The sequence below is a fragment of the Tachyglossus aculeatus genome, chromosome 20, assembly GCF_015852505.1.
Source record: "Tachyglossus aculeatus isolate mTacAcu1 chromosome 20, mTacAcu1.pri, whole genome shotgun sequence".
In the NCBI taxonomy this organism is placed as follows: domain Eukaryota; kingdom Metazoa; phylum Chordata; class Mammalia; order Monotremata; family Tachyglossidae; genus Tachyglossus; species Tachyglossus aculeatus.
In genome coordinates this window covers 19072598-19216776 of record NC_052085.1, presented here as the reverse complement: position 1 = coordinate 19216776, position 144179 = coordinate 19072598, and the positions used below count along the sequence as shown (strand labels likewise).

Here is a 144179-nt window from a genome sequence, read left to right as displayed (position 1 = left end):
TATTTTGGGGTTGGCATATGTCTATAGGTGATGACTTCATTTTACACACTTCTAAAATGGTGCAGTGGTCTTATCAAACAGTAGCTTTATAATGTTTACTGAGCACTTGCTCTGGGCAGAACACTGTGCTCAGGAGAGTAACTGAGGCACAGAGAAGTTAAGTTGACTTGCCCAAGGTCACACAGCAGACACGTTGGGTGGGGACCGTCTCTATATGTTGCCAACTTGTACTTCCGAAGCGCTTAGTACCGTGCTCTGCGCACAGTAAACGCTCAATAAATACGATTGAATGAATGAACGTGGCAGAGCCGGGATTAGAACCCACGTCCCGTGACTCCCAAGTCTGTGCTCTCGCAACTAGGCCGTGCTGCTTAAATAGGAATTAAGTAGAATAAATAGAAGTTAAGTAGAATAACTAGAAATTAAGTAGAATAAATAGAAATTGATTCTGATGGCATTGACACATGTCTACTCGTTTTGTTGTCCGGCTCCCCCTTCCAGCCCGTGAGCCTGTTGTTGGGTAGGGACCGTCTCTAGATGTTGCCGACTTGGACTTCCCAAGCGCTTAGCACAGTGCTGTGCCCACAGTAAGCGCCCAATAAATACGATTGAATAAATGAATGAATGCTTCTACCTCCCTCCTGCCTAGATTGTGAGCGTCCTTGTGGGAAAGGGATTGTGGCCCACCTGATTATGTGCCGGAGCTTGGCACATTGATAGCCCAATCATTATTATTAGCATTAGGTTTTTCTGGAGGTTTTTTTATGTTGCCGACTTGTACTTCCCAAGCGCTTAGTACAGGGCTCTGCACACAGTAAGTGCTCAATAAAGACCACTGAATGGGAGAATGAATGTCTCTTGCGCCTGTAGAGTTGGTACCTTGCCCCTCTTACCAATTATAGTCTAAACATTCAAGGATTGTTCTAAACAAGGCAGGCAAGTCCCGCGTGGGGTTGCAACCTAACTAGGAGGGTGAAAAAAGTCTTGAATCTCCATTCTACAGATGAGGAAACTGAGGCACTGAGAAGTCAAGTGCCTCTCATAGGGTCACATAGCAGGGAAATGGCCGATCTCATAATAATAATATCGGTTAAACGTTCACTACGTGTCAAGGATTGCTCTACGCAAGGTAATGAGGTCAGGCAAAGTCACCGTCCCACGCGGGGTCGCAGCCTAACTAGGAGGGTGAAAAAAGTCTTGAATCTCCATTTTACAAATGAGGAAACTGAGGCACTGAGAAGTCAAGTGACTCTCCCAGGGTCACATAGCAGGGAAATTGCCGATCTCATAATAATAATATCGGTTAAACGTTCACTACGTGTCAAGGATTGTTCTAAACAAGGCAGGCAAGTCCCGCGTGGGGTTGCAGCCTAACTAGGAGGATGAAAAAAGTCTTGAATCTCCATTTTACAGATGAGGAAGCTGAGGCACTGAGAAGTCAAGTGACTCTCCTAGGGTCACATAGCAGGGAAACGGCTGATCTCATAATAATAATGATATCGGTTAAACGTTCACTACGTGTCAAGGATTGTTCTAAGCTAGGTAATGAGGTCAGGCAAAGTCACCGTCCCACGCGGGGTCGCAGCCTAAACTAGGAGGGTAAAAAAAGTCTTGAATCTCCTTTTTACAGATGAGGAAACTGAGGCACTGAGAAGTCAAGTGAGTCTCCTAGGGTCACATGGCAGGGAAATGGCCGATCTCATAATAATAATGATATCGGCTAAACTATCACTATGTGTCAAGGATTGCTCTAAGCAAGATAATGAGGTCAGGCAAAGTCACTGTCCCACGCGGGGTCGCAGCCTAACTAGGAGGGTGAAAAAAGTCATGAATCTCCATTTTACAGATGAGGAAACCGAGGCACTGAGAAGTCAAGTGACTCTCCTAGGGTCACATGGCAGGGAAATGGCCGATCTCATAATAATAATAATATCAGTTAAACGTTCACTACGTGTCAAGGATTGCTCTAAGCAAGATAATGAGGTCAGGCAAAGTCACTGTCCCACGCTGGGTCGCAGCCTAAACTAGGAGGGTGAAAAAAGTCTTGAATCTCCATTTTACAGATGAGGAAACTGAGGCACTGAGAAGTCAAGTGAGTCTCCTAGGGTCACATGGCAGGGAAATGGCCGATCTTATAATAATAATAATATCAGTTAAATGTTCACTACGTGTCAAGGATTGCTCTAAGCAAGGTGATGAGGTCAGGCAAAGTCACCGTCCCACGCGGGGTTGCAGCCTAAACTAGGAGGGTAAAAAAAGTCTTCAATCTCCATTTTACAGATGAGGAAACTGAGGCACTGAGAAGTCAAGTGACTCTCCTAGGGTCACATGGCAGGGAAATGGCCGATCTTATAATAATAATAATATCGATTAAACATTCACTATGTGTCAAGGATTGTTCTAAGCAAGATGATGAGGTCAGGCAAAGTCACCGTCCCACGCTGGGTCGCAGCCTACTAGGAGGGTGAAAAAAGTCATGAATCTCCATTTTACAGATGAGGAAACTGAGGCACTGAGAAGTCAAGTGACTCCCCTAGGGTCACATAGCAGGGAAATGGCCAATCTCATAATAATAATGATATCGGTTAAACGTTCACTACGTGTCAAGGATTGCTCTAAGCAAGATAATGAGGTCAGGCAAAGTCACTGTCCCACGCGGGGTCGCAGCCTAACTAGGAGAGTGAAAAATGTCTTGAATCTCCATTTTACAGATGAGGAAACTGAGGCACTGAGAAGTCAAGTGACTCTCCTAGGGTCACATGGCAGGGAAATGGCCGATCTTATAATAATAATAATATCGATTAAACATTCACTATGTGTCAAGGATTGTTCTAAGCAAGATGATGAGGTCAGGCAAAGTCACCGTCCCACGCTGGGTCGCAGCCTACTAGGAGGGTGAAAAAAGTCATGAATCTCCATTTTACAGATGAGGAAACTGAGGCACTGAGAAGTCAAGTGACTCCCCTAGGGTCACATAGCAGGGAAATGGCCAATCTCATAATAATAATGATATCGGTTAAACGTTCACTACGTGTCAAGGATTGCTCTAAGCAAGATAATGAGGTCAGGCAAAGTCACTGTCCCACGCGGGGTCGCAGCCTAACTAGGAGAGTGAAAAATGTCTTGAATCTCCATTTTACAGATGAGGAAACTGAGGCACTGAGAAGTCAAGTGACTCTCCTAGGGTCACATGGCAGGGAAATGGCCGATCTCATAATAATAATGATATCGGTTAAACGTTCACTACGTGTCAAGGATTGTTCTAAGCAAGATAATGAGGTCAGGCAAAGTCACCATCCCACGCGGGGTCGCAGCTTAACTAGGAGGGTGAAAAAAGTCTTGAATCTCCATTTTACAGATGAGGAAACTGAGGCACTGAGAAGTCAAGTGACTCCCCTAGGGTCACATAGCAGGGAAATGGCCGATCTCATAATAATAATGATATCGGTTAAACGTTCACTACGTGTCAAGGATTACTCTAAGCAAGGTGATGAGGTCAGGCAAAGTCACCGTCCCACGTGGGGTCGCAGCCTAAACTAGGAGGGTGAAAAAAGTCTTGAATCTCCATTTTACAGATGAGGAAACTGAGGCACTGAGAAGTCAAGTGACTCCCCTAGGGTCACATAGCAGGTAAATGGCCGATCTCATAATAATAATGATATCGGTTAAACGTTCACTACGTGTCAAGGATTGTTCTAAGCAAGGTGATGAGGTCAGGCAAAGTCACCGTCCCACGCGGGGTCGCAGCCTAACTAGGAGGGTGAAAAAAGTCTTGAATCTCCATTTTACAGATGAGGAAACCGAGGCACTGAGAAGTCAAGTGACTCTCCTAGGGTCACATAGCAGAGAAATTGCCGATCTCATCATAATAATATCGGTTAAACGTTCACTACATGTCAAGGATTGTTCTAAACAAGGCAGGCAAGTCCCGCGTGGGGTTGCAGCCTAACTAAGAGGATGAAAAAAGTCTTGAATCTCCATTTTACAGATGAGGAAACTGAGGCACTGAGAAGTCAAGTGACTCTCCTAGGGTCACGTAGCAGGGAAATGGCCGATCTCATAATAATAATAATATCGGTTAAACGTTCACTACGTGTCAAGGATTGCTCTAAGCAAGGTGATGAGGTCAGGCAAAGTCACCGTCCCACGCGGGGTCGCAGCCTAAACTAGGAGGGTGAAAAAAGTCTTGAATCTCCATTTTACAGATGAGGAAACTGAGGCACTGAGAAGTCAAGTGACTCTCCTAGGGTCACATAGCAGGGAAATGGCCGATCTCATAATAATAATAATATCGGTTAAACGTTCACTACGTGTCACGGATTGCTCTAAGCAAGGTAATGAGGTCAGGCAAAGTCCTGTTGCCAACTTGTACTTCCCAAGCGCTTAGTACAGTGCTCTGCACACAGTAAGCACTCAATAAATATGATTGATTGATTGATTGATTGATCTCATTCGTAACCCAGACCCTTTCCCCATCCTCTGGGGCTCCAGCTTTCCTGCACCCCCATATCCTGCTCCTCAAGCCTGTTCCCATCTCCCCAATTCCCCAGCACCCCCGTCTATTCGAAGGCTATTTTTCCAAGTCCCGTTCTTCTTTCTCCGGTTTTCCGCTTCGGCCTCGATTGCTTCCGTGCCCGCGGATCGCACCGTCTAGGATTTGAGAGCAGGAGAGACGGTAGAGCCATCGAGGGGCCGGTTTGGGAGGAGTTGTTGGGGAGATGATCCCCCGGTTGTCTCCGGCCCCCGAATTTCTGATCCAGCCCTTCCGTATCCAGTGTGGTGTGAGTGTTCCCCGTGGGAGCGATGGGGTGGAGAAGAAAAATAGTGTCCCCCTTTCCCTTTCCCTTCTCCTCCCTTGTTTCTTCTCCTTCCCCATCCCTGCCACCTTGTATCCTGCCAACATCCTGGCCCACAAGGTTTGAGGCCCCGGGGAGTGTTTTGGAGATGGAGAGTGGGCGACGGAAGGGTCTAGGATTGGGAGGGAGTGTAGCCAAGTGACTAGAGCGCGGATTCCGGTGGTCCGAGAACCTGGGGTCATTTATTCACATTCATTCGATCGTATTTTTGGAGCGCTTACTGTGGGCCGAGCGCTGGCCATGTGCTTGGGAAAGAACAGCACAGCGATAGAGACAATCCCTGCCCACAACGAGCTCACGGTCTGGGGAGCCGGACAGCGATACAATATAAATAAATAGAATTACAAATAGATACGTAAGCGCTGTGGGGCGGGGAGATGGGGGGAGAGCAAAGGGAGCAAATCAGAGGGATGCATAAGGGAATGGAAAATGAGAAAAAGGAGGGTTCGATCCCGGAGCGAGGCTCTAAACCTCGCTAGACCTTAGTTTCCTCATCCGTAAAGTGGGACAGCGCTACCTATCTCTCCCAGTGTTGCGGGGACGTCGTGGGATCAAAGGCGAGGTCGGTAAGAGGAAGGTGTTCCGGAAGACGAATATTGTCCCACCTTGGGAAGTCGGGGGAAAGAGATGAAGCAAGGTTGGGGGAGATAAGACCGGCGGCTAGTGAAGAGACGCAGCGTGGCTTTAATGGAAAGAGCGTGGGTTTGCGAGTCAGGGGACGTGGGTTCTAATTCCAGCTCCCCCGCTTGTCTGCTGTGTCACCTTGGGCAAGTCACTTCACTTCTCTGGGCCTCAGTTACCTCATCTGGAAAACGGGGATTAAAAAATGTGAGCCCCACGTGGGACAACTTTATTTTACTTGTACATATCTATTCTATTTATTTTATTTTGTTAGTATGTTTGGTTTTGTTCTCTGTCTCCCCCTTTTAGACTGTGAGCCCACTGTTGGGTAGGGACTGTCTCCATATGTTGCCAATTGGTACTTCCCAAGCGCTTAGTACAGTGCTCTGCACATAGTAAGCGCTCAATAAATACGATTGATGATGATGATGATGACAACCTGATTACCCCAGCGCTTAGAACAGTACTTGGCACATAGTAAGCGCTTAACAAATACCATTATTATTATTATTATTAGTGGATTTCTGGGGGCCAGGTAGTTGGTCAAAGCGTTTTCCTGGTCGGTTTCCCGAGCAATAAGGATTTCGCATTCCGTTGGCTGGCTCCAGAGCCCATCTCAAGCTCCCAGGGAGAAGGGGCCAACTTCGGCTTCGATCCGGAGGAGCTAGGGAAGCAGCGCGGCTCGGCGGAAAGAGCCCGGGCTTTGGAGTCAGAGGTCAGGGCTCCGTCAATTGCCAGCTGGGTGACTTTGGGCAAGTCACGTCACTTCTCTGGGCCTCAGTTTCCTCATCTGTAAAACGGGGGTTAATGCGAGCCCCCCCGTGGGACAACCTGAGCACCTCGTAACCTCCCCGGCGCTGAGAACAGTCCTTGGCACACAATGCCATCATTAGTATTATTATTATTATTATTATCCACCCGCCCCCCGGCCTGCCGCTCGGCCCTGGCTCTCCAACAATACCCTGGGACCGGAGACGCCGGGTTTTTTTTTCCACAATAGGCACCCAAGCGAGGCCCACAAAGGCCAGAAAATTAAGTGTAATAAATTATTGTGCCTGCAATCGTCCTGTTTGTGCAAAATGACTAACGGAGCGTACCGCACATCTGGGTTTATTCAGGGGGCTCAGGGGTGCTCTGTGTTGTTCGGAGGCTAAAGCCTTTGCCTTATTTAGCTGAGGCTCATTAATATCGGATCCCGAGACCTTGAGGGTTTGCTTTCCACAGGGTGTCTTTTCATTTGACCAGTTCCCAAAAAAGCGTAGAAAGAAAACCTCTCCCGAAGATGTTAATGTAATTGAAAACATGCTCTCTGGCAGGGAAACCTGGAGGAAATTCTTGGTTCCCCTCCAGCTGAAAGGCCAATCTGTCAATTGCTCTGGAAATGCTCGTACGGTGTAGCCGATTAAATTTGAAATGTAGAAATGAAGAAACCAGCAGGAGGAAGGTGCCATTTTGGGAAGGCTGTACTGTTAGAACAAGCGCTCAGTACAGTGCTCTGCCCGCAGTAAGCACTCAATTGATACGACTGAATGAATGAATGAATGAATTAGAAGTGGCTTTCTTTCTAAAAACAACGGTGGAAATTCAAGAATCTTCCAGTCGTTGGTTTGTGGTGGTTGGAAAGGAGCGCTTAGGACAGTGCTTTGCACGTAGTAAGCGCTTAACAAAAACCATCATCATCAAGTGACCTTCATGCTCAATTTTTTTAACGGTATTAAGCGCTTACTAGGTGCCAAGCACTGAACTGAGCGCTGGGTTAGCGACAAGCTGGTCAGGTTGGACGCAGTCCCTGTCCCACGTGGGACTCACGGTCTTAATCCCCATTTTGCAGATGAGGTAACTGAGGCGCAGAGAAGTTAAGTGACTTGTCCAAGGTCAACCGAGTGGCGGAACCAGGATTAGAACCTAAATCCTTCTTTTTTATGTTGGAATTTCTGTTGGATTTATGTTGGGAGTCTGGATGTTCCTTAACTTCAGTGTTTCAAATACTAACCTAGTGATTCAAATGAACCCCCCTCTTAGAGAGGCAACCCCTTGGCGGGCAGCGTGGCTCAGTGGAAAGAGCCCGGGCTTGGGAGTCAGAGGTCCTGGGTTCTAATCCCGACTCCGCCACTTATCAGCTGTGTGACTTGGGGCAAGTCACTTCACTTCTCTGTGCCTCAGCTGTAAAATGGGGATTTAGACTGTGAGCCCCTCGTGGGACGACCTGATTACCTTGGGTTTACCCCTGCGCTTGGCACATAGTAAGTGCTTAACAAATGCCACCATTATTATCTATTCTATTTCTTTTATTTTGATTAATATGTTTGGTTTTGTTCTCTGTCTCCCCCTTCTAGACTGTGAGCCCACTGTTGGGTAGGGACTGTCTCTATATGTTGCCAACTTGTACTTCCCAAGCGCCTAGTACAGTGCTCTGCACACAGTAAGCGCTCAATAAATACGATTGATTGATTGATTGATTATTACTCTCCCAAGCACTTAGCACAGCGCTTTGCATTCGGTAAGCATTCAATAAATGCCATTGACTGATTGATTGATAGATTGGCATCCCTTGAGGAGTCTTAGGCCTATTTAACAATCCAGATTAATTAACGATGGCATTTATTAAGCGCTTACTATGTGCAAAGCACTGTTCTAAGCGCTGAGGAGGTTACAGGGCGGCCAGGTTGTCCCACGGGGGGCTCACAGTCCAGATGACCGAGAGGGCTAATAATGTAGAAATGCAGACCTTCAATCAATCAATTTATTGAGCGCTTACTGTGTGCAGAGCACTGTACTAAGCGCTTGGGAAGTACAAGTTGGCAACATATAGAGACGGTCCCTACCCAACAGTGGGCTCTTCAGACCGTAAGCTCACTGTGGGCCCGTTGTTGGGTAGGGACCGCCTCTATAAGTTGCCAACTTGTCCTTCCCAAGCGCTCAGTACAGTGCCCCGCACACAGTAAGCGCTCAATAAATACGATCGACTGAATGAATGTCTACCAACTCTCTTGCACTATCCTCTCCCAAGCGATCAGTCTGTACTAAGCGCTTGGGAAGTACAAGTTGGGAACATATAGAGACGGTCCGTACCCAACAGCGGGCTCACAGTCTAGAAGACTGGTTCAAACCTGGCCTGTCGGAGAAGCTGTTGGTTAATAAGCCCTTGCTTATTAAAGCCCTTGCGCTCAATAAGTACGATTGATGATAATGATGATGATGATGATGAAACTCTCCCTGCTCTCTCGTTCAGGGTTTGGCCCGTCTTTTGCGGGGGTGCGGGCCTTTGTGGACCACTGCACTAGCCTTCTGTCTGATCTCCCATCCTCGTGTCTCTCTCCACTTCAATCCATACTTCATGCTGCTGCCCGGATTATCTTTGTCCAGAAACGCTCTGGACATATTACTCCCCTCCTCAAAAACCTCCAATGGCTACCGATCAATCTGCGCATCAGGCAGAAACTCCTCACCCTGGGCTTCAAGGCTGTCCATCACCTGGCCCCCTCCTACCTCACCTCCCTTCTCTCCTTCTCCAGCCCAGCCCGCACCCTCCGCTCCTCCACCACTAATCTCCTCACTGTACCTCGCTCTCGCCTGTCCCGCCATCGACCCCCGGCCCACGTCATCCCCCGGGCCTGGAATGCCCCCATTCCCTCTGCCCATCCGCCAAGCTAGCTCTCTTCCTCCCTTCAAGGCCCTGCTGAGAGCTCACCTCCTCCAGGAGGCCTTCCCAGACTGAGCCCCTTCTTTCCTCTCCCCCTCGTCCCCCTCTCCATCCCCCCGTCTTACCTCCTTCCCTTCCCCACAGCACCTGTATATATGTATATATGGTTGTACATATTTATTACTCTATTTATTTATTTATTTATTTATTTATTTATTTTACTTGTACATTTCTATCCTACTTATTTTATTTTGTTGGTATGTTTGGTTCTGTTCTCTGTCTCCCCCTTTTAGACTGTGAGCCCACTGTTGGGTAGGGACTGTCTCTATGTGATGCCAATTTGTACTTCCCAAGCGCTTAGTACAGTGCTCTGCACATAGTAAGCGCTCAATAAATACGATTGATTGATTGATTGATACCACAGGGCGACGTCGCTGCCCGAACAGAATCTCGGAACCGAAAATCTTTTAGACTGTGAGCCCACTGTTGGGTAGGGACCATCTCTATGTGTTGCCAATTTGTACTTCCCAAGCGCTTAGTCCAGTGCCCTGCACACAGTAAGCGCTCAATAAATAATAATAATACTAATGATTGTATTTGTTAAGCGCTTACTATGTGCAAAGCACCGTTCTAAGCACTGGGGGGATACAAGGCGATCAGGTTGCCCCACGGGGGGCTCGCAGTCTTAATCCCCATTTTCCAGATGAGGCCCAGAGAAGTGGAGTGACTTGCCCAAAGTCACCCAGCCGACAATTGGCAGAGCTGGGATTTGAACCCATGACCTCGGACTCCAAAGCCCGGGCTCTTTCCACTGAGCCACGCTGCTTCGCTAATAAATACGATTGATGGTGATGAAAACCTGTTAAATAACATCGACCGATTATCTCGTTCACCTGTTCTCCCCTCCGAGGTAGGCGGTGAGCCCCTTGTGGGACCGGGACGGCGTCCAGCATATCTTGTGTCCACTTCGAACAGCGCTCACACCAAATAAATGCGTAACAAATTCCCAAACTGCCGCGATTTAGCGAGAGAAAATGCTAAAAACAAGGAGAGACCTCACCTCCTCCAGGAGGCCTTCCCAGACTGAGCCCCTTCCTTCCTCTCCCCCTCGTCCCCCTCTCCATCCCCCCATCTTACCTCCCTCCCTTCCCCACAGCACCTGTATATATGGATATATGTTTGTACATATTTTTTTTTACTCTATTTATTTAATTTATTTCTACATATCTATTCTATTTTCTTTTGTTAGTATGTTTGGTTTTGTTCTCTGTCTCCCCCTTTTAGACCGTGAGCCCACTGTTGGGTAGGGACTGTCTCTAGATGTTGCCAATTTGGACTTTCCAAGCGCTTAGTACAGTGCTCTGCACATAGTAAGCGCTCAATAAATACGATTGATGATGATGATGATCGGGGGTTGCCCAGTTAAACCAAAGCTTATGTCAACTCCCCGCAAGTTTGGAAAGTATTCCGTATTTGCCCAAATAAAAATCTTACAAGGCCACTGGTGATTACAGATGTATATATGTTTGTACATATTTATTACTCTATTTATTTGTTTATTTATTTTATTTGTACATATCTATTCTATTTATTTTTTTTTGTTAGTCTGGTTTTGTTCTCTGTCTCCCCCTTTTAGACCGCGAGCCCACTGTTGGGTAGGGACTGTCTCTAGATGTTGCCAATTTGTACTTCCCAAGCGCTTAGTACAGTGCTCCGCACACAGTAAGCGCTCAATAAATACGATTGATGATGATGATGATCGGGGGTTGCCCAGTTAAACCAAAGCTTATGTCAACTCCCCGCAAGTTTGGAAAGTATTCTGTATTTGCCCAAATAAAAATCTTACAAGTCCACTGGTGATTACATATGTATATATGTTTGTACATATTTATTACTCTATTTATTTATTTATTTATTTTATTTGTACATATCTATTCTATTTATTTTATTTTGTTAGTCTGTTTGGTTTTGTTCTCTGTCTCCCCCTTTTAGACTGTGAGCCCACTGTTGGGTAGGGACTGTCTCCATATGTTGCCAATTTGTACTTCCCAAGCGCTTAGTACAGTGCTCCGCACATAGTAAGCGCTCAATAAATACGATTGATGATGATGATGATGATTACGTAGCTTAGAATTTACAGCCCCGCTGTGCCATTTGGGCGAAATGGGAAGTAGGCCCATAAACGGGTTGAATTACGATGCAATAAGAAAGGAACGGGAACTATTTATTAAAGTTGTAGGTCACGCCGAAATAGATAGCTCTGCACCACATCATCATCATCAATCGTATTTATTGAGCGCTTACTATGTGCAGAGCACTGTACTAAGCGCTTGGGAAGTACAAGTTGGCAACATATAGAGACGGTCCCTACCCAACAGTGGGCTCATAATCCAGGATGAAAATTAAAATTCTCACTGCAAACCTGCCCCTGACTTTCTGAGCAAATTCCAGGGGTAGTTGGGTTTTTTGTTGTTGTTGTTGTTGTTTTGGTTTTTTACTTTGGAAATATTCCCCTAAAGTAGTTACAGAGAGTTCAGAGATCTTGTCTCAGTGGAAAAGAGCATGGGCTTTGGAGTCGGAGGTCATGGGTTCGAATCCCGGCTCCGCCAACTGTCAGCTGGGTGACCTTGGGCAAGTCACTTCACTTCTCTGGGCCTCAGTTCCCTCATCTGGAAAATGGGGGGTAAGATTGTGAGCCCCCTGTGGGACAACTTGATCACCTTGTAACCTCCCCAGCGCTTAGAACAGAGCTTTGCACATGGGAAGTGCTTAATAAATGCCATTATTATTATTATTATTATTATTATTATTGTCAGAGTGGTTAAGAAAAATATGCATGAAGATATGAGAAGCAGCCTGGCTCAGTGAAAAGAGCATGGGCTTTGGAGTCAGAGGTCATGGGTTCGAATCGCGGCTCCGCCAACTGTCAGCTGGGTGACCTTGGGCAAGTCACTTCACTTCTCTGGGCCTCAGTTCCCTCATCTGGAAAATGGGGAGTAAGATTGTGAGCCCCCTGTGGGACCACTTGATCACCTTGTAACCTCCCCAGCACTTAGAACAGTGCTTTGCACATAGTAAGTGCTTAATAAATGCCATTATTATTATTATTATTATTGTCAGAGCGGTTAAGAAAAATATGCATGAAGATATGAGAAGCAGCGTGGCTCAGTGAAAAGAGCATGGGCTTTAGAGTCAGAAGTCATGAGTTCGAATGTCGACCACCACATGACGGCTGTGTGATCTTGGGCAAGTCGCTTAACTTCTCTGAGCCTCGGTTACCTCATCTGGAAAATGGGGATTGATTGTGAGCCCCACGTGGGGCCACTCGATCACCTTGTATTCCCCCCCACCCCCGGCGCTTAGAACAGTGCTCTGCACATAGTAAGCGCTTAACAAATGCTGTTATTATTATTATTATTATATGAAAATCAGCAAGTAGGTGAGAGTGCTAACATACTGAGACAGATAGTGAAACAGAGAGAATGGTAAAAATCAATCAATCGTATTTATTGAGCGCTTACTGTGTGCAGAGCACTGTACTGAGCGCTTGGGAAGTACAAGTTGGCAACATATAGAGACGGTCCCTACCCAACAGTGGGCTCACAGTCTAAAAAAAAAACGAGGGAGAGGAGAAAGGCGAGAGAAAGAGACAGATAGAAAGGAGAAACTGAGGCAGGGGGAGAGACGACGTAAAGCCACTGATTAACGGAATAGGAATTCTGGGCCCCGATGGCTTAGCCCCAAACCTCAGCTGTATCACCTTGCAGCCGGAATCACGGAGAGACGGGAGCAAAGGTGAAAATTAAGCAGGGAACGTCGAGAGTCCCAAGTTTCCGTTGAAAAAGTTTGGTGGAAATGGTGGGAAAAACCAGCAGAGCCTAATGGAAAGCGCCCGGGAGCAGGAATCAGGAAACATTTTTTTTTAAATGGTATTTATTAAGCGCTTACTATGTGCCAGGCACTGTATTAAGCACTGGGGTAGATGCAAGATAATCAGGGTGGACACAGTCCGTGTCTCACCTGGGGCTCACAGTCTTAATTCCTATTTTACAGATGAGGTAACTGAGACACAGAGCGGTTATGTGGTTGCCCGAGGTCACACAGCAGATAATAATAATAATAATGGCATTTATTAAGCGTTTACTATGTGCCAAGCACTGTTCTAAGCACCCGGGGGGGATACAAAGTGATGAGGTTGTCCCACGTGGGGCTCACAGTCTTCATCCCCATTTTATAGATGAGGGAACTGAGGCCCAGAGAATAATAATAATAATAATAATAATAATGTTGGTATTTGTTAAGCGCTTAGTGTGTGCCAAGCACTGTTCTAAGCGCCGGGGGGGATACAAAGTGATGAGGTTGTCCCACGTGGGGCTCACAGTCTTCATCCCCATTTTATAGATGAGGGAACTGAGGCCCAGAGAATAATAATAATAATAATAATGTTGGTATTTGTTAAGCGCTTAGTGTGTGCCAAGCACTGTTCTAAGCGCCGGGGGGGGATACAAAGTGATGAGGTTGTCCCACATGGGGCTCACAGTCTTCATCCCCATTTTATGGATGAGGGAACTGAGGCCCAGAGAATAATAATAATAATAATAATAATGATGTTGGTATTTGTTAAGCGCTTACTGTGTGCCAAGCACTGTTCTAAGCGCCGGGGGGGATACAAAGTAATGAGGTTGTCCCACATGGGGCTCACAGTCTTCATCCCCATGTTATAGATGAGGGAACTGAGGCCCAGAGAATAATAATAATAATGTTGGTATTTGTTAAGCGCTTACTATGTGCCAAACACTGTTGTGAGCGCTGGGGTAGATACAAGGTAATCAGGTTGTCCCACGGGAGGCTCACAGTCTTAATCCCCATTTTCCAGATGAGGGAACTGAGGCCCAGAGATGTGAAGTGATTTGCCCAAAGTCACACAGCTGACAAGTGGCGGAGCTGGGATTTGAACCCATAATAATAATAATAATAATGATGATGGCATTTATTAAGCGCTTACTATGTGCAGAGCACTGTTCTAAGCGCTGGGGGGGATACAAGGTGATGAGGTTGGCCCACGTGGGGCTCACAGTCTTCATCCCCATTTTACAGATGAGGGAACTGAGGCCCAGAGAAGTGACTTGCCCAAAGTCACACAGCTGACAATCAATCAATTGTATTTATTGAGCGCTTACTGTGTGCAGAGCGCTGTACTAAGCGCTTGGGAAGTACAAGACGGCAACATATAGAGACAGTCCCTACCCAACCGTGGGCTCACAGGCAAGTGGCGGAGCCAGGATTCGAACCCGTGACCTCTGACTCCAAAGCCCGGGCTCTTCCCACTGAGCCCCGCTGCTGTGGCGGAGCTGGGATTAGAACCGGGATCCTTCGGATTTCCGGGCCCAGGCTTTCTTTCACGGGGCCACGCTGCTTCTCCGGTTCTAACCCCGGCTCTGCCATGTGTCTCCTACATGGTCTCTGTGTTAATGTCTCTGTGCCTCAGTTTCCTCATCTGAAAAATGAGGTTTCAATGCCTGTACCCCCCCCCCCCCCCAACCACCATAGACCCTGAGCCCCATGTGGGCTCAGACCGTGAGCCCACTGTTGGGTAGGGACCGTCTCTATATGTTGCCAACTTGTACTTCCCAAGCGCTTAGTACAGTGCTCTGCACACAGGAAGCGCTCAATAAATACGATTGATGATGATGATGATGATGTGGGAAAGAGACTGGGTCTGATCAAATTGTATCTAGCCCGGTGTCGAGCGTTGTGTTCGGCACACAGCAAGCCCTTAATAATAATAATAATAATAATAATGGCATTTATTAAGCGCTTACTATGTGCAAAGCCCTGTTCTAAGCGCTGGGGGGATACAAGGTGATCAGGTTGTCCCACGGGGGGCTCACGGTCTTCATCCCCATTTTCCAGATGAGGGAACTGAGGCCCCGAGAAGTCAAGTGACCTGCCCGAAGTCACCCAGCTGACAAGTGGCGGAGCCGGGATTTGAACCCACGACCTCCGACTCCAAAGCCCGGGCTCTTTCCACTGAGCCACACTGCTTCTCTAACAAATGCCACGGTTATTATGATTACTAGCATCCATCATTAATTATGCATACTACATTATTGCATTATGATTCATTCATTCAGTCGTATTGGGCGCTTACTGTGCGCAGAGCACTGTACTGAGCGCTTGATACATTATTACTAGCATTAATTAGGCCATACTACAGCGCATTGCCCTAGGGGGAAATCGCAACGAAAGCTGTTTCGGTTATGGCACTAACCTCAAGCAATTTATGAGCCGGAGGAGGAGGCGCAACCCATATTCCCCGAGAAGCAGCGGGGCTCCGTGGAAAAGACCCCGCGCTTTGGAGTCCGCGGTCCTGGGTTCAAATCCCGGCTCTGCCAATTGTCAGCTGGGTGACTTCGAGCGAGTCACTTCACTTCTCTGAGCCTCAGTTCCCTCATCTGGAAAATGGGGATGAAGACTGGGAGCCCCCGGTGGGACAACCCGATCACCTTGGAACCTCCCCGGCGCTTAGAACAGCGCTTCGCACGTAGTAAGCGCTTAGTAAATGCCATTATTATTTTTATTTTTATTATTATTTTTAGACTGTGAGCCCACCGTTGGGTAGGGACTGTCTCTATATGTTGCCAATTTGTACTTCCCAAGCGCTTAGTACAGTGCTCTGCACATAGTAAGCGCTCAATAAATACGATTGATGATGATGATGATGATGATGATTATTTATTATTATTATTATATTGACTCCCAAGAAAAAATGGCCGCAGAACCAGCAAGATATACAATAAAAGCCCTTTCCGAGTCAGCTGCCCAGGGCCCTACCTGATTAACCAGTGTCGAGCCCAGCGCTTACTACAGTGCTTGGCACTTAGTGAGCACTTAGCAAGCAGTAGGAGAAAGGAATAGAGTTAGTAGATGGTCTAGACGGTGAGCTCGTTTTGGGCAGGGATTGCCTCTATTTGTTGCTGAATTGTACTTCCCAAGCGCTTAGTACAGTGCTCCGCACACAGTAAGCGCCCAATAAATACGATTGAATGAATGAATGAATCCACATCACGGGCCCAGGGAGCAGTGCAGATTTTCAGTAATTTAATGATAATAATAAGAATAATAATAATAATGTTACTTGTTAAGCACGGACTATGCGCAAAGCTCTGTTCTAAGCACCGGGGGTAGGTACAGCAGCGTGGCTCAGGGGAAAGAGCCCGGGCTTTGGAGTCCGAGGTCGTGGGTTCAAATCCCGGCTCTGCCAATTGTCAGCTGGGGGACTTCAGGCAAGTCACTTCACGTCTCCGGGCCTCAGTTCCCTCATCTGGAAAATGGGGGTGAAGACTGTGAGCCCCACGTGGGGCAACCTGACCACCTTGTGTCCCTCCAGCGCTTCGAACAGTGCTTTGCACATAGTAAGCGCTTAATAAATGCCATTATTATTATTATTATTATTATTATTATTATTTTTATATTGACTCCCAAGAAAAAATGGCCACAGAACCAGCAAGATATACAATAAAAGCCCTTTCCGAGTCAGCTGCCCAGGGCCCTACCTGATTAACCAGTGTCGAGCCCAGCGCTTACTACAGTGCTTGGCACTTAGTGAGCACTTAGCAAGCAGGAGGAGAAAGGGATAGAGTTAGTAGATGTTCTAGACGGTGAGCTCGTTTTGGGCAGGGATTGCCTCCATTTGGTGCTGAATTGTACTTCCCAAGCGCTTAGTACAGTGCTCCGCACACAGTAAGTGCCCAATAAATACGATTGAATGAATGAATGAACCCACATCACGGGCCCAGGGAGTAGTGCAGATTTTCAGTAATTTAATGATAATAATAATAATAATAATAATGTTACTTGTTCAGCACGGACTATGCGCAAAGCTCTGTTCTAAGCACCGGGGGTAGGTACAGCAGCGTGGCTCAGGGGAAAGAGCCCGGGCTTTGGAGTCCGAGGTCGTGGGTTCAAATCCCGGCTCTGCCAGTTGTCAGCTGGGGGACTTCGGGCAAGTCACTTCACGTCTCCGGGCCTCAGTTCCCTCATCTGGAAAATGGGGGTGAAGACTGTGAGCCCCACGTGGGGCAACCTGACCGCCTTATAACCTCCCCAGCGCATAGAACAGTGCTTTGCACATAGTAAGCGCTTAACAAATACCATCATTATTATTATTATACTGTGCTTAGTACAGTGCACGGTACACAACAAGTGCTGAACAAATACCACGAGTTATTATTGGTAATAATAATAGTGATGATGAGAATAATAATCATTCGGTCTATCCACTAAGCAGCCCGGGAGTCAAAGGACATGGGTTCTAATCCTGACCCTGCCACGTCTGCTTTGTGACCTTAGGCAAGTCACTTATCTCCTCCGTGCCTCAGTTACCTCGTCTGTAAAATGGGGATGAGTGTGTGAGCGCCATGGTAATAATAATAGTGATAATGAGAATAGTAATCATTCGGTCTATCCACTAAGCAGCCCGGGAGTCAGAGGTCATGGGTTCTAATCCCGGCTCTGCCACATGTCTGCTTTGTGACCTTGGTCAAGTCACTTATCTTCTCCGTGCCTCAGTTACCTCGCCTGTAAAATGGGGATGTGTGTGAGCGCCATGGTAATAATAATAGTGATAATGAGAATAGTAATCATTCGGTCTATCCACTAAGCAGCCCGGGAGTCAGAGGTCATGGGTTCTAATCCCGGCTCTGCCACATGTCTGCTTTGTGACCTTGGGCAAGTCACTTATCTTCTCTGTGCCTCAGTTACCTCGCCTGTAAAATGGGGGTAAGTGTGTGAGCACCATGGTAATAATAATAGTAATAATGAGAATAGTAATCATTCGGTCTATCCACTAAGCAGCCCGGGAGTCAGAGGACATGGGTTCTAATCCCGGCCCTGCCACATGTCTGCTTTGTGACCTTAGGCAAGTCACTTATCTTCTCCGTGCCTCAGTTACCTCACCTGTAAAATGGGGATGTGTGTGAGCGCCATGGTAATAATAATAGTGATGATGAGAATAGTAATCATTCGGTCTATCCACTAAGCACCCCGGGAGTCAGAGGACATGGGTTCTAATCCTGGCCCTGCCACATGTCTGCTTTGTGACCTTGGGCAAGTCACTTATCTTCTCCGTGCCTCAGTTACCTCGCCTGTAAAATGGGGATAAGTGTGTGAAAGCCATGGAAATAATAATAGTGATGATGAAAATAGTAATCATTCGGTCTATCCACTAAGCAGCCCGGGAGTCAGAGGTCATGGGTTCTAATCCCGGCTCTGCCACATGTCTGCTTTGTGACCTTGGGCAAGTCACTTATCTTCTCTGTGCCTCAGTTACCTCGCCTGTAAAATGGGGGTAAGTGTGTGAGCACCATGGTAATAATAATAGTAATAATGAGAATAGTAATCATTCGGTCTATCCACTAAGCAGCCCGGGAGTCAGAGGTCATGGGTTCTAATCCCGGCTCTGCCACATGTCTGCTTTGTGACCTTGGGCAAGTCACTTATTTTCTCCGTGCCTCAGTTACCTCGTCTGTAAAATGGGGATAAGTGTGTGAGTGCCATGGTAATAATAATAGTGATGATGAGAATAGTAATCATTCGGTCTATCCACTAAGCAGCCCGGGAGTCAGAGGTCATGGGTTCTAATCCCGGCCCTGCCACATGTCTGCTTTGTGACCTTGGGCAAGTCACTTATCTTCTCCTTGCCTCAGTTACCTCGCCTGTAAAATGGGAATAAGTGTCTGAGCGCCATGGTAATAATAATAGTGATGATGAGAATAGTAATCATTCGGTCTATCCACTAAGCAGCCCGGGAGTCAGAGGACATGGGTTCTAATCCCGGCTCTGCCACATGTCTGCTTTGTGACCTTGGGCAAGTCACTTATCTTCTCCGTGCCTCAGTTACCTCGCCTGTAAAATGGGGATAAGTGTCTGAGCGCCAGGTGGGACGGGGACTGTATCCTACATGATTAACCTGTACTTCGAGACTGTGAGCCCGTTGTTGGGTAGGGACCGTCTCTATATGTTGCCAACTTGTACTTCCCAAGCGCTTAGTACAGTGCTCTGCGCACAGTAAGCGCTCAATAAATACAATTGAATGAATGAATACTTAGTGCTTGGCACATAGTAAGTGCTTAACAAGTACCATAATTACTATTATTAATAATGGTAACAATTAAAAAAGCCAAAGCAATAATGTCCTATAACCCCAGGACACCATAGTTTTTATTCATCATAAAACACTCTTCAGTACAGTGTTGTTTAGTACAGTGCTCTGCACATAGTAAGCACTCAATAAATAAGATTGAATGAATGAATGCTTAGTGCTTGGCACATAGTGCTTAACAAGTACCATAATTACTATTATTAATAATGATAACAATTTAAAAAGCCAAAGCAATAAAGTCCTATAACCCCAGGACACCATCGTTTTTACTCATCATAAAACAAAATTATGTTGACAACTTGTATTTCCCAAGCGTTTAATACAGTGCTCTGCACATAGTAAGCACTCAATAAATACAATTGAATGAATGAATGAATGAATACTTAGTGCTTGGCGCATCGTGCTTAACAAGTACCATAATTACTATTATTAATAATGATAACAATTTAAAAAGCCAAAGCAATAAAGTCCTATTACCCCAGGACACCGTAGTTTTTACTCATCGTAAAACAAAATTATGTTGACAACTTGTATTTCCCGAGCGTTTAATACAGTGCTCTGCACATAGTAAGCACTCAATAAATACAATTGAATGAATGAATGAATGAATGAATACTTAGTGCTTGGCACATAGTGCTTAACAAGTACCATAGTTACTATTATTAATAATGATAACAATTTTAAAAAGCCAAAGACATAATGTCCTATAACCCCAGGACAACATAGTTGTTGCTCATCATAAAACAAAATTATGTTGCCAACTTGTACTTCCCAAGCGCTTAGTACAGTGCTCTGCACACAGTAAGCGCTCAATAAATACGATTGATTGATTGATTGATTAAGCACTTACTATGTGCAAAGCACTGTTCTAAGCGCTGGGGAGGTTACAAGGTGATCCGGTTGTCCCTCGGGGGGGCTCACAGTCTTAATCCCCATTTTACAGATGAGGTCACTGAGGCCCAGAGAAGTGAAGTGACTCGCCCAAAGTCACACAGCTGACAAGTGGCGGGGCCGGGATTTCATTCATTCATTCAAGCGTACTTATTGAGCGCTTACTGTGCGCAGAGCACTGGACTAAGCGCTTGGGAAGTACAAGTTGGCAACATCTAGAGACGGTCCCTACCCAACAGCAGGCTCACAGTCTCGAAGTACAGGTTAATCATGTAGGATACGGTCCCCATCTCACCTGCCGCTCACACGCTTATCCCCATTTTACAGACGAGGTAACTGAGGCACGGAGAAGATAAGTGACTTGCCCAAGGTCACAAAGCAGACACGTGGCAGGGCCCAACAGCGGGCTCACAGCCTAGGAGGGGATTAGTTAGACACGTTCCCTGCCCGCAACAAGCTTACGGTCTCGAGGGCGACCAGATAGGAAGATAAATCTGCCGAATTGCCCTTGCAGTGTTAATGGGATGAAGTTTTGGTTACCAAGTCCTGCGGGCGAATATTGAGCACTTACCGGCTTAGTGGCTAGAGCTAGGAGTCCATCTGGGAGTCTAGGAGGTCATGGGTTCTAATCCCAGCTCTGCATCTTGTCTGCTGTGTGACCCTGAGCAAGTCACTTATCTTCTCCGTGCCTCAGTTCCCTCGTCTGTAAAATGGGGATGGAGACTGTGAGCCCCACGTGGGACTGCCTCCAACCCAATTTGCTTGATTCCATCAGCATCATCAGTCGTATTTATTGAGCGCTTACCGTGTGCAGAGCACTGGACTAAGCGCTTGGGAAGTACAAGTTGGCAACGTATAGAGACGGTCCCTACCCAACAGTGGGCTCACAGTCTAAAAGTCCACCCCAGCACATAGTAAGTGCGTAACAAATACCCTTATTATTATTATTATTATTATCACACCTCAAACTAACAGGTGTAGCGTCCCCCAGCGATATCTCTCGGCCTTTTGAGGATCGTCCATCGGACTGAGCTGCGGAAAGCCTATCATTTCCAGTTGTTATAATAATAACAGAAAGCAGAAATAATAGCAGAAAGCAGAAAGCCTATCATTTCCAATTGTTATAATAACAATATAATTGTTAACAATATTGTTATAATAACAATATAATTGTTAATAAGATATATAATATAATAATAATATAATTGTTGTAATAATAATAACACTCATTAAACACTTACTACGTGCCAAGCACCACACTAGGTGCTGGGCAGATACAAGTGAATCAGTCCCTGTCCCACATGGGGTTCAAAATCTAACTAAGAGGGAATCGGAATTCATCCCGGTTTTACAGATGAGGCACAGAGAGGTGAAGTGACTTGCCAAAGGTCACACAGCGGACACGGGGCAGAGGCAGGATTAGAACCCAGGCCCCGGGCGCTTTCCATTTGGCCACACTGCTTCTCTATAACGTTAACCAACCAACGAGCTCCCTGAGGAACGTCTGCTGTTTTCCGTGGTCCGTCTCCAAGGGGGTGGCTGAGAACACCGAACACTTAAGTTTTCTTTCTGGTCATCGACGGAGCGGGATTATCCTCGCCCTTCTCTCTCCCCTCATAGGAATAACGTTTTTTCCGCGTTTGAATCAGAGGATCTTGGAGTCTTTGCAAATGAACCCGCCTCCCCAAGAAGCCCCACTTTACCCAGTGAAATTATTTGCCCGAGGCAAGCGGTGAAGTCGGTAACTCCACTGCCGCGGACGTTGGAGCCGGTGATCGGCGGTGGACTTTCTCCTTCAGCTCCCGGAAATCCCGTTGGCCTGCGCAGGGATCATCCCCCAGTTCCCCTTGGAGGTTTAGGCTAGCGTCCATCCCCAAACGGCCCGGCCCTCCTTCTCTCTTCTCCTCTGAGCCCTCAGCGGCTGTCTTCAGGGAGGAGGCCCGTCACGGAGCCAACTGGATCTCCATCGTTGGACTGGAAAGATGCTGATTCTTGTCTAATCTTCCCGTTTTTCCGGCCAGCTCTGTGCACTTGAGAGATGATGAACTGCCCTGAGAGGGGTGGGGGAAAAAAAACAACCCCAAACCCTCATTCTTTTCCAAAGTTTGAGTTCCCTCTATCTCTCCAGTCCGTCGTGGCTGGCAACATTTCAACCTTTCCCCCGGGGTCAGCTTGGTACCCTACCCTAGGCCCCTCACGTCATCGACATGAGCTCGCGGACGGGCCAAGGCCAATCCATCAGGACTGAAAGGGGGCCAAGGAAAGGTGACGAGGAGTTATGCCGATCCGTGGCCGGTGAGCCCCGTGCGGGACGGGGGAAGGGATCCATAACTTTTCCGTTTTGTTTGGACTTTTGAGCATCTTACAAATGATCCCTGCAATCCTCTGGCAGCCCCCTGGACTTTCGATTCAGCGAAAGATGAATTATAGCCTCAGGATGCAAGTAAAATTACAAATATCTTCAAGATGTTAAAGAGGGCTTGAAGAAAGGCTGCCAACTCACGCTGGCTCGGCTTTCTCCTCCCTCCCACCCCCAATCCGTAACGGATTATGTTTCTGACCTCTTCTGAAGGAAAATAACAATACGGAAAAGAATATTCCTATCCAAAAAGGTTAAGGAGCACACTTGGGGGGGAAACTGAGAAGCAGCATGGCCAAGTGGGAATAGCACAGTTCTGGGTGTCTGAAAACCTAGATTCTAACGCCACTTGTCTATTGTGTGACCATGGGCAAGTCACTTAACTTCTCTCTGCCTCAGTTACCTCGTCTGTAAAATGGGGATTAAGACTGGGAGTCCCATGTGGGGCAGAGACGGGGCCCATCCTGATTTGCTTGTATCCACTGCAGGTCTTAATACGGTCCCCGACACATAGTAAGCACTTAAAAATGCCATTTTTTTTTAAAGAAAAGAATATTAACACGGCCAAGAGGACAATGTCAGCAGATTCACTTGCTATTGACAATTATTAGGGTTCCGGCTATGACCTTGACCTCTAGGAGCCTATGTTCTTGACCTCTATGGCCCCTGCCATTCAATATTAGAGACCCCACAGCCGTTGGCCCCTAGAGAAAAGCTTTTCAAAGTCATCACCACCAGCTAATCTTCCTTGAGCATATATTTGTTGCCCTGGTAATACAGGGAGAGAGGGAAAGACAAGGAGTTTGCAATCTAAAGAGCAAGGTGGGACAGAAATCGCCATCATCCTCACCAGAAGCGATGGTACAAGACACCTAAATATAATCAATCAATCATATTTATTGAGCATATATATATATATATACAGTAATAACATAAATATATTATAATATATATTATATACAGTGTTGGCCCAGCACTGTGCTGAGCTTTTGGACGAGTACAAAGAAACGGAATCGGTTGACATGTTCTCTGACCACGATGAATTTATAATCTATAGCGTGAGTGAATTGTGTGGGCTTAGAGATGCAACCGGTGTGCGTTACGTGGAAAAGCAAAGACCATTTTACGTGTTTTGAGATCCTTCAGCTCAGAGAATGCGTAGTTTTTAAGATGCTCCAAGAATCCTCTTACACCTTTAAGCAATCATAATTACATATCCATGAGAGGAAGCGGGGAGAGGGTTTATTCTCCGTAATAAAAATAAGGATATTTGTGAAGCATTTACTATGTGCCGAGCACTGTTCTCGGGTAGATACAAGGTATTCAGGCGGTCCCCCGCGGGGCTCCCGGTCTGAATCCCCATTTTTCCGAAGAGAGAACTGGGGCACAGAGAAGAGAAGTGACTTGGCCAAGGTCACACAGCAGACGAGTGGCGGAGCCGGGATTAGACTCCCAAGTCAGTACTCCTGCCTCTAGGCCATACTGCTCTTACGTAGTGAACAGAAGGCCGTAGGGCCGCGTCCGGGGGAAATGATTCGTCAGGGTCATTCCCAGATCGGCATTGTCTCGTGACTGGAAAATGGGATTGAAGAAGCCAGGGGACAAAAGACAAACTCGGCTTTTTGCCACTCGGAGCTGGAAAAAGAAAACAAGGCATTCACGAGGACCTGGGTCCTAATCCCAGCTCCTCCGCCGCTTCCCTGCTCTGTGAATCACTTAATCAATCAATCAATCGTGTTTATTGAGCGCTTAACTTCTCTTGAACGAAGGGATGAAAAGAAGGGAGGACAAATAGGGTGGGGAAGCGAGGGGTTAGGGAAGACCACTGGGAGGAGATCAATCAATCAATCAATTGTATTTATTGAGCGCTTGCTGTGTGCAGAGCACTGGACTAAGCGCTTGGGAAGTCCAAGTTGGCAACATATAGAGACGGTCCCTACCCAACAGTCTAAAAGGGGGAGACAGAGAACAAAACCAAACAGACTAACAAAATAAAATAAATAGAATAGATATGCACAAATAAAATAGAGTAATAAATATGTACAAACATATATACATATATACAGGTGCTGTGGGGAAGGGAAGGAGGGAAGATGGAGAGGGGGACGAGGAGGAGATGGGATTTTAGGAGGGCTTTGTAGAGGAGAAGAGTGGTGGTGTGACGCTGTACTCTCCCGAGCGCTTAGCACAGCGCTTGGCCCACGGTAAGCACTCGGTAAGTGCGATCGAACGAATGGACGGATGACGGGTGAGGTAGTTCCACGCCATGAAAAGTCCAGCACAGGGGCTCAGATGAGGTTCGGCGGTTAATATGGGAATAGACATAGCACATAAGCGCATAGTAAGTGCTTAATAAATACCATGATTATTATCATTATTAATAGATTAATGGTAACCGCGTAGGCCGATTCTCCACAACGTTGTGAACGAGGACAGGCGGGCTACAGAGAGGATCGTGAGTCATGGCTCCTCTCACCCCGGGCCTCCTAAATGGCCCGGACTATTTCGGGCGCTCATTCGTTCATTCAATCAATCGTATTTATTGAGCGCTTACCTTGTGCAGAGCACTGTACTAAGCGCTTGGGAAGTACAGGTTGGCAACATATAGAGACGGTCCCCACCCAACGGTGGGCACACAGTCTAGAGCTGGCAATATGATGCCAGCTATCCCTGTGCATTCAAGCGCTTAGCACGGTGCTCTGCACACAGTGAGCGCTCAGTAAATATGACTGAATGAATTCGGAGTGACGAGCCGTAGAAAAGGAGCTTTTTGAGTTACGGTAGGGAGTCAGGAGAGGTGGTCTGGCTACACCCTAAGATAACTTCCCAAGCGCTTAGTACAGTGCTGTGCACACAGTAAGCACTCAATAAATACGATTGAATGAATGAATGAATGAACTCTTGACTGTTGGCTGACTGTGAGCCCCTTCTAAACTGTGAGCCCGCTGTTGAGTAGGGACCGCCTCTATATGTTGCCAACTTGAACTTCCCAAGCGCTTAGTACAGTGCTCTGCACACAGTAAGCGCTCAATAAATACGATTGAATGAATGAATAAAAGATATGAACATGGAACATGATTTTTACGTAAGAAGTTTGGACTTGCTAAGTAAAGCCCCAGGGCTTTATAAGTTCAGTTATCTTCATTGTGATCATGCAACCTGAATAATAATAATAATAATAATAATGGCATTTATTAAGCACTTACTATGTGGAAAGCACTGTTCTAAGCGCTGGGGAGGTTACAAGGTGACCAGGTTGTCCCACGGGGGGCTCACAGTCTTAATCCCCATTTTCCAGATGAGGTAACTGAGGCCCAGAGAAGTGAAGCGACTTGCCCAAAGTCACCCAGCTGACAATTGGCAGAGCTGAGATTTGAACCCATGACCTCGAGAAGTGAAGTGACTTGTCCAACGTCACCCAGCTGACAATTGGTGGAGCCGAGATTTGAACCCATGACCTCTGACCTCTTCCCAAGCACTTAGTACAGTGCTCTGCACACAGTAAGTGCTCAATAACTAAGATTGAATGAATGAATGACTCCAAAGCCTGGGCTCTTTCCACTGAGCCACGCTGCTTCTCCATGTAGAAAAGAAGTTTATAATAATAATAATGGCATTTATTAAGCGCTTACTATGTGCGCAGCACGGTTCTAAGCGCTGCGGGGGAATACAAGATGATCAGGTTGTCCCACGTGGGCTCACAATCTTCATCCCCATTTTACAGATGAGGGAACTGAGGCCCAGAGAAGTGAAGTGACTTGCCCAAAGTCACACAGCGGACAAGTGGCGGAGCCGGGATTCGAACCCATGAGTTGTGTCTGAATTGATGGAATTCTATCCCAGTGCTTAGCATAGTGCTGGGAACATCAGAAGGGCTTAATCCTCATTACAGACCGATAATAATAATGCATTTGGTATTTATTAAATGTCTACTATGTTCCAAGCGCTGGAGTAGCCCTAAGATTATCAGGCAGGACACGGTCCCTTTTAGGGTTTATTTCTGGAGTTTGAATCCTGGCTCTGCCACTTCCCAGCTGGGTGACCTTGGGCAAATCACTCAACTTCTCTGTGCCTTAGTACAGTGCTCTGCACACAGTAAGCGCTCAATAAATACAATTGATGTGCCTCCACCTCTTCGTTTATTAAATAGGGATCAAATGGGAAGCGGCCATCCAGTCGCTTCATTTCTCGGTACCTCCGGTCTCTTTTCTGCAAAATGGGGATTCAGTGTGTGTTCCCCCTCCCACTTAGAGAAGCGGCGTGGCTCAGTGGAAAGCGCCCGGGCTTTGGAGTCGGAGATCATGGGTTCAAATCCCGGCCCCGCCGCTTGTCGGCTGGGTGACTTTGGGCAAGTCACTTCTCTGGGCCTCAGTTCCCTCATCTGGAAAATGGGGATGAAGACTGCGAGCCTCCCGTGGGACAACCTGATCCCCTTGTAACCTCCCCAGCGCTTAGAGCACATAGTAAGCGCTTAATAAATGCCATCATTATTATCATTATTAGGCTGCAAGCCCCATGTGGGACCTGATTATCTTGTATTCATTCCTTCATTCAGTCGTATTTATTGAGCGCTTACTGTGTGCAGAGCACTGCACTAAGCGCTTGGGAAGAACACGTTGGCAACATATAGAGATGGTCCCTACCCAACAGCGGGCTCACAGTCTAGAAGGGGGAGACAGACAACAAAACAAAACATGTAAACCAAATAAAATAAATGGAATAAATATGTACAAGTAAAATAAATAGAGTAATAAATATGTACAAACATATATACATATATACAGGTGCTGTGGGGAGGGGAAGGAGGTAAGGAGGGGGTGATGCTGCACCACTTAGCACAGTGCTTGGCATATAGTAAAAGTTCTTAATAAATACCAAACAATCAATCGTATTTATTGAGCGCTTACTGTGTGCAGAGCACTGTACTAAGCACTTGGGAAGTACAAAGTTGGCAACATCTAGAGACGGTCCCTCCCCCAACAGTGGGCTTACAGTCTAGAAGGGGGAGACAGAGACCAAAACAAAACATATTAACAGAATAAAATGTGTACAAGTAAAATAAATAGATAGAGTAATAATTTTGGAGTCAGAGGTCATGGGTTCAAATCCCGGCTCTGCTGATTGTCAGCTGTGTGACTTTGGGTCATCTGTAAAATGGGGATGAAACTGTGAGCCCCACAGTTGATGGGACAACGTGATCGGCGTTGTAACCTCCCCAGTGCTTAGAACAGTGCTTTGCACATAGTAAGCGCTTAATAAGTGCCGTCATTATTATGATTATTATAAAAGCAACAAGACAAAAACCAGGGTCACACCAACGCTCTGCTGCCCTGAGCAAGCTGGATTTCGGTGTGACCGTGGGCAGGGAGTTGAAAGAGTGAAATTATCTGCTGCTGCTGCTGCTGCTTGGACATTTAGCTCCCTCTTAGACCCTACTCAGACCTCTCACTCCCTGGGGCCTCAACCTGCCCCAGGCTTGATAATGTTGCCATCAACATCAATAAGTTGATGTTATCAACATATTATCATAATATCATCAATATTATCAATAATAATCAGAACTAAGTGCTTACAGGGAATCTTGTCCTAAGCACCGGGGGAGAATACAAAGCAGAGAATTTGATGCAGTTCCTCGCTTTCGAGGGACTCCCAGTAAAGTAAGTGGGAAAGTAAGGAAGTAGGTGGGAAGGGTGCCGGCCTCACCTCCGCGACATCGCCAAGATCCGCCCTTTCCTCTCCATCCAAACTGCTACCGTGCCGGTTCAATCCCTCATCCTACCTCGACCGGATTACTGCATCGGCCTCCTCTCTGATCTCCCATCTTCCTGTCTCTCCCCACTTCAGGCAATACTTCACGCTGCTGCCCGGATCATCTCTGTGCAGAAACGCTCTGGGCATGTTACTCCCCTCCTCAAAAATCTCCAGTGGCTACCAGTCAACCTACGCATCAAGCAAGAACTCCTCACCCTGGGCTTCAAGGCTGTCCATCACCTCACCCCCGCACCTCACCTCCATTCTCTCCTTCTCCAGCCCAGCCCGCTCCCTCCGCTCCTCCGCCGCTCACCTCCTCACCGTCCCTCGTTCTCGCCTGTCCCGCCATCGAACCCCGGCCCACATCCTTCCCCAGGCCTGGAATGCCCCCAATCCCTCCGCACATCCGCCAAGCCAGCTCTCTTCCTCCCTTCAAAGCCCTACTGAGAGCTCACCTCCTCCAGGAGGCCTTCCCAGACTGAGCCCCTTCCTTCCTCTCCCCCTTGTCCCCCTCTCCATCCCCCTCATCTTACCTCCTTCCCTTCCCCACAGCACCTGTATATATGTTTGTACAGATTTATTACTCTATTTTACTTGTCCATATTTACTATTCTATTTATTTTGTTACTGTGGTGCATCTAACTTTATTTCTATTTGTTCTGATAATAATATCAGCATTTATTAAGCGCTTACTATGTGCAAAGCACTGTTCTAAGCGCTGGGGAGGTTACAAAGTGATCAGGTTGTCCCACGTGGGGCTCACAGTCTTCATCCCCCTTTTCCAGATGAGGGAACTGAGGCCCAGAGAAGTGACGTGACTTGCCCAAAGTCACACAGCTGGCAACTGGCGGAGCCGGGATTTGAACCCGTGACCTCTGACTCCAAAGCCCGGGCTCTTTCCACTGAGCCACGCTGCTTCTCCGATGACTTGACACCTGTCCACGTGTTTTGTTTTATTGTCTGTCTCCCCCTTCTAAACTGTGAGCCCATTGTTGGGTAGGGACCGTCTCTGTTGCCGACTTGTACTTCCCAAGTGCTTAGTACAGTGCTCTGCACACAGTAAGCGCTCAGTAAATACAACTGAATGAATGAATACTACCAGAACGATTGCAGATGGAGGTGGGGCGTTCTGGGAGAGATGTGACCGTGGCGTCGCTATGGGCCGGAGACGACTCGACAGCGTAAGACAAGACTCTCCCAAGTGCTTAGTACAGTGCTCTGCACGCAGTAAGTACTTAATCCAACTGACTGACTGACTCTGCCATCTGCTTGCTCCGTGACTTCGGTCTCCTCTCTGGGCCTCAGTTTCCTCATCTGTACACTGGGGATTCAATACATATTCTTCATTCACTCAATCATATTTATTGAGCGCTTCCTGTGTGCAGAGCACTGGACTAAGCGCTTGGGAAGTACAAGTCGGCAACATCTAGAGACGGTCCCTACCCAACAACAGGCTCACAGTCTAGAAGGGGGAGACAGACGACAAAACAAAACATGTGGACAGGTGACAAGTCGTCAGAACAAATAGAAATAAAGCTAGATGCACATCATTAACAAAAAAAATAGAATAGTAAATATGTACAAGTAAAATAAAGACCCCATGAACTATGTGTCCTCATATGACCCCACGAACTCTCTGTGACCCCCCATTTGTGTCCTCAGATGACCCCCACTTTCAATTTTGAAATTGAGAAAATTTTCAAAAATCAGTTTGTCTCATTTCACCTCAAATGACCCAATGAACACTCCGTGACCCCACTCGTGTCCTCATATGACCCCATGAACTCTCCATGACCCCATTTGTGTCCTCAGATGACCCCCCCCACTTTCAATTTTGAAATTGAGACCATTTTCAAAAAGCAGTTTAACATCCCATTTCACCTCAAATGACCCAATGAACTCTCCTTGACCCCACTCGTGTCCTCAGATGACCCCATGAACTCTCTGTGACCCCATTTGTGTCCTTGGATGACCCCACTTTCAATTTTGAAATTGAGAACAATTTCAAAAAGCACTTTAACGGCCCATTTCACCTCAAATGACCCAATGAACTCTCCGTGACCCCACTCGTGTCCTCAGATGACCCCATGAACTCTCCGTGACCCCATTTGTGTCCTCAGATGACCCCCCACTTTCAATTTTGAAATTGAGAACATTTTCAAAAAGCAGTTAAATGTCCCATTTCACCTCAAATGACCCGATGAACTCTCCATGACCCCACTCGTGTCCTCAGATGACCCCCCCATGAACTCTCCATGACCCCATTTGTGTCCTCGGATGACCCCCACTTTCAATTTTGAAATTGAGAACAATTTCAAAAAGCACTTTAATGTCCCATTTCACCTCAAATGACCCAATGAACTCCCCGTGACCCCACTCATGTCCTCAGATGACCCCATGAACTCTCCATGACCCCATTTGTGCCCTCAGATGACCCCACTTTCAATTTTGAAATTGAGAATAATAATGATGGCATTCATTAAGTGCTTAAAACAATTTCAAAAAGCACTTTAACATCCCATTTCACCTCAAATAACCCAATGACCCCCCCGTGACCTCACTCGTGTCCTCAGATGACCCCATGAACTCTCTGTGACCCTATTTGTGTCCTCGGATGACCCCACTTTCAATTTTGAAATTGAGAACAATTTCAAAAAGCACTTCAATGTCCCATTTCACCTCAAATGACCCGATGAACTCCCCGTGACCCCACTCATGTCCTCAGATGACCCCATGAACTCTCCGTGACCCCATTTGTGTCCTCGGATGACCCCACTTTCAATTTTGAAATTGAGAACAATTTCAGAAAGCACTTTAACATCCCATTTCACCTCAAATGACCTGATGAACTCCCCGTGACCCCACTCGTGTCCTCAGATGACCCCATGAACTCTCCGTGACCCCATTTGTGTCCTCGGATGACCCCACTTTCAATTTTGAAATTGAGAACATTTTCAAAAAGCAGTTTAATGTCCCATTTCACCTCAAATGACCCGATGAACTCCCCGTGACCCCACTCGTGTCCTCAGATGACCCCGTGAACTCTCCGTGACCCCATCTGTGTCCTCAGATGACCCCACTTACAATTTCAAAAAGCACTTTAATGTCCCATTGCACCTCAAATGACCCGATGAACTCCCCGTGACCCCACTCGTGTCCTCAGGTGACCCCATGAACTCTCCGTGACCTCTTTTGTGTCCTCAGATGACTCCATTTCTAATCCCGCTGGGTGACTCCGGGCAAGTCACTTAACTTCTCTGTGCCCCAGTTCCTTCAAATAGCTGCTGGTCCTCCTACATAGACCGTGAGCCCCATGTGGGACAGGAGCCGCGATCTACCCCAGTGCTTAGAACAGTGTTTGACACACAGTAAGGGCTAATATCCTAATCATCATCGTTATTATTATTATTAATACAGGCTTAGAACCACACTGGGGATCCCTTAGTTGTTGATTTACTTTAGACAGCCTCCAGTGAATTCTCTCAACAGCGGTGGCTAAACAGTCGCTTAAAAATCTCCCCGCGCCCGTAAAACATTGACTGAAATTTGCATCACAGAGCCGTGTATTTAGGCGGTTGACTCCCATAACGTCGTCGACCAGATTCAAGTGATACCAGTGACGCGCGCTAAAAATATCAGGCCCATGAAAACACAGTCTTTATATTATCTGCAAAACACAGATTCTTTCTGATGAGCTAAAAAGGAAAAAAAAAGAGCATACAGATCATTTCTATAAACAAGACCCAAGCTCTTATTACATACCTTGGGCCCTGTCCTCGTCCTTTGAGCCCACTGTTGGGTAGGGACTGTCTCTATATGTTGCCAACTTGGACTTCCCAAGCGCTTAGTACAGTGCTCTGCACGCTCAATAAATACGATTGACTGCTCTCCCAGATGGCTCTGCGAAAAGCAGCACGACTTGCCTAAATGTGCTTGGGTTGATTTGGCCGACTGGTGCTTTTATTTAATAGACGGCACGGAGTCTGTACACACCACAACCAGCGCCATTACAACCCAACGGCTTTAAAAGTTAGCAGCAGCTTCTGCAAGTACAAAAATACACATTTATTTCGTAACGTAATAGCAAAATTGAACAAGATATATTATACAAACTCAAAGCCTTTCGATAAAGCAACGGTTTAATATATTATGGGTTGACTTGGGTGGAGTATAGCCAAATGCCGCGTCCTGCTTTCATACGTTCTTGTGTGTGGCGTTTCATGGCAGCGCGTTAAACAAACGGTTCGCATTTAAACACCGGCGGCCGGACGTCGAACGGGGGCACAAGCAGCGAGGCCAGTCAGTGACGGCCTGGTTTTCCTTTATGCTTTTTGTCACCCTTTGTCCTGCCCCCAAAGCGTGGGGAGGGGGGAAAACAACCGCTCTAAGGGTGGAACCGGGGATTCTGTCGGCCAAGAAAAACAATTCCTACTACCAGGGGCACGAGAAACCGCAATAGCGATAGTGCATCCCGTAGCTCCAAAGCGGCAAGGGGGTTTCCTGGGAATCGGCCGACTGTCTCAACCGCAAAAGACACACGGTTCTTACCAGGCTTTAATGCGGGAATGCTTAAGGAGGGCGAAAGCGACATCAAACACGCAGACGGAACCGCCCGTGCTGAAGAACCGGGCTTTTCGGCTCTTGGCCGAACTTTCCGAATTCCGAAGAGCAAACGTTTCATTAGCGACCAAGGCGGAGAGGTGACTTTCTTTACCGAGGTGAAAGATGGCTTTCTTTATCGAGGAGAAAGCCGGTTTCCCCGGAGTTGGGAAAAGCGAAATCCCTCAGAGAAACGTCTCAGGAGAACTACCGCAGGCGGCTTTCCCCTTTCCGCAGCTCCGGCCCCACTGGCTCACTGGGAGTATTAAACACTCCGTCGTAAAGAAAATCCTACACGAATCGGCCGGTCTACACCTAGCAACCCACCTCAGGGCCTACTAACGCAGGCAGCCACTGTCTTGAAGTTAGCGAACCCGCTTAGATTCCTGTGACCGTGGCGGTATCGCCCCGACCCGCTTTTGGCTGAACGTCCGTGCCCGTCACTACAAAATGATTCCCGGCCCCAAACGTTCGGCGCTCGGATCTGGGCAAGGCGCCTGATCCGTTCCGACCGAGCTGGGCTGGGGTCTCTCGGGGGGCTGACCCGACGCGGGGGTCGGGTCAAAACCCTCGGCTTCTTGACCCGCCTCGGTAGAAAGTTCCGGGGATTTTAGCCCGGCCTCCCTGGGGCCGAACGGGGAGGTCCGGCCCCTCCCCGCGTCCCGGCTGGAAGCCAGGGTCCGTTCCCGGGCCTTTTCCTTGGGCCCGGTCCCTCCGGCCGTCTTCGGGGTGACCGACCCCGGTGGGTCCTCGGCGGCCGACCCCAGCGGGGGCCCGAGAGTCCTTCTCACGGAGCTTCCGCTCTTCTGCCGAGAGACCCTCTCCTTCTTTTTGAAGGACCAGCTTTTCAGCGTAGCCACCCCGCTTCTCAACCACGTGCTGGGGTGAAGCGTCACGGTCTGAGTGGGTGCCGGCCATTCCGCGGCCTCCGCCGGCCCACGGACCGGGTGGCCGCCAGCCCGGGGAGGGGAGGAGGCGACGAGTCCGGGGAAGGGGTGCAGGCCGCTGAAGTCAGGCGGGAGCCCTCCCTGTTTCCTTTGGGCCTGAAAAGTGCAATCCACGGGCGAGGAGGCGTCGGTGGGAGTGAAGGCCGAGTGCTCAGAAATCTGGGAAAAAGCGCTGTCCTGAGAGCTGACCGACGAACCGGACGGAGAGGTGCCGGGGGAGGAGAAGCTGGAACAGCTAGTTCTCGGGCAAACGCCGAACCTCGGGGAAGAGGGGAGAAACTCCTTCTCAACGCCCCGCGGGGCCGGGTCTCTCTTCCCCGCCTCCGTTCCCGGAACCGAACTCGGACCGATCAGTTTCCGTCCCTCGGCCCGCGAGGACCGATCCGGCGACGTAGGCTGCCGGTGGAACGAAACCGAAATGGCCATCGGCTTCGACTTGGGGGCCTGTCGCGCCTGAAGGTCTCCGAGGAGGCGCGGGTCTCTCTTCTCGGTGTTGCGGTGGGCTGTTTTGTTCTTCTTCACGTCGAACCCCATCCCCGGACTCTGGCTGATGAGTCTCTGGCCCTCCTCTTGCAGAGAACGGAGCTGCCCGAGGTAACCCTCGCCGCTTGGGGAGAGGACGGCGTCGCAGCTGGCCTTGCGAGACTTCTTCCGACACCCCTCCCGGAGAAAAGTGAGCTTGGGGTCCACGAAGTCTATGGTGGGCTCCGAGCAGCGCCGGTGACTCCTCAGGCTCGTCACGGCATCCGCTGCGGCGGCCGGCGAGAGTCCGCACGGGCCGGAGTGGAGAAGTTCGTGCTTCGAAGGGTCCCGGGAAGCGGGGTTTCTGTGGAACCAGACGGAAATGGACACCGGCTTCGAGGGCGGGGGGCACCTCCTGGGAACCTCTTCATCTTTAGCCTGCTCCAAGTCACAGTCGCTCAGCGTCAGGACGGAGTCGACGCTCCTGTTCTGGCCCAGCTTCTTCCCCTGGATGCTAAATGGGGAGTCTAGATCGTCGTTCAGTTCGTTTTCCAAGCTGTCGTACGAGGAGTCGTTCAGCTGAAAGCAGGTGATACCTGATGGAGAGTAAAATAATAATAATAATAATTTTGGCATTTGTTAAGCGCTTACTCTGTGCAAAGCACTGTTCTAAGTGCTGGGGAGGCTACAAGGTGATCAGGTTGTCCCATGTGGGGCTCACAGTCTTCATCCCCATTTTCCAGATGAGGGAAAACACACCGTAGTCGGTAGGATTCGAACCTACGCGGGGACACCCCAGTGGATTTCAAGTCCATCGCCTTAACCGCTTGACATTTTCACTGGAAAACAGACTTATCGCAAGTACTCTGAATCTTCACTATTTTTTTCTTCATCTTAGTTCAGTGTTTTTTGGGGTTTTTTTTACCCTTTATGGACTTTTCACATTTTCACCCAAGGGGAAAAAAGCGGTCATGGTTTCCCTAACTGCTACACAGGAATCTACAAAAAACTATTTATCTCTAGGTAGGGATATCCACAGTCTCTCATTCCTGACTCAGTGGAATCCCTCCAAGCAGAAATAGAGAATCATAATAATACTTGTGGTATTTGTTATGTGCTGACTATGTGCTAGGTGGATACAAGCAAATCGGGTTGGACACAATCTCTGTCCCACACGGGGCTCACAGTCTCAACCCCCACTTTACAGATGCGGGAACTGAGGCCCAGAGAAGGGAAGTGACTTGCCCAGGGTCACACAGCGGACACGTGGCAGAGCCGGGATCAGGACCCGCGCCCTTCCGACTCCCGCCATGCTGCTTGGTTTAGCCTTCATGTCCAACAGCCCATCACTCTCCCCTTCTTCAAAGTCCTAGTAAAATCACAGCTCCTCCAAGAACCCATCCCTGGGTATCCTCTCATTTCCCCTCCCTTTCATGTCACCTATACATTTGGGTCTGTACCCCTTACGTACTTTGTAGTTCAACCCAGTCCCACGGCCCTTATGTACATATCGGCGCTTAGAACAGTGCTTTCCGTATAGTAAGTGCTTAATAAATGTCATTATTATTATATCCTTATCCTCTGCTGCTTCTCCTCTCTGTAATTTATTTTAATTTATTTTATTTATTTATTTTAATTTATTTATTTATTTTAATTAATTTATTTATTTTAATAAATTTATTAAATTTATTTAGTAATTTATTTTATTTATTTATTCCTAAAAATAATTTATTGAATTTATTTTAATCCCTGTGTCCCACACTAGACTGAGGGCGGGAATCCTGTCTACCAATCTACGCTCCCTGTGGGCACGTCTACCAACTCTGTCGTACTCTCCCGAACGCTTAGTACAGGGCTTTGGACACGGTAAGTGCTCAAAAATACAACCGATTGGTTGGTACTGTATTATACTCCCCAAGTGCATAATACTCTGGGGGTGGGAATCCTGTCTACCAAATCTGTCGTACTCTCCCGAACGCTTAGTACAGGGCTGTGGACACGGTAAAGTGCTCAAAAATACAACCGATTGGTTGGTACTGTATTATATTCCCCAAGCGCGTAATACTCTGGGGGTGGGAATCCCGTCTACCAAATCTGTCGTACTCTCCCGAACACTTAGTACAGGGCTCTGGACACGGTAAGTGCTCAAAAATACAACCGATTGGGTGGTACTGTATTATATTCCCCAAGTGCATAATACTCTGGGGGCGGGAATCCTGTCTACCAATCTACGCTCCCTGTGGGCACGTCTACCAACTCTGTCGTGCTCTCCCGAACGCTTAGTACAGGGCTCTGGACACAGTAAGTGCTCAAAAATACAACCGATTGTTGTAATGTATTACAATAACGTATAATTGTACATTATAATATAATAATTAATTATAATAATGTATAATTGTACAATAATGTATAATGTATTATAATACTCTGGGGGTGGGAATCCTGTCTACCAATTTACACTCCTTGTGGGCACGTCTCCCAACTCTGTCGTACTCTCCTGAACGCTCAGTACAGGGCTCTGGACACGATAAGTGCTCAAAAATACAACCGATTGGTTGGTACTGTATTATATTCCCCAACTGCATAATACTCTGGGGGTGGGAATCCTGTCTACCAACTCTGTCGTACTCTCCCAAACACTCAGTACAGGGCTCTGGACACGGTAAGTGCTCAAAAATACAACCGATTGGTTGGTACTGTATTATATTCCCCAAGCGCATAATACTCTGGGGGCGGGAATCCTGTCTACCAATCTACGCTCCCTGTGGGCATGTCTACCAACTCTGTCGTACTCTCCCGAATGCTTAGTACAGGGCTCTGGACACGGTAAGTGCTCAAAAATACAACTGATTGATTGGTTGGTACTGTATTATATTCCCTAAGTGCATAATACTCTGGGGGCGGGAATCCTGTCTACCAAATCTGTCGTATTCTCCCGAATGCTTAGTACAGGGCTCTGGACACGGTAAGTGCTCAAAAATACAACCGATTGGTTGGTACTGTATTATATTCCCCAAGCGCATAATACTCTGGGGGTGGGAATCCTGTCTACCAAATCTGCCGTACTCTCCCAAACACTTAGTACAGGGCTCTGGACACGGTAAGTGCTCAAAAATACAACCGATTGGGTGGTACTGTATTATATTCCCCAAGTGCATAATACTCTGGGGGCGGGAATCCTGTCTACCAATCTACGCTCCCTGTGGGCACGTCTACCAACTCTGTCGTACTCTCCCGAACGCTTAGTACAGGGCTCTGGTCACGGTAAGTGCTCAAAAATACAACCGATTGATTAGTTGGTACTGTATTATATTCCCCAAGTGCATAATACTCTGGGGGCGGGAATCCTGTCTACCAAATATGTCGTATTCTCCCGAACGCTTAGTACAGGGCTCTGGACACAGTAAGTGCTCAAAAATACAACTGATTGATTAGTTGGTACTGTATTATATTCCCCAAGTGCATAATACTCTGGGGGCGGGAATCCTGTCTACCAAATCTGTCGTATTCTCCCGAACGCTTAGTATAGGGCTCTGGACATGGTAAGTGCTCAAAAATACAACCGATTGGGTGGTACTGTATTATATTCCCCAAGTGCATAACACTCTGGGGGCGGGAATCCTGTCGACCAATCTACGCTCCCTGTGGGCACGTCTACCAAATCTGTCGTACTCTCCTGAACGCTTAGTACAGGGCTCTGGACACGATAAGTGCTCAAAAATACAACTGATTGATAGTGTATTATAGTCCCCAAGAGCTCTGGATACAGTCAGTGCTCAGACAATACCACTGATTGATTGCTTGCTTACTTGATTATCTGATTAATTATCTGATTATCTGATTAATTAAAAAGAGGGAGGATCCCAGAATTAAATGCCATGGCTAAAATCAATCGTATTTATTGAGCGCTTACTATGTGCAGAGCACTCCGTCAGTCGAAAAAGGATTTAATTGATTCCCTCAGTACGCTGAAGTGAGGTTTCTCCACAGGACTTTGGAGCAGCAAATGACCACGTTCCTGCTAACGCTCCCGGCCACAAGAGAAATTTCGCGGGTGGATTTGTAATGAAAAGCTCGCCGTCCCTGTTCCCGGGGTCATCATCACCATCAATCGTATTTATTGAGCGCTTACTATGTGCAGAGCACTGTACGTCTCTGACAGGTGCACAGCTAGCCAAAGCCCCTCTAATATTATCAAAATTCCCAACACCAGTGACCTTCTTAACATTTTTTCCCTCGGGACATTTGCCTTTTTTTTTTTACTGCTACAGCCAGGAGTGTCCTTTGAATTTTCTGCCTGCTCTGTCCAAGGAGATCTTCCCTGACTCATCTCCAATTTCTGAACTTCTGATCCCCGTTAGCATTTGTTACCGCCATAGACTGTGAGCCCAATGTTGGGTAGGGACTGTCTCTATATGTTGCCAATTTGTACTTCCCAAGCGCTTAGTACAGTGCTCTGCACATAGTAAGCGCTCAATAAATACGATTGATGATGATGATGATGATGATGATGATATAAGAGAAGCAGCGTGGCTCAGTGGAAAGAGCCCGGGCTTTGCAGTCAGAGGTCATGGGTTCAAATCCCAGCCCTGCCAATTGTCAGCTGGGTGACTTTGGGCAACTTCTCTGGGCCTCAGTTCCCTCATCTGGAAAATGGGGATGAAGACTGTGAGCCCCCCGTGGGAAAACCTGAGCTCCTTGTAACCCCCCCGGTGCTTAGAACAGTGCTTTGCACATAGTAATTGATTAATAAATGTCATTATTATTATTATTATAACAACAAGGTTACTCATTTGTATGTCTCAGCCCATCTTATTGCTTTAATTCAGTCATGGTAAACTCATCGTTACTATCAGCTGTGTGACTTTGGGCAAGTCACTTAACTACTCTGTGCCTCAGTTACCTCACCTGTAAAATGGGGATGAAGCCTGTGAGCCCCCCGTGGGACAACCTGATCACCTTGCATCTACTCAGCGTTTAGAACAGTGCTTTGCACATAGTAAGCGCTTAACAAATGCCATCACCATCATTATTATAGGCTCTTAGTACAGTGCTCTGCACACAGTAAGCGCTCAATAAATACGATCGAATGAATGAATGAATATTATTATCATCATCCATTGGATGGGCTCGATTGCATTTATGGGGAACAGGAGCGAAAGGCTGAAAATTAACAACAGGTATGCTGTAAAGTTATTTTCAATCCAACACCCTTAATGTGAAATTGAAGGAAATGAAAGTAGTGAGTGTTAGAGTAATAATAATTGTGGTATTTGTGAAGCGCTTACCATGTGCCAGACACCGTACTCAGCGCTGGGTGATACAAGATAATCGGGTCCCACATGAGGGAGAAATTGCCTCCCCATTTTACAGATGAGGGAACTGCGGCACAGAGATGTTAAAAGTGACTTGCCCAAGGCCATACAGCAAGTAGGTGGCAGATTCTAATGACGATGATTATGATGATGATGGTATTTCTTAAGCGCTTACTATGTGCAAAACGCTGTTCTAAGCGCTGGGGAGGTTACAAGGTGATCAGGTTGTCCCACGGGGGGCTCACAGTCTTAATCCCCATTTTACAGATGAGGTAACTGAGGCCCAGAGAAGTGAAGTGACTTGCCCAAAGCCGGGATTTGAACCCATGACCTCTGACTCCAAAGCCCGGGCTCTTTCCACTGAGCCAAGCTGCTTCCCATCTACAGGTGCATTGTAGCCCATTCTCTTTCTTCCCAAGGCTGGAATCCCTTTTTGGTCCAAGATTCTTCTACCCCCGGCTCGAAATCTCTCGCGTAGTATCATCATTCATAAGGGACGATGGGGCTCATCGGCTTGCTTTGAACAGCGAAATGTTGTATATTACTTTATATGCTTGAAAATGGTCTTTTCACAGGGGACCCTGCTGGCAAACCTGGCTAATATTGGTCACACAAATCACCACATTCCCATGAAATGGTATGGGAAAAATAGCAAATGCCAACTTCATTAGGGTTGGCCCTAAACAACGAACCGCACCGACTAATCAGTTGAATTTGAAATGCTACCAGGGCTTCGGTGCTTGACTAGCTGTGACCTCTTCAAGCACCGCGGGCCGCAGAAATGGGAAATCGTCCTCGTCAAATTGGCTAGTGGGTTTATTTTTAGTAATGCAAGTTGAAACCCATGTTTTCCAAGGGCAAATTCCTACCTCAAAGATTTCAGCGCCCGACATTCGGCAGTCTATGTGATTTCCCCCTTTTAGCTGGTTTATCTAAAGCCGAGTTTTGACTTTAAACGTGATATCTTCATGCGCTTTAGCCCGAATTGAATTCTTTCCTACAACTAGAAAGTCATCTAAATGCCTAGTCAAACCAAATGCCAAGCAAAAATCTCGCCTCTTCGATACCCAACCGCTCATTCCCAGCATCTTCCAGGGGGTCATTTCCTTTTTTCGTGACTAATCTTCGGTGCTTTGCTGCCGGGAGAGCATGCGGTGGCTTCAGCCAACTGACTTTCTGTGTGACCTAGCAGCCGAAACGGTTTACGCTTCGGCTCTGGGGTCTTTGCCGGCTAGTGGGCTGGCGCGGGTGGCTTTTGGGGAGGGAGACGGGGCAAAGGAGGGCACAGCGGGGCTGCCGCCTCGCAGATGCCCACAGGCTCAAAAGCCGGACGATTCCTCTTGCCCCGACCCCAAATCCCAATGGGAGGGGTCGCCCGCCCTGCTTCCTCAGCTGGGTGACCGCTGGTACCGGAGTTGGGGAACATCCCTGGTTTTCCCTGGAATGTGGCACGCCTATGGGAACCTCACTGGTCCCTGGGCTGAATAGGGTCCATGTGTTGTCAGCGGAAGGCGAGGAGTAGATGTGGATTTCACCTCCGGCCCTTTACGGCTCCGAGGGACGGGGCACACTAGCAATGCCTGCCCAGCTTACTCAGACAGCTAGTATAGGGGGTGAAACCAATGGCAATGTCGCCGTGGTGGAAAGTCCGTGGGGGGCTATCGCCTCTTTCACCCCCACTCTATGAGGTGGACAACTATGGTGTGTTCTCGGAGCTGCCCAAATGGTCAGAGTGCTATCAAATGGTGGTGCTGCCTCCTTATCGGCACCGGAGCGACCAACGTCATGAGCCGCTTCCTTCAAGGCTCGTATTTACAGTCTCCCTCAATCAGCGTGCCGCACACTTGGATTGCTTTCTGAGAGCGGTGGCTCTGAATTCATTAACCTGAACGTTTAGCCAGGGCAGCTCTTAACTTTCATTGAACGATATCCCCCCCGCCCCCAAACTCCATCGTTACCTGGGACATCCTCTCTGCTGTCACACTTGATGGAGATGTCTTCAAAGAGGGAAGTGATTTCGTCTCCAAATATCCTGCAGCAATTTTCAATCAAAAACTGTACAAGAAGAGAGACCTGCAACACAACCAGGGAAAACGGGATGTCACTCTTCCTCTGTTCGGACGCTGAATTTCGGACGCACCTTACCCACTTAAAAAAAGGCAGAAGAGCTCCGAGAAAATGCAGATCATGGGTCTGCCATTCCCCCCTGGTACAAACTGAGGAGTTAAGCAGAAGTCTGTTCAAGGAAGGGGTGGCCCACGACAAACGGAGAACTCCAGATTTTCTCTTCCAGTGGGATTCTCTAATTTGTGGTCTTAGATGAACCATATTGATGCCTCAGTAACCTCTCTCTTCAATCGATCGTATCTACCGAGTGCTAACTCAGAGCACTGTACTAAGTGCTTGGGAGAGGACAGTGTAATAGAGTTGGTAGAAACGTTGAGAAGCAGAGTGGCCTAAAGCATACAGCACCCAGAGGGACCTGGGTTCTAATCCAGATTCTCCACTTCTCTGCTGTATGAGCTCGGGCAAGTCAGTTAACTTCTCCAGGCCTCAATGACCTCATCTGTGAAATGGGGATTAAGACTGTGAGACCCATGTGAGGCATGGACTGTCTCCAACCTGGTCGGCTTGTATTTACCACGGCGCTTAGAACGGTGCCCGGCACATAAATGCTCAAAAAGCTTGTATAGTTTTTTGAAAACAAAAATAATTAGAAACACCGCCCCACCTCCCGCAAAAAAAACCAAACAACTCCCCCCACCCCACCCCGCCACATTCTCTGCCCACAAGAAGCTTACTTTCATCAATAAAATTAGACTATTACTCACTTTGCAAAGGGCTGGGGAGTGAGTGTATTTGTGCTACTATCTAACTTAGAACAGTGCTTTGCACATAATAAGTGTGTATTTGTGTTACTGTAACTTAGAACAGTGCTTTGCACTTGCACATAGTAAGCGCTTAACAAATGCCATCATTATCATTATTATTATTAACTCCCTTTAAAATTACTCCCCCTTTAGACTGTAAGTTCTTTGTGGGCAAGGAGCACCAACGCTGCACACTGTAAGCAGTCAACAGACACCATTTGATTGATTAAAGCACCCTGGAAGTTAAACCTCCTTAAAAGAGTCATGAGGGGAGGGGTTTGACTTCCAAATGTTGGAACTTCCTCACCAAAATCAGGATGCCCGGTTCCCTCAGGTCAAGACTATTGATTGATTGGATTGGGATCCTGCTAGGGAAGGGGCTGAGCTTTCCTGCGAGGGGTAGGGTGGGAGTGGGGCTCTCCCGGCTCTGAGGGGGCCGGGTGGGCCCGACTCCCGGGACGGAAGGGGGAAAGCGCAGAGTCCAAGGAGATGGCAGATCCCTTCAAGTCCCTACTGAGAGCTCACCTCCTCCAGGAGGCCTTCCCAGACTGAGCCCCTTCCTTCCTCTCCCCCCATCCCCCTCTCCATCCCCCCCATCTTACCTCCTTCCCTTCCCCACAGCACCTGTATATATGTATATATGTTTGTACATATTTATTACTCTATTTTACTTGTACATATCTATTCTATTTATTTTATTTTGTTAGTATGTTTGGTTTTGTTCTCTGTCCCCCCCTTTTAGACTGTGAGCCCACTGTTGGGTAGGGACTGTCTCTACATGTTGCCAACTTGTACTTCCCAAGCGCTTAGTACAGTGCTCTGCACCTAGTAAGCGCTCAATAAATACGATTGATGATGATGATGATCCGGGTGAATGGGGGCGGGATGTCAGGCCAGGCCCCAGAATTGCCCTCTGGGTCACCCAGAGCCTGATTTGCTCAGCACAGTGCCTGGCACATAGTAAGCGCTTAACAAATACCATTATTATTAGTACATCTGCGACCCCAAGCTGTCCCACTCATTCCTGCCTCCCCTCCTACCTACCAATCCCACCCCTCCAGGAAAATCCCAAAGAAGAAACTCCCGCCTTCTAAGAAACCTGGGCAACGGATGGAAAAGACAGCCAGGCCCGAGTCCCCGCGTGACAGTGGCATCTAAAGAGCGGGACGGTAAAACCGCGGTACCTTTTTAGTACATTCACTCTCTAGCTCAGGGCCGGAGGAGGCGGGAGGCCAGAGGACGCTGGGAGCGATGCACACCGCTAGATTGAATGCCGTCATCTGGTTAGAGGCCGACTGCAGCTTGATGCTGTGCAGCAGCCCAAACAGGTACCGCAGCAGCACGATGTTTGCCCGGGGGAGGTGGTCGATTAGCCTGAAGAAGGGGGAAAAAAAGAGGCAGCCTTAAAACAAGCCCTTTGGTTTAGAAGTTCGTGAATGAGGAAACCAGAACAGCGCGTGCTTCATTCATTCAATCGTATTGAGCGCTTACTGTGTGCAGAGCACTGTACTGAGCGCGTAGAGTTTCACACACTCTGCTCACAACCCAGTGAAAATGGAGGAGAAGGTAGAAACATCTGAGCCCCCTTTTTCCTCTCCTCCTCCCCTCTTTCCCCTCCTGACAGCACCTGTATATATAATAATAATGGCATTTATTAAGCGCTTACTATATGCAAAGCACTGGTCTAAGCACTGGGGAGGCTACAAGGTGATCAGGTTGTCCCACGTGGGGCTCACAGTCTTCATCCCCGTTTTACAGATGAGGGAACTGAGGCCCAGAGAATAATAATAATAAAGTTGGTATTTGTTAAGTGCTTACTATGTGCAAAGCACTGTTCAATGTGCTGGGGTAGATACAAGGTAATCAGGTTGTCCCACGAGGGGCTCCCAGTCTTCATCCCCATTTTCCAGATGAGGGAACTGAGGCCCAGAGAAGTGATGTGACTCGCCCAAAGTCACACAGCTGACAAGTGGCGGAGCCGGGATTTGAACCCATGACCTCTGGCTCCAAAGCCCGGGCTCATTCCACTGAGCCACACTGCTTCTTGTACAGATTTATTACATATTTACTATTCTATTTATTTTGTTGGTGATGTGCTTCTTCTTCTTGTACAGATTTATTGCTTCTAGACTGTGAGCCCGCTGTTGGGTAGGGACCGTCTCTATATGTTGCCAACTTGTACTTCCCAAGTGCTTAGTACAGTGCTCTGCACGCAGTAAGCGCTCAATAAATGCGATTGAATGAATGAATGAATGACTCTATTTTACTTGTACATATTTACTATTTATTTCATTAGTGATGTGCTTCTTCTGGCTTCACTTCTATTTATTCTGATGACTTGACACCTGTCCACATGTTTTGTTTTGTTGTCTGTCTCCCCCTCCTAGCCTGTGAGCCCGCTGTTGGGTAGGGACCGTCTCTAGATGTTGCCAACTTGGACTTCCCAAGCGCGTAGTACAGAGCTCTGCATACAGTAAGCGCTCAAAAAATACGACTGACTGAATGAATAAAAACACTGGCTACAATGTTTCCCTGAAATGACGACAGCATGTTTTCTTCTTCATGTAGAAATTTACGTGATCAGTTAAGAAAACCCCTGAAATATTCCGGGGGAGATGCATCTCACAAGGTGTTAGAGAGTGAGTTTAAAAGGAAGTAAAGCAGTGAGGGCCACACTCACTGCAGGAGCCTACAATGTTGCCCTGATATAATGACAGTGTGTTTTCTTCATTCATGTAGAAATTTATGTGATCAGTTAAGAAAACCCCTGAAACATCCCAGGGGAGAGGCGTCTCAGAAGGTGTTAGATAAAGAGTGAGTTTAAAAGGCAGTAAAGCAGTGAGGGCCACCCTCACTTCAGGAGCCTACAATGTTGCCCTGATATGATGACAGTGTGTTTTCTTCATTCATGTAGAAATTTACGTGATCAGTTAAAAAAAAAAACCCTGAAACATTCCAGGGGTGTTAGAGAGTGAGTTTAAAAGGAAGTAAAGCAGTGCGGGCCGCTTGCACTGCAGGAGCCTACAATGTTGCCCTGATATAATGACAGTGTGTTTTCTTCATTCATATAGAAATTTATGTGATCAGTTAAAAAAAACCCTGAAACATTCCGGGGGGGTTGCGTCTCAGAAGGTGTTAGATAAGGAGTGAGTCTAAAAGGCAGTAAAGCAGTGAGGGCCACTCTCACTGCAGGAGCCTACAATGTTGCCCTGATATAATGACAGTGTGTTTTCTTCATTCATGTAGAAATTTATGTGATCAGTGAAAAAAAAAACCCTGAAACATTCCAGGGAGCTGCATCTCAGAAGGTGTTAGGTACAGAGTGAGTTTAAAAGGCAGTAAAGCAGTGAGGGCCACTCTCATTGCAGAAGCCTACAATGTTTCCCTGAAATGATGACACTGTGTTTTCTTCATTCTTGTAGAAATTTACGTGATCAGTTAAGAAAACCCCTGAAACATTCCAGGGGAGATGTGTCTCAGAAGGTGTTAGGTAGGGAGTGAATTTAAAAGGCAGTAAAGCAGTGAGGGCCACTCTCACTGCAGGAGCCTACAGTGTTGCCCTGATATGATGACAGTGTGTTTTCTTCATTCTTGTAGAAATTTACGTGATCAGTTAAGAAAACCCCTGAAACATTCCAGGAGAGAGGCTCTCAGAAGGTGTTAGGTAGAGAGTGAGTTTAAAAGGCAGTAAAGCAGTGAGGGCCACCCTCACTGCAGGAGCCTACAATGTTGCCCTGATACAATGACAGTGTGTTTTCTTCATTTATGTAGAAATTTACGTGATCAGTTTAGAAAACCCCTGAAACATTCCAGGGGAGAGGCGTCTCAGAAGGTGTTAGGTAGAGAGTGAGTTTAAAAGGCAGTAAAGCAGTGAGGGCCACCCTCACTGCAGGAGCCTACAATGTTGCCCTGATTTAATGACAGTGTGTTTTCTTCATTCATGTAGAAATTTATGTGATCAGTTAAGAAAACCCCTGAAATATTCCAGGGGAGCTGCATCTCAGAAGGTGTTAGATAAAGAGTGAGTTTAAAAGAGCAGTAAAGCAGTGAGGGCCACTCACTGCAGGAGCCCCAAGAACCAAGTTAAAACTCCAGGGCTGAGGAACTGTCTTCCAGGGCGTATTTGGGCACAGCACAATTTCTCAAATCAGTGCAGTTCTTGCTTGACAAATGTTTCGCAGCCACAGCCTGAAACGGTCACAAGTCCTAAGTGACAACGTGGTCTGGTGGTTAGGGCGCGACTTAGGACCTGGGTTCTAGTCCTGGCTCCGCCACTGGCCTAATGGGTGACCTTGGACAAGTCACTTCACTTCTCTTTGCCTCAGTTACCTCGTGCTTTGCACATGGTAAGCGCTTAATAAATGCCGTCTTTGCCTCGGTTACCTCGTGCTTTGCACATGGTAAGCGCTTAATAAATGCCATCTTTGCCTCAGTTACCTCGTGCTTTGCACATGGCAAGCGCTTAATAAATGCCATCTTTGCCTCAGTTATCTTGTGCTTTGCACATGGTAAGCGCTTAATAAATGCCATCTTTGCCTCGGTTACCTCATGCTTTGCACATGGTAAGCGCTTAATAATTGCCATCTTTGCCTCAGTTACCTTGTGCTTTGCACATGGTAAGTGCTTAATAAATGCCATCTTTGCCTCAGTTACCTCGGGCTTTGCACATGGTAAGTGCTTAATAAATGCCATCTTTGCCTATTACCTCATGCTTTGTACATGGTAAGCGCTTAATACTCATTTACCTCGTGCTTTGCACATAGTAAGCGCTTAATAAATGCCGTCTTTGCCTCAGTTACCTCGTGCTTTGCACATAGTAAGCGCTTAATAAATGCCATCTTTGCCTCAATTACCTTGTGCTTTGCACATGGTAAGCGCTTAATAAATGCCATCTTTGCCTCAGTCACCTCATGCTTTGCACATAGTAAGCGCTTAATAAATGCCATCTTTGCCTCAGTCACCTCGTGCTTTGCACATAGTAAGCGCTTAATAAATGCAAGCTTTGCCTCAGTCACCTCGTGCTTTGCACATGGTAAGCACTTAATAAATGCCATCTTTGCCTCAGTTACCTCGTGCTTTGAACAAAGTAAGTGCTTAATACATGGTAGAACAGCTACCTCTGAACCCCGATGATCTTCTCTTCGTCGTTCCCTCGGTCCATCACACAGATCCACTTGTCAAAGAGATCAGACGAAAAGATGCTTCCGGGAATGTTTCGAAGAAAATCCTTTTTCAGAGAGAGAAATGGAAAACCAAAAATGCTCCTAAATATCAGTCATTCATTCATTCAATCGTATTTATCGAGCGCTTACTGGGGGCAGAGCACTGTACTAAGCGCTTGGGAAGTACAAGCTGGCAACATATAGAGCCGGTCCCTACCTAACAGCGGGCTCACAGTCTAGTAGGAGTCATCCTGAAAGCAATCTACCCCCACTTAATGACATGGAGATTGATAATTATTATAATAATGATAATGATGGTATTTGTTAAGCGCTTACTATGTGCAAAGCACTGTTCTAAGCGCTGGGGGGATACAAGGTGATCAGGTTGTCCCACGTGGGGCTCACAGTCAACCCCCGTTTTACAGGTGAGGGAACGGAGGCACAGAGAAGTGAAGTGACTTGTCCAAAGTCACCCAGCTGCCAATTGGCGGGGCCGGGATTTGAACCCATGACCTCTGACTCCAAAGCCCGGGCTCTTGCCACTGAGCCACGCTGCTTCTCTGATCAAATACTCTGCTCCCCACCAGAGGTGATCAATCAATCGTATTTATTGAGCGCTTACTGTGTGCAGAGCACTGGACTAAGCGCTTGGGAAGTCCAAGTTGGCAACATATAGAAACGGTCCCTACCCAACAGTGGGCTCACAGTCTAAAAGGGGGAGACAGAGAACAAAACCAAACATACTAACAAAATAAAATGAATAGAATAGATATGTACAGGTAAAATAGAGTAATAAATATGTACAAACATATATACATATATACAGGTGCTGTGGGGAAGGGAAGGAGGTAAGATGGGGGGATGGAGAGGGGGGCGAGGGGGAGAGGAAGGAAGGTGGTCTAACTTCAGTCACTCAATGGCATTTACTGAGCGCTTTCTGTGTACACAGTACATTCTTTGCGCTTAGGAGACACAATCCCATCCCTCCAGGAGCTTCCAAGGCAGAATGCTCTGGCGGTGAGCTGGGTTGTCTGAAATAAACCATGTAAGAATCACCATCCCCCCCATCTTACCTCCTTCCCTTCCCCACAGCACCTGTATATATGTATATATGGTTGTACATATTTATTACTCTATTTATTTATTTATTTTACTTGTACATATCTGTCCTATTTATTTTATTTTGTTAGTATGTTTGGTTTTGTTCTCTGTCTCCCCCTTTTAGACTGTGAGCCCACTGTTGGGTAGGGACTGTGTCTATATGTTGCCAATTTGTACTTCCCAATCTCTTAGTACAGTGCTCTGCATATAGTAAGTGCTCAATAAATACGATTGATGATGATGATGGTATTTATTGAAGGCTTTCTGACTGAAGAACGCTATACTAAGCTCTCGAACTGGCACTAAGAAAGGGAAATGTCGTTCCTCTTCCATTTCCAGATTTTCACTACCTACCAAACAGGGGTGAGGACTGTTAAAACTTTGGAAGGTAGATGATGATCAACACAGGTAACACTACTGGGCCTTCTAGACTGTGAGCCCACTGTTGGGTAGGGACTGTCTCTCTGTGTTGCCGACTTGTACTTCCCAAGCGCTTAGTACAGTGCTCTGCACTCAGTAAGCGCTCAATAAATACAATTGATTGATTACCGGGTTGTCTGTGACTCCGTTTCTCTGTAGGAGGAAAAGGTGCCGCATGTGAGCTACACTAACTGCTCTACAGCATCTCAGTGGCACTTTGAGGGGTCCCTGAAAATTTAAGTCAATGAAAACAGTTGAGGAGAAAAGTTTCCTTCCCCAAGATCATTTTTTAAAAAAATGGTATTTGTTAAGCGCTTACTAGGCGTCAAGCACTGTTCTAAGCACTAGGGTAGATAGAGAAGCAGCGTGGCTCAGTGGAAAGAGCACGGGCTTTGGAGTCACAGGTCATGGGTTCAAATCCCGGCTCCGCCACTCGTCAGCTGGGTGACTTTTGAGTCACTTCACTTCTCTGGGCCTCAGTTCCCTCATCTGGAAAATGGGAATGAAGACTGGGAGCCCCCCCGGGGGACAACCTGATCACTTTGTAACCTCCCCAGTGCTTTGCACATAGTAAGTGCTTAATAAATGCCGTCATTATTATTATTACGCGGTTGGACACAGTCCCTGTCCCACGCAGTGCTCACGGTCTAAGTAGGAGGGAGAACAGGTATTTAATCTCCATTTTCCAGATGAGGAAACTGAGGCCCAGAGAAGTTAAGCGACTTGCCCAAGGTCAAAAAGCCGGCAGAGGTGGCATTAGAACCCCGGCCCTGGCTCTTTCCACTGGGTCACGCTACTTCCCATGAACCTTTAATCCTTGTTGGATGGGAATCATCTAGGAGACATGGGGCACGCAGTCGCTCTCAATCTTTCTCCCCCCGCCCCGCCATCACCTTTCTACTTCCCAAAACCTTCCCCTCCGGGGCCTGAGGAGGCCAAGTCAGACTTAGAGCCCTGGGGATCCCAGCCTTAGTTTGTTTGGTCCGCGGCAAAGCACCAAAATATGTTGATTGTTGCTATATCAATCGATCAATCGTCCTTACAGAGATTTAACTGTGAGCAGAGCACTGTACAAAGCACTTGGGAGAGTACAATTCATCCATTCATTCAATCGTATTTATTGAGCGCTTACTATGTGCAGAGCACTGTACTAAGCGCTTGGGAAGTACAATTGGCAACATATAGAGACAGTCCCTACCCAACAGTGGGCTCACAGCCTAAAAGGGGGAGACAGAGAACAAAACCAAACATACTAACAAAATAAAATAAATAGAATAGATATGTACAAATAAAATAAATAAATAGAGTAATAAATATGTACAAACATATATACATATATACAGGCGCTGTGGAGAAGGGAAGGAGGTAAGATGGGCGGGATGGAGAGGGGGACGAGGGGGAGAGGAAGGAAGGGGCTCAGTCTGGGAAGGCCTCCTGGAGGAGGTGAGCTCTCAGCAGGGCCTTGAAGGGAGGAAGAGAGCTAGCTTGGTGGATGGGCAGAGGGAGGGCATTCCAGGCCCGGGGGATGACGTGGGCCGGGGGTCGATGGCGGGACAGGCGAGAATGAATGAATGAATTCATCCATTCATTCATTCAATCATATTTACTGAGCGCTTACTGTGTGCGGAGCACTGGACTAAGCGCTTGGGAAGTCCAAGTTGGCAACATCTAGGGACGGTCCCTGCCCAACAGCGGGCTCACAGTCTAGAAGGGGGAGACAGACAACAAAACAAAACATATTAACAAAATAAAATAAATAGAATAGTAAATAGCTCAATATAATAGAGTTCGTAGACATGTCCGCTGCCCACAACGAGCTCGCAGATTGGTGGGGGGGGAGGACATCAGTGTAAATGAATAAATTAAGGATATGTACGTCAACGATGTGGGGCTGAGGGAGGGGTGAACAAATCAGGGTGACGCAGAAAGGAGTGGGAAAAGAGAACAGGAGAGTTTAATCAGAAAAGGCCTCTTGGAGGAGATGTACCTTCAATAATAATAATAATGATGGCATTTATTAAGCGCTTACTGCGTGCAAAGCACCGTTCTAAGCGCTGGGAAGGTTACAGGATGATCAGGTTGTCCTATGCGGGGCTCACAGTCTTAATCCCCAGATGAGGTAACTGAGGCACAGAGAAGTGAAGTGACTTGCCCAAAGTCACACGGCTGACGGTGGAGCCGGGATTTGAACCCATGACCTCCGACTCCAAAGCCCGGGCTCTGCCCACTGGGCCACGCTGCTTCAGCTAAAGCTTTGAAGGTGGGGAGAGTCACTGTCTGTTGGATACGAAGAGGGAGGGCCGATTTCAACACTGTGGCGAAGGTTGAACCGACAGGATTTAGCGATGGATTTAATATTCATTCAATCGTATTTATCGAGTGCTTACTGTGTGCCGAGCACTGTACCAATATGTGGGTTGAATGAGAGACAGGGGTCAAGTATAACGCCAAGTTTACAGGCTGGCGAGCAGGAAGGATGGGGCTGCCTTCTGCAGTGATGGCGAAGTCAAGGGGAAGACGGGATTTGGGCGAGAAGATAAGGAGCTCTGTTTTGGACGCGTTCAGCTGGAGGGGGTGGGACATTCAAGGAGAAGTGTCTTGAAGGCCCCTTCCTTCCTCTCCCCCTCGTCCCCCTCTCCATCCCCCCATCTTACCTCCTTCCCTTCCCCACAGCACCTGTATATATGTATATATGTTTGTACATATTTATTACTCTATTTATTTTATTTGTACATATCTATTCTATTCATTTTATTTTGTTAGTATGTTTGGTTTTGTCCTCTGTCTCCCCCTTTTAGACTGTGAGCCCACTGTTGGGTAGGGACTGTCTCTATACGTTGGCAATTTGTACTTCCCAAGCGCTTGGTACAGTGCTCTGCACCTAGTAAGCGCTCAATAAATACGATTGATGATGATGATGAAGGCAGGAGGAAATATGAGACTGCAGAGAGGGAGCGACGTCAGGGTGGAGATGGAGATTTGGGAATCATCCGCAGAGGGTTGGTAGTTGGAGTGCATGAGTTTTTCGAAGGAGTGGGTGGAAATGGAGAATAGAAATAGGCCCAGAAATAGAAATAACCTTGAGGGACTCCCACAAAAGAGACCGAGAATGACCGGCTGGGGAGATGGGCGATGCAAGTTCCTGTATGTACCAGCCCGGATCACCGGTAAAAGACTTTCATTCACGTCAGGGGTTAACTGTCAGTCATCGACAGAAACCAGAGACAAGAGACAGGATGAGGATAACGGAAATCCAAAGACGAATCCAATCCTTCTTCCAGTAGCTTACAGAAGCAGCGTGGCTCAGTGGAAAGAGCCCGGGCTTTGGAGCCAAGAGGCGATGGGTTCAAATCCCAGCTCCGCCAATTGTCAGCTGGGTGACTTGGGGCCAGTCACAACTTCTCTGGGCCTCAGTGACCTCATCTGTAAAATGGGGATTAAGACTGTGAGCCCCACGTGGGGCAACCTGATCACCTGGTATCCTCCCCAGCGCTTAGAACAGTGCCATTATTATTATTATTATTATTATAGCATCCTTTTAGGCTCCAGCGCTTAGAACAGTGCCATTATCATTATTATTATTATTATTATAGCATCCTTTTAGGCTCCTTTCCCACACCTAGGAGGGCAGGATAAGTCTCATTTCCCTTTCCGATCCCCCTGCAAGCCGGGAAATAGCTAAGATTTGGGTTGTAGGAGAGAAGAAGGGGCCTGGATATCCCTAAGGCTGGTTAATCGGGAGTTCCCCTAAATCACGTCCTGTCCGTGTAGATCTCCCAAACCTCCCCAGGCCCTGACTAATTCTGGCTCCAACACCCACTTTAAGAAGTTAATTCGAGGGAGAAGCAATTTGTTATTCCAGAATCGGGGCCGCGACACAGGGCGCCGCATGAAGTATAGTGGAAAATGTACTTGTGATCTGTTTTGAAGAAAAACACGATTAAATCTTCAACCTACCCTGGCGAGAGAACGAGAGTAACATCTCGGTGAACCCCACCACAGCTGGAACAACATGTTAGGAAATACAATCGCTATCACAGCTGAAAGGACGCGAATCAAAGCTAGCATCTCCTAGCACGGCTCCTGAATCGTAATCGCCGGCTCGGAGCGTTTCCTTGAAGGAATCCTCCTTCCCACCGTCCGAGCGGGGCCGTCGGCCAGACTCTCGGGGTCATGAGCCATTACCCGAGGTTTGGGCATGAACTCTCCCTGAAAGGCCCGGCTGATCAAAGACACCGTCGCTCCTCGGGGGCTCCGCGACAAACTTGCAAATGCGGTCTGCCGAGCTATGTGTGCCTGTGTTTAAGCCAAGCCAGCGGAACTGAAAGCCAAAGGGAGTAACGAAGCCCCGTCGGAGCCAAACCAACTTTTTCAAAATGTGTCAGAAGGCTTAGAAAAAAGATCCCGAAATCAAAATCGCAAAATGGCCCCAAGTTTCGGCGTCCCGCACCCCTCCCTACTGAAGGAGGGGAAGGGGTCCCTGAAAATTGGCGTCATTTTGTGATTTTTATTGCCCTCCCCTTTCTCCAAAGCAGCAGCAGAAACTGGTCTAGCCGCTTAGTACAGTGCACAGTAAGCACTCAATAAATACGATTGAATGAATGAACTCTGCTATCTTGTACTCTCCCAGGTGCTTAATACAATGCTCTGCACGCAGTAAATGCTCAATAAGCTCTCCCCATCCTATTTTTCTTCTTCCAGTGTCACCTATTAACTTGGGTCCAGACCCCGTAAGCACTTAGGTATTATCTTCACCCTTCACAGCACTCTCCAACTAGGTTGTAAGCTCTCTGTGGGCAGGGATCAGGGCTATCAATTAATAATAATAATAATAATAATGATTTAGGTATTTGTTAACCACTTACTACGTGTCAAGCACCGTTCTAAGCGCTGGGGAGAATGCAAGGTGATCAGGTTGTCCCACGTGGGGCTCGCAATCTTAATCCCCACTTTACAGATGAGGTAACTGAGGCACAGAGAAGTTCAGCGACTTGCCCAAGGTCACACAGCTGACAAGCGGCGGAGCCGGGATTTGAACCCCTGACCTCGGACTCCCAAGCCCGGGCTCTTTCCACTGAGCCACGCTGCTTCTCAAGAATTAAGGATTCTTGAATAAGGATTAAAGATTAAGACTGTGAGCCGCACATGGGACAACCTGATTACCTTGTATCTACCCCAGCGCTTAGAACAGTGCTTGGCACATAGTAAGCGTTTAATCAAGATTATTATTATTATGTGGTGGAGCCGGGATTAGAACCCAGATCCTTCTGATTCCCAGGCTCGTGGTCTTTCCACTAGGACACGCTGCTTCCCAATTAACAGGTATCAGAAGATGAATGGATCGTGCCTGAAATATTTGGGAATGGTGCTGTGCTCATCGCTGGCAGTCTTGGTAACATTTCCTTGTAATTTGGGAAGCGCTCCATATTTTTGGTATTGACACCTGTCTACTCGTTTTGTTTCACTGTCTGTCTCCCCTTCTAATAATAATAATAATAATAATGATGATAATAACAGTGGCATTTATTAAGTGCTTACTATGTGCAAAGCACCGTTCTTAAGCGCTGGGGAGGGTCCAAGGTGATCTACTCGTTTTATTTTTATTTATTTTATTTTTATTTCCACTGAGCGTGGCTCAGTGGAAAGAGCACAGGCTTGGGAGTCAGAGGTCGTTGGTTCGAATCCCGCTCCACCACGTGTCAGCTGTGTGACCTTGGGCAAGTCACTTAACTTCTCTGTGCCTCCGTTATCTCATCTGGAAAATGGGGATGAAGACTGTGAGCCCCATGTGGGACAACCTGATCACCTTGTATCCCCCCAGCGCTTAGAACAGTGCTTTGCACATAGTAAGTGCTTAATAAATACCATTATTATCAAGCGCTTAGTACAGTGCTCTGCATATAGTAAGCGCTCAATAAATACGATTGATGATGATGAGTTCATTGTCTGTCTCCCCCTTCTAATAATAATAATAATGATGATAATAACAATGGCATTTATGAAGAGCTTACTATGTGCAAAGCACCGTTCTAAGCGCTGGGGAGGTTCCAAGGTGATCAGGGTGTCCCTGTCTTCATCCCCATTTGACAGATGAGGTAGCTGAGGCCCAGAGAAGTGAAGTGACATGCCCAAAGTTACACAGCTGACAAGGGGCGGAGCCAGGATTTGAACCCATGACTTCCGACTCCAAAGCCCGTGCTCTTTCCACTGAGCCACGCTGCTTCTAGACTGTGAGCCCGTTGTTGGATGTGTTGCCAATTTGTACTTCCCAAGCGCTTTGTACAGTGCTCTGCACAAAGCAAGCGCTCAATAAGTACGACTGATTGATTGATTGATTGATTGAGAAGGTTAAAAAGAAAAGAAAAGAGAAAGGGCGAATTCTCAAAAGATCTGAATGGGGCATGGCTGGAAATTTTAGCTCCCATAGAGCGTTCTTTAATTTTCGTGCAACGCTACGGAGTCCAGACACTTGCTACAACATAAAACAGGTGCCGTGAGGCAGAAAGTATAGGACGGGACTTATTTCTGTTGCGTTTTTACGGGGCATCTGAGATAGCTTTGGAAGGAATGCCAGGAAAATACGCATAGACCGTGAAGGAAGCCGGCAGCAGCTCTTTCGACGGATTCCGGGGGAAAGGCAAAACGCTTCGGCCTACCTTTAAGACCGACGCGGTTACGAAAACGGATTCACAGTCTAACTGCACCTCAGCTCCTGAATTCAGCTTCTCCTTCAGCTCTCTGCAGGATTTGGCGTTAGCCGATTGCCGGAAAATGCCCTTGGTGAGGGGCCCTTTCTCGTGAAGAAAGGAAAGCATTTCCTGTGGTGGGGGGGAAAGAAAACAAGGCAGTCTTCCACGCGCTCTTGGCCCATTCCACGATTAAGACATGCCGTTAACATATAAGCCTTTGGGCTGAAAGAACACACAATTAAACTCTGAGGAAAAGCTTAACGTTTGGGGGCTGGAGTAAGGGGGAGGCTGGCTGAGGAAATAATAATAATAATAATAATAATAATAATAATGATGGCATTTGTTAAGCGCTATGTGCAAAGCACTGTTCTAAGCGCTGGGGAGGATACAAGGTGATCAGGTTGTCCCACGGGGGGCTCACAGTCTTCACCCCCATTTTCCAGATGAGGGAACTGAGGCCCAGAGAAGTTCACCTGTATATATGTTTGTACATATTTATTACTCTATTTATTTTACTTGTACATATCTATTCTATTTATTTTATTTTGTTAGTATGCTTGGTTTTGCTCCCCTTTTAGACTGTGAGCCCACTGTTGGGTAGGGACCGTCTCTATATCAATCGTATTTATTGAGCGCTTACTATGTGCAGAGCACTGTACTAAGCGCTTGGGAAGTACAAATTGGCAACATATACAGACAGTCCCTACCCAACAGTGGGGTTGCCATCTTGTACTTCCCAAGCGCTTAGTCCAGTGCTCTGCACACAGTAAGCGCTCAATAAATACGATTGATTGATTGATTGATTAAGTGACTTGCCCAAAGTCACACAGCTGACAAGCGGCAAAGCCGGGATTTGAACCCACAATCTCTGGCTCCCAAGCCCACTGAGCCAGGAAACGTCAGGGTGGGAAAGCCTCCCGAGGCCGGGGTCACCGGCCAAAGGCTCCGGGGACCCCGGCATTCCCGGGGAGCCGCCGGGCATCCGAGGGAGAGCAGGGCCACTTCCCAGCGGGAAGCCCGACCCAAAGCGGAGCGGGAAGGCAGTGCTGCTCAGGGGCTGGGAATAACCGGAGTTGGTTTGGGCCCACGCCGCAGGGATAGGGCCGAATGAGCTGGCCACCCGTCCGGGCCATTCCGGGATCTGACGCTGACTCCGGAAAGCCACAGCTGAGCCGTCCGGTCGCCCTGCCCCGTCCCCCGGTCCGGTCGCCCACCGGGTCTGGGCTCCGGAGAGGCCGGCCGGCTCCCGGCCTTCCCGTTTGGCTTTCCCGCCTCCGTCAGCCCCGGAAGACGACCGGTGCCGGGCCAGGCAGCCAAAGCAGGCGGTCGGCGATAGCGCCGGGCTTGGCTGCTATTGCTTTTTCCCTCCTCCTGTTTCTAGTGTGTCTGTGTGGGGGTGTGTAGGAGGTGTTGAGGATGATGTGTTTGTATGTGTGTGTCCATCTGGGTGACTGCTGTTTAACACACACCATAATCCTCATTATGGGCGAGTCACTTCACTTCTCTGGGCCTCAGTGACCTCATCTGGAAAATGGGAACTAAGACTGCGAGCCCCCTGTGGGACAACCCGATCACCTTGTAACCTCCCCAGCACTTAGAACAGTGCGTTGCACTAATTAACTATTAATTTTTATCTGCCCCTGGGCTTGGGGCTATTATGTCCCCCAAACCAACACCCAGGACACCCACACACCCTGCCAGTATTAGTCTCTCCTTTTTCCCCCCTCCTTCCTTCCGGTTTCCTTTCTTTTATTCTACTTAATTATTATTATTATTATTATTATGGCATTTGTTAAGCGCTTACTCTGTGCAGAGCACTGTTCTAAGCGCTGGGGGGGGATACAAGGTGATCAAGTTGTCCCACGTGGGGCTCACAGTCTTAATTCCCATTTTTCAGATGAGGGAACTGAGGCACAGAGAAGTTCCCGTCCATTCCAGCACATCCCACCTCCTGAAGGCCTCACCCCTACACAATTGTGAACCCAAGCAAATGTAGCCATTTCACCCAAATTGGACTGAAAACTCTGCCTTTTTCAAGCACGGTCTGTCATCACCTGGCATATTCTAGACTGAGCCCCCTTTTTCCTCTCCTCCTTCCCCTCCCCACAGTACCTATACCTATGTTTGTACCCTGATCACCTTGTAAACTCCCCAGCGCTTAGAACAGTGCACATAGTAAGCGCTTAATAAATGCCATTATTATTATTATTACAGACTTATGACTATGTTCCTTGTCCATATTTACCATCCTATTTATTCTGTTAATGATGTGCACCTAGGGGGATGGAGTCCCCCTCTCCATCCCCCCCTTCTTACCTCCTTCCCTTCCCCACAGCACCTGTATATATGTATATATGCTTGCACATATTTATTACTCTATTTATTTATTTATTTATTTTATTTGCACCTATCTATTCTATTTATTTTATTTTGTTAGTACGTTTGGTTTTGTTCTCTGTCTCCCCCTTTTAGACTGTGAGCCCAATGTTGGGTAGGGACTGGCTTTATATGATGCCAATTTGTACTTCCCAAGCTCTTAGTACAGTGCTCTGCACATAGTAAGCGCTCAATCAATACGATTGATGATGATGCTGACCTAGCTTTATTTCTATTTATTCTGATGACTTGACACCCGTCCACATGTTTTGTTCTGCTGCCTGCCTCCCCCTTCTCGACTGTGAGCCCGCTGGTGGGCAGGGGCCGGCTCCGGATGTTGCCGGCTTGGACTTCCCAAGCTCTGCACACAGTAGGCGCTCAATAAATCCGACGGAATGAATGCGTAAGGATGCAAGGGGCATGGAAATGTCCCCCTGCTTTGCCTGGTTGAGTCTGGAGTCTTGCGTGAGCGCTTAATTTCCCCCGGAGGGGAGAGGGCATTCAGACGGCAAGGCAATCCCGAAGGCTCGATGCCACCCACGATGCCAAGATGGAAAAACACGCCCGCGCGGCGATCTTGGCTCCAATTCCCCCAGTTAGCTGAGCGCCCTGGGGCGAGGCGGAACGGAGACTTACCAAGACTGGTTTGGGCAGGTTGTCGTCCTCACAGACATCCTCCAGAGAGACTCCAAAAAGCTTCCCGGGTCCGGGGTCCGTTGGCGACCCCGGCGGGTTGTCCATCTGGGGGTCCCGCCAAAAGGCCCAGTTTAGGACTGACCTTCGCCTTCGAAATGACGGCTTCTGGCCTGGAGGTGAGGGGTTCGAGAGAAGAGATGATTGCAGTTAGACTGACGCACCTGCGTGTTTCGGGATGGTCGCTACCGTCATAGAGGAGAAGGAATGGACCGGTCTCCCTCACTCTTAAGTGGGATAGGGGCTGATTTTCGTGTATCTACTCCGGCGTCTAGTACAGAGTAAGCACTTACTACCACACTGATTCCCTTGCACCATGAACGAAGAAGGTATGGGACCATCCAAACACTGAAAAGCCATAGCCTATTCCCACAATTAAGGCGGCACCCGTATCTATACATTATGATAAAGCAAAATGGCTTGGCTGACAATCTCTCTCTGGGTTAATCAATCGATCAATCAATCGTATTTATTGAGCGCTTACTGTGTGCAGAGCACTGTACTAAGCCCTTGGGAAGTACAAGTCGGCAACACAAGTCGGGTTGGGCAAGTCACTTAACTTCTCTGGGCCTCAGTGACCTCACCTGTAAAGTGGGGCTTAAGATTGTGAGCCCCCCGTGGGACAACCTGATCACCTTGTAACCTCCCCAGCGCTTAGAACAGTGCTCTGCACATAGTAAGTGCTTAATAAATGCCATCATTATTATTATTATTACGGGTTCAAATCCCGGCTCCGCCAATTGTCAGCTGTGTGACCCTGGGCAAATCACTTAATCAATCAATCAATCGTATTTATTGAGCGCTTACTGTGTGCAGAGCACTGTACTAAGCGCTTGGGAAATACAAGTTGGCAACATCTAGAGACGGTCCCTACCCAGCAGTGGGCTCACAGTCTAGAAGGGGGACACAGAGAACAAAACCAAACATATTAACAAAATGAAATAAATAGAATAGATCTGTACAAGTGAAATAAATAAACAGAGTAATAAATATGTACAAACATATATACAAATATACAGGTGCTGTGGGGAAGGGAAGGAGGTATAACTTCTCTGGGCCTCAGTGTCCTCACCTGTAAAATGGGGATTAAGAGTGTGAGCCCCCCATGGGACAACCTGATCACCTTGTAACCTCCCCAGCGCTTAGAACAGTGCTTGGCACATAGTAAGCGCTTAATAAATGCCATCATCATCATTATTATTATTATTATTATGAAAACGGGGCTTAAATCCTCCACCGACTAAGACTGTGAGCCCTTTGTGGGACAAGGACTGTGTCCAACAGCGCTGGACACACAGTAAACGCTGAACAAATGCCATTTAAAAAACCCTCCAAAACCAGTGCCCACGCGACGGTGTCACAATTACTGAAGATTTTTGGAGAATTCTTGTAGAATAGAGAAGCAGCGTGGTTCAGGGGAAAGAGCCCGGGCTTTGGAGTCAGAGGTCGTGGGTTCAAATCCCGGCTCCGCCAACTGGCAGCTGCATGACTTTGGGCAGGTCACTTCACTTTTCTGGGCCTCAGTTCCCTCATCTGGAAAATGGGGATGAAGACTGTGAGCCCCCCGTGGGACAACCTGATCACCTTGGAACCTCCCCAGTGCTTAGAACGGTGCTTTGCACATAGTAAGTGCTTAACAAATGTCATTATTATTATTATTATTATTATTATTATTCAAATCCCGGCTCCGCCGATTGTCAGCTGTGTGACTTTGGGCAGGTCACTTCACTTCTCTGGGCCTCAGTGACCTCATCTGTAAAATGGGGATGAAGACTGTGAGCCCCCCGTGGGACAACCTGATCACCTTGGAACCTCCCCAGTGCTTAGAATGGTGCTTTGCACATAGTAAGCGCTTAACAAATGCCATTATTATTATTATTATTCGAATCCCATCTCCACCACTTGTCAGCTGTGTGACTTGGGGCAAGTCACTTCACTTCTCTGTGCCTCAGTTCCCTCATCTGTAAAATGGGGATGAAGACTGGGAGCCCCCCGTGGGACAACCTGATCACCTTGTAACCTCCCCAGCGCTTAGAACAGTGCTTTGTACATAGTAAGTGCTTAATAAATGCCATTATTATTATTATTATTATTAATAAATGCTATTAAAAAAAACACCAGCTATTGCTGCCAACTGGGAAAGAGGGGAAGCAGGGGGAAAAGGAAGGGAGGAGTGAGAGAAGGGAAGAATAAGTGCTTAATAAATGCTATCATTATTATAAGGGAAGGAGGGGGAATCTCATAGGCTTGGGAATCACAGGACCCGGGTGCTAATTCCAGCTCCATCAATTGTCTGCTGTGTGACCTTGGGCAAGTCACTTAACTTCTCTGAGCTTTGGTTTCCCTATCTGTAAAATGGGGATTCAATACCTGATTCCCCCCCGCCAGCCCCTCCGCCCCCTTTTAGACTGTGAGCCCCACGAGGGACAGGAAAGGTGCCCAACCTAATTTTGTTGTCTCTATCCCAGTGCGTAGCACAGAGTTTGGCACATAATAATAATAATGATGGCAATTGTTAAGCGCTTACTATGTGCAAAGCACTGTTCTAAGCGCTGGAGGGGGATACAAGGTGATCGGGTTGTCCCACGGGGGGCTCACAGTCTTAATCCCCATTTTACAGATGAGGGAACTGAGGCCCAGAGAAGTGAAGTGACTTGCCCAAGGTCACACAGCTGACCAGTGGTGGAGCCGGGATTTGAACCCATGACCTCTGACTCCCAAGCCCGGGCTCTTTCCATTGAGCCACGCTGCCGGAGTTTATCATCATCAATCGTATTTATTGAGCGCTTACTGTGTGCAGAGCACTGTACTAAGCGCTTGGGAAGAACAAGTTGGCAACATATAGAGACGGTCCCTGCCCAACAGTGGGCTCACAGTCTAGAAGGGGGAGAGTTTAACAACCAATCAGTCAATCAATGGTATTTACTGAGAGCTTACTGAGTGCCTAGCACTGTACTAGATTCATTCATTCATTCAATCGTATTTATTGAGCGCTTACTGTGTGCAGAGCACTGTACTGAGCGCTTGGGAAGTACAAGTTGGCAACATATAGAGACGGTCCCTACCCAACAAAATAATAATAATGATGGTATTTGTTAAGCAAGCGCTTACTATGTGCAAAGCACTGTTCTAAGCGCTGGATGCTAATACAGTAGAGTTGGTAGATACGTTTCCTGCCCACAAGACCGGACGGTTTAAAGGGGAAAACAGACATTAACATAAATTACTGATGGAGGATCTGTACGTGCACACATTTATGTCAATAATCAATCCATCAATCAATCAATTGTATTTATTGAGCGCTTACTGTGTGCAGAGCACTGTACTAAGCGCTTGGGAAGTACAAGTTGGCAACATAAATATCACTGATTTATATACAGGATGACGATGATGGTATTTGGTAAGTGCTTACTATGTGCCAAGCACCGTTCCAAGCACTAGGGAGATACAAGGTGATCAGGTTGTCCCACGGGGGGCTCACGGTCTTCATCCCCATTTTCCAGATGAGGGAACTGAGGCCCAGAGAAGTGAAGTGACTTGCCCAAAGTCACACAGCTGAAAATCGGCGGAGCCGGGATTTGAACACGCTTCTATGTATACGTAGAAAAGAAGCCCAGCCAATTGGACTGGGACTCGGAGGACCTGGTTTCTAATATCAGCTCTGTCACCTGCCTGCTGGGTGACCTCAGACAAGTCCCTTCACTTCTCTGTGCCTCAATTCTTCAACTGTAAAATGGGACTTCAATTGCCCCTTCTCCCTCCTGCTTAGACTGCGAGCCCCGTGTGGGATGGGGACTGTATCCAACCTGATCAGTGTGTACCCACCCCAGCACTTAGAAAAGTGCTCGCCACATATTAAGCACAGAACAAATATTATTACTACTGTATGAATTTAAATGCTAAACTTAGAAGAGTGCTCGCCACATATTAAGCACGTACCAAATATTATTACTATTATATGAACTTAAGTGCTAAACTTCGAAGAGTGCTCGCCACATATTAAGCACGTACCAAATATTATTACTACTCTATGAACTTGAGTGCTAAACTTAGAAGAGTGCTCACCACATATTAAGCACGGAACAAATATTATTACTACTATATGAACTTAAGTGCTAAACTTAGAAGAGTGCTCGCCACATATTCAGCACGGAACAAATGTTATTACTACTATATGAACTTAAGTGCTAAACCTAGAAGAGTGCTCACCACATATTAAGCATGTACCAAATATTATTACTACTACATGAACCTGAGTGCTAAACTTAGAAGAGTGCTCGCGACATATTAAGCACGGAACAAATATTATTACTACTATATGAACTTAAGGGCTGCACTTAGAAGAGTGCTTGCCACATATTAAGCATGTACCAAATATTATTACTACTACATGAACTTAAGTGCTAAACTTAGAAGAGTGCTCACCACATATTAAGCATGGAACAAATATTATTACTACTGTACAAACTTAAGGGCTGCACTTAGAAGAGTGCTCGCCACATATTAAGCACAGAACAAATATTATTACTACTACATGAACTAAAGTGCTAAACTTAGAAGAGTGCTCGCCCAATATTAAGCACGTACCAAATATTATTACTATTATATGAACTTAAGTGCTAAACTTAGAAGAGTGCTCGCCCAATATTAAGCATGTACCAAATATTATTACTATTATATGAACTTAAGTGCTAAACTTCGAAGAGTGCTCGCCCAATATTAAGTACGTACCAAATATTATTACTATTATATGAACTTAAGTGCTAAACTTAGAAGAGTGCTCGCCACATATTAAGCATGGACCAAATATTATTACTACTACATGAACTTAAGTGCTAAACTTAGAAGAGTGCTCGCCACATATTAAGCACGGAACAAATATTATTACTACTGTATAAACTTAAGTGCTGCACTTAGAAGAGTGCTCACCACATATTAAGCACGTACCAAATATTATTACTACTATATGAACTTAAGTGCTAAACTTAGAAGAGTGCACGCCACATATTAAGCACGGAACAAATATTATTACTACTGTATGAACTTAAGTGCTGCACTTAGAAGAGTGCTCGCCACATATTAAGCATGGAACAAATATTATTACTACTATATGAACTTAAGGGCTGCACTTAGAAGAGTGCTCACACATATTAAGCACAGAACAAATATTATTCCTACTACATGAACTTAAGTGCTAAACTTAGAAGAGTGCTCGCCCAATATTAAGCACGTACCAAATATTATTACTATTATATGAACTTAAGTGCTAAACTTAGAAGAGTGCTCGCCCAATATTAAGCACGTACCAAATATTATTACTATTATATGAACTTAAGTGCTAAACTTCGAAGAGTGCTCGCCCAATATTAAGTACGTACCAAATATTATTACTATTATATGAACTTAAGTGCTAAATTTCGAAGAGTGCTCGCCACATATTAAGCATGGACCAAATATTATTACTACTATATGAACTTAAGTGCTAAACTTAGAAGAGTGCTCGCCACATATTAAGCACGGAACAAATATTATTACTACTATATGAACTTAAGTGCTAAACTTAGAAGAGTGCTCGCCACATATTAAGCATGGAACAAATATTATTACTACTGTACAAACTTAAGGGCTGCACTTAGAAGAGTGCTCGCCACATATTAAGCACAGAACAAATATTATTACTACTGCATGAACTTAAGTGCTAAACTTAGAAGAGTGCTCGCCCAATATTAAGCACGTACCAAATATTATTACTATTATATGAACTTAAGTGCTAAACTTCGAAGAGTGCTCGCCCAATATTAAGCACGTACCAAATATTATTACTATTATATGAACTTAAGTGCTAAACTTCGAAGAGTGCTCGCCACATATTAACCATGTACCAAATATTATTACTACTATATGAACTTAAGTGCTAAACTTAGAAGAGTGCTCGCCACATATTAAGCACGGAACAAATATTATTACTACTATATGAACTTAAGTGCTAAACTTAGAAGAGTGCTCGCCACATATTAAGCATGGAACAAATATTATTAGTACTGTACAAACTTAAGGGCTGCACTTAGAAGAGTGCTCGCCACATATTAAGCACAGAACAAATATTATTACTACTACATGAACTTAAGTGCTAAACTTAGAAGAGTGCTCGCCCAATATTAAGCACGTACCAAATATTATTACTATTATATGAACTTAAGTGCTAAACTTAGAAGAGTGCTCGCCACATATTAAGCATGTACCAAATATTATTACTACTATATGAACTTAAGCGCTAAACTTAGAAGAGTGCTCGCCACATATTAAGCATGGAACAAATATTATTACTACTACATGGACTTAAGTGCTAAACTTAGAAGAGTGCTCGCCACATATTAAGTACGGAACAAATATTATTACTAGTATATGAACTTAAGTGCTGCACTGAGAAGAGTGCTCACCACATATTACTTCCCATGGACTTAAGTGCTAAACTTAGAAGAGTGCTCGCCACATATTAAGTACGGAACAAATATTATTACTAGTATATGAACTTAAGTGCTGCACTGAGAAGAGTGCTCACCACATATTACTTCCCAAGCGCTTAGTACAGTGCTCTGCACAAAGTAAGCACTCAATAAATACAATTGATTGATTGATATTAAGCACGTAACAAATATTATTACTACTATATGAACTTAAGTGCTGCACTTAGAAGAGTGCTCGCCACATATTAAGCACGGAACAAATATCATTACTACTACATGAACTTAAGTGCTAAACCTAGAAGAGTGCTCGCCGCACATTAAGCACGGAACAAATATTATTACTACTTTATGAACTTAAGTGCCGGAGGTGGGGTGAATACAAAGTTCTTGGTGCAGATTCAAGTGCAGTGGCATCATAAAATGGAGGGAGAATGGGAGAAACGAGGGCCAAAATTATCATTATTATTACATGGACTAGCAACAGCAGAGATGAGTCTCTTTCTCCTTTCTTTCTCCTCCCCTCCTGAAGCCCCCATGACTCTACTACGATGTGCGCCTAGCTTTATTTTGATTTTTTCTGACGACTTGACCCCTGTCCACATGTTTTGTTTTGTTGTCCGTCTCCCCCTTCTAGACTGGGCGCCCGTTGGTGGGTAGGGACCGTCGCTATATGTCGCCGACTTGTACTTCCCAAGCGCTTAGTCCGGTCTCCGCACGCAGTAAGCGCTCAATAAATACGACTGAATGAATGAATGAATGAATGGGGACCGTCGCTATATGTCGCCGACTTGTACTTCCCAAGCGCTTAGTCCGGTCTCCGCACGCAGTAAGCGCTCAATAAATACGACTGAATGAATGAATGAATGGGGACCGTCGCTATATGTCGCCGACTTGTACTTCCCAAGCGCTTAGTCCGGTCTCCGCACGCAGTAAGCGCTCGATAAATACGGCTGAATGAATGAATGGGGACCGTCGCTATATGTCGCCGACTTGTACTTCCCAAGCGCTTAGTCCGGTCTCCGCACGCAGTAAGCGCTCAATAAATACGACTGAATGAATGAATGAATGGGGACCGTCGCTATATGTCGCCGACTTGTACTTCCCAAGCGCTTAGTCCGGTCTCCGCACGCAGTAAGCGCTCGATAAATACGGCTGAATGAATGAATGAATGGGGACCGTCGCTATATGTCGCCGACTTGTACTTCCCAAGCGCTTAGTCCGGTCTCCGCACGCAGTAAGCGCTCAATAAATACGACTGAATGAATGAATGAATGAATGGGGACCGTCGCTATATGTCGCCGACTTGTACTTTCCAAGCGCTTAGTCCAGTCTCCGCACGCAGTAAGCGCTCAATAAATACGACTGAATGAATGAATGAATGGGGACCGTCGCTATATGTCGCCGACTTGTACTTCCCAAGCGCTTAGTCCGGTGCTCTGCACGCAGTAAGCGCTCAATAAATACGACTGAATGAATGAATGAATGGGGACCGTCGCTATATGTCGCCGACTTGTACTTCCCAAGCGCTTAGTCCGGTCTCCGCACGCAGTAAGCGCTCGATAAATACGGCTGAATGAATGAATACCAGAGTCACCCATCGTTCGCAACTCCTGCATCATCGCCATCACGCCTGTAGACGGTAAGTGTGTTGTGTGGCCGGGAGCGTGTCTGTCTTATTCCAGTGTTGTGTACATGGATAAATACCACTGATTGACGGATCGCCATCGTCACCGTCACTCTTCCGGCAGGGCCCACCATCTATCAGGCCCGGCGCCTGCCCGCAAAAACACGGGGCTAGATTTTGCTCCCTAACGGCTTTCGGGAGGGACGTGGCCCAAAATATTCCGACGGACCCAAGCTCTTCCCTCCCAACCCCCATTCCGGCCCGCTCCGACTGTAAAAGGCAGCAAAGGAAACCAAACACATTCTTGAATGCAAGAGGGGATTCCGCAGATTTCGCCACACACAATCCACGCAATGTTTCTTCAGCCAGCAAACCCGAAAAAATGCCCAAAGAGGGCTTTTTCAAGACACACAAGTCCCCTTTCAGACTTCTCACTTCTTTACGGCCCCTTACTCAGCCCCCAAGCACCTTTCCCGAAGAATGCATTGTTCCCTCTTCTATTAAATTCCTTTCGCCTTAGGGGTGTTCCCTCTGAATAAAATAGAAACTGGGCCCTGGGCTTTATCATAAATGCTTTCAGGCTCAGTCCTGGCTTTGGTTCCATATATCATTCAGGTTTGTAAGAGTTCACGTTCCCTCTGGGACCGAGAGGAAAAAATTTTTCATTAAAGTTTACTTTCCTGGAGAGTTTTTCAACTCATAACTTCAGCTTCTAAATGTCACAGGCTGATTAAAGGAAAAGTGCTATTCGCAGGGAAAAATATTAGCCTGAAAAAAAAAGAAATCAGCGTCAGGAAATTCTAGCTGTGTCAAAAACCTCCCGGCAAGCTTTAGGTTCCATTGGGTCCCGAATTAATGTTGAATATTTAGGATACGGATTGAGTGCTTACTGTGTGCAGAGCAATCCATTAAGTGTAAGAATTGATAGATATGATTCCCGCCCCATGTTATATTGTACTTTCCCAAGCACTTAGTATGGTCCTCCGCTCACGGTAAGCACTCAATAAATTCGACTGATTGACTGACTGCCCCAAGGAGCTTGCAGTCTAGCAAATAAGGTGCGAAATCTGAAATGAAACTGACAGCAGGATCTCTCTCTCTCTCAAAGATAATTAGGTATGCCCAACTGAGGGCCAGAACAATGGAAAAGGACTTAGATTGCCCTGGGAAGGCTTGGAAGTTGATAAAGTTAATATCTCTGAATAAGGACGGAGGTGAAATTTTTATGAAATCCATGTACGGGTGGGAAGCATATTGGTATTCATGAATAAAGCATCTTTTCCCAGGTGCCTGACTTCAGGTTATCCATAATGAAACACTCGTGAAAACCGCACCCGACTTCCCTTGTACACCTCTAGAACAACGTTTCCGGGGCTTAGTAATCTGAACTTTGGGGAGGAAAATTGAACATTCAGATCACAGCCACCCGGCTCTGCATCAGTTAAACCCCGTTTCTGGGCAGAGGGCCCGTTAGCTTTGGCCCATTTCTTGCTCAGAACCCGGGGTTGCAGGGGAGCCCCGGATCCCGTTTCCCGGTTGGGGGTATCCTGCTTCGGAAACGAGGCACCGGCAAATTACCTGGAAAACCGTGGGTGGCCTGAAGGTTGGCGGTTCGGGAGACTGGGCAGGAAGCACCGTGGCGGTGGGAGGTGAAGGGGAAGAGTCTTCCCAGGAAGACTGGGAGGGCCTCCGCTTGGTTCGGGCCACCGTCCGCGAGGAAAAAGCGGTTGGGAAAGTCCAGCCAATTCCTGACACCTTCTTCTGTCCTTTCCTCCCCACAATAGTACATTACTCTATTTATTACTCTATTTATTACTCTATTTATTACTCCATTTATTTATTATTACTCAATTTATTTATTTATTTATTTTATTTGTACATATCTATTCTATTTATTTTATTTTGTTAGTATGTTTGGTTTTGTTCTCTGTCTCCCCCCTTTTAGACTGTGAGCCCACTGTTGGGTAGGGACTGTCTCTAGATGTTGCCAATTTGTACTTCCCAAGCGCTTAGTACAGTGCTCTGCACCGAGCAAGCGCTCAATAAATACGATTGATGATGATGATGATGAATAGCGTGACCACGCTTAAAGATTTACCAACGGAAACTACTCTTGGGGATTAAAGTGTGTGTGTATTCACACACACACACACACACACACACACACACACACACACACACACACACACACACACACACACAGAGCCCCCCTCCCCCTGTTAAAGACACTAAATGAAGGTTGAGAGCCCACGTCAGTTCCCATGGTGTGGCTTCATTTCCCATTAATGGCCAAACAAGGAACGAAATAGGACTCAAGGAATGACTCCAATCCTCTAACAGAAGAGTTGCAGAGATAATAATAATAATAATGGCATTTATTAAGCGCTTACTATGTGCAAAGCACTGTTCTAAGCGCTGGGAAGGTTAGATGAAAACTGGTGGTTGGAATTCTGTTGTGTTCTACTCTCAATCAATCGTATTTATTGAGTGCTTACTGTGCGCAGAGCACTGTACTAAGCGCTTGGGAAGTACAAGTACTCTCCCAAGTACTCAGTACACGCTCTGCACACAGAAAGCACTCAATAAATAAGTACGGTATTTGTTGAGTGCTTACTATGTGCCCAGCCCTTTTCTAAGAACTAGGGTAGAGAGAAGATGTCTACAACTGTCTCCATGTTTTGTTTTAATAATAATAATAATGATGATAGCATTTGTTAAGCGCTTACTATATGCAAAGCACCATTCTAAGCACTGGGGGATACAAGGCGATCAGGTTGTCCCACGTGGGGCTCACGGTCTTAATCCCCATTTTCCAGATGAGGGAACTGAGGCCCAGAGAAGTGAAGTGACTTGCCCAAAGTCACCCAGCTGACAATTGGCGGAGCCGGGATTTGAACCCACGACCTCGGACTCCAAAGCCCGGGCTCTTTCCACTGAGCCACACTGCTTCTTGTTTTGTTGTCCGTCTCCCCCTTCTAGACTGTGAGCCCGTTGTTGGGTAGGGACCGTCTCTAGAAGCTGCCGACTTGTACTTCCCAAGCTCTTAGTACAGCGCTGTGCACCCAGTAAGCGCTCAATAAATACGACTGAATGAATGCAAGATAATCAGGTTGGACACAGTCCCTGTCCCACATGAGGCTCATAGTCTAGGGAGGAGGAAGAAAGACAATCTCCAGTTAACAGGTTTGGCACATCACGGATTGACGGTTCATTCATTCAATCGTATTTATTGAGCGCTTACTGTGTGCAGAGCACTGTACTAAGCGCTTGGGAAGTCCAAGTTGGCGACATTTAGAGACGGTCCCTACCCAACAGTGGGCTCTCAGTCTAGGTTGAAAGCAAAATCCCATTTGGAGGCAGAGAGACCTGTATATATGTATATATGGCTGTACATATTTATTACTCTATTTATTTATTTATTTATTTATTTATTTATTTATTTATTTTACTTGTACATTTCTATCCTATTTTATTTTGTTGGTATGTTTGGTTCTGTTCTCTGTCTCCCCCTTTTAGACTGTGAGCCCACTGTTGGGTAGGGACTGTCTCTATGTGTTGCCAATTTGTACTTCCCAAGCGCTTAGTACAGTGCTCTGCACATAGTAAGCGCTCAATAAATACGATTGATTGATTGATTGATTGGATAAAATGACCCCGAAGGTCCCTCCCAAGTTTACGATTCTAGGATAACATCAACGGCCCCCGAAGTCCATCCCACTGTTGGGTAGGGACCGTCTCTGTACGTTGCCAACTTGGACTTCCCAAGCGCTTAGTACAGTGCTCTGCACACAGTAAGCGCTCAATAAATACGATTGATTGATTGATTCATCATTCTGAACTTACCGCCTGGAGCGACCCAGGATTTGGCAAACTCAGAAATCTGGCCACCTCTCCGCTATTTAAAATATTTGAAGAAAAGGAATTCGAATCCCGGCTCTGCCAATTGTCAGCTGTGTGACTTTGGGCAAGTCACTTCACTTCTCTGGGCCTCAGTTCCCTCATCTGTAAAATGGGGGTGAAGACTGTGAGCCCCCCGTGGGACAACCTGATCACCTTGTATCCTTTCCCAGCGCTTAGAACGATGCTTTGCGCATAGTAGGCGCTTAGCAAATGCCATCATTATCATTATTGAGAAGCAGCGTGGCTCAGTGGAACGAGCGTGGGCTTGAGAGTCAGAGGTCATGGGTTCTAATCCCGGCTCCATCACTTGTAAGCTGTGTGATTTTGGACAAGTCACTTAACTTCTCTGTGCCTCAGTTACCACATCTGGAAAATGGGGATTAAGACTGTGAGCCCCATGCGGGACAACCTGATTACCTTGTATCTCTCCCAGCGCTTAGAACAGTGCTTGGCACATAGTAATAATAATAATAATAATAATAATAATGATGGCATTTGTTAAGCACTTACTACGTGCAAAGCACTAAGTAAGCGTTAAACAGATACCAAAATTATTATTATTATTGCTCAATCATATGTATTGAGCGCTTACCATGTGCAAAGCACTGGACTAGACACTTGGGAGAGTTCGATATAACAAAAGACACATTCCCTTCCCACAACGAGCTCACAATGATAATACTATCACCTCCAATTAAACCTGCTTATCATCTTTTTCCTACAATTCAGTCTGTCTTTTCCCAATTCCATCAGCCTTCAGTCTTCCCTTCCTTGCCAAACAATCTCTGTAATCCCAATCCTTACGAAAATCAAAATTTTTCTGTTTCAAAATTGGCATGCGGTAGCAGAGAGAAAAACACAGAGTTTTTCAAGAAAGGGTTTGGGAGGACATATACTGTGGTTTGGCTCCTCTGTGCAAGAAGGTTGCCAATCTCTGCCCTAGGTAGGTCTTCTTAATAATAATAATGGCATTTATTAGGCGCTTACTATGTGCAAAGCACTGTTCTAAGCGCTGGGGAGGTTCCAAGGCGATCAGGTTGTCCCACGGGGGGCTCACAGTCTTCATCCCCATTTTACAGATGAGGGAACTGAGGCCCAGAGAAATGAAGTGACTTGCCCAAAGTTACACAGCTGACAGGTGGTGGAGCCAGGATTTGAACCCATGACCTCGGACTCCAAAGCCCGGGCTCTTTCCACTGACCCACGCTGCTTCTCTCATGACATAGTCCTTTAGGCACTGCCTCACTCCTCCATCATAGTGAGGTGCAGAACAGGGGTCTGATGCCTTGGGGGTATCACATTAATCACCCAGATAATAATAATAGTAATAATAATAATAATAATAATAATAATAATAGCGGCATTTCTTAAGTGCTTACTATACCGTACTAAGCTCTCGGCCAGATACAAAATAATCGGGTTGGACACGGTCTCTGTCCCACATAAGGCTCACAGTCTTAACCTCCGCTTTACAGATGAGGCCCAGAGAAGTGAAATGATTCGCCCCAAGTCACACAGCAGACAAGCGGCAGCGCAGGGATTAGAACTCAGGTCCTCTGATTCCCAAGCCCATGCTGCGCGAATGATGCGAGTGATAATGAATGAGAAATCTATGAACGGGTCACTTTCCAAACTGAGAAGACAAAGGGGTGAGTCTTGGCAGGCTTTTTAGAATATATTTAAAATATCATCTCTCCCTCCCTCCCCTTACCCTTCTGGTAAACAATATGAGGCCTTTCTGGGCCAGGGGCTGCCGTCCTTTTCGGGTTTATGAATCCACGGAGCAAAAGAGAAAATAAGAAAGTCACATAAAATCTTTGAGCAACCGGGGACACAGGCACTGAACGGCCTTTGGCGAACCCCCTTTTAGACTGTGAGCCCACTGTTGGGTAGGGCCTGTCTCTATATGTTGCCAATTTGTACTTCCCAAGCGCTTAGTACAGTGCTCTGCCCATAGTAAGCGCTCAATAAATACGATTGATGATGATGATGATGATGAGAAGGCTCACGGGATCACAGCACCTGTATATATGTATATATGGTTGTACATATTTATTACTCTATTTATTTATTTATTTATCTTACTTGTACATTTCTATCCTATTTATTTTATTTTGTTGGTATGTTTGGTTCTGTTCTCTGTCTCCCCCTTTTAGACTGTGAGCCCACTGTTGGGTAGGGACTGTCTCCATGTGTTGCCAATTTGTACTTCCCAAGCGCTTAGTACAGTGCTCTGCCCATAGTAAGCGCTCAATAAATACGATTGATGATGATGATGATGAGAAGGCTCACGGGATCACAGCACCTGTATATATGTATATATGGTTGTACATATTTATTACTCTATTTATTTATTTATTTATCTTACTTGTACATTTCTATCCTATTTATTTTATTTTGTTGGTATGTTTGGTTCTGTTCTCTGTCTCCCCCTTTTAGACTGTGAGCCCACTGTTGGGTAGGGACTGTCTCTATATGTTGCCAATTTGTACTTCCCAAGCGCTTAGTACAGTGCTCTGCCCATAGTAAGCGCTCAATAAATACGATTGATGATGATGATGATGAGAAGGCTCAGGGGATCACAGCACCTGTATATATGTATATATGGTTGTACATATTTATTACTCTATTTATTTATTTATTTATCTTACTTGTACATTTCTATCCTATTTATTTTATTTTGTTGGTATGTTTGGTTCTGTTCTCTGTCTCCCCCTTTTAGACTGTGAGCCCACTGTTGGGTAGGGACTGTCTCTATGTGTTGCCAATTTGTACTTCCCAAGCGCTTAGTACAGTGCTCTGCACATAGTAAGCGCTCAATAAATATGATTGATTGATTGATTGATTGACCCTTCTAGAGTGTGAGCCCGCTGTTGGGTAGGGACTGTCTCTATGTGTTGCCGACTTGGACTGCCCAAGCGCTTAGTACAGTGCTCTGCACACAGTAAGTGCTCAATAAATACAATTGAATGATTGACTGATTGATTGATTGATTGACCAAGAAGCAGCAGTTGGAGTCCCTGATTTGTACTATCTTAGAATTTCTCTTTTGGACTGTCTCTATGTGTTGCCGACTTGTACTTCCCAAGCGCTTAGTACAGTGCTCCGCACACAGTAAGTGCTCAATAAATACGATTGAATGATTGACTGATTGATTGACTGACCAAGAAGCAGCAGTTGGAGTCCCTGATTTGTACTATCTTAGAATTTCTCTTTTGTACCTCAGTTTTCTCCTGTCTGGCAACCGCAGGAACTGACAGGAAGGGAATGCGTCTATTATATTGCCATACTATACTCTCCCAAGCACTTAGTCCAGTGCTCTGCACACAGTAAGTGCTCAATAAATACGATTGAATGATTGACTGATTGATTGACTGACCAAGAAGCAGCAGTTGGAGTCCCTGATTTGTACTATCTTAGAATTTCTCTTTTGTACCTCAGTTTTCTCCTGTCTGGCAACCGCAGGAACTGACAGGAAGGGAATGTGTCTATTATATTGTCATACTATACTCTCCCAAGCACTTAGTTCAGTGCTCTGCACACAGTAAGTGCTCAATAAATACGACTGAATGATTGATTGATTGATTGATTGATTGACCAAGAAGCAGCAGTTGGAGTCCCTGATTTGTACTATCTTAGAATTTCTCTTTTGTACCTCAGTTTTCTCCTGTCTGGCAACCGCAGGAACTGACAGGAAGGGAATGCGTCTATTATATTGTCATACTGTGCTCTCCCAAGCACTTAGTCCAGTGCTCTGCACACAGTAAGTGCTCAATAAATACGATTGAATGATTGACTGATTGATTGACTGACCAAGAAGCAGCAGTTGGAGTCCCTGATTTGTACTATCTTAGAATTTCTCTTTTGTACCTCAATTTTCTCCTGTCTGGCAACCGCAGGAACTGACAGGAAGGGAATGCGTCTATTATATTGTCATACTATGCTCTCCCAAGCACTTAGTTCAGTGCTCTGCACACAGTAAGCACTCAATAAATACTGACAGCATGCCTCGGTCCTCTGACAGCCCTTTGCTTCTGTTCTCAGCCCCGACACTTAGCGAGGAGCAGGACAAGAGACTCCTTTGGGGAGAAACCACTGTCTCAGGGCCATGATTTTTGTGGTCATCATCATCAATCGTATTTATTGAGCGCTTACTATGTGCAGGGCACTGTACTAAGCGCTTGGGAAGTACAAATTGGCAACATATAGAGACAGTCCCTACCCACAGTCTAAAAGGCCAGCCAGGTTTAAGAGGAAAAAGATGCTCGGGATAATTGAAATGACTATTGCTGTTTTCTGGCGGGATTGCAGTCACGTTGCTGCCTCAGATCCTGTCCTAAAAGCCTGCTGTTGCTTGGAAAATGTAAATAGAGCCGGCGTGGTAGGAAAATCTCCGCTCCACGGGGAACTGACTAGACTTTTGACTGTTGCTCCGCTCCTTCCCGAACGGCGGCTCTTCATGGTAGCCCTTTTCAGGTGAGACAGTTTGGTATCGAATAAAGCCTCTGAGAGGCCTGGGACTGACCGGTCAAGGGTTGGCTCAGAGCCGGGCGGCTGGGCTTCAGGGTAAACTGGCACCGCAGATCCCGGGACAGCTGCTCCGCGAGGAGAGACTCCTCCTGGAAGTCCAAGGACGAGGCGGAGCCCTTCGATCCCTGGATCAGGAGCACGGCATCTCGAACGTGGCTCATTTTGATCCCGTAGGGAGATTCGTGCCCTGGGGGAGAGGAACAGCAAAAGAATCATGAGTGACAGGTCATCCGGTTTCCCCTCCGCCCTGAGCGTGGGTCTTATGAAGTGGCATTGAGAAGCAGCGTGGCTCAGTGGGAGGGGCCCGGGCTTTGGAGTCTGAGGTCATGGGTTCAAATCCCGGCCCTGCCACTTGCCAGCCGGGTGACTTTGGGTGAGTCACTTCACTTCTCTGGGCCTCAGTTACCTCATCTGGAAAATGGGGATTAAGACTGGGACCCCCCCCGTGGGGCAACCTGATCACCTTGTAACCTCCCCAGTGTTTAGAACAGTGCCTTGCACACAGTAAGCGTTTAATAAATCATCATCATCAATCGTATTTATTGAGCGCTTACTATGTGCAGAGCACTGGCTTGGGAAGCACAAATTGGCAACATCTAGAGACAGTCCCTACCCAACAGTGGGCTCACAGTCTAAAAGGGGGAGACAGAGAACAAAACCAAACATACTAACAAAATAAAATAAATAGGATAGATATGTACAAGTAAAATAAATAGAGTAATAAATATGTACAAACATATATACAGGTGCTGTGGGGAAGGGAAGGAGGTAAGATGCGGGGGATGGAGAGGGGGACGAGGGGGAGAGGAAGGAAGGGGCTCAGTCTGGGAAGGCCTCCTGGAGGAGGTGAGCTCTCAGCAGGGCCTTGAAGGGAGGAAGAGAGCGAGCTTGGCGGATGTTGGGAGGGAGGGCGTTCCAGGCCCGGGGGATGACGTGGGCCGGGGGTCGACGGCGGGACAGGCGAGAACGAGGTACGGTGAGGAGGTCATGGGTTCAAATCCCGGCCCTGCCACTTGCCAGCCGGGTGACTTGGGGCGAGTCACTTCACTTCTCTGGGCCTCAGTTACCTCATCTGGAAAATGGGGATTAAGACTGGGACCCCCCCCCCGTGGGGCAACCTGATCACCTTGTAACCTCCCCAGTGTTTAGAACAGTGCCTTGCACACAGTAAGCGTTTAATAAATCATCACCATCAATCGTATTTATTGAGCGCCTACTATGTGCAGAGCACTGCACTAAGCGCTTGGGAAGTACAAATTGGCAACATATAGAGACAGTCCCTACCCAACAGGGGGCTCACAGTCTAAAAGGGGGAGACAGAGAACAAAACCAAACATACTAACAAAATAAAATAAATGCCATCGTTAGTATTATTATGTGTGGAAGGAGCCAAATAGGGGAGTGGAGATGGGCCCTCCATGGAAGGTGGAATGAAACCTCTTGGTTTTCCCTTTCCCTTTTAGACTGTGAGCCCACTGTTGGGTAGGGACTGTCTCTATATGTTGCCAACTTGTACTTCCCAAGCGCTTAGTACCGTGCTCTGCACACAGTAAGCGCTCAATAAATACGATTGATTGATCGATTATGACTTCAAATGAGCACCGGAATTTGCTCCTCGGATCGTTTAAGGCCATTTGGTTAGACAAGTGATTGATTGCTTGTCGTACTTACACCAGGGATGCCCTGGCATACGGCTCTGAAACGATTAACCAGTCGATCGTATGTATTGAGCGCTTTCTGTTTGCAGAACACCATGCTAAGTTGGGAGGTACAATATAACACTAAACCGACACATTCTCTGCCCGCGGCGAGTTTACGGCCTAGAGGAGACGGATATTAATCCATCCTATCAGTGCTCAGAACAGTGCTTTGCACATAGTAAGCGCTTAATAAATGCCATTATTATTATTATTATTATTATCTGCCCTGGATTACTGCATCAGCTTCTCTGTTGGCTTCCCAGTCTCCTGTCTCTCCCCACTCCAGGCCATACTTCGCTCCTCTAATGCTGACCCTCTCACCGTGACTTGATTTCATCTATCTCCCCCTTCTAGACTGTGAGCCCACTGTTGGGTAGGGACTGTCTCTATATGTTGCCAATTAGTACTTCCCAAGCGCTTAGTACAGTGCTCTGCACATAGTAAGCGCTCAATAAATACGATTGATGATGATGATCTATCTCACTGCCGACCCCTCGCCCACGTCCCGCCTCCGGCCGGGAATGCCCTCCCTCCTCCAATCCGACAGACAACGACTCTCCCCACCTTCCAAGCCTTATTAAAGGCTCCTCCAAGAAGCCTTCCCTGATTACTCTTCCCACTCCCTTCCCCGACGGGCTCCTGTTGTTCATCCGCCCTCTCAGCCCCACGGCAGTTACGTGCACATCTGTAATTTATTTATTTCTATTAACATCTGTCGATTTATTTTATTTTGTTAGTATGTTTGGTTTTGTTCTCTGTCTCCCCCTTTTAGACTGTGAGCCCACTGTTGGGTAGGGACTGTCTCTATATGTTGCCAATTTGTACTTCCCAAGCGCTTAGTACAGTGTTCTGCACATAGTAAGCGCTCAATAAATACGATTGATGATGATGATGTCTCCCCGGCTCTAGACTGTAAGCTCGTTGTGAGCAGAGAACGTGAAGGCGTCCGTTTATCGTTGCACCGTACTCTCCCAAGAGCTTAGTACAGTGCCCTGCACACAGTGAGTCCTCAATAAAAAATGGAATGAATGAAATGAATAGAAATAAATTACAGCTATCAATCTAAATGACTAAATTACAGCTGGAGGGGAATATGAAAGAGCCCGGGCTCTGGAGTCAGAGGTCATGGGTTCAAATCCCTGCTTCGCCAGTTGTCAGCTGTGTGACTCGGGGCAAGTCACTTCACTTCTCTGGGCCTCAGTTCCCTCAGCTGTAAAATGGGGATTAAGATGAGGGAACCGAGGCACCGAGAATTTAAGCGACTTTTCCAAGGTCACCCAGCAGGCAAGTGGCTGGGATTAGAGGAGTCTCCGATGCCCAGGCTCTTTCCACCAAGCTGGCTATTTCTCTGTTTTTCTCCATCAGCCTCAGGACAGTTCAAGCAGCGTAGCTCGGTGGATAGTGTTAAGCACATAGGAAATGCTTAACAAATACCATTATTATTATTATTATGACTTGCCTCTTCCTATCTCACAGAGATGTGGTGAGGATAAAATTAAAGTCAGACTACTTAGGAAAAAAATGCTTTACAAATGCCAAAGTGGCTTTTGCGCATAGTTTTCTTCTTTCCCACTCGGTAGAACCCTAACGCAAAACTGATTTTTGTCTTTGAGACCCTTTTCTGTTCCCATTTTGCTCGAAAGTCCATTCTGTTCGGGGCACAATACTTAAATTGGCCAGTGTCACTTTTACTGACTGGCTGGCTATTTCTTGCTCAGGAGAGCAGGCTCCTGCCATCCGTGTGGGAAGAATGGTTGGAAGAGGGATTCTAGTAGGTTTGGATTCATCGGGAAAAACAAAATCTCTGAGTGCAAGGTAAACCCTGACGTGAAGAAGCATTCCCGCTCGCTGTCATCGGGAAAAACAAAATCTCTGAGTGCAAAGTAAACTCTGACGTGAAGCAGCATTCCCGCTTGCTTCTCCTGAAGCTGCGCCCGTAAAAGCAGTGAGAAGCAGTGTGGCTCCGTGGAAAGTTTAGAACAGTGCTTTGCACATAGTAAGCGCTTAAGAAATGCCATTAAAAAAAAAAAAAAGAGCCCGGGCTTTGGAGCCAGAGGTCAGAGGTTCAAATCCCGACTCCGCTAATTGTTAGCTGTGTGACTTTGGGCAAGTCACTTCACTTCTCTGCGCTTAGTACAGTGCTTTGCGCACAGTAAGCACTCAATAAATACGATTGATTGATTCTCTGGGCCTCAGGTCCCTCATCTGTAAAATGGGGATTAAAACTGTGAGCCCCTCGTGGGACAACCTGATCGCCTCGTATCCTCCCCAGCGCTTAGAACAGTGCTTTGCATCATCATCATCATCATCATCATCATCAATCGTATTTATTGAGCGCTTACTATGTGCAGAGCACTGTACTAAGCGCTTGGGAAGTACAAATTGGCAACGTATAGAGACAGTCCCTACCCAACAGTGGGCTCACAGTCTAAAAGGGGGAGACAGAGAACAAAACCAAACATACTAACAAAATAAAATAAATAGGATAGATATGTACAAGTAAAATAAATAAATAAATAGAGTAATAACATAGTAAGCGCTTAATAAATGCCATTATTATTATTATTATTCAAGGTTGGACTATCCTAGGGGAAATCTGGATCTCTTTCAGTTCAGAGTCCTGAAGGAGAGGCAGCCCAACTTCATTTCTACCTGCCTCTAGGGAAGCCTTCCCTTGGATGTTCCATTCTTCCCTCCAAGTAATCAATGAGTCAATAAATCAGTGCTATTTACTGAGTGCTGTGTTCAAAAGTCCTGCTTCTGGTCCGGCGTTTTAGTACTTGGCCTGGCCTGGCCTGGGGGAGGAAGCTAATCGCGGGCTGTGGTGTCATGGGTTCAAATCCCGGCTCTGCCAATTAGCTGTGGGACTTTGGGCGAGTCACTTCACTTCTCTGGGCCTCAGTTCCCTCATCTGTAAAATGGGGGTGAAGACTGTGAGCCCCCCGGGGGACAACCTGATCACCTTGTAACCTCCCCAGTGCTTAGGGCAGTGAGTAAGCGCTTAATAAATGCCATAAAAAAAAATCTGGCCTCTCCTGGGATGCACGAGTGAGCCATCCCACTGGCCGACTCATGGATCCTAACAACAAGGCCTCAAAGAACCTGGATCCATTTTGAGAAATGAAACTGAACACACACAAATTCCATCACGATGAAGGGAACGGGTCGTGTTTCTAAAGAAGCAGAATCAGTTATAATTTCCCACCACCCAATCTCACAGTTGGAAGTGGCTTTTTTTTAATGGCATTTAAGTGCTTACTATGTGCCAGGCACTGTACTAAGTGCTGGGGTAGACACGAGCTAATTAGGTTGGACAAAGTCTAGATTGTGACCCCACTGTGGGGTAGGGACCATCTCTATATGTTGCCAACTTGGACTTTCCAAGCGCTTAGTACAGTGCTCTGCACACAGTAAGTGCTCAATAAATACGATTGAATGAATGAACCCCGCTCCGCTTGGGGCTCATAGTCTTCACCCCCATTTTACAGATGAGGGAACCGAGGCCCAGAGAAGTAGAATTGACTTGCCTGGAGCTGGAATTAGAGCCCAGATCCTTCTGATTCCCAGGCCCGAACTCTATCCACTAATAATGATAATAATAATAATAATAATAATAATATGATGATGATGATGATGATGATGATGAAGAAGAAGAAGAAGAAAAAGAAGAATGGCACAGTTTCAGCAGTAGACAGTTAGCAGAAGTGACCCCTGTCTTCATGGAGCTTACAGTCTAGTAAGAGAGAGAGATACTGAAATAATTTACAGATTGGAGAAAGGAGAAGAAATTGATAAGTTCATGATTTAGTGCTTAAATAGTAGGATAATAATAATAATAATATTAATGATAATAATAATAATAATAATGATAACAATGATAATAATAATTATGGCATTTATTAAGTGGCTCTGACCAGTATCCACCAGCCAATCCCGGTGGATAATAATAATAATAATAATGATAATAATAATAATAATAATGGCATTTATTAAGCGCTTACTATGTGCAAAGCACTGTTCTAAGCGCTGGGGAGGTTACCAGGTGATCAAGGTGTCCCACGGGGGGCTCACAGTCTTCATCCTCATTTGACAGCTGAGGGAACTGAGGCCCAGAGAAGTGAAGCGACTTGCCCAACGTCACCCAGCTGACAAGTGGCGGAGCCGGGATTTGAACCCATGACCTCTGACTCCAAAGCCCGGGCTCTTTCCACTGAGCCACGCTGCTTCTCACTGAGGTCAAGCACGGCTCTGTTCTTCAACGCCCGTTACACTGGGTGCGTTTAATGAGCTAACAAATCCGTTTTGGCTCCATGTTTCGCGAAGAACCTGCTGAACGCTGACCGCTGGAGACTAATACTAAGGGTCACTGTGACCATCAGTGAGTCTCCTCAGGCTCAGGGAGAGACTGGGGAGGGGGGTTGGAGGTAGAAAAGTCAGAGAATTAGGGGCCCCTCGGCTCTGACCAGTCTGAACCAGTAGGCGAGGTGGACCACCAGCTCCCAGCCAATCCCGGTGGATAATAATAATAATAATAATGGCATTTATTAAGTGCTTACTATGTGCCAAGCCCTGTTCTAAGCACTGGGGACGATACAAGGTGATCAGGTTGTCCCACGTGGGGCTCACAGTCTCCGTCTCTATTTTCCAGATGAGGGAACTGAGGCCCAGAGAAGTGAAGTAACTCGCCCCAAGTCACACAGCCGGGATTCGAACCCATGACCTCTGACTCCCAAGCCCGTGCTCTTTCCACTGAGCCGCGGGTCTCCGCCTTCGGAGACGTTAGGAACCTCCGACTCTCCCCTCCCGTGGGAGCCGGAGACCCTAATGGTCTAGAAAGCAGAGATTTGGTGCAACAGGCGAGGAAGAGGGCGGATCCTGAAGATTTACCTAGCGAGAAACAGATGAGGGAGGGAGGAAAGTAGGGAGAGAGCGAGTGAATGAAGGGAGAGTGAAGGTTTCCAGATGTGTTACATTTGTTTTTATAAATCTTGGAGAAATTAGGAATCGGGCAGGCCGTGGGTTTTCCTAGTTCACTTTCACTGCCCAGGACAAAAGGAATCCAGCTAAAAAACACCCCTACGCTCCCATCCAAATAAACTCAAGGCAGGGCTTCTCCGGTTGGGATCCTCTCTCAAGTCCCACAAGCCAGCTGGGGGAGAGTGGTGGGTCAGGACAAAATAATAATAATAATAATGGCATTTATTAAGCGCTTACTATATGCAAAGAACTGTTCTAAGCGCCGGGGAGGTTACAAGGCAATCAGGCTGTCCCACGGGGGGCCCACGGTCTTAATCCCCGTTTTACAGATGAGGGACCTGAGGCCCAGAGAAGTGAAGTGACTTGCCCAAAGCCGACAATTGGCGGAGTCGGGATTTGAACCCACGACCCTTGACTCCAAAGCCCGGGCTCTTTCCACTGAGCCACGCGGCTTCTCACTGCTTTCACCGGCTCAGCTTCGGGAGAAGCAAGCGGGAATGCTTCTTCACGTCACAAGTTTACTTTGCACGCAGGGATTCTGTTTTTCCGGATGAATCAAACCGGCTAGAATCCCTCTTCCAACCGTTCTTCCCACATGGGCGGCGGGAGCCTGCTCTCCCGGGAAAGAAATAGCCAGTCAATCATCAAAGGTGACACTGGCCAATTTACCCAAATATTGTGCCCCTAACAGAACTGACTTTGAGCAAAATGGGAACACAAAAGGGTCTCAAAGACAAAAATCAGTATTGCGTTAGGGTTATACGAAGTGGGAAAGAAGAAAACTTAGAACAATCAATCGTATTTATTGAGTGCTTACTGTGTGCAGAGCACTGTACTAAGCGCTTGGGAAGTACAAGCTGGCAACACATAGAGACAGTCCCTACCCAACAGTGGGCTCACAGTCTAAAAGGGGGAGACAGTGCTTTGCACATAGCAAGCGCTCAATAAATGCCATAAAAAAATACTATGATCAAAAACCACTTTAGCAAGGCAATAACATCTTCCGTCTCTAAAGCATTTGTTTCCTCAATACTCTGCCTTTAATTTTATCCTCACCATATCTCCGCGAGATAGGACGAGGCAAGTCATAATTATAATAATTACGGTATTTGTTACGCACTTCCTATGTGCCAGGCACCGTACTAAGCGCTGGGATGGATTCAAGGAAATCACGTTGAACACAGTCCCCGTCCCATATGGGGCTCCCAGGCTCAGTCCCCAGGCTCAGGGAACTGAGGCTCAGAGAAGTTAAGTGACTTGCCCAAGGTCACACAGCAGACTTGTGGCGGAGCCGGAATTCGAACCCATGACGTCTGACTCCAAAGCCCGGGCTCTTTCCACTGAGCCACGCTGCTTCTCTGCTGCGTGATCTGTCGACAACACCACGCCATCCGACACGAGGCTCACGGTTTAAGCGGGCTGGGGAATAGGCATTTAATCCCCATTTTACCCATGGGGGAACTGAAGCACAGAGCAGTCGAATGACTTGAACAAGGTAACACAGCAAGCAAGTGGCAGAGGCAGCATTAGAACTCGGGGCCTCTGGCCCCCAGGCCTGTGCTCTTTCCACTAGCTTATGTAAGCGCTCAATAAATAGCATTGAAAGACCAGCAAGCTGAAAAAAGCCGAACACAAGAAGACGTAAAACACGGGATGCCCATTACGCACGCCTGCACTAGAGGTTTCAATTTCAATAATAATTCACCTTTCAATTTTTTAAAGCCACTTACCGATGAGGGGATAGGGAGCTTCTTCTTTTGCAGAACTGACCCACAGTTGGTAGTCTCTCTCAGAGCCCTGTGAAAGCAAATGAATCGGGAGTTACAATGCAGCCGTCATATTTTGTATCTTAAAGATTAGAGGGCACTCTGGGGGGATGTGGCCTTTGGAGTTTATAAACTCGTTTAGGGAGTTTAAAAACGGCGTTGGGGCGAATGGCATCACTGTGGATGAGGAGAGACGCTCAAAGCACGCACAGGCCTGCAATTTTGAAGAAAGGGATCTCTACTCTTGTCGTACGTTGTCGAGCCGTCTCCGCCCCACAGGGACTCCATGTAAACCAACGCCCTTGGTAAAAATATAGAAGTGGTTTATCATCTCCTCCTCCCGCGCCGCACACTTGAGTTTCCACCCTTGACTCTTTTCCGAGCTGCTGCTGCCCAGCACAGGTGAGTTTTGACTTGTAGCAGATTGCTTTCCACTTACTAGACACTGTCCAATCCCGGCTCCGCCACTTGTCAGCTGTGTGACTTTGGGCAAGTCACTTCACTTCTCTGGGCCTCAGTTACCTCATCTGGAAAATGGGGACTAAAACTGTGAACCCCCGTGGGACAACCTGATCACCCTTGAGCCCACTGTTGGGTAGGGACTGTCTCTATATGTTGCCAATCTGTACTTCCCAAGCGCTTAGTACAGTGCTCTGCACATAGTAAGTGCTCAATAAATACGATTGATGATGTATCCTCCCCAGTGCTTAGAACAGTGCTTTGCACATAGTAAGCGCTTAATAAATGCCATTATTATCATTATTATTATATTCTCTGAGCCTCAGTTCCCTCATCTGGAAAATGGGGATGAAGACCGTGAGCCCCCCGTGGGACAACCTGATCACCCTGTATCCTTCCCGGCGCTTAGAACAGGGCTTTGCACATAGCTCTTAATAAATGCCATAAAAAAATGACTTTTTGTGACAGCAAGAAGGAAGCCCTGAATGACAATGGTCAATAGCAAATGACCCCACATCCATTGTATGCAAAGCGCTTTGGAGTCAGAGGTCATGGGTTCAAATCCCGGCTCCGCCAATCATTAGCCAGGTGACTTTGGGCAAGTCACTTCACTTCTCGGGGCCTATCTACTTGTTTTGTTGTCCGTCTCCCGCTTCTAGCCTGTGAGCCCACTGTCGGGTAGGGACCGTCTCTATATGTTGTCGACTTGTACTTCCCAAGCTAGGAATGGAATGGGTAGGGCTCTGCTTGACTCTCCCTCCCGTAGCCGAGACTGGTACTTGTACGTATCTACATATCCCCACAGCACCTGTATATATGTATATATGTTTGTACATATTTATTACTCTATTTATTTATTTATTTTACTTGTACATATCTATCCTATTTATTTTATTTTGTTAGTATGTTTGGTTTTGTTCTCTGTCTCCCCCTTTTAGACTGTGAGCCCACTGGTGGGTAGGGACTGTCTCTATATGTTGCCAATTTGTACTTCCCAAGCGCTTAGTACAGTGCTCTGTACATAGTAAGCGCTCAATAAATACGATTGATTGATTGATTGATTCTATTTATTTTATTTTGTTAGTATGTTTGGTTTTGTTCTCTGTCTCCCTCTTTTAGACTGTGAGCCCACTGTTGGGTAGGGACTGTCTCTCTATGTTGCCAATTTGTACTTCCCAAGCGCTTAGTACAGTGCTCTGCACATAGTAAGCGCTCAATAAATACGATTGATGATGATGATGGTAGACTACTGCAAACTCTCCAGGTACGATCTTGAGAGGAGAATCTCTATTCACAACCTCTATTTTCCCCATTGGAAAGCCAGATACCGACAAAACACATAGGTTTGGACTATATCCACCCATTACGTGGGAAGTGGCAGTCCCCCCCAAATTATTTTTTGACTATTATTGTGGTATTTAAGGAAGATGGGTTTTGGGGAACTAGCCTACCTATAATAATACCAATAATGGCATTTATTAAGCATTTACTATGCGTGAAGCACTGTTCTATGCGCTGGGGAGGTTACAGAGTGATCAGGTTGTCCCACGGGGGGCTCACAGTCTTCATCTCCATTTTCCAGATGAGGGAACTGAGGCCCAGAGAAGTTAAGTGACTTGCCCAAAGTCACACAGCTGACAAGCTAGCTCTCTTCCTCCCTTCAAGGCCCTGCTGAGAGCTCACCTCCTCCAGGAGGCCTTCCCAGACTGAGCCCCTTCTTTCCTCTCCCCCTCGTCCCCCTCTCCATCCCCCCGTCTTACCTCCTTCCCTTCCCCACAGCACCTGTATATATGTATATATGGTTGTACATATTTATTACTCTATTTATTTATTTATTTATTTATTTATTTTACTTGTACATTTCTATCCTATTTATTTTATTTTGTTGGTATGTTTGGTTCTGTTCTCTGTCTCCCCCTTTTAGACTGTGAGCCCACTGTTGGGTAGGGACTGTCTCTATGTGTTGCCAATTTGTACTTCCCAAGTGCTTAGTACAGTGCTCTGCACATAGTAAACGCTCAATAAATATGATTGATTGATTGATTGATTGACAAGTGGCAGAGCCGGGATTTGAACCCATGACCCCAGACTCCCAAGCCCGTGCTCTTTCCACTGAGCCACGCTGCTTCCTATTGCCTTGTGAGCCCACTGTTGGGTAGGGACTGTCTCTATATGTTGCCAACTTGTACTTCCCAAGCGCTTAGTACAGTGCTCTGCACACAGTAAGCGCTCAATAAATACGATTGAATGATTGATTGATTGATCTTACCTATCTTATCGCCTTACCTGTTCATCCTTTATACCAAATACATAATGAGAGAAACTGGATTGGATGAACAGGGAACAAAGATTGGAGGAAGGAATATAAACAACCTTCGTTATGCTGATGATCCTACCCTACTAGCAGGAAGGGGAGAAGATTTGCAGGGCTTATTAATAAAAATTAAAGAACAGAGCAAAAAGACGGGCCTACACTTGAATGCCAAGAAAACAAAGATCCTGACAACTGGAAACTGAAACACATTTGTAGTGGATTGAAATAGTTGACAATTTTTCTCTCCTGGGGTCGACAATCAATAATAAACTAGTATTCAAGAACTATGCCGAAGATTAATGTTAGGAAGACCTGCTACGAAGAGCCTGGGAAAAGTCATGAAACGTGCTGATGTAAACAATTGCCAGAAAAATACAAATTGCCAATTCTGTGGGGTTTCCAGTGACTATATATGGGTCCGAAAGCTGGACGGTGAAAAAACAGGATGGAAAGAACATCAGTTCTTTAGAAATGTGGCGTAGGAGAAGGCTTTTGCAAATACCATGGACTGCCCGAAAAACAAACAAATGGATTTTGCAGCAGATTAAGCCAAAGTGGTCTCTGGAAGGTCAAATGACTCGACTTGGACGAGCATATTGTGGACACGTAATCAAGAGGACTAATTTTCTGGAGAAGACACTAATGCTAGCAAAATTCCCGGGAAGAGGCAGACTGGTGGATGGATGGACGGAGACCGTAACGGCAATAACGGAAGAACCGTTAGAAAGGTTGCGGATTATGGCAGGAGACAGGACGTTCTGGAGAAAATACACCCACAGAGTCGCTACAAATCCGAAACAACTCAACGGCACTTGATAATAATAACATAGCTACAACCACCCTTCATTTTCGAAGCTGACGTGACTTAGGGCAAGGGCGAATTTATATCTTTCATTCATTCATTCATTCATTCAATCGTATTTATTGAGCGCTTACTGTGTGCAGAGCACTGTACTAAGCGCTTGGGCAGTACAAGTTGGCAACATATAGAGACAGTCCCTACCCAACAGCGGGCTCTGACTCGAGGAGCAGTGTAAGAGCACGGGCCCGGGAGCGAGAGGAAGCGGGTTCTAATCTCAGCGCTGTCACTTCCCTGCTGTGTGATCTTGGGCCTATCACTTAACCTCTCTGTGCCTCAGCTCCCGGCAAATAGGAGATTCAATACCCGTTCTCCCTCCTAGACTGTGGTACCTGATCTCTTCCAGTCCTTAGTCCAGTGCTTGCCACGTTTCAAACACTAATCAATCAACCAATCGTATTTATTGAGCGCTTACTGTGCGCAGAGCACTGTACTAATTAACAAATACCATAATTACGAGTGCGACTGAAGGTTTCGCCGGGAATCCAACCACCCACGCCATATCGTTTGCGGGTCGGATATGTTGCCAGGCCGGCTCTAACTCTTTGCATTTTTAGATCCTGAGCTTCCCACGGGCCGGAAACTGACTGATTCCCACCTGTACACTCTCTCCCAACATCATTAATACCATCACCAATCATCCGTGGCATTAATTAATTCATTCATTCAATCGTATTTATTGAGCGCTTACTGCGTGCAGAGCACTGTACTAAGCGCTTGGGAAGGACAAGTTGGCGACATATAGAGACGGTCCCTACCCAGCAACAGGTTGTGTGCAGAGCAGCATACTAAGCGCTTTGGACAGTATAATACAACAGAGCTGACTTACAATTTCCTTACCTACAATGGCCTTAGTCTTCTAGTCTTAGTCATAATAAGCATTTAACAAATCATCATCATCATCATCAATCGTATTTATTGAGCGCTTACTTTGCGCAGAGCACTGTACTAAGTGCTTGGGAGCGTGGTTCAGTGGAAAGAGCCCGGGCTCGGGAGCCAGAGGTCGCGGGGTCTAATCCCGGCTCCGCCACTTGTCCGCTGGGTGACTTTGGGCAAGTCACTTCGCTTCTCTGGGCCTCAGTTCCCTCATCTGTAAAATGGGGACTAAGGCTGTGAGCCCCACGAGGGACAACCCGATCAATCAATCGTATTTATTGAGCGCTTACTGTGTGCAGAGCACTGTACTAAGCGCTTGGGAAGTACAAGTTGGCAACATATAGAGACAGTCCCTACCCAACAGTGGGCTCACAGTCTAAAAGTGTGATCACCTTGTATCCCCCCCAGCACTTAGAACAGTGCTTTGCACATAGTAAGCGCTTAACAAATGCCATCAACATTATTATTATTATTACTATTATAAAAAGGTGGGTTTAGGAGGGAAGGTGAGGAGCTCCTTTGAGCAATGAGATGATTGAAGCAGTAAGTGCTTAATAAATGCCATTATTATTATTATTACTATTATTATTGAAGTCCTGGAAGCCAGAAGCAGCGTGAAATTATCAAGCAGATGAGAGGTTGGGGCTGGAGAGGTAGATTTAGGAGCCGTACGTAAAGAGATAGTAGCTGAGGCCCTGGGAGTGGATTCATTCCATCATTCATTCATTCAATCGTATTTATTGAGTGCTTCCTGTGTGCAGAGCACTGCACTGAGCGCTGGGGAAAATACACCAATAAACAGACACATTTCCTGCCCACAACGAGCTTATAGTCTAGAGCAGGAGACAGACATTAATATAAACAAATATAAATAAATGACAGATATATTGGATGAACTCCCTCAAGTGTGCGTATAATATAACAATATTTACATTATTCATTAAGTGCTTTCAAAGTGCCAGGTACTGTACTAAGCGTTGGAGTGAATACAAGCAAATTGCGTTGGACATAATAACAATAATGGCATTTATTAAGCGCTTACTATGTGCAAAGCACTGTTCTAAGCGCTGGGGAGATTACAAGGTGATCAGGTTGTCCCACGGGGGGGCTCACAGTCTTAATCCCCATTTTCCAGATGAGGGAACTGAGGCCCAGAGAAGTGAAGTGACTTGCCCAAAGTCACGGAGCTGACAAGTGGCGGAGTCGGGATTTGAACCCCTGACCTCTGACTCCAAAGGCCGGGCTCTTCCCACTGAGCCACGCTGCTTCTCAGAGTGGGACATACGTGGGGCTCACAGTCTCAACCCCCATTTTACAGATGAGGTGACTGAGGCCCACAGGAGTTAAAAGACTTGCCCAAGACCACAGAGCAGACAAGTGGTGGAGGCTGGATTAGAACTCATGACCTTGAGGGGCCCAAAACAGAACCATGGGGGACACCTACAGAGGGAGGATGAGAGGTGGAAAAGGAGCCAGTGAATGAGACTATTAAGAAGCAGAGTCAGAGAGGTTAGTGAAATGGAGCGTGGCCTAATGATGGCATTTATTAAGCGCTTACTATGTGCAAAGCACTGTTCTAAGCGCTGGGGAGATTACAAGGTGATCAGGTTGTCCCACAGGGGGGCTCACAGTCTTCATCCCCATTTTCCAGATGAGGGAACTGAGGCCCAGAGAAGTGAAGTGACTTGCCCAAAGTCACCCAGCTGACAAGCGGCGGAGCCGGGATTTGAACCCATGGCCTCTGACTCCAAAGGCCGGGCTCTTCCCACTGAGCCACGCTGCTTCCCTCGTGGAAAGAGCACGGGCCTGGCAGCCGGAGGACCTGGGTTCTAGTCCCAGCTCCGCCACCTGTCTGCGGTGTGACCCTGGGTAAGTCACTTCCCTTCTCAGTTACCTCATCTGTAAAATGGGGATTAAAATGGGGATCTATTTTGTTAGTACGTTTGGTTTTGTTCTCTGTCTCCCCCTTTTAGCCTGTGAGCCCACTGGTGGGTAGGGACTGTCTCTATATGTTGCCAACTTGGACTTCCCAAGCGCTTAGTACAGTGCTCTGCACACAGTAAGCACTCAATAAATACGATTGATGATGATGATAAAGCTGTTAACCCAGGGAGGAGCGTGGGCTCCGTTCAACCTGATTATCTTGCATAAAGTGCCTAGCACTTTAGAAAAATAGAAAATAGAAATAGAAATAGAAAAGTGCCTAGCATATACTAAGCACTGAACGAATACGATGAAGAAAAGGAAGCAAAACCGCAGCCAGAGAGGCGTCCGAGAAAAGGGAGACGTCAGCAGTGGCGAACGTAATTAATAATAATAATAATGATGGCATTTTTTAAGCGCTTACTATGTACAAAGCACTGTTCTAAGCGCTGAGAAGAATTCAGAAGTCAAGTCCAATAAGACAGAGGAGACCCCTCCATACTCAGCAAAGATCACTAGCTACGCGCTCTTCCTCGGTGCAGTGAAGCGGGTGGAGACTCGACTGAAGTGGATTAAGTGGATTGGATTTTTAGACTGTGAGCCCACTGTTGGGTAGGGACTGTCTCTCTATGTTGCCAATTTGTACTTCCCAAGCGCTTAGTCCGGTGCTCTGCACATAGTAAGCGCTCAATAAATACGATTGATGATGATGATGATGATTAAGGAGAGAGCAGGAGGAGAGGAAGTGATGGCAAAGAGCGGGCACCAAATATTCGAGGATTGTCTGACAGGAATTGGAGCGGGAAGAGGAGGCAGCGGTAAGTTGCAGAGCGGTAGGATCCGGAGAAGGCCTTGTCGGGGCAGGGCCCCACTGTTTTTCTGGTATTGATTACCCTGATCACTTGCAGATGTTGGTCCATATCTGCTCAGAAAAGATCTTAAATCAGAGGAACGGGCTCCATCTGACCCACACAACTCTCTTACTTCACCTGATTTCTGCTTCAGCACCAGTGAAGAGGGACTCGGAAGAGGGAATCATTACCCTCTCCTAACAGAGTTGCCATTCAGTTAGGCGGGAAGGCAGGACGGCCTAGTGGAAAGAGAATGGGACCAGATTCCAGTTCTAGAAGTTGCCTGCTAGGTGACCTCGGGCAAGTCACTTAACCTCTCTGGGCCTCAGTTTCCTCATCTGTTAATTTAGGATGGGACGGATTGGGAACCCCAAGTAGGCCAGGAACTGTGCCCCAATCTGCAAAACTTCTGTCTTGCTTAGCAAATAATAAGTACGTAATAAATGCCATCACTGTTTTATTATTAGAATAAATAGAATTTATTTATTTATTTTACTTGTACATATCTATTCTACTTATTTTATGTGGTTAGTATGTTTGGTTTTGTTCTCCGTCTCCCCCTTTTAGACTGTGAGCCCACTGTTGGGTAGGGACTGTCTCTATATGTTACCAACTTGTACTTCCCAAGCGCCTAGTACAGTGCTCTGCACACAGTAAGCGCTCAATAAATATGATTGCTTGATTGATTGATTGCTAGGTGACCTTGGGCAAGTCACTTAACCTCTCTGGGCCTCAGTTTCCTCATCTGTTAATTTAGGATGGGACGGATTGGGAACCCCAAGTAGGCCAGGAACTGTGCCCCAATCTGCAAAACTTCTGTCTTGCTTAGCAAATAATCAGTACTTAATAAATGCCATCACTGTTTTATTATTAGAATAAATAGAATTTATTTATTTTACTTGTACATATCTATTCTACCTATTTTATTTGCTTAGTATGTTTGGTTTTGTTCTCTGTCTCCCCCTTTTAGACTGTGAGCCCACTGCTGGGTAGGGACTGTCTCTATATGTTGCCAACTTGTACTTCCCAAGCGCTTAGTACAGTGCTCTGCACACAGTAAGTGCTCAGTAAATACAATTGCTTGATTGATTGATTGATTGCTAGGTGACCTTGGGCAAGTCACTTAACCACTCTGGGCCTCAGTTTCCTCATCTGTTAATTTAGGATGGGACGGATTGTGAACCCCAAGTAGGCCAGGAACTGTGCCCCAATCTGCAAAACTTCTGTCTTGCTTAGCAAATAATAAGTACTTAATAAATGCCATCCCTGTTTTATTAGAATAAATAGAATTTATTTATTTATTTTACTTGTACATATCTATTCTACTTATTTTATTTTTATTTGGTTAGTATGTTTGGTTTTGTTCTCTGTCTCCCCCTTTTAGACTGTGAGCCCACTGGTGGGTAGGGACTGTCTCTGTATGTTGCCAACTTGTACTTCCCAAGCGCCTAGTACAGTGCTCTGCACACAGTAAGTGCTCAATAAATACGATTGCTTGATTGATTGATTGATTGATTGCTAGGTGACCTTGGGCAAGTCATTTAACCACTCTGGGCCTCAGTTTCCTCATCTGTTAATTTAGGATGGGACGGATTGGGAACCCCAAGTAGGCCAGGAACTGTGCCCCAATCTGCAAAACTTCTGTCTTGCTTAGCAAATAATAAGTACGTAATAAATGCCATCACTGTTTTATTATTAGAATAAATAGAATTTATTTATTTATTTTACTCGTACATATCTATTCTACTTATTTTATTTTGTTAGTATGTTTGGTTTTGTTCTCTGTCTCCCCCTTCTAGACTGTGAGCCCACTGTTGGGTAGGGACTGTCTCTGTATGTTGCCAACTTGTACTTCCCAAGCGCCTAGTACAGTGCTCTGCACACAGTAAGCGCTCAATAAATACGATTGCTTGATTGATTGATTGATTGATTGCTAGGTGACCTTGGGCAAGTCATTTAACCTCTCTGGGCCTCAGTTTCCTCATCTGTTAATTTAGGATGGGACAGATTGTGAACCCCAAGTAGGCCAGGAACTGTGCCCCAATCTGCAAAACTTCTGTCTTGCTTAGCAAATAATAAGTACGTAATTAATGCCATCACTGTTTTATTATTAGAATAAATAGAATTTATTTATTTATTTTACTTGTACATATCTATTCTACTTATTTTATTTGGTTAGTATGTTTGGTTTTGTTCTCTGTCTCCCCCTTTTAGACTGTGAGCCCACTGGTGGGTAGGGACTGTCTCTAGATGTTGCCAACTTGTACTTCCCAAGCGCTTAGTACAGTGCTGTGCACACAGTGAGCGCTCAATAAATACGATTGATTGATTGATTGCTAGGTGACCTTGGGCAAGTCACTTAACCACTCTGGGCCTCAGTTTCCTCATCTGTTAATTTAGGATGGGACGGATTGTGAACCCCAAGTAGGCCAGGAACTGTGCCCCAATCTGCAAAACTTCTGTCTTGCTTAGCAAATAATAAGTACTTAATAAATGCCATCCCTGTTTTATTAGAATAAATGGAATTTATTTATTTATTTTACTTGTACATATCTATTCTACTTATTTTATGTGGTTAGTATGTTTGGTTTTGTTCTCTGTCTCCCCCTTCTAGACTGTGAGCCCACTGGTGGGTAGGGACTGTCTCTAGATGTTGCCAACTTGTACTTCCCAAGCGCTTAGTACAGTGCTCTGCACAAAGTAAACGCTCAATAAATATGACTGCTTGATTGATTGATTGCTAGGTGACCTTGGGCAAGTCATTTAACCTCTCTGGGCCTCAGTTTCCTCATCTGTTAATTTAGGATGGGACGGATTGTGAACCCCAAGTAGGCCAGGAACTGTGCCCCAATCTGCAAAACTTCTGTCTTGCATAGCAAATAATAAGTATGTAATAAATGCCATCACTGTTTTATTATTAGAATAAATAGAATTTATTTATTTATTTTACTTGTACATATCTATTCTGCTTATTTTATTTTGTTAGTATGTTTGGTTTTGTTCTCTGTCTCCCCCTTTTAGACTGTGAGCCCACTGTTGGGTAGGGACTGTCTCTATATGTTGCCAACTTGTACTTCCCAAGCGCTTAGTACAGTGCTCTGCACGCAGTAAGCGCTCAAAAACTATGATTGATTGATTAGAAGCTCGATTTTTGATCTGGTTCTCCGAGTTCCACAAAATATTTTATTTGGGCTCCTACGGCCCTCATATCTCAAACGTCATGAGAGGTGCTGAAATTGAGGCAAAGATTATTTCAGAATCATGTTATCAAGAACAGGGAAAAACTGGTCTTTTTTGGAGTTCAGTCGTACAAAAAACACAGAAAATGCAACATGGCCAAAATACTGCTCTACCGAACAGTTAGCACGCAAAATAGTGTTCAGTGAATGAACGTTAAATGAAGTACAGTTCCCATAAGAAATTATTTCAAGGGCATTCATTCTTTCCCAGGATCCAAAAAATTATTCCAAAAAATATAAGTATATTAAAACAGCGATGAAAACAAAACAAATATGGAAACATGACCAAAGAGCAATGGAAAATGCATGCTGAAAAGAAAAGATTTGGAATTAAATGATTATGTGTGCATGTATAAATACTTAATTTTTAAAGTGCTATTTTTCACAGCCCGGCCGGGTAAAATAATAGTGATGGCGTTTATTAAGCGCTTACTATGTGCAAAGCACTGTTCTATGTGCTGGGGAGGTTACAAGGTGACCAGTAATAATTGTGGTAATAGTTAAGAAATACAATAAATACCCCACACTAACAGACAAAAGATCCGCCTTTTAGACTGTGAGCCCACTGTTGGATAGGGACTGTCTCTATATGTTGCCAACTTGTACTTCCCAAGCGCTTAGTACAGTGCTCTGCACACAGTAAGCGCTCAATAAATACGATTGACTGATTGATTGATCCGCCATTATCTAATGTCCACTTGAAATGGATTGTAATTTCGATTCAAGTCCACCAAAATACGTCAAGGAATGAGGTCAACTTTTTTGCGTTAGCGCGTGAGAGTTTTTTGTTTGGTTTTGAATGGCATTTTTTGCTAGATGTCGGGCACTCAACTAAGTACTTGTCCGGACACAAGATCATCGGGTTGGACACAATCCCTGACCTACACAGGGCCCACAGCCTCAATCCCCATTTTACAGATGAGGTAACCGAGGCACAGAGGAGTGAAGTGACTGGCCCAAGGTCACACAGCGGACTGCGGCAGAATGGGATTAAAACTCCGGTCTCCCGACTCCCAGGCCGATGATCTCTCCGCTGGGCCAGGCTGCTTCTCTGTGTTGTAAGGGATGCGGACAGTGCTTGGCACATCATAAGCGCTCAACAAATACCATAATTATGATATAATTATAATTAAATATTAAATTATAAGCATTATGAACATTAACATTATAAAACATTATAATTATGATTAAAAGAGCAGGAGCCGCAGTGTGGCCTGATGGATGGAGCTAAAAAGACTAAGGACCATTTTAATGGGGGAAAAATCTCTGTGTGGACACAATTTTCCGTCTTTCTCGAGGAAGACTCCACTGAAGGGGAAATTCGCCTAATCCCTGCTTTTGTGCGTTCGAGACCTTGCGGCAGGAAGGCTTTTTGGAAAAACAAAAGCTTTGCCCTTATATTCTCCACACGGAAAGTCACTTGTTAAAAGTCAATCATATTTTGGTCACATTTTCGTCAATGTCTTGTGGTTTTTTGTCACTGTGTGCCGATGGAACATAGGTCACTTTCTCAAGCGCTTAGTACAGTGCTAGTAAATACTTAATAAATACAATTGACTACAATTGAAACACAAAGAAATTCCTTTTATGTTTAATACCAATTGTAGCAGCGGTGGGAGGAGGTATCGAGTAACCATTTGGGGACCTGGGCTGTATTAGACCCCTGGAAAGAACAGAATAATGAAGTGACATGCTCTCTGTCCACAAGGCGCTTCCACTCTAAGGAGAGATAAAAATAAATCCCTTTGTTTTACGAAGTGCCTGTGAGTATTCCTTGGGAACAATATATTTCTTGGACTAGCAGACCACTGAACAGGCGTCATTTTTAACTCAACAGCTTTGGATTCTTTCTCTGAAAAAAATACGTCATTTGGTCCAAGAGGATATAATATAAAAGAGAAGCCATCTGAGATTAATTGGAAAAGTAATCACCGATCACATTCACTTGTTAAAGTCAATCGTATTTTGGTCCTATTTTCTTCAATGTCTTGTGGGGTTTTTGGTCACTTTATGCCACGAACTACTCAAATACAAATGAACTGAAAAGATCGCGAGGCTGTCGCCTTGCAATCGGCCCTGCGCCTTTCACATCTGATGTAATTATGGCAGTGAACTATAGTATTGGAAACTGAGGCACAGAGAAGTTAAGCGGTCCGTCCAAGGTCACACAGCAGACAAGTTGTGGAGGCAGGATTAGAACCCAGATCCTCCGAGTCCCAGGCCTGGACCACTCGACCACACTGGTTTTGGGTCATTTGGATTTTACTCCCAGTGAGGCCAGCCGCTTTCAGAACATAAACTGCTTAACCACTTTTGTGGTTCAGTTTCCCTGCCTGCAAAATGGGAGCAACATTACATGTCACGTGGTGGACGAAGGCCTTTCTGTTCATACAACACTCAGGTTTTCTGTGTCTGAAAAGTCTCGGCAAAGTTCGTGATTGATGCTTCCCGACTGCATTTCAATTTCACGAAGATTATATAATTCATCTGTAACTATGTGTATTCTAGACAAACTCAACAGTCACAAACCATCCATCAAAGTGACTTTTTTTTTAAAAAAAGCCACTAATAACTTACATTGATCCCCAGCAGCTGCAAGGCCATTGCAATAACCTCATTTGCTGTGTCTGTGTTAGTTATGGTTATTGTCTTGGACTGTAGAAAGGAGAGAAAAGAGAAAAAATGACCATAAGAGGGATTTCAAAAGCAAATGAACAAGTATGAAAAATACTCTGCAGCTTCTTAATGTCGCAAGGCCTTCACTCCTTTGCGAAGCAACATGGCTTAGTGGAAAGAGCACGGGGCTGGGAATCAGAAGGACCCGAGTTCGAATCCCAGCTCCACCATGGCTGTGTGACCCTGGGCAAATCACTTGACTTCTCCGTGCCTCAGTTACCTCATCTGGAAAGTGGGGATGGAGACTGGGAGTCCCACGTGGGACGTGGACTGTGTCCAACCTGATTAGCTTGTGTCTTCCTCGGTGCTTAAATACTCCCCCAAAAAAGGCACCATTAGGAGAATAATATAATTAGGAGAATTAAATAAAAAAGTAGAAGAGAGAAGCTCTAAACTATAAGCTCATCCTGGGCAGGGAACGTATTTATCAACTCTTTTGTATTAACTTCCCCAAAGCACTGAGTACAGTGCTCTTCACATAGTAAGCACTCATATACCACTAATTGATATAGGTTTCATTTCTGTCACTCCTTCTCCATCCCTACACCAATCTTCAAGGTATCAACATCCATAAGGCCGCCAAGCTAGCTCTCTTCCTCCCTTCAAGGCCCTACCGAGAGCTCACCTCCTCCAGGAGGCCTTCCCAGACTGAGCCCCTTCCTTCCTCTCCCCCTCGTCCCCCTCTCCATCCCCCCATCTTACCTCCTTCCCTTCCCCACAGCACCTGTATATATGTATATATGGTTGTACATATTTATTACTCTATCTATTTATTTATTTATCTTACTTGTACATTTCTATCCTATTTATTTTATTTTGTTGGTATGTTTGGTTCTGTTCTCTGTCTCCCCCTTTTAGACTGTGAGTCCACTGTTGGGTAGGGACTGTCTCTATGTGTTGCCAATTTGTACTTCCCAAGCGCTTAGTACAGTACTCTGCACATAGTAAGCACTCAATAAATACGATTGATTGATTGATTGATTGATTGATTGATCTCACACCACCCCTCCAGCCCGGGATCCCCACCACAGTGCTTTGCACATAGTAAGCGCTTAACAAATGCCATCATTATTATTATTTCCTTCCCCCTTGCACTGCAAGCGCTACTGATGGAAATCCAGGCCCCAGACCGCTCTCCATCACCTTGAATCAAAAACAGTAGCGTTTATTGAGTGTTTACTCAATTCATTCATTCATTCATTTTTATTGAGCGCTTACTGTGTGCAGAGCACTGTACTAAGCGCTTGGGAAGTACAAGTTGGCAACATCTAGAGAATAAACAGTAGCATTTATTGAGTACTGAGCGCGGAGAGTCCCAAACTCCGCGCTTGGAAAACTACAATATAAACAAGTTGGGTAGGCAAGATCTCTGCCCACGGGGAGCCTGCAGTCTAGAAGTAGCGTGGCTCAAGGGAAAGAGCCCGGGCTTGGGAGTCAGAGGTCATGGGTTCAAATCCCGCCTCTGCCAATCGTCAGCTGGGTGACTTTGGGCAAGTCACTTCACTTCTCAGTTACCTCATCTGTAAAATGGGTATGAAGACTGCGAACCCCACGTGGGACAACCTGATCACCTTGTATCCTCCCCAGCGCTTAGAACAGTGTTTGCACATAGTAAGTGCTTACCAAATGTCATTCTTCTTCTTATTACTATTATTATTATTATTACAGGGGAGACAAACCATCCCCCTCGTCCCCCTCTCCATCCCCCTTCATCATCAATCGTATTTATTGAGCGCTTACTGTGTGCACAGCACTGTACTAAGCGCTTACCTCCTTCCCTTCCCCACGGCACCTGTATATATGTATAAATGTTTGTACATATTTATCACTCTATTTATTTATTTATTTTACCTGTACATATCTATTCTATTTATTTTATTTTGTTAGTATGTTTGGTTTTGTTCTCTGTCTCCCCCTTTTAGACTGTGAGCCCACTGTTGGGCAGGGACTGGCTCTACATGTTGCCAATTTGTACTTCCCAAGCGCTCAGTACAGTGCTCTGCACATAGTAAGCGCTCAATAAATACGATTGATGATGATGATGACGTTGCCAACTTGGACTTCCCAAGCGCTTAGTCCAGTGCTCTGCACACAGTGAGCGCTCAATAAATGATTGATTGATTGATTGAAATCCATCCACACCCGCTATAACTCTCCCTATGTTTGGCAAACCGATTCCTCCCCCTTTATTGACTCATAATAATTGGTTAAGCGCTTCCTGTACATATATGTATATACATTACCTGTATATATGTTTGTACATATTTATAACTCTATTTATTTATTTATTTATTTTACTTGTACATATCTATTCTATTTATTTTATTTTGTTAGTATGTTTGGTTTTTTTTTTTCTCTGTCTCCCCCTTTTAGACTGTGAGCCCACTGTTGGGTAGGGACTGTCTCTATATGGTGCCAATTTGTACTTCCCAAGCGCTTAGTACAGTGCTCTGCACATAGTAAGCGCTCAATAAATATCATTGATTGATTCCTAAATGCCAAGCACTGACTGAAGTGCTTAGGGTAGATACAAGAGAATCAGTTCAGACCCAATCCAGCTCCCACGCCCATTATCCTAATTAAATCTTCCAGACCTTCAACTCAGTCCTTAAAACCCCACTTCCCACCTTTAGCTCTTGATGAACTCAACTATTCTGACAAAATCTCAACCATGATGCGTGAATTCTCCCCAGCTCACTCCCTCATCCATGTTCTCACCATTCACAGCTGTCTCATTCATTCAATCGTATTTATTGAGCGCTTACTGTGTGCAGAGCACTGTACTAAGCGGTTGAGCACTGGTCTCCTGCCCTCCCCCCTACATTCCTGACACCATTCCTTCCCACCTTGGAAATATCCTTGGTGTCCACTCTTCTTCCCTCTCTGACCAGCATCTTCAACTGCTCACTCATTCACTCTTTCATTCATACAATCGTATTTATTGAGCGCTTACTGTGTGCAGAGCACTGTACTAAGCGGTTGAGCACTGGTCTCCTGCCCTCCCCCCTACATCCCTGACACCATTCCTTCCCACCTTGGAAATATCCTTGGTGTCCACTCTTCTTCCCTCTCTGACCACCATCTTCAACTGCTCACTCATTCACTCTTTCATTCATTCAATCGTATTTATTGAGCGCTTACTGTGTGCAGAGCACTGTACTAAGCGGTTGAGCACTGGTCTCCTGCCCTCCCCCCTACATCCCTGACACCATTCCTTCCCACCTTGGAAATATCCTTGGTGTCCACTCTTCTTCCCTCTCTGACCACCATCTTCAACTGCTCACTCATTCACTCTTTCATTCATTCAATCGGATTTATTGAGCGCTTACTGTGTGCAGAGCACTGTACTAAGCGGTTGAGCACTGGTCTCCTGCCCTCCCCCCTACATTCCTGACACCATCCCTTCCCACCTTGGAAATATCCTTGGTGCCCCTCTCTGACCACCATCTTCAACTGCTCACTCATTCACTCTTCCATTCATTCAATCAACCGTATTTATTGCGCGCTTACTGGGTGCAGAGCACTGTACTAAGCGCTTGGGAAGGGCAACAGAGACGGTTCCTACCCAACAACGGGCTCACAGTCTAGAAGGTGGTTCCCCCCTGCACCATCAAGCCAGTGCCCAATTTCCCTCGGGCTATTCCCGTCCGTGCTCCTCGAAAACGTTGTTCGTGCTTGAGAAGCGGCGTGGCTCGGTGGAAAGAGCCCGGGCTTTGGAGTCCGAGGTCATGAGTTCAAATCCCGGCTCCGCCAACTGTCAGCTGTGTGACTTTGGGCAAGTCACTTCACTGCTCTGGGCTTCAGTTACCTCATCCGTAAAATGGGGGCCCACTGTTGGGTAGGGACTGTCTCTATATGTTGCCAATTTGTACTTCCCAAGCACTTAGTACAGTGCTCTGCACATAGTAAGCGCTCAATAAATACAATTGATGATGATGATGATGGGGATTAAAACTGTGAGCCCCCCCCGTGGGACAACCTGATCACCCTGAAAGCTTCCCAGCGCTTAGAACAGTGCTTTGCACATAGTAAGCGCTTAACAAATACCATCATCATCATCATCATCATACTTGCTGTCTCCACTCCCTCTCCTCCAGCTCGCTCCTTGACCCTTAACAATCCAACTTTTTCAAACCACTGAGTCAGTTCTCTCCGTGCCCCCCGGGGCCTTTCAATCAATCAATCAATCCATCAATTGTATTTATTGAGCGCTTACTGTGTGCAGAGCACTGTACTAAGCGCTTGGGAAGTACAAATTGGCAACATATAGAGACGGTCCCTACCCAACAGTGGGCTCCGCACCCAACCTAACAGACTCCACTCGGTCCGTATCCTCCTCGGCTGCTCAGCTGCTTTGACCTGCTTCAGAGAAGCAGCGGGGCTCAGTGGGAAAGAGCCCGGGCTTCGGGGTCAGCGGTCACGGGTTCAAATCCCGGCTCCGCCAACTGTCAGCTGGGTGACTTGGGGCAAGTCACTTAACTGCTCTGGGCCTCAGTTCCCTCATCTGTAAAATGGGGATGAAGACTGTGAGCCCCCCGTGGGACAACCTGATCACCTTGGAACCTCCCCAGCGCTTAGAACAGTGCTTGGGTACTTCCCAAGCGCTTAGTACAGTGCTCTGCACACAGTAAGCGCTCAATAAATACGACTGAATGAATGAATGCTCTGTGCCTCAACAGTTACCTCATCTGTAAAATGGGGATTAAGACTGTGAGCCCCCCGTGGGACAACCTGATCACCTTGGAACCTCCCCAGTGCTTAGAACAGTGCTTGGGTACTTCCCAGGCCCACGTCATCCCCCGGGCCTGGAATGCCCTCCCTCTCCCCCTCCGCCAAGCTAGCTCTCTTCCTCCCTTCAAGGACCTGCTGAGAGCTCACCTCCTCCAGGAGGCCTTCCCACACTGAGCCCCTTCCTTCCTCTCCCCCTCGTCCCCCTCTCCATCCCCCCATCTTACCTCCTTCCCTTCCCCACAGCACCTGTATATATGTATATATGGTTGTACATATTTATTACTCTATTTATTTATTTATTTATTTATTTTACTTGTACATTTCTATCCTATTTATTTTATTTTGTTGGTATGTTTGGTTCTGTTCTCTGTCTCCCCCTTTTAGACTGTGAGCCCACTGTTGGGTAGGGACTGTCTCTATGTGTTGCCAATTTGTACTTCCCAAGCGCTTAGTACAGTGCTCTGCACATAATAAGCGCTCAATAAATACGATTGATTGATTGATTGATTCCCAAGCGCTTAGTACAGTGCTCTGCACACAGTAAGCGCTCAATACGACTGAATGAATGAATGCTCCGTGCCTCATCAGTTACCTCATCTGTAAAATGGGGATTAAGACTGTGAGCCCCCCGTGGGACAACCTGATCACCTTGGAACCTCCCCAGTGCTTAGAACAGTGCTTAATAAATGCCATTATTATTATTATTATTATTATTATTATTGACCCCGTGGGCCACCCCTTCTCCTGGAAACGCTATGTATCCTAGGTTTTTGTGACTCTCTATTCTCCTTTCTGGTGTTCCCTCTCCAGTCTCTTTTACTGGCTCCTCCCTAATAATAATAATGGTATTTGTTAAGCGTTTTCATTCAATCGTATTTATTGAGCGCTTACTGTGAGCAGAGCACTGTACTAAGTGCTTGGGAAGTCCAAGTTGGCAACATATAGAGACGGTCCCTACCCAACAGTGGGCTCACAGTCTAGAAGAGTTTAACTATGTGCCAGGCACTGTACTAAGTGCTGGGTGGATACAAGCAAATTGTGTTGGACACAGTCCCTGTCCCCCGCGGGGCTCACAGTCCCGATCCCCATTTTACAGATGAGGCAACTGAGGCACAGAGAACCAAATCGACCTCTCTAGCCCAAACTCTGTCATTCATGCATTCGATCGTATTTATCGAGCAGCGTGGCTCAGTGGAAAAGAGCCTGGGCTTTGGAGTCTGAGGTCATGGGTTCAAATCCCGGCTCCGCCAACTGTCAGCTGGGTGACTTTGGGCAAGTCACTTAGCTGCTCTGTGCCTCAGTGACCTCATCTGTAAAATGGGGATGAAGACTGTGAGCCCCCCGTGGGACAACCTGATCACCTTGTAACCTCCCCAGCGCTTCGAACAGTGCTTTGCACATAGTAAGCATTTAATAAATCAATCATATTTATTGAGCGCTTACTGTGTGCAGAGCACTGTACTAAGCGCTTGGGAAGTCTACAAGTGCTTAGTACAGTGCTCTGCACAAAGTAAGCGCTCAATAAATACGACTGATGATGGAAGTCCAAGTCGGCAACATATAGAGATGGTCCCTACCCAACAGTGGGCTCGCAGTCTAGAAGGGGGAGACCGAGAACAAAACCAAACATATTAACAAAATAAAATAAATAGAATAGATACGTACAAGTAAAATAAGTAAATAAATAGAGTAATAAATCCGTACAAACATATATACATATATACAGGTGCTGTGGGGAAGGGAAGGAGGTAAGGCGGCGGGGATGGAGAGGGGGAGAAGGGGGAGAGGTTGTTATTATTGAGCGCTTACTGTATGCAGAACACTGAATTAAGCACTTGGGAGAGTACAATACAACAATAAATAGACACATTCCCTGCCCACAGTGAATTTACAAGTCTAGAGGTGGGGAGACAGGCAGCGATACAAATAAATCAATTACAGAGAGGTACATAAGTGCTGTGGGGATGGGAAGGGAGAAGAGCACAGGGAGCAAATCAGGGAAACGCAGAAGGGAGTGGGAGCCGAGGAAAGGTGGGGCTTAATCCGGGAAGGCCCCTTGGAGGAGGTGTGCCTTCAATAGGTTTTGATAAGCGGGGGAGAGTAATTTTCTGTCATCATCATCATCATCAATTGTATTTATTGAGCGCTTACTGTGTGCAGAGCACTGTACTAAGCGCTTGGGAAGTCCAAGTTGGCAACATCTAGAGACAGTCCCCACCCAGCAGTGGGCTCACAGTCTAGAAGGGGGAGACAGAGAACAAAACCAAACATACTAACAAAATAAGATAAATAGAATAGATAGGTACAAGTAAAATAAATAGAGTAATAAATATGTACAAACATATATCCATATATACAGGTGCTGTGGGGAAGGGAAGGAGGTAAGATGGGGGGGATGGAGAGGGGGACGAGGGGGAGAAGAAGGAAGGGGCTCAGTCTGGGAAGGCCTCCTGGAGGAGGTGAGCTCTCAGTAGGGCCTTGAAGGGAGGAAGAGAGCTAGCTTGGCGGATGGGCAGAGGGAATGGGGGCATTCCAGGCCCGGGGGATGACGGGGGCCGGGGATCGACGGCGGGACGGGCCAGAAAAGCTTGGCACTAGAGGCATGAGGGCCGGATTGTAGAAGGAGAGAAGTGAAGTGGGGCAGGAGGGGCAATCTGCCTGCAATCTCACATTTCCTCCCGCCTTCGGGAGAACTCTAGCTGGATGTGTCGCCGACATCTCAAATGCAACAGGTCTCAACCCGAACTCCTCATCCCCCCTCCGAACTTTCCCATCACAGTTGACACCACCACCATCCTCCCGGCCTCTGGGCCTCACTTCTCCCAATATTCCGCCCGCCACCGAATCCCGTCTTGCTCTTCCTGCACAGCATCTCCAGGATCCACCCCAACCGCCAGCATGGGGGTCGAACCACTTACCGGATCCTGATTCCATTACAGCTTCCGCCTCCCCCCAGACCTCCCCTGCAGCCAATCTCTCCCCATCTCCATTCCCTATTTCACTCTGTTCCCGGGTCACTTTTCTAAAACATTAGCGGTCTAGACTGCGAGCCCGTTGTTGGGTAGACCCCGTCTCTGTATGTTGCCAACTTGTACTTCCCAAGCGCTTAGTCCGGTGCTCTGCACACAGTAAGCACTCAATAAATACGATTGATTGATTGATTGTACTTCCCAAGTGCTCTGCACACAGTAAGCGCTCAATAAATACGATTGAGTGACTCTTCCCACTCCTCAAAATCCTCGAATGGTTACCCATTCTTCTCCGCACCAAGCAGAACCTCCTGACCACTGGCTCTGAGGTTTTCAGTGGGCTCTTTCCTAATTATCCCGCTCTTCACACATTTACACTCCAGTGGCACGGCACGGCGGAGGGAGCACAGCCCTAGGAATCCGAAGGCTCTAATCCGGCCTCCTCCACTTGTCTGCTGGCTGATTTTTAGACTGTGAGCCCACTGTTGGGGAGGGACTGTCTCTGTACGTTGCCAATTTGTACTTCCCAAGCGCTTAGTACAGTGCTCTGCACATAGTAAGCGCTCAATAAATACGATTGATGATGATGATCCCGGGCAAGTCACTTCGCTTCTCCGGGCCTCAGTTACCTCACTTGCAAAATGGAGATTGAGGCTGGGAACCCCGTGTGGGGCGGGGACTCCGTCCAACACGATTTACTTGTATCCACCCCAGGCTTGGCACATAGTAGGCGCTTGAATACCGTAATTATTATTATTATTATTATTCTGCAACCTACTCACTTTTTGCCGCCTTCTCATCGCTCTCGCTGCCTGTCTCTTGTACACACTTTCCTTTCTGCTTGGACCTCTCTCTTCTTATCTAGCAGGCCACTGCTCCCCACATCATCCGGGCCCTTCTGACATCACCTCTCCTCCATGAGGCCCTCCCTGATTCTCCATCCTATTCACCCCTAAACTGCCACCTCAGCACGATCTAAGGGGTGCTCCCTTGCCCCCAGTGCACGACTCTACCTATTTTTATATTCTACCGCCTCCTCCTCCTCCGACCAGAAGTTTAGTGTAATGTCTCTCCCTCCCCCGAGGTCGGAAATTCCTTGAGGACTCAAAAAAGGTGTAGAGAATTCAACTTTCTTGAATTCTCCCCCAACAGCGCGGTCTCCTGCAAAGAGTCGGCCTCCGATAAATACTATTGCTTGATTGGAGCGACTTGCAGTCAACTTGGCGGCATAATAATGGTATTTATTGAGTGCCTTTAGAGTGCAGGATGAAAATCAGAGCGAACCCTGTCACTGAAATCAGGGTTGGCTTGAATTTCCAGGAGATTAGAGTGGTCGAATGGCCAACAGGTCAAGGAGGGTCATACATAGAAGAGCCCATTTGACTTGATGAGGAAGAAGCCATTGGTAATCTTGGAGAGTGCGGTGTCTGTGGAGCGAAGGAGACACAACCCTAGTTGCTTAACTTCTCTGGGCCTCAGTTTCCCCATCTGTAAAGCGGGAATTCAATCCCTGTCCTCCCTCCTCCTTAGACTTGTAAGCCCCATGTTTGACCTGAATATCTGTGTCTACTCTAGGGCTAAGTACAGTACTTGGCAATTAATCTATCTCTAGTCATTGCGTGGTCGGCCCCTTCTGGAGGTGGTCTCCACTCACAAATCAATCAAACGGTGGTGTTTATTGAGTGCTCACTGTGTGCAGAGCACTGTGCTAATCACTTGAGAGAGTACAATACAACAGAGCTGGTAGAGGGCATTCCCCTTCCATAAGGATCTTGCAGACTAGAGGCACGTATTATATGAAATACCATTATTATTATTGCTATTATTATTACAGTGAGCCAAGAAGCACCTACATTTTAGCCCCCCCGTCCAACAACATTCATGGACAAATTTGTAATTTATTAATTTATATTAATGTCTACCTATATTAATCTATATATCTACATTCATTCAGTCGTATTTGTTGAGCGCTTACTGTGTGCAGAGCACTGTGCTAATCACTTGAGAGAGTACAATACAACAGAGTTGGTAGAGGGCATTCCCCTTCCATAAGGATCTTGCAGACTAGAGGCACATATTATATGAAATACCATTATTATTATTGTTATCATTATTACAGTGAGCCAAGAAGCACTTAAATTTTAGCCCCCCGTCGGCCCAACAACATTCATGGGCAAATTTGTAATTTATTGATTTATATTAATGTCTATCTATATTAATCTATATATCTATATTCATTCATTCATTCAATCGTATTTGTTGATCGCTTACTGTGTGCAGAGCACTGTACTAATCACTTGAGAGAGTACAATACAACAGAGTTGGTAGAGGACATTCCCCTTCCATAAGGATCTTGCAGACTAGAGGCACATATTATATGAAATACCATTATTATTATTGTTATTATTATTACAGTGAGCCAAGAACCACTTACATTTTAGCCCCCCCTCGGCCCAACAACATTCACGGACAAATTTGTAATTTATTGATTTATATTAAAGTCTATCTATATTAATCTATATATCTATATTCATTCATTCAATCGTATTTATTGAGCGCTTACTGTGTGCAGAGCACTGTCCTAATCACTTGAGAGAGTACAATACAACAGAGTTGGTAGAGGGCATTCCCCTTCCATAAGGATCTTGCAGACTAGAGGCACGTATTATATGAAATACCATTATTATTATTGTTATTATTATTACAGTGAGCCAAGAAGCATTTACATTTTAGCCCCCCCTCCAACAACTTTCATGGACAAATTTGTAATTTATTGATTTATACGAATGTCTATCTATATTAATCCATATATCTACATTCATTCATTCAATCGTATTTGTTGAGCGCTTACTGTGTGTAGAGCACTGTGCTAACCACTTGAGAGAGTACAATACAACAGAGTTGGTAGAGGGCATTCTCCTTCCATAAGGATCTTGCAGACTAGAGGCACGTATATATGAAATACCATTATTATTATTGCTACTATTATTACAGTGAGCCAAGAAGCACCTATATTTTAGCCCCCCCTCCAACAACATTCATGGACAAATGTGTAATTTATTGATTTATATTAATGTCTATCTATATTAATCTATATATCTACATTCATTTAATCATATTTGTTGAGCGCTTACTGTGTGCAGAGCACTGTGCTAATCACTTGAGAGAGTACAATACAACAGAGTTGGTAGAGGACACTCCCCTTCCATAAGGATCTTGCAAACTAGAGACACGTATTATATGAAATACCACTATTATTATTGTTATTATTATTACAGTGAGCCAAGAAGCACTTAAATTTTAGCCCCCCCTCGGCCCAACAACATTCATGGACAAATTTGTAATTTATTGATTTATATTAATGTCTATCTATATTAATCTATATATCTATATTCATTCATTCAATCGTATTTGTTGAGCGCTTACTGTGTGCAGAGCACTGTGCTAATCACTTGAGAGAGTACAATACAACAGAGTTGATAGAGGACATTCCCCTTCCGTAAGAATCTTGCAGACTAGAGGCACGTATTATATGAAATACCATTATTATTATTGATGATGATGGTATTTAATGATGATGGTATTTGTTAAGCGCTTACTATGTGCAAAGCACTGTTCTAAGTGCTGGGGGGGATACAAGGTGATCAAGGGCTTACAGTCTTCATCCCCATTTTACAGATAGGGGAACTGAGGCTCTGAGAATTTAAGTGACTTGCCCAAGGTCACACAGCAGACATGTGGTGGAGTCGGCATTCGAACCCATGACCTCTGACTCCAAAGCCCGTGCTCTTGCCACTGAGCCATGCTGCTTCTCAATAATAATTATTGTTATTGTACTGTATTGTTATTATTATTACAGTGAGCCAAGAAGCACTTACATTTTAGCCCCCCCTCGGCCCAACAACATTCATGGACAAATTTGTAATTTATTGATTTATATTAATGTCTATCTATATTAATCTATATATCTATATTCATTCATTCAATCGTATTTATTGAGCGCTTACTGTGTGCAGAGCACTGTACTAAGCGCTTGGGAAGTCCAAGTTGGCAACATATAGAGACGGTCCCTACCCAACAGCGGGCTCACAGTCTATATATCTATATTAATGTCTGTCTGTATTAATTAGAGAAGCAGTGTGGCTCAGTGGAAAGAGCCCGGGCTTTGGAGTCAGAGGTCATGGGTTCGAATCCCAGTTCCACCAATCGTCAGCCGTGTGGCTTTGGGCAAGTCACTTCACTTCTCTGGGCCTCAGTTTCCTCATCTGTCAAATGGGGATGAAGCCTTTGAGCTCCACGTGGGACAACCTGATCACTTTGTATCCGCCCCCCCAGTGCTTAGAACAGTGCTGGGCACATAGTAAGCGCTTAACAAATACCAACATTATTATTATTATTATTATTATCTGTAAAATGGGGATGAAGACTGTGAGCCCCCTGTGGGACAACCTGATCACCATGTAACCTCCCCAGCGCTTAGAACAGTGCTTTGCACATAGTAAGTGCTTAATAAATACCATTATTATTATTATTATCTCCACCTACAGACTGTAAATTCCTTGTGGGAAGGCATGTCTACCAACTCTGTTGCACTGAACTCTCCGAAGTGCTTAGTACAGTGCTCTGCACACAGTAAGCGCTCAACAAATACTATTGATCGATTGATTTGTGAGTAGAGATTCCCTCCAAAAGGCGCTGATTCACTGAGTAGAGATCTCCTCATTTTTTTTATGGCATGTTAAGCACTTACTAAGTAATAATAATAATACTATTTGTTAAGCACTTACTATGTGCTAGGCACTGTACTAAGCGCTGGGGTGGATACAAGCAAATCGGGCTGGACACAGTCCCTGTCCCCTGTGGGGCTCACAGTCTCAAATCCTCATTTTACAGATGAGGTGAAAAGCACCGCTCTAAGTGCTGGGGTAATAATAATAATGACGGCATTTGTTAATCAATCAATCGTATTTATTGAGCGCTTACTATGTGCGGAGCACTGTACTAAGCGCTTGGGAAGTACAAATTGGCAACATATAGAGACAGTCCCTACCCAACAGTGGGCTCACAGTTTAAAAGGGGGAGACAGAGAACAAAACCAAACATACTAACAAAATAAAATAAATAGAATAGATATGTACAAGTAAAATAAATAAATGAATAAATAGAGTAATAAATATGTACAAACATATATACATATATACAGGTGCTGTGGGGAAGGGAAGGAGGTACGTGCAAAGCACTGTTCTAAGCGCAGTCAATCAAATCAAACATGGTCCTTGCCTGACAAGAGGCTTGCAGTCTAGGCAGGAGGTACTGAGTACCCATTTTAGAGTCGAGGAAACTGAGGCACAGAAGTTAAGTGACTTACCCAAGGTCACACAACAGGCAAGTGACAACAGTGGAATTAGAACCCAGGGCCTCTGACTCCCTATCCACTAGGCACACGGCTTCCCCACAGATGTGGCTTGGTGGAAAAAGCCGGGCTTGGGAGTCAGAGGTCGTGGGTTCTAATCCCGGCTCCGCCACTTATCAGCTGTGTGACTTTGGGCAAGTCACTTGACTTCTCTGGGCCTCAGTTCCCTCATCTGGAAAATGGGGATGAAGCCCGTGAGCCCCACGTGGGACAATCTGATCACCTTGTATCTCCCCCAGCGCTTAGAACAGTGCCTGGCACATAGTAAGCGCTTAACAAATACCATCATCATTATTATTATTATTAACAAATACCATCATTATAGAGAAGCAGCGGGGCTCAGTGGAAGGAGCCCGGGCTTGGGAGTCAGAGGTCGTGGGTTCTAATCCCGGCTCCGCCACTTATCAGCTGTGTGACTTTGGGCAAGTCACTTCACTTCTCTGGGCCTCAGTTCCCTCATCTGTAAAATGGGGATGAAGCCCGGGCTTGTGAGTCAGAGGTCGTGGGTTCTAATCCCGGCTCCGCCACTTATCAGCTGTGTGACTTTGGGCAAGTCACTTCACTTCTCTGGGCCTCAGTTCCCTCATCTGTAAAATGGGGATGAAGCCCGTGAGCCCCACGTGGGACAATCTGATCACCTTGTATCTCCCCCAGCGCTTAGAACAGTGCCTGGCACATAGTAAGCGCTTAACAAATACCATCATTTTATTATTATTATTATTATTGTTATTATTATTATTATTAACAAATACCATCATTATAGAGAAGCAGCATGGCTCAGTAGAAGGAGCCCGGGCTTGGGAGTCAGAGGTCATGGGTTCTAATTCCGGCTCCGCCACTGGTCTGCTGTGTGACTTTGGGCAAGTCACTTCACTTCTCTGGGCCTCAGTTCCCTCATCTGTAAAATGGGGACGAAGCCCGTGAGCCCCCCGTGGGACAACCTGATCACCTTGTATCTCCCCCAGCGCTTAGAACAGTGCCTGGCACATAGGAAGCGCTTAACAAATACCATCATTATAGAGAAGCAGCGTGGCTCAGTGGAAGGAGCCCAGGCTTGGGAGCCAGAGGTCATGGGTTCAAATCCCGGCTCTGCCAGTTGTCAGCTGTGTGACTTTGGGCAAGTCACTTCACTTCTCTGGGCCTCAGTTCCCTCATCTGGAAAATGGGGGTGAAGACTGTGAGCCCCACATGGGACAATCTGATCACCTTGTATCCTCCCCAGTGCTTAGAACAGTGCTTTGCACATAGTAAAGCGCTTAACAAATGCCACCATCATCATCATCATCATGGGTTCTAATTCCGGCTCCGCCACTGGTCTGCCGTGTGACCTTGGGCAAGTCACTTCACTTCTCTGAGCCTCAGTGACCTCATCTGGAAAATGAGGATGAAGACGGAGCTCCACGTGGGACAACCTGATTACCTTGTATCCCCCCTCAGCGCTTAGAACAGTACTCAGCACATAGTAAGCGCTTAACAAATGCCATCATTATTATTATTATCATTAAATTCCTCTCTTCAGCCCTCAAAATATGCAGCCTCAGCCTGTTCCTGACCACAGTGCCTAGCAGAGACTGAAAACTGAGGCCATTTCAGACTTCACCCCCCCAAATTCAAGTTCGCCCATAAAAGTTCTGAAAGTATCCGGCTGTTCCGGCAATTTTCGTAAAGCAGAAAAGCTCTGGATTTGTTGGTCCGGGAGCTCTTGGGATTTTCCAAGATTGGGATTGTTCTCTCTCAAGCACTGATATCTGGCTTCCAGAAGTGGGGCAGTGCATTTGCACAACTCTTTGCTTTTTTGGCCCGGGGAAGAGCTATTTAGCGCCACATATTTTCCTCGAAAAATCCAACCATTCCCTCAAATCAACAGCTGCTGAGCAGAAAGACAGACCACAGTGTCATAAAAAGAATTTAGAGTATCTTGCCCTCGTGGATTTATTATTGATAACATCGAGGGCGCTGCCTGTATACATGTTTGTACGTATTTATTACTCTATTTTATTTGTACATATTAATTCTATTTTGTTAATATGCTTGGTTTTGTTCTCTGTCTCCCCCTTCCAGACCGTGAGCCCGCTGTTGGGTAGGGACCGTCTCGAGATGTTGCCAACTTGGACTTCCCAAGCGCTTAGTACAGTGCTCTGCACACAGTAAGTGCTCAATAAATACGATTGAATGAATGAATGAATGAATGAATGAATGAATGCCGTGCCATTCCAGAGACGAATGACAGACAATCTCACAGGGTAAAGATCTCGATGTAGCTACAAAAATCGGAACTGCCGCTTCAATTGCACGGCACATGCTTGCAGTGTAAATGTTAAACTCCACATCACCCTCATTTAGCAGGTGGAACAATCACCCAAACGGCATTTTTCTGTATTTCTTGCTAAATCGCTTGTTACGATTAGGAAAAAGCAGCCGAATGAGAGTTCCTTCGACGAGGCAACCACGGGATTTTTCTGTTGCTTCTAAAAATGAAATGTAGCATTTAGGCCAGAAAGAGACAAGAGGAGATCATGGAAGGTAGGGATTTGGCTGTCCAGGACTGTAGTTCGTGCAGCTTTCTTGGGATTTCGGTACGTTTATTTATTTTCTTTCGGGTAATGACACGCCAGTGTGCCAAGCACAGTTCTAAGCACCGTGGCAGAGAAAAGCTAATCAGGTTGGATGCAGTCCCTGCCCCACATGGGCCTCGCTGTCTTAATCCCCATTTTACAGATGAGGTAACTGAGGCACAGAGAAGTGAAGCGACTCGCCCAAGGTCACACAGTAGACAAGTGGCGGAGCCGGGATTAGAACCCACATCTTCTGACTCTCAAGCCTGGGCTCTTGGCACTATAATAATGATAATAGTGGCATTTGTTAAGCGCTTACTACGTGCAAAGCACTGTTCTATGCGCTGGGGGGGGATACAAGGTGATCAGGTTGTCCCACATGGGGCTCACGGTCATCACCCCCATTTTACAGATGAGGTAACTGAGGCTCTGAGAAGTTAAGTGACTTGCCCAAGGTCACACAGCAGGCACTAGCGTTGAAGCAGCGTGGCTCAGTGGAAAGAGCCCGGGCTTTGGAGTCAGAGGTCATGGGTTCAAATCCCGGCTCCACCACTTGTCAGCTGGGTGACTTCGGGCAAGTCACTTCACTTCTCTGGGCCTCAGTTCCCTCATCTGGAAAATGGGGATGAAGACTGTGAGCCCCCCGTGGGACAACCTGATCACCTTGGAACCTCCCCAGTGCTTAGAACAGTGCTTTGCACATGGTAAGCGCTGAATAAATGCCATCATTATTATTATTTATTATTTATCTAGCTAGCTCCCTTCCTCCCTTCAAAGCCCTACTGAGAGCTCACCTCCTCCATGAGGCCTTCCCAGTCTGAGCCCCCTCCTTCCTCTCCCCTTCCTCCCCCTCCCCATACCTCCTTCCCTTCCCCACAACACCTGTATATATGTATATATGTTTGTATGTATTTATTACTCTATTTTATTTGTACATATCTATTCTATTTATTTTATTTTGTTAATAAGTTTTGTTTTGTTCCCTGTCTCCCCCTTCTAGACTGTGAGCCCACTGTTGGGTAGGGACCGTCTCTCTATATTGCCGACTTGGACTTCCCAAGCGCTTAGTACAGTGCTCTGCACACAGAAAGCGCTCAATGAATACGATTGAATGAATGAATGAATAGTAAGCACTTAATAAATGCCATTATTATTATTATTACTAGGCCACGCTGCTTCCCCTGAGTTCAGTGCTTACAACAGTGCTTTGCACATAGAAAGCGCTTAATAAAAACCATTAAAAAAAAAGTTCCAATTGGGTGTATGTTCTTTCTCTCTCTCTTTTCCCCGCAGTCAGACACCCAGTCAGGCTACCTGCGATACTCTCACTGAGTGTCTTCATTTGGGGATGTGAATATAATCTAATCTAATATATATATATATATATAAAACCGAATATAATTGGTTAAAGCAACACTTACATAAGCACAGTTCCCCATATCTTTGACCACGATCCGGAGCGGAATCGTCTTAGGGAGATCCTTCTGCTTCTCCAGGTTGATGTTTCTGTGAAGACCAAACGACAGAAAAATAACCCCTGGTCCGGTGGAAATAGGCGCTGCGTAAAAATGCAGGAAGCGTTTTTCATCTTATTCACATAAGATAAAATAAGATAAGATAAGATCAACAATAAGATAAAAGAAAACCGGATAGCATACTGGTATGGATTACAGGGCAAGGACAGCGTGAATGAACAGCTGAGCTGAAAAGGAAAAGGATGGAAATAGCAGCCATGGATGTGAATAAGATAAAATTCCTGTCTAAAAAGACAGGAATCAATGTTTTCCGAGAAACAAGATTTTGAAAGAGGTGAAGAGAGGCAGGATAAAGCATGAAGAAAAAGGACAAGAGGGAAAGAGAACTCATTGCCTCTTTACGGGGATGGCCAGGGGATTCATTCATTCAATCAGTCGTATTTATTGAGCGCTTACTGTGCGCAGAGCACTGTACTAAGCGCTTGGGAAGTACAAGTGGGCGGCATATAGAGACGGTCCCTACCCAACAACGGGCTCACGGTCTAGAAGGGGGACACAGACAACGAAACAAAACATGCGGACAGGTGTCAAGTCGTCAGAACAAATAGAATTAAAGCTAGATGCACGTCATTTTACAAAATAAAGAGACTAGTAAATATGTACATTCATTCATTCATTCAATCGTATTTATTGAGCGCTTACTGTGTGCACAGCACTGTACTAAGCGCTTGGGAAATACAAGTTGGCAACATATAGAGACGGTCCCTACCCACAACAGGCTCACAGTCTAGAGCGGGGAGACAGACAACAAAACAAAACACGTGGACAGGGGTCAAGTCATCAGAATAAATCATCATCAATCGTATTTACTGAGTGCTTACTGTGTGCAGAGCACTGTACTAAGCGCTTGGGAAGTACAAGTTGGCAACATATAGAGATGGTCCCTACCCAACAGTGGGCTCACAGTCTAAAATCGACAAGGTGTACATATTTACAGGGGACAAGGGATGTGATCTACAGAGCTATTCCAACACACAGTCTCTTTTTCATGCCTTTCTTGCCTCATTTCCCATTCTCCAGTCTCTCATTCATTCATTCAATCGTATTTATTGAGCGCTTACTGTGTGCAGAGCACTGTACTAAGCGCTTGGGAAGTACGAGTCTGCTTTGCACATAGTAAGCACTTAACAGATACCAACATTATTATTATTATTACAAGTCGGCAACATATAGAGACGGTCCCTACCCAACAACGGGTCAGGGTGTGTGAAAATTTTCACATAAAAAAGGGAATCAAACGTAGAGACCCCCTGTGTCCATAATTTTCCCGGAAGAGGCCCTAAAATAGGGAATTGAGGAACAAGTGAAACGATAATAACAACTGGGAACGCGAGACCAAGAAGCAAGCACTGAATGGCAAAAACCGGATGGCAGACTGGATTACAGGGCAAGGACAGCGTGAATGAACAGCTGAGCGGAAAAGGAAAAGAATGGAAATAGCAGTCATGGATGTGAATAAAATAAAAGACACAGAGGAAAGTAACGTATATAATATCAAAGAACAAGGAAGTATAGGCTAGTGGAAAGAAACTGGGCTGAAAGTCAGAGGACTTGGGCCCTAATCCTGGCTCAGCAACCTACCTAATAATAATAATAATAATAATAATATTATTATTACCTGCTGTGTGACCTCGAGAAAGTCACTTAACTGCTCAGTGCCTTAGTTTCCCCATCTAATAATACTAAATAATAATAATGTTGGTATTTGTTAGGCGCTTACTATGTGCCCAGCACCGTTCTAAGCGCTGGGGGGGATACAAGATAATCAAGGTTTGTCAATAATCGCTAATCCCCCTTCTAATAATAAATAATAATGGAATTTATTATTATGGAATATTAATGGAATATAATGGATAATATATTATCCATATAATAATAATATGGAATATTATTATGGAATAATAATGGAATTTATTAAGCGCTTACTATGTGCAATGCACTGTTCTAAGCGCTGGGGAGGTTACAAGGTGATCAGGTTGTCCCACGGGGGCTTACAGTCTTCATCCCCATTTGACAGATGAGGTAACTGAGGCCCAGAGAAGTGAAGTGACTTGCCCAAAGTCACACAGCTGACAAGTGGTGGGGCCGGGATTTGAACCCATGACTTCTGACTCCGAAGCCCGGGCTCTTTCCACTGAGCCACGCTGCTTCCCTGCTTCTAGACTGTGAGCCCGTTGTTGGGTAGGGACTGTCTCTATGTGTTGCCAATTTGTACTTCCCAAGCGCTTAGTACAGTGCTCTGCACACAGTGAGCGCTCAATAAATACGACTGAATGAATGAATGAATGAATGAAAGGTTGTCCCACGTGGGGCTCACAGTCTTAATCCCCATTTTTCAGATGAGGGAACTGAGGCCCAGAGAAGTGAAGTGACTTGCCCAAAGTCACCCAGCTGACAAGTGGTGGAGCCAGGATTAGAACCCATGACCTCTGACCCCAAAGCCCGGGCTCTGGCCACTGAGCCACGCTGCTTCCCTAAATAATGTGGTATTTAGTAAGTGCTTACTATTTGCCAGGTACTGTGGGTACGCGACAATCACGAGAAGCAGCATGGCTCAGTGGAAAGAGCCCGGGCTTGGGAGTCGGAGGTCATGGGTTCTAATCCCGGCTCCGCCACTTTTCAGCTGTGTGACTTTCGGCAAGTCACTTAACTTCCCTGTGCCTCAGTTCTCTCATCTGTAAAAGGGGGATTAAGACTGTGAGCCCCACGTGGCAGAACCTGATTACCCTGCATCTACCCCAGCGTTTAGAACAATGCTTGGCACGTAGTAAGTGCTTAACAAATACCATCATCATTGTTATAGAGAAGCAGCGTGGCTCAGTGGAAAGAGCCCGGGCTTTGGAGTCAGAGGTAGTGGGTTCAAATCCCTGCTATGCCACTTGTCAACTGTGTGACTTTGGGCAAGTCACTGAACTTCTCTGTGCCTCAGTTCCCTCATCTGTCAAATGGGGATTAAGACTGGGACAACCTGATCACCTTGTAACTTCCCCAGCGCTTACTGCACCTATAAAATGGGGATTCAATCCCTGTTCTCTTTCTTGGAACTATGAGCCACACGCAGGATGAGGACCGTGTCTGGCCATATTCTCTTACATCCACCCCAGCACTTAGTACAGTGCTCGAAACACAGTTAGCCTTTAACAAATACCCCAACAATAATAATAATACTTATTATACAAATAATTATTGAGGAAGTGGAAGAAAAACTGAGGAAATGAGTGCAGTCAGTTCTGTTAGAAATGGGCATTTACACATTGCGGATAGGTGCACATCTTTATATGTTATTATCTCCTCCCTAAAGTAATTTATTTTGGTATCCAGCCCCACTATACTGAACTCCTTAAGGGCCGGGATTATGTGTGGAAGCAGGAAGAGCTAATCTTAGTGTGGAAAGCAGGAAGAGAGAGGGAGAAAGAGAGGAAGAGAGAGAGAAAGAGGAAGAGATGAGGGAGGACGAGGGAAAGAGGAAGAAAGAGAGAGGTGGGAGAGAAGGAGAGATCAAGTATACTCTTCCTGCTTTCCACACATAAAGCAGGAAGCACTAATCTTAGAGTGTTCTCTCAAACACTTAATACAGTGCTCTGCATAGAATAAGTGCTCAATAAATGCTACTGATTGTTTAACTGAGACAACCCGACACTAGAATTAGGGATTATTTCTATATCACTGCACATCCACCTGGATATAGTACAACTCAGTGTCAGAACAAAAAGTTGTGTGCGTGTGTCCAGCAAGAACAGTTTTCTTAACATGGAATTCTACAAGAATGAAATGTTGCGTTATAGGAGAACCAGGAGTGTCAGCAACTGACTTCTAGTTAGGAAGGAAGGATAGAAGAAGAGGGGCTTATTAAAATGCAATGTGGGCATAATATGAATAATAATAACATTTAGAAGAGGAGGAGAAGGAAGAGAAAAAGAAGAAGAGGGAAGAGGAAGAGGAGTAGGATGAGAATAAGGAGGGGGAGGAAAAGAAGAAATCATTTTCCCTATATCCTCTCACCAAGTTGAACAGACAATTTCATAAATCCAAATCTCAAAGATTCAATATTACAAATGATGGTACCTTTGAAGAAGACACAGCCACTTCTCCTTCTGTTCGTGGGTGCTGTAAATATATGAAAAGGGAAAAAAGTTAGGCTAAAGCAAACTTCTAACGCTAGCCCATAATCTACTTGAAACTCAGGGTGAGGCAAGGTTAACGAGGCCAATGAGATGACCAAGGGAATGAGAAGTAGCCGAAGGCCTTGTCAAGTGAGGAAGGGGTGTTACAGTGAGGGAGTGGGGCTGTTAGGACTGCTGACATGGATGGATCAAATGGATTCAGGAGAATCTGGGAAAGAAATCTGGGGGAGCCGAGAGACAGAGAGGGAGAGAGAGGGATGGAGAGAGAGGAAGGAAGAAGGAGAAAGAGAGGGAGAGAGAGAGAAAGAGGGAGGAAGAGGGAAAGAGGAAGAGAGAGAGAGGTGGGAGAGGGAGGGAGAAAAGGGGAGAGAAATCAAGGATACTCCTCCTGCTTTCCCAGAGCCTCTCATGGACCGGTTTCCTTCATTACCTCTAAAACTCTCCACCGTCAGCTCACTTTCTATCCCCTCTGCCTTTCCTTCAGAGGAAAGTAGTTAGAAACCGCGGCTGTCTTTGCATAACATGCCTGCAAACCAACGAACCACCTCGCTGGGTTTATTTAGCCATGTGGGTTGGCCCAATTTGAAAAACAAGCTCTTCAATTGAAAATGACACCAATTTTAGATGGATTACCTTTTGTTCTAATATTTAAGGTTTAAAAGCCCTAACATTTCTCACTATAATCAGATTCCTTCCCAGTTCCTTTGACTATTAGCTAAATAAGTAAGACTTAGCCAAACAATCATTATGCTTTTCTGGTTAAGGTTATTTCCGACTTTAGGACTTAATAATAATAATAATGATTATTACTGACTGACTATTATTGAATAATAATAATGACTTCATTCAAAGGCTCGCAACTTTCTATGAAAACTTGGCCTGAAGTGGTTATAACACACCTTCACACAATCTTCTTTAAATCAGATACTCATATTTTTAGGGCAGTTACTCAGAGAAACTAAGAGAAAAGCAGTGTGACCCAGTGGGTGGGTCGTGGGTTCAAATCCCGGCTCCACCGCTTGTCAGCTGTGTAACTTTGGGCAAGTCACAACTTCTCTGTGCCTCAGTTGCCTCATCTGTAAAATGGGGATTATGACTGTGAGCCCCACATGGGACAATCTGATCACCTTGTATCCTCCCCAGTGCTTAGAACAGTGCTTTGCACATAGGCGCTTAACAAATACCAAAATTATTATTACTATTATTAGTGGAAAGCGCAGAGGACCTGGGGCCTAATCCCAACTCTGATAACTGCTTTCTGTGTGACCTTGAGCAAGTCACTTAACTTCTCTGTTGCTCAGTTTTCCTCAACTGTAAAATGGGGATTAAATACGTGTTCCCTCTCTCTCTTAGACTGCGAGCCCTACGTGCGACAGGGCCTTGTAATTACCGCAATGCTTAGAAAAGTGCTCAACGCACAGTAAGCGCTCAATGAATACCATAAAAAAGAACAACGACAACAACAACAAAAAACAAAACTGTAAATCCTGCTTAGGTTTTACTTTCCTAGGAAACTGCACTAGATAAACACTTGTAATCTGTTCTTAACTTTTGTACGTTGTTTAGCAGATTTTCCCTTAAATAATCTCCCACTGTTAACAACTGTAAAGCTCTCTATATCCTCTTAGCCCAGACATAAATGGTTCTGGTTTTTTTAAATAGTACTGGCTTTTGATGTTGCCATTTTAATAATAAATAATAATAATAATAATAATAATAATAATAGCTTGTTAAGCGCTTACTATGTGCGAAGCACTGTTCTAAGTGCTGGGGGGGATATAAGGTGATCAGGTTGTCCCACGTGGGGCTCACAGTCTTCATCCCCAGTTTACAGATGAGGGAACTGAGGCTCAGAGAGGTTAAGTGACTCGCCCAAGGTCACACAGCAGACACGTGGCGGAGTCAGGATTAGAACCCACGACCTCTGACTCCCAAGCCCGGGCTCCTTCCACTGAGCCACGCTGCTTCTCTGCTTTTTCCTCATTAGAGCAGATTTTCTGGATTCAAATTTTTCAATTGCTCTCTACATCAATCCCGAGCTTTCGTTGGCCTAATCGCCGTTATTAAAGAAGTAAAAATGACCAATTTCTCAACAGAGATTAACATTTTTGAAATCAATTCTGAGACTGACATTCTGTATATATGTTTGTACATATTTATTACTCTATTTATTTTACTTGTACATATCTATTCTATTTATTTTATTTTGTTAGTATGTTTGGTTTTGTTCTCTGTCTCCCCCTTTTACACTGTGAGCCCACTGCTGGGTGGGGACCGTCTCTATATGTTGCCAACTTGTACTTCCCAAGCGCTTAGTACAGTGCTCTGCACACAGTAAGCGCTCAATAAATACGATTGATGATGATGATGACGAACATTATTCTTTTTAGAAAGAATCATCATCGCGCACACAAAACCACTGCAGATTCGTTTTCCCCCCAATTTCAAAAAGATCGGCGCACGGAGGCTTTCTGAGGAGAGGATTTTGGGACTCCAGCTAATTCCCCAATTAAAGTTGTCGCCTCACGCTTGCAACTTTAGGCGCTGATTAAGCAGCAGTAACAGAGGGGCTTTGGGAAACCACTCACGGCAAAGAAGGCGTGCAGCGAAACGATAAACACGATCCAAGTGTTTCTTCATCATCATCATCATCAATCGTATTTATTGAGCGCTTACTATGTGCAGAGCACTGTACTAAGCGCTTGGGAAGTACAAATTGGCAACATATGGAGACAGTCCCTACCCAACAGTGGGCTCACAGTCTAAAAGGGGGAGACAGAGAACAAAACCAAACATACTAACAAAATAAAATAAATAGAATAGATATGTACAAATAAATTAAATAAATAGAGTAAAAAAATATGTACAAACATATATACATATATACAGGTTTCTTCAGAATAAGTCTTAAAACGCCTTCTCATGAAGCACCAGTTTATCCGCTTTCATAGTTCTAGTAAACACATCACCTCCTGACTTCATTATTTGAAGTTAACTGGGTGGACAGATTGTTCTGTCCCAGTTTTATGGTTAGCTGACGTTCAGGGACACTGGACTGGAATAAATGTGAAAAACCTGGCAAGCTCAGGCATCCATCTCTGCACACAGTGCTCTGCACACAGTAAGCGCTCAATAAATACGACTGATTGATTGATTGACCTGTTCATTTATTTTATTTTGTTAATACGTTTTGTTTCGTTGTCTGCCTCCCTCTTCTAGACTGTGAGCCTGCTGTTGGGTAGGGACCGGCTCTACGTGTTGCCAACTTGGACTTTCCAAGCGCTTAGTACACACAGTAAGCACTCAATAAATACGACTGAATGAATGAACTTCTCTGTGCCTCAGTTCCCTCTCCATCCCCCCCCGCCTTACCTCCTTCCCTTCCCCACAGCGCCTGTATATACGTGTGTACGTATTTATTACTCTGTTTATTTTACTTGCACATATTCTATTTATTTATTTTACTTTGTTAATATGTTTTGTTTCGTTGTCTGTCTCCCCCTTCTAGACTGTGAGCCCGCTGTTGGGTCGGGGCCGTCTCTATGTGTTGCCAACTTGGACTGTCCAAGTGCTTAGTACAGTGCTCTGCACACAGTAAGCGCTCAATAAATATGATTGATTGATTGATTGATTGATTGATCTCTGATTACTAGGAAATTTAAATAGTGCAGATTTTTATTATTTGGGGATAATTCTAAAGCAATTTCAGTGAACTAAAATCAAATATGACCGGATAATACTAGAGTCACACTGAAGTTAGGGGTCAGGACTCAGATAGATAATCCTGATGGGGGGCTCTTTTTAAATAGTCTAACGAACTCCCAGGGGATCTGCAGGACCGGAAAGCGAACAGTTGGCTTCGTATGCAAGTCGGGGCTAAATGATTAATTGCATTTAATTTAACTGTGGTATTGTTAAACGCTTACTATGTGCCAAGCACCGTTCTAAGCCCTGAGGTAGATACAAGGTCATTCGGTCCCACACGGGGCTCACGCTCTAAGTGGGCGGGAGAATAATAATAATAATGATGGCATTTATTAAGCGCTTACTATGTGCAGAGCACTGTTCTAAGCGCCGGGGAGGTTACAAGGCGATCAGGTTGTCCCACGGGGGGCTCACAGTCTTAATCCCCATTTTACAGTTGAGCTAACTGAGGCACAGAGAAGTGAAGTGTCGAATCCTCAGCTGACGGTTTCATCCAAATTCAGGAAAATACCGTCCTGACGGGAGCTGACTGGACCACCGCGCTGCTTTCAAAAATACAGGATCAGGCCATTTACTTTCCCTAATTCCGTTAGCTGGTTTTGATTCCTACCTGAATGTGGCCACGTAGTTGATGGTGGGCCATCCCAGGACAAAGGACGTCAGGGTGTTGGTATTGCCCTCACCCACTTCCTCCACGCAGCTGGATGTCCACAGGTAACTTAATTTGACGTTGTTTTTCGTCTTAAGATGGGTATTCCTAGAAAGGCCAAAAAAAAATCACAGGGTGTTAAGTGTTAGGATGTAAACGTCCTGTAAACTGTGAGCTTGCCGTGGGCAGGGACTGCCACTCTTTATTGCTGTATCGCAGCATCCCAAGCGCTTAGTACAGTGCTCTGCACACAGTAAGTGCTCAATAAATACGATTAAATGAATGAATGGAAAGAGCCCGGGCTTTGGAGTCAGAGGTCAGGGGTTCAAATCCCAGCTCCGCCACTTGTCAGCTGTGTGACCTTGGGTGAGTCACTTAACTTCGCTGTGCCTCAGTTACCTCATCTATAAAATGGGGATTAAGACTGTGAGCCCCCCGTGGGACAACCTGATCGCCTTGTAACCTTCCCAGCGCTTAGAACAGTGCTTTGCACATAGTAAGTGCTTAATAAATGCCATTATTATTATTATTATTATTATTATTATTATTATAAGTGCTTAGTGAGAAGCAGCGTGGCTCAGTGGAAAGACCCCGGGCTTTGGAGTCAGATGTCATGGGCTCAAATCCCAGCTCCGCCACTTGTCAGCTGTGTGACCTTGGGCAAGTCACTTAACTTCTCTGGGCCTCACTTACCTCATCTGTAAAATGGGGATTAAGACTGTGAGCCCCACCGTGGGACAACCTGATCGCCTTGTAATCTCCCCAGCACATAGGACAGTGCTTTGCACATAGTAAGTGCTTAATAAATGCCATCATTATTATTATTATTATTATAAGTACTTAGTGAGAAGCAGCATGGCTCGGTGGAAAGAGCCCGGGCTTTGGAGTCAGAGGTCAGGGGTTCAAATCCCGGCTCCGCCAACCGCCAGCTGTGTGACTTTGGTCACGTCACTTCACTTCTCTGCGCCTCAGTTCCCTCATCTATAAAATGGGGATTAAGACTGCGAGCCCCACCGTGGGACAACCTGGTCGCCTTGTAACCTCCCCAGCGCTTAGAACAGTGCTTTGCACATTGTAAGCGCTTAATAAATGCCATTATTATTATTATTATTATTATCAGGACATGAGAGGAGACCATTCACGGGTCAGGTGGCACATTTTGAATGGCAGGGCGATAACCTGGACTGAACCCACCCTATCCCCCTCTCCCACCTTTGGGAGATGGTCCTCTCTTCTCTCTCCCCCAGCCCAGGGTGGACACTTCCCTGATGTGATAATAATTATGGCACTTATTAAGCACTTACTAGGTGCCAAGCACTGTTCTGAGTGCTGGGGTAGAGTCCCTGTCCCACACGGGGCTCACGGTCTTAATCCCCATTTTACAGCCGAGGTAAGTGAGGCCCAGAGAAGTCAAGCAACGTGCCCAAGGTCACCCAGCAGACAAGCGGCAGAGCCGGGATAAGAACCCAGGACCTCCTGACTCTCTAGCCACTAAGCCATGCTGCTTCTATGGTTTGATTCGATATCCACATTTCATTCCTCTCAAGCACAGATAATAATAATAATAATTTTGGTATTTGTTAAGCGCTTCCTCTGTGCACTGTTCTAAGCGCTGTTTAAAAAAAGTATCACTATGTCCTCTGACTACTTGATAGCCACAAACCACAGCTGCTAGCAAGGAGCGAAACTGATCTGAATGCTGCCTTTATTTCCCCAGGTGGCTGCACGTGACGCAGAGCCACGAACGAGCCGGAAGGGAGGGGGGAGAAGGAAAACTCAGTGTCTTAATGGCAGTTGTGGCATTTGTTAAGCACTTACTTTGTGCGAAGCACTACACCGAGAGCTGAGCTCTATCCACTGAGCCACACTGCTTCTGAGCTCTCAGAGGAGCGAAATTCACCCCATCGACCGGTAACCGTGCAGCACGTATTAAGATCTCGGGGGACATATATTTCACGTAGAGGTTTAGGAGTCGGAGGACGTGGGTTCTAATCCTGGCTCCACCACTTCTCCGCTGTGTGACCTTGGGCAAGCCACTTCATTCGTTCATTCATATTTATTGAGCGCTTTCTGTGAGCTTTTAGACTGTGAGCCCACTGCTGGGTAGGGACTGTCTCTATATGTTGCCAACTGGTACTTCCCAAGCGCTTAGTACAGTGCTCTGCACACAGTAAGATTGCAGAACACTGTACTAAGTGCTTGGGAAATACAACAGTGCTTTGCACATAGTAAGTGCTTAATAAATGCCATCAATATTATTATTATTATTATTACAAATCTTATTTAACTTCTCTGGGCCTCAGTTACCCCATCTGTAAAATGGGGATTAGGACTGTGAGCCCCACGTGGGACAACCTGATGACTTCGGCTCTATCCAGGCACTTGGAACGGTGCTTGGTGCATACTAAGCGCTTAACAAAGACCGTCATTATTAAGTAAAAAGATGCATTTTCCGCCCCCAGGAATTTACAGGCTAGTCACACTCTTCCCTCTAGGCTCTGATGAGCAGAGAATGGAAAATTCTTGCCTGAGAGAGAGCAGTACACCATTGCCCGTGAAATTTCGAGGATGCCAGGTAGGAAAGCGGACGGAGGGAGGGCTAAGAAGTGCGTTGACACACTTATCACTCACCCCAGGGACTGAGGCAGAGATCTGGTTTAAGTCCTAAGTGGTTTAAGCTTTTGACAACCTCAGTTCAATCTCCCGCGGGCTTCTGATTTTGTAACCACCTCACTGTCCGGCCTAATTGGAAGTCTGAATGCTCAGGAGAGACCGGACTGAAGTGGGAGGCAGCGAAGAACAAAGAAATCCGAAAGGAGGAGCAGCAAACTTAATGTGAACCACCCTGAGCTTGGCTCCCATTCATCCCTCCTTCCCTAAGAACTGCAAAGGTTAGAAAAAAGAAAAGACCAAAGCCATCTCATATTTTAAATGTCCTCACGACTTCTTTCTCACACATCTAAAGGACTGTACTTTCAATGTGCCTTATGCAATAGAGATAATTATTTGGACAGTATAGTTTATGAATAACCAGCTCCAATGGTCGCTCTTAACCTTGCTCCTCCCTGCAGTCCAAGTAGAACTAGAATAGAAACAGGCTGAAAATAATAAGATTTAGCTACATTTTAACTCAAGATAAGAGAGGAGGTGGTTGCTTTTCTGAAGCAACCGCAACAAGGTTGACTAAGATTGGGATAACCAGTTAATATCTCTCCTAGTTCCTGACCTTGGTATCTAAGGTACTGACAGACAGCTAAGATACAGTTTTGGAAAAAAGGCAAAATTAAATCATCATCATCATCATCATCAATCGTATTTATTGAGCGCTTACTATGTGCAGAGCACTGTACTAAGCGCTTGGGAAGTACAAATTGGCAACATATAGAGACAGTCCCTACCCAACAGTGGGCTCACAGTCTAAAAGGGGGAGACAGAGAACAAAACCAAACATACTAACAAAATAAAATAAATAGGATAGATATGTAATCAATAGGATAGATATGTAAATAAATAGGATAGATATGTAAATCACCTGCATCTGCCCAAAACAATATTGCTGTTTCACACCAAAACCCTGGTTTCTCTATCCCTTTCGGACCCCGTGAAAGGAATACTTTCCCACATCCAGCTGGTTTTCCCTTCAACAATAATTCCCAGATCCTCCCCCTCCTTCTACTTCCAAAAGGCTATCACTCAAAGCTCAGGCGACTGTATCAGCCCCCTCACTGGGCTTCTCGTCTCCTGTCTCTGCTCCTCCGGGCTCTACTCTGCTGCCTGGATCCAACGCTTAGTACAGTGCTTTGCACACAGTGAGCGCTCAATAAATACGACTGAATGAATGAATCATTTTTCTCCATCGCCAATCAATACGCATGTCTACCCCTCATAAAACTTCAAGGCTGCCCTTTCCCCTCCTCAACAATCAGAGATTCTTGAACACTGATTGTCGGGCACTACATCAGCTCTTTCCCTCCTACTTTTCCACTCTCTTCTCTGATCTCAGTGACATCTGTTAGGCACTTACTACGTACCAAACGTTGCACTAAGCACTTGGGTAGATTCAAAGTAACTGGGGTGAATGCAATCCCTGCCTCACACGGGGCTCCCAGTCCAAAGCGGAGTGAGAACTGATGCGTAATCCCCCATTTTAAGAAAGAAGAAACTGAGGCAGAGGGCAGTTAAGTGACTTGCCCAAGGTCAAAGAGCAGGTAAGGGGCAGAGGTGGGATTAGCACTCAGGTCCTCTGGTCCGCTCGCCCCAACTCACACGGTTCATTTCCCAAAGCTTATCTCCTCCCCACATCTCACTCTTTTCTTTTGCAATTCCAACCCGTTGCTTCAAATTCCTTCCCCCTTCAAATCCATCAGACCACTGCTGTCCCCGTCTTCAAAGCCCATCTGAAATTCCACATTCTCCAGGAGGTCTTCCCTATTTAATTTTTCTTCTCCCTGTGTCATTTCCCTCCTGCTACAATCTCAGCCCTAGAGCATCCAGTTACCCATAGTAGTACTTTGAACACGTTGGTTATACATGCTACGATTTAAGCATGTGCTCTTCCTCTTCCTTTTTTTCTTCCTCTTCCTCTCCTTTTCAGGCTCTTTTTTTTTTTTTTAATGGTTTGATAAGCGCTTACTATGTGCCAGACACTTTTCGAAGCGCAGGGATAGATAAGAGATCATCAGGTTGGACAAAGTCCCCATCTCACACAGGGCTCACAGTCTCAGTGACAGGGAGGAGAATTTAATCCTCATTTGTCAGATGAGGTGACGGAGGCACAGAGGAGTTAAATGACTTGTCCAAAGTCACACCGGCTCTTCATCTTCTCTCTAAATGATTCTGCCCCCCCCTCAGATAGCAAACTCTTTAAAGGCACGGTGAAGTGGATAATAATAACGATGATGGCATTTGTTAAGCGCTTACTATGTGCAAAGCACTGTTCTAAGCGCTGGGGAGGTTACAAAGTGATGAGGTTGTCCCACGGGGGGCTCACGGTCTTAATCCCCCTTTTACAGATGAGGTCACTGAGGCACAGGGAAGTGAAGCGACTTGCCCAAAGTCGCACAGCTAACAATTGGCGGGGCTGGGATTTGAACCCACGACCTCCGACTCAAAGCCCGTGTTCTTTCCACTGAGCCGCGCTGCTTCCCAACATGGCCAGAACATGGGCCTGGGAGAAGAAGGGCATGGGTTCTTATCCAGGCTCCACCACTTGTATGCTGTGACACCTTGGGCAAGTCACTTCATTTCTCTGATGCCTCAGTTTACCTCATCTATAAAATGCGAATTGAGAATGCGAGCCCCATGTACAACAGGGGCTGTGTCCCACCTGATTTGCTTGTATCCACCCTAGCACTTAGTACGTGTCTGGAATATAGAAAGTGCTTAACATACAGCACAATTATTATTATTAATCAATCAATCGTATTTATTGAGCGCTTACTATGTGCAGAGCACTGTACTAAGCGCTTGGGAAGTACAAATTATTATTTGGGAAGTACAAATATTATTACCCTTATGGGACTATGTTCTGAGGGCTTAGTATAATCCCCTGCATACACAGTAAATGCTCAATAAAGACTATTGATTGATGGACTGATTTAGTCCATCCTCTAGACTGTAAGCTTGTTATGGGCAGGGAATATGCCTGTTGTTGTACAGTACTCTCCCAAGTGCTTAGTACAATGCCTTGCACACAGTAAGCACTCAATAACTATGATTAATTTCAAAATGACATCTATGACAGTACAGCAGGAGGATGATAATACTAATTACGGGATTTGTTAAGCGCTTACCACGTACTGTACTAAGTGCTGGGGTGGATACAAGCAAATCAGGTTGGATAAAGTCCCTGCCCCACACGGGTCCCACAGTCTTAATCCCCATTTTACAGATGAGGTGACCGAGGCACAGGGATGTGAAGTGACTAGCCCAAGGCCACCCAGCTGACAAGTGGGGGAACTGGGATTAGAACCCACGACCTTCTGAATCCCAGGCCTGTGTTCTACCCTCTATACTGTGCTGCTTCCTAAATGAGTTAAGTCTTCTTCCCTTTCCTTCCGGTAAATGCCTAGATGGAGGCACCCCAATGCCGTTAACAGGAGAAAGACTACTTTTCCTTTCCTTGTTAGAAACCTTCCCGTTGCCACCGCGCCCGGGGATCAGTGTTCCCGGTGGGGTGGGAAACGCATCTTCCAGCCAGGCCAGTGATTCTCAACGCAAGTCGGCAAGGACTAGTTGGGCCGTGGCCAAGCAGCCATAGCTGCCCTCCTTTGCTGGTTTCAGCTGCCGTCATCCACCGTTCTCTGTTGGCCTGTGGTCCTTTCCCAATGCCAGGAGGCCTCGAGCGCAGGGAGAGACGCCTTGAGCGCAGGGAGAGACGCCACGGTCTTGTGGCGGCGGAGAACGGTGGGCAGCAAAGCGGAAAGGTAAATTCCCCCATCCCCACCTCCTCCATAAATCCCTATTCTTCCCCTTCCCCACTGTCCAGTTGTTTTTCTCTCCCCCATCCCGCCATTTTCTCGCATCCCTCTAAGACTGTAAGCTCCTTGTGGGCAGGGAGCATGTCTCCCAACTCTTACCTCCTTCCCTTCCCCACAGCACCTGTATATATGTTTGTACATATTTATTACTCTATTTATTTATTTATTTTACTTGTACATATCTATTCTATTTATTTTGTTAGTATGTTTGGTTTCGTTCTCTGTCTCCCCTTTTTAGACTGTGAGCCCACTGTTGGGTAGGGACCGTCTCTATATGTTGCCAACTTGGACTTCCCAAGCGCTTAGTACAGTGCTCTGCACACGGTAAGCGCCCAATAAATACGATTGATTGATTGATTGTTGCATTACATTCACCCAAGTGTTTAGTACAGTGCTCTGCACTTTATCAATCATCAATAAATGTTCTTTATTGAGTGCTAACTGTGTGAAGAGCAGTGTACTAAATCCTTGGGAGAGTACATCCAGTGGGCAGACACGATTCCTGCCCTCCGGGAGCTTACAAAGGAGTCCTTCCTTTCGGCACTGCTTTCATTAATTTTTGCCTACTGTTGGTATTTGGTTAGCCACGTCTATCTTTCCGTTTCGGTCCCGCGCAGAAAGATTTCAATTTAGCCCTCTATCCCTATTCCACCAGCTGCATTTAATGTTTTTCCCAAGGCATTTTCCCATTAACTCTGGAATTCTGGCCAGATTCCAGGGGCCTGCACAGATTAACTTTCATTTTCGGGATCCACATTCCTAAAAACATCTTAACCACATCTGCTCTCTATTTTATGTAGCACCACAAAATATCGCTTCAAAATCACAATCTTATCCAAAATACATAAGATAAAAATAATAAATGAAAACTGATAAAGATGGAGAAGGGAAAATTCTTTTATCTCCCCCAAATTTTCCTCCCTCATACTATAGTAAGGTGCCCAGCGTTTAGTACAATGCCCAGCACTTAGTCCAGTGCTTAGCACATAGTAAGTGCTTAAGAAAAAACCACAGTTATCACAGTAATTGCTTTTCTGGAAGCATAAGCAGTTAACTTAACAATTGATATGTGCACAAACAACACAACTGCCAACTGGCATCTCTTCCCCTCCCTGAATGATGTCACAATCCATCTCTCACCGGCCCCTTCCAGCTCCCTACAGAATTAGCAAATTCAAACCTGCCAGATAAAAATCTGAACTTTTAAATAAAACAGTCCACTTGGGCCAAAAGAATTCAACTATGGGACCAGATCTCCACTTAGGCTGAACAGCTCTGTCACTTCTGTGACCCGTTTGTGGAGATGAAAAGCAAGAGCAGCTTTGATTTTTTTTGAAAAAGGAACTTCACTGGGTTGAACTCAGAATCTCTGGAGTTGAATGTTGAAAGATATTGGTCGATATGCAGAAAATGTTTATGAGCGGAATCACGTCCTACTGCCCAACACAGAGGTCTTAAAAGAAAATAATTGCCCTGGGGTGGGAAGTTTTGCAGGGGGAGAGGGGAAAGTTAATAGATTTCAACCATAATAAGAGAGGCTTTGTAGGATATTTAAAATGCTATCTTTTTAGCTCCAATGTATAAACTTAATTTCAAGGCACACTGCAAAAAATTGGAAGATGAGCAACACAAATAAACACAGTGCATGACTGCTCTCTTATTCCATGGCATTCTTGTTTTAAAAGGCGGTTCTCTAATACAGAGGTCAAAGAAACACTTGTAGGCCAAATTAAGATTCTATTTTATATAACCCTCCTGCCAACATCATCATATTCTGAAGAATATTTGCTCATTATGCACTGATCAGGACAATCAACTTGGTTCGTGGCGATGGTTTCTACAAGAACACGCGACATGCTTTGCTTAGGGCAGTGAGGTACTTACTTGACTTTGGCCACAACTAGAATGTCGTTGAATAAGAAAATATGGCGATCCTGATGTTGGAGACCTCTCTTAAGCTGGACACGGCCCTCGAGCAGCAAATTCCTAGTGGAGCACATTAACGACGTCACGAACGTACTAGTGTCCACACTTGTGGGTGTATTCTCACTGCGACGGAGGGAGACAATTTAAAATGTTAGTTATATGAGAGAAAAAAACGGTTTCCCCAACATAGATCTAGAAACCCTCATTCAGAATTCAACCTCCGGCCGGACAATCGGCCTCCGTGATTCCTCTTTGCCAAGAGATGAAGGGACCGCTTCGGTGTTGAGATCAGGTGTGATTGGTAGGTTCAGATTTGCTACCTTTTAATCAGCCAAGCGATTACCTTACAAGCAACTTATCCCGCTCTTGTCAACCAATTAATTGCATTTATTGAATGCTTACTTCGATAGGATTAGAAGGTAGGACCCCTGCCCTAAAGGAGATTACAATCAAGCCTGGAAGACAGATGCAAAATATACTTCAGCTAAGAAGAGAATGGAAAGATGAGTATGAAGATAAGTAAGTGCTTATAGAGTAGAATATATGCCTGAATATACTGAATTGCTACGGGGTGTAATGAGTGCAGAGGTGCCACATAAATGCTAAAGTGGTAATTGGAAGATGTGAACCGTCGGGGGGAAGAAAAATTAATCAGGGAAAAGTTCCTGGAGGGAGAGGAATTTCAGAAGGGTTTTAAAGATGGAGAGCCGAGGTCTGGCAGTTTTGAAGAGGAAAGCGGTTCCCAGAGAGAGGAATTAAAAATAGATCAGAGGTGAGAGAGATGAGAAGGAGGTACGGAATTGGTTAGTTTAAAAAGACTGAACAATGTAGCCAATGGTCAAGGATTTCTGCTTGATGTGGAGGGGAATGGGCAACCACGGGAGGTTTTTGAAGAGTGGAGAAAAAAGTACGGAATGACATTTTTAGGATAGCGGTCCAGGTAGCAGAGTGGCGTAGGGACTGGAGAGGGGAGAGACACGGGGGTGAGGGGTAGGGAGGAGAGTCAGGAGGTTGATAAAAATCGTTTGGTTGGGATATGACGAGTGCCTGGTGTTTTGGGTGGAAAGGAAGGGTAGGCCCACGAAACGCTACGGGGGAAAAACCGAGATGGTTTAGTGACCGACTGGATATGAGCAAAGAGTCTGAGGTAATTCCAAGGTGGCAGCGCTTAGAACGGTGCTTGGCACATAGTAAGCGCTTAATAAATGCCATCATTATTATTATTATTACCCTTCAGAGACCAGGAAGAGGGTGCTGTTGTCAACTGTGATGGGAAAGGTAGGTGGGAGAGTAGATTTGGGAGGTCGGATGAGAGGAGTTCGGCTTCAGGCATATTGAGCTTTAAGCATTGGCACGATATCCATATAATGATAATAATAATAATGGCATTTATTAAGCGCTTACTATGTGCAAAGCACTGTTCTAAGCGCTGGGGAGGCTACAAGGTGATCAGGTTGTCCCACGGGGGGCTCACAGTCTTAATCCCCATTTTACAGATGAGGGAAATGAGGCCCAGAGAAGTTCATTCATTCATCATCATCATCAATCGTATTTATTGAGCGCTTACTATGTGCAGAGCACTGTACTAAGCACTTGGGAAGTACAAATTGGTAACATATAGAGACAGTCCCTACCCAACAGTGGGCTCACAGTCTAAAACGGGGAGACAGAGAACAAAACCAAACATACTAGCAAAATAAAATAGAATAGATATGCACAAATAAAATAAATAAATAGAGTAATAAATATGTACAAACATATATACATATATACAGACATATACATACATATATACAGTAAATGTGCAACTTGGTTCTTCCAGCTGAAAAACTGTCTAAATTTCCAAACACTGACAGTTAAGGGGCCTGGGTTTTGTGTAAGTTGGCTTACAAAGAGGATCCAAACAATCCTTTTCTTATCCTTGGTTCAGCTAGCAGCTCGGAAAGCTTTTTTTTCCCCCAATCATTAATAGGCAAGTCTGCCAAAAGGGATTTCTTACTATAGTTAGAAGCTCTTGAAAATTGGGCACCTCAGCAATTTAATTTAGATGCAGGTTTAATTAAAGAGGCACAAACATGACATATCTGGTGAGGACATCATCAGCTAGGGTGATACAAAGGAGCTTGCCAAAGTGATGTAACGTCAGCAATGTCACGGCTAAAAGTTAAAGGGGAACACATTTTCCTCAGTCTGAATATCCACTATCAATTCAGACAGCACATATTTGAGCTAGATTTATGGCCGTGAATAATAGTGTCATGAATGCTAAAGGGTCCACAGTTCATTCATTCAATCGTATTTATTGAGCGCTTACTGTGTGCAGAGCACTGGACTAAGCGCTTGGGAAGTGCAAGCTGGCAACATACAGAGACGGACCCTACCCAAAGTCACACAGCCGACAAGTGGCGGAGCTGGGATCTGAACCCGTGACCTCTGGCCCCAAAGCCTCCAAACTCTCTCCACTGAGATGTACCGAGGACAGGAGGAAATGCAAGATGGTAGAGGGAGGTGAGGGGTCGTGAGCTAGCTCCCCAAGGGAATAAGCGGAGAGTGAGGGGGATCGAGAAGGGAGAGACAGAGAGGGGGTAAGAGATGGAAGAGGGGCCAACGAAAGAAACCGAGAAGCGGCCGGAGAAGCGAGAGGGTTGCTAACCCACCCGGCGAGGGAGATCAGCCCATACCTGTCCTTCCTTTCCAGCAGCCCCTCAACTGCCACATCGGCAGAGGAGCAACAGCTCCGCCACATACCATCCCGATCGGGCCGGGGCTCCCCTGCATTCGGGCCGGCCTAAGCCCTGAGCGCGCCACGACGGCCTGGTTTTTATAGAGTAGCAATTAAGGAAGTCAGTGAAACTGAGAAAATCGAATTAAAATCTGAGAACGAAAAAATCTCGTCACACCGCGTTGAAGAGAACTCCTGGGATGGTGGGAGTCGGGTCAAAGGCTGACCTTTCTTCATTCATTCATTCATTCATTCATTCATTCATTCAATCGTATTTCTCGAGCGCTTACTGTGTGCAGAGCACTGTACTAAGCGCTTGGCAACTACTCTTTATTCATTCATTCATTCAATCGTATTTCTTGAGCGCTTACTGTGCGCAGAGCACTGTACTAAGCGCCTGGGAACTACTCTTTATTCATTCATTTATTCAATCGTATTTCTCGAGCGCTTACTGTGTGCAGAGCACTGTACTAAGCGCTTGGGAACTACTCTTATTCATTCATTCATTCAATCGTATTTCTTGAGCGCTTACTGTGCGCAGAGCACTGTACTAAGCGCTTGGGAACTACAACTTGGCTACATATAGAGACGGTCCCTACCCAACAACGGGCTCCCAGTCTAGAAAGGGCACAGCAAGAAGCAGCCTTGAGAGCATTTAGAAACTGTTTGTTTGTTTTTATTTTTGAGGGAGGGATAAAAGAGCCACTAACATACTTGAGAAGTCATCGCGGGGGCATGTCAACATCAACTTCATTTTGAAATCACCCTGCGTAATTTCACTTCCTATAGGATTCCACTAAAACCTCATTTTCTTTCCAATTACCACTGCGTGGCTGAGACTCGAAAACGGTTTAAATCTCAAGTGCGGTAAGGATCCTGGGGACTCCGTGTCAGAGCTGAGTACCAGTTGAAAATTAAAAAAAAAAATCCACACGGCAAAGGAAAAATAAGCATTTTTAGTCCTCATACACTTTTAAAGAAGTCTTCATATAAGGGAACGCAAACACATAAAAACACCCTTGTTTTTGTTTGGGTTCAGACTTTCTTGCAGGCTTTCCTTGCAAAAAAAGAGTTCTCAAACATGTGAGTTCCGATATGTGAGCTCTTTAATGCAATGTAGATGTATTTATTTTGGCTTACCAGAATGTAGAAATCAGGGGGGGAAAAACCCTCTCTCGTAGTCTCTTACTATAGCACTATTTAAGAATCGTAAATTATAATTAACAACGCTTACAGCCAATCTTCAAAATACGGGCACAGGGAATGCTTTAAAGGCTAGCCAGGACCTCAGTCAAAAAACATTTTCTTTTTCAGACCGCTTTATGAAAAGTGTTTTGGCAAAAAAAAAAAAATAGTTAATCAAAGTCTTTAGTGTCTTTTTGATTGTCATTCTCCGGATGGCTCTGCTAAAAGCTTAGTCACAGTTGGTGCAGTTTATTGAACCCTCCTATAGCTATTATTACAGCACCATTAGATCCTATTTCATTCAGACTCACTGCCAGATCTGGGAGCAGTTAAGAAATGTAACTCTGGTCCCCAATAAATGTCAAAAGAAAATGACGGAAGATTAGCACCGCTATTCTAACCCCTTTATGAGTGTTAACTGCACAGATGTTCTGACAATAGGAATAAATAAGAATAATAAGAACTAAAACGCAATACAGGACAAACGGCCTTTATGCTTCAAAAATCACACCCTGTTTCAGCTTTGCAATGCAAGGGTTTCCATTTTACAGCAACTTCAGCCTCCTTTATGGCACGCGCTACGAGGGAAACGGGTAAACAATTTTAAAATCCATGACGGTGGCAGAGGGCAACGGAAGCGAAAGTTCAACAGTCCTCCAGACTGTAAGCTCGTTGTGGGCAGGGACCACGTCTACCAACTCCGTTATACTGCACTCTCCCAACTGCTTAGTACAGTGCTCGGCCCACAGTAAATGCTCAATAAATACAGTTGATTGGTTGATTACAGTGCTCCGTACACAGTCAGCCCGCGATAAATGTGACTGATTGATTGATCGATTTAAAAGGGGTGAGGAAGGGGTGGAGAGAAAGAAATACGGGTGGGACATTGGGAGTTACCTGATTTCCAGGCATTCACCAGGGTGAGTCCAGGCATCCACCTGGCCTTGAAAGAAGAAAAACTTGGCTATCCTACTGTGGAATCTTTCCGACTCTATTAATTACAAGCTACAGTTGACTGAAGTCACAATTCCGGGTAATTCGGGGCAATAATAAGGTATCGGACCTTGGCTCAGGGACCCCATCTATAGCATTATTCCTAGGGGGAGATTGGTTCCAACTTGTAGAGTAGTAATAGTAGTACTAATGTTATTTACTGTACTATGTGCTGGGGGAAAAAAATGGTGAGATTTAGACAGTTCCTTGCCTTCATAGGGTTTACAATCTAAGTGTGATGGAGAGGGGACAGACACATAAGGAAGGATTGAACAACAAAAACGACATAAAAGACATGGACAGTGGTATCTAGAAGAGCAACAGGGCCGCGTCTCTAGAGGGGCCGAGTTTCGGGCTCACAGTCTGAGTCACGGAGGCAGCCACAACCTTCCCGACGTTATCGCTTAACTCTGTTTTGGCTTCACTGGTTCCTAGAAGGCACATCTCACGTCATTAAGTCTGAGGACTTCCCGTGCACGGTGAAAATGTGCACTATACTATAGGACTTCACCTGATGTCTCAGCAGAAACAGCTCACAGCTTGGATCTCTAATCAATTCGCTCCCTGGACCACCAAGCAAAATGGAAAACTTTCACTCAAGTGTCAAGGGACTTAGCCACCAATCACATTAGTAGGGCTGCTGAATAGATAATAGTCGGTGCTCTTATACAAAGATAACACCAGATATATATATATATATATATATATATATATATATATATATATATAAAATAAATAATAATATATACATTTTAGTAGTGGAAACACCGGGAGAAGTGTAGCCTACAGGGAAAGAGCGTGAGCTTGGGAATCAGAGGAGCTGGGTTCTAATCCCAGCTCCACCACTAGCCTTGGGCAAGACACTTCACTTCCCTGTGCCTCAGTTTCCTTGGCTGTAAAATGGGGAGTCAAGTCCTGTTCTCTCTCTCCCAGTTAGACTGTGAGCCCCATGTGGGGTAGGGGCTATCCAACCTATCTTGTACCGACCTCAGTGCTTAGTACAACGTTTAGCATGTAGTACGCACTTAAATATTCATTCATTCATTCATTCATCCAATTGTATTTATTGAGCGCTTACTGTGTGCAAAGCACTGTACTAAGCGCTTGGGAAGTACAAGTCGGCGACATATAGAGACGGACCCTCCCCAACAACGGGCTCACCGTCTAGAAGGGGGAGACAACAAAATAAACCATGTGGACAGGTGTCAAGTCATCAGAATAAATAGAAATAAAGCTAGATGCACATCATTAACAAAATAAATAGAATAGTAAATATGTACAAGACAAATAAATAGAGTAATAAATCTGTCCAAACATATGTACAGGTGCTGTGGGGAGGGGAATGAGGTAGGGCGGGGGGGGATGGGGAGGAGGAGAGGAAAAAGGGGGCTCAGTCTGGGAAGGCCTCCTGGAGGAGGTGAGCTCTCAGTGGGGCTTTCATTCATTCATTCATTCCATTGTATTCATTCATTCAATCGTATTTATTGAGCGCTTACTGTGTGCAGAGCACTGTAGTAAGTGCTTGGGAAGTACAAGTTGGCAACATATAGAGATGGTCCCTACCCAACAACGGGCTCACCGTCTCATTAATTATTATTATTCTCTGGGAACTTATTTCAATCAATCAATCAGTCAATCGCATTTATTGAGCGCTTACTGTGTGCAGAGCACTGCACTAAGCGCTTGGGAAGTAGAAGTCGGCAACACATTATCAACATTTCAATGTGATAACTACCTCAATGACACCTTGCCCTACTCTACATGGATGAACGAGTTACAATACAGCAACTCTCAAATCATTCCTTAGCTACACTATCAAAACTTAGAAAAAAACGGCAGTTTTTAATTTCACGTAGCATTCTTCACTGCAACATTTCAGAACAACCGAAAACCGTCAGTTATCTGGGACTCGGAGCAGCCCCGTAGGGTGCAGATGGTACGATCTCTTTTAATAGGTACCAATTTTAAGCGCATACCAGCTTAACTCAACAATCTAATCCTAGAGTCTTCTAAAGGGATTATATTTGGAAATCTGGTCCTCTATTTATATCGCCAGATGAGGATTGCTAACTGTCGGATAACTGCTTTAAACACCGGGACCGATAGTTTGAGAAATGTTATGATTTTAGGTTTTTTTGGTCTGCTTTTGGTCAAGGGGTTGGATCAAAACGATTAGTTGTTACTGACCGCTTGCCACAAACCTCCTGAAGTCACCTAAATTCTCATACTGTAGAAGGAAATGTCTATCTCTGGGTGGAGGATGAGTGAATTTAGCTTAATGGAGCATTTTACTTCTTTCAATTTAAGAGGCTTCTGATGAACTGAATGCCCAACAGCCCTTTCGCTGAACCATTTTACGTGCAGGCAGTAAAACATCTAGCTTCTTTCATTGGGATCCGTTTGGTAACAACCTGGCGGACCTCGTTGAAAAATCTGTTTGTAATAAAAAGCACTTCATGAAGTCAACCATGAATGGAAATGGCGTAAGGTGAATTTGACCGGGAAACTGCATTTTGCTACTATTTCACATTAAGACCTTGAATGAAGTTGCATTTTTCTCTGCTTAAGATGCTAAGTAGGTAAACAATGCCTGGCTTTCCTTGAGTAACCTGCCAGAATTAAAAGCGCAAACTCCTCCGTCACTGGGTTTTGGTGATAATCAATTCCACCTGTCTCTAAGTTGGGTAGTGATAAACCGGAGTCATTCCTTGGGAATCACCTTTACTACAAGGAGTTTAAAAAGCCAACAGGGCAGATGAATGTACTGAATTGCCATCTGAAAAACTGGCCCAGAGAAAACCTCTGTATCTTTACTACAAAAAGTTTTTTTTCAATCAATCAATGCTATTTATTGAACACTTAATGTGTGCGGAGCACTGTACTAAGCACAATGGAGGTGGTCGGCACAATCTCACCCCACAGGAAGCTTCTAGTCTAGAGGAGAATCTTTCAGTCTAAGCAAGTTTCAAGTGTGCCCATCTTCAAGCCTTCTTTAGGTCAGTGGATGATTAATAATAATAATAATGGCATTTATTATGTGCTTACTATGTGCAAAGCACTGTCTAAGAGCTGGGGAGGTTACAAGGTGATCAGGTTGTCCCACGGGGGGCTCACAGTCTTCACCCCCATTTTCCAGATGAGGTAACTGAGGCCCAGAGAAGTTAAGTGACTTGCCCAAAGTCACACAGCTGACAACTGGCGGAGCCAGGATTTGAACCCATGACCTCAGACTCCAAAGCCCGGGCTCTTTCCACTGAGCCACGCAGCTTCTCTTAATTAATTATCAACATGAGCCATCGGAAAGCCTTAACAACAGAGTCCATGTATGGAGCCTGTACCGGGACATCGGAAGGATTTGTAATTATCCAAAGGTACCATATTTCCTGGGAAAATCACCCCAATTTTTTTTGCAACCCCTAAACGGGGGAGGCAGTGATACACAGGGAGTTAAGTCTAGCAATAAAGGGAACAGGAGAAAAAAATGAGGAGATGAGAAGAAGGAAAGAGGGCCATTGAGACTGCGTCTCTTACTTCCACTGCACTATATTGCTTTCACAATAGGCATTTAGTGAGTTACAGTAACCTTCCCCTTGCATCCCTTCTCTTCTTACCCCAGAATTCAAAAATCTCGGTGAAAAAATGCCCTGATCCATCTCCTCTTCTTACCTGGGCACACACCACTAATGCTGTTTAGAAGAATGATTTTTTTAATTTCCTCCTCAAAAATCTGGATGGGACTATTATATGATGAGGCAATTATGTGAGTAAATATTATTTTCTGTGGTATTTGTTAAGCGCTGACTATGTGCCAGGCACTGTTCTTGATTCACTCATTCATTCAGTTGTATTTAGTGAGTACTTACGGTGTGCGGAGCACTGTACTAAGTGCTTGATTGATTGACTGATTGATTGCTTGGCAGAGCAATAAACTAGGTTGGACACAGTCCATGTCCCAAATGGGGCTCACAGTCTTAATCCCCATTTTGCAGATGAGGTAATTGAGGCCCAGAGAAGTCAAGTAACTTGCCCAAGGTCACACAACAGACAAACGACATATCCAGCACTCGAACCCAGGTCCTTCTGACTCCCAGTCCCATTCTTTATTGTGGTTATCCTCTAGACTGTGAGCTCGTTGTGGGCAGGGTTGGTCTCTCTTTATTGCCATATTGTACTTTCCCAAGCGCTTAGCACAGTGCTCGGCACCCAGTAAGCGCTCAATAAATACGACTGACTGAATGAACAAGGCCAGGCTGCTTCTCACAGTAGGATCTGCACCCTCAAGTTATGCTAAAAACACCAATATAAAACTCCCTTGCACACAAACTACCTAAATTGTGAAGAGATGGAGAAGCCTCAACCTCAGATAGACACAAGCCAAAGTAGAAACTAAATGAAAAGAGGGCACAGAGATAGAGGAAGATAGATACATGTTCCTAATCCTTAAATGATGGTGAATGATTGGTAAATTCTATCTAGGCGATGAAAGAAAGGGAAAAAAATCGATGGAAATGACAGTGTGCTTATAGTTCATTCATTCATTCATTCAATCGTATTTATTGAGCGCTTACTGTGTGCAGAGCACTGTACTAAGCACTTGGGAAGTGCAATTGCCAGCTCACACAAATTATCCGGATAATTAAGCCCCCCACAATACACACTGGATTCAATTATTCTAATATTCCAAGGAGGCAGATTTTGATCGGCAAAGCCTATTTCGTTACCTCAAGTATCTGAAAAAGTTTTGTTTGTGGATTGATCCTGTGTTTGTTAGTCTGTATATGTGTAATAATAATAATAATAATAATGTATTAAGTACGTACTATGTGCCGAGCTGTGGGGTAGATACAGGATAGTCAGGTTTGGACACAATCCCTGCCCTAGACAGATCTTATAGACTAAAGGGGAGGGAGTATAGGTATTTAATTCCCATTTTAGGCTATAAAATCACTGTGGGCAAGGAATGTGTTTACCAGCTCTGTTGTACTGTATTCTCCCAAGTGGGAAGCAGCATGGCCTAGTGGCCTTATGTTGCCAACTTGTATTTCCCAAGCGCTTAGTACAGTGCTCTGCACACAGTAAGCGCTCAATAAATACGATTGAATGAATGAATGAATGAATGAATGAAAGAGACAAGAGTATTGGAGTCAAAGGCCCTGGGTTCTAATCCCAGCTCTGCTACATGTCTGCTATGTGACCTTGGGCAAATCGCTTCTCTGTGACTCAGTTACCTCATCTGCAAAATGGGGATTAAGACTGTGAGTCCTGTGGGGGACAGGGACTGTGCCCAACCCCATTAACTGGAATCTACTCCTGCACTTAATACAGTGCCTGGAAATAGGAAGCACTTAACAAATGCCATTAAAAACAAAAAAAAAGAAAAGAAAAGAAAAAATCTCTTCGCACCGTGCTCTGCACACAGTTGCGCAGTAATCAATCAATCAATCATATTTATTGAGCGCTTACTGTGTGCAGAGCACTGTACTAAGCGCTTGGGAAGTACAAGCTAGCAACATATAGAGAAAGTCCCTACCCAACACTGGGCTCACAGTCTAGAAGGGGGAGACAGAGAACAAAGCCAAACATACTAACAAAATAACATAAATAGAATAGATAGGTACAAGTAAAATAAATAAATAGAGTAATAAATATGTACAAACATATATACATATATACAGGTGCTGTGGGGAAGGGAAGGCAGTAAGGGCTTAATAAACACCAGTCGATTGACTGATTTTACAAATGAGCAAAAAGGCACAGCTGTTCAGTGACTTGCCCAAGGTCACTCAGCTGGCAAATGGCACAGCTGCATTAGAACTCAGGTCTCCTGACTTCTAGTCCTGAGCTCTTTCTGTTAGGACACATTGCTCCTCACTTGCATATGGTGTTTGGAAAGAGTTAGAGATGGGTTTAATCCAGTATCGCCATCTCACTATACTGTCTGTGTCTTCATAATAATAATAATAATAATAATAATGGCATTTATTAAGCGCTTATGGTGTGCAAAACACTGTTCTAAGCGCTGGGGAGGTTACAAAGAGATCAGGTTGTCCCTTGGTGGGGGCTCACAGTCTTAATCCCCATTTTACAGATGAGGGAACTGAGGCGCAGAGAAGTTAAGTGACTTGCCCAGAGTCACACAGCTGACAAGTGGCAGAGCCAGGATTCGAACCCCTGACCTGACTCCAAAGCCCGAGCTCTTTCCACTGAGCCACGCTGCTTCTCACGAGTGGAGAATGCTATTGCTCAAATATTGCATTCGGGAAAATGTCTTCACTCAGTCAGACCCCAGGGACATATCCAGCGGGGTCTAATTATGCTTTTGAAGACTCAGTGGTAACATACTACATCCGCAAATAATAATAATAATAATAACGATGGCATTTATTAAGCGCTTACTATGTGCAGCAGTGTGGCTCAGTAGGAAAGAGCCTGGGCTTTGGAGTCAGAGGTCACGGGTTCAAATCCCGGCTCTGCCAATTGTCAGCTGGGTGACTTTGGGCAAGTCACTTAACTTCTCTGTGCCTCAGTTACCTCATCTGTAAAATGGGGATTAAGACTGTGAGCCCCACCAGGGACAACCTGATCACCTTGTAACCTCCCCAGCGCTTAGAACAGTGCTTTGCACATAGTAAGCGCTTAATAAATGCCATTATTATTATTATTATTATTATTATTACTATGTGCAAAGCACTGTTCTAAGCACTGGGAAGGTTACAAGGCGATCATGTTGTCCCACGGGGGGCTCACAGTCCGTTCACGTGTTTTGTTGTCTGTCTCCCACTTCGAGACTGCGAGCCCGTTGTTGGGTAGGGACCGTCTCTATATGTTGCCAACTTGTACTTTCCAAGCGCTTAGCACAGTGCTCTGCACACAGTAAGCGCTCAATAAATACGGTTGAATGAATGAATGAATAATCCCCATTTTACAGATGAGGTAACAGGCACAGAGAAGTGACAAATCCACTGGGGATCACACCTACAAATAAGAGACCCATCTCCCGTCACCTGGAGGATATTTACAACAAAAATAAAATATCTTAAAAAATGTTTAGCCCCGTGAATTTCCTAGCCTTCTTTCCTCCCCCCATGCCTTTGGTGATATATTCTTTCATGAGAGACAGATTGCTGGCATTCTTCTTCATGCCCACTGCTGGTTACCCAATAAAATAGTATTGGGATGATGGGAATTAAGGAATTCTTATAATTCTTATAAGGAATTAAGAATTGATTCCGGAAAGGCGTTGAGCTCAATTGGAGACTTTATAAAAGAATACATAACCTGGGCTTGAGAGAAAGATGTACTTGGTAAAAACTGCATCTTCTTGGAAAATCTTTATGGGCATGTAAAAAATGTCTTAGAGCAAATCCATTTTTGAGGATTTTCAGTGGGTAATACTATATTCAAAGAACTGTTGGACAACTAACAAAATCCTGGGTAAGCCTTGTCACGCTTTCTCGGCCTTCAAGAGAAATGAAACGGAAAATGAGGATACAAGAAACTGAAAACGGACAGTGACTTACCTACTGCTACACCCTAAAAAAAGTCTGAGAAAGTGGTAATTGTTTTTATTCATTCATTCGCATTTATTGAGTGCTTACTGTGTGCAGGGAACTGTACTAAGCGCTTGGGAAGTACAAGCTGGCAACATTTTATTAAGCATCTCCTTTGTGCTAAGCACCAGGTGAGTCAGGCGTCGTCCCCGGTCTGTTCTGGAATATTCTAAACTTCCCAATGTTTGAAAACAAAATCCCTGTCAGGCTCCTGAGGTATCTGATCTTTGGGTGGGAACGAGAGGATAAAGTGGCGTGGTCAGGGGGTAGCAGGAGTTCTGGTGGTTTTCCACAGGGAAAGGAAAAAAAAAATATCACACACTTGAGAAAGTTGTAACTTTGATATCCTCTCAGTTGAAGAAGGCCATTGTAATTAGACTGTGAGCCCACTGTTGGGTCGGGACTGTCTCTATATGTTGCCAATTTGTACTTCCCCAGAGTTTAGTACAGTGCTCTGCACACAGTAAGCGCTCAATAAATACGATTGATGATGATGATGATGATGATAATAATAAGGCCACTGCGAGGAGCAGGGTGGCCTAGAGGAACAGAGCACAGGCTCGGG

The 144179-nt window shown here is 45.7% G+C and overlaps 1 protein-coding gene across 1 annotated transcript; it reads right to left on the bottom strand.

Moving 5' to 3' along the window:
• Nucleotides 1-32333: 32333 nt before the first annotated feature.
• ARHGAP20 (Rho GTPase activating protein 20) lies at nucleotides 32334-133882 on the bottom strand. The gene is made up of 15 exons (XM_038761667.1): nucleotides 133846-133882; nucleotides 133240-133321; nucleotides 131123-131287; nucleotides 122721-122867; nucleotides 118347-118388; nucleotides 114168-114252; nucleotides 96980-97057; nucleotides 83846-83912; nucleotides 75434-75625; nucleotides 58861-59030; nucleotides 55816-55977; nucleotides 47594-47703; nucleotides 43661-43850; nucleotides 41565-41679; nucleotides 32334-34887 (listed from the first exon to the last, which is right to left on the bottom strand). Exons 1-15 carry the CDS (start codon nucleotides 133880-133882, stop codon nucleotides 33326-33328), a joined length of 3204 nt encoding a protein of 1067 aa, XP_038617595.1. The 3' UTR covers nucleotides 32334-33325.
• Nucleotides 133883-144179: the final 10297 nt, after the last annotated feature.

Coding starts and splice junctions, on each gene's coding strand:
- ARHGAP20 (XM_038761667.1), bottom strand. CDS start 133,882: ATGTGGCAGTTGAGGGGCTGCTGGAAAGGAAGGACAG. Junction 97,058..114,167: donor ATATGGGGAACTGTGCTTAT/GTAAGTGTTGCT, acceptor TCCTTTCTACAG/TCCAAGACAATAACCATAAC. Junction 43,851..47,593: donor AAGATCATCGGGGTTCAGAG/GTAGCTGTTCTA, acceptor CCCCTTCTTCAG/GCTAATCGACCACCTCCCCC.